At 38.2% G+C, this 144,179-nt stretch overlaps 1 protein-coding gene across 2 annotated transcripts; it reads right to left on the reverse strand.

Annotated features, from left to right (window-relative positions):
* Nucleotides 1-12,957: 12,957 nt before the first annotated feature.
* LOC118890838 (MAP3K12 binding inhibitory protein 1) lies at nt 12,958-53,813 on the reverse strand. Of its 2 annotated transcripts, none has more exons than XM_036844166.1 (9): nt 53,613-53,777; nt 49,846-49,965; nt 47,873-48,097; nt 47,688-47,784; nt 45,121-45,186; nt 44,728-44,880; nt 41,047-41,144; nt 35,064-35,102; nt 12,958-13,733 (listed from the first exon to the last, which is right to left on the reverse strand). In XM_036844166.1, exons 1-9 carry the CDS (start codon nt 53,739-53,741, stop codon nt 13,629-13,631), a joined length of 1,032 nt encoding a protein of 343 aa, XP_036700061.1. In that variant the 5' UTR covers nt 53,742-53,777; the 3' UTR covers nt 12,958-13,628. The 2 variants fall into 2 exon arrangements, with proteins under 2 accessions (XP_036700061.1, XP_036700060.1); XM_036844165.1 differs by having other exon boundaries at nt 13,193-13,736; nt 53,613-53,813.
* Between the last annotated feature and the right edge of the window lie 90,366 nt (nt 53,814-144,179).

The raw sequence follows: 144,179 nt of genomic DNA on the forward strand, positions 1-144,179 counted from the left end.
CCTGACTCCTAACCCCTACTTTTCATAACACAATTCTTCAAGAAACACTGAGCAGTGACTGTGGCCACAAGAGTCCATGGTCTGTTGGATATGCAGCCCTAGCCTCTTTACCTAAATAGACTCACCTGCTTCCTGGCGAGCTGGCCTTCTCTTTGAGGCAGGTTACCCTGGGCCAGCATTGTCCCCTCGCACCCACCCTGTCGAAGTTCACCAAATCTGTGTGCCACTTCCTTGGAGTTTTGGTAGCTGACTGGCCAGTTCATGAGGTGAGTGGGTCATGATGCAACCACGCAAATTAACCAAGACCTCCACAAGGTAGTTGGGAGGCTGGTTTCAGGAAGGAGACATTTCCTGTGCTCCTGGAATCTCAATATGTATGTAACTGCTGGTGGCCCCCTGGCCCTGGGTTAACCTGTGTCTTTGAAAAGGCATGAAGTGATTTTTTCAGAGTGATGGGATCTCCCTCCAAAGAGAGTCTGTATTCTAGAATTTTTGTCACAAACCTGGATGAAAGCTCCTTTTGGAGACGGGAGACACACTGTTCCTTGTAGCAAGGCATGTTACCTTGCCAGGCAGCCAAATACACTAAAGCAGCTGGCTTTCAGAGGATATGAATGCTGATCAAACCTCTTTGGCCAATGACAAATGACAGTCTATATGAGAGGGGTTGTGTTAAATGATTTAATAAGTGGATTTCTTCTCTGTAGCATTTTATCTTTAATATTAGTACCTCAGCAAGAAGACCATCTCTTGAATTCTGTAATTCAATAGAAACTATACTTATGATTGTACTTGTCATATTCCCCAAAATTCAAAATTGCTACTCTCCATTACTCCATATCTCTTCATTTGAGAAGAAAATTTGCCTTTCTTTGCTCTTATCAAAAGGATAATTCCTCATATCTTATTTTTCCAATTAAATGTTTGCCTTTGCTTTAGCTGACCATCTTCCCCCTTTTATTCTGTTGTTATTCAAGGTTACCTCAGCCTTTCCCCAATCTACCTGCTGCCTAACTTAGCTGTACCATAAATGTATTTGCAGCTTTTTGTAGAGAAAAAACATGGGCTTCGAGAGGGTGAGGGCAGGTTAGCCAACCCTGCCCCTTGCAGAGGGCCGTACTCACCTTCCTGAATCTCAGAGCCATTATCTGCAAAGGAGGATAATGATACAAGAACCTCTCAGCCGACTGTAAGGATTAAACGAGATAATGCATGAGGTCTTCATCCTCTGTCTGGCTTGAGTAAATCCTCCCCATTGTTAGTTCGCGTCAGGTCTTTCTTCCTTTTTCTCCATTTTAAACTCTTCTCCATTAGTCAAAATTCACAGAATCCAATACAATTGCAGATGTTTCCTATTTATATAATAACTTTAAAAACTACTTTTAGACAGACCGTAATAAGATATTTAAAATAGATCTACTGTGGTTTCTTCAAAGGGGCCCTTTTCTGAAATTTTTACTTGAAGGCCCAGAGGTTTAAGGTTAAAACCCTGTTTATAATAATAACTTCTTAAGTGTAATGTAGCGAACAATAGTAATCTATTCCCCACGCTCTAGCCAGAAGCCAGAGTAATTTTTCTAAGGAGCAAGTCTGACAGGGCCATTCCCCTGCTCCTTCCATCGGCTCCTTAAGCTGATTTACTGGGCCCTTTGGACTTGGGTCCTTCTTCCCTCTCAAGGGTCTTTCTCCCACTCCCCCCATCCTCCCCGCCTGACACAGTACTCCACATACAGCAGCTGAACAACAGCTGTAAGTTGAATGAATAAGTACATGAAGGAATCAACAAAGAACAAGGTGGTCACATATTTTATAGCTTTTATTAAGCTATAGAATTCAACAGATGGCCGTCTAGCTGCAGAAAAAAAGTTCATTAATTTAAAATATATATCTGTAATTGGTGGCTATCAAAGAAAGGCGTCATTGGGAAATTCAATCACAGTGTTTGGATTTCTTTTTTAAGGTAATTTTCCCCCATGGGAATTTTCTATTTTGTCAGCTGTGTGTCTGGTGTATTTTTTGGAAGACAAACCTCTTTTCTACAGTTTACAGCAGCCGGTTAGCTTTAAGTGGAAATCAATTATATTAACATACGTGCATATGTATTAAATTGTGCAAATAGCAAGGATGGAGAGATAGCAGTGCCCATGTTTTTCCAAGTGTTTTCATTAAAAAAAGCTTTCAACCCTTCAAAACAGTGGAAAAGAAATATGCTGAAAAATAAAATTCTTCAATCACAAATTAAATTTGCTTTTACGCTGGAACAGCTCACATGGAGATGACTTTCCAGAAGAGGGAGCAGACAATAAATGTGATATTTAAGTAATTATGTAGCTTGTTAGAAGAAACTGTTAGGAGGAAAGGAACAAAAATAGGGCAGGTGAGAGGAATCTGGAATGTGAGGGTAGAGGGAAGGCAGGATGTACTTGGGTGGGGATGGAATCCACTGCAGGGTGGCCAGATTTAGAAGAAAACAAAAACAAAACAAAAGGGTACCCAGTTAAATGTGAATTTCAGATAAACACTGAATAATTTTCTTTTTAGTATCCATGTGTTCCATGCAGTATTTGTGGGATGTAGGTGGCTATTTATTGCTTACCTGAAATGAAACTTTAAATGGTGGCCGGTGTTTTTTTCTGGCACGTCGATGTCATCGAGAGTGAGGTTTGAGCAAAGGAGGTGCAGGGCATGCGGGACAATCTGAAGAAGGCATTCCTGGCCGAGAGGTGGGCATATGGTGAGCACACTGGGGCACCAAGGCAGCCAGTGCGTCTGAGGCCGAGGAGTGGAGAGGAGACCATCACAGAAGGACGGGGGCAGGTGGGTTCTGCAGGGCCCTGTAGACTTCTGGAAGCATTTTGTTTTCTCTCTTGAGTGAACTAAGGATCCATTGTAGGGCTCTCAGCAAAGAAGTGATGTGAACTGACTCCCGATTTTAAGGGATCACTCTGGCTGCTGGGTTGAAAACAGAGACGGAGGAGCCAAGGCAGAGGGAGGGAGACCCACAGGGGATTTCGCGGTTACCCAGGGGACCGGTGTGATGGTGACTCAGACTGGGGTGGTAGCGGTGAAGTGAACAGAAATGGTTGGATCTTGAATATATTTCGAAGAGACAACAGAATTTTCTGACAGATTAAATGCGGGGGATAAAAGAAAGGTAAGGGTTAAAGGTGGGTTTTGATCTGAGGGCCTAGAAAGAAGGGAGTGGACATCTCTGAGATGGGAAAGATGTGACGGGAAGGGGTCAGGGGAAAAGATCAGGAGTCTAGTTTCGGAAGTGCTGAGTTTGCTGGGACTCAGGACGGCTCAGGGGTGATCCGGGTGCGCCATGGGGAGAGGAGTCTGGTCTGAGCGGGAGATGTCAGTTTTGTGCTCTCTGTAATCTCCATGGAAATCAGCATTCCCAAGGAGAAACGGCTTGTCACCATCCTCTTAAGGAAATTGTTGCTTCTTCCTTCTAGTTTTACTTAGAAAATATCTCTGTCTTTGAACCTGTTGCTGTGTTTCGTTTCCTGTCACCTATCCTTCACTTTTGAAAAAGAGAAGTGAAGTGTGACAGATTTAAAACATCTTCACTTTTAACCCTCCTGAAGTCCAGGAAGGTGGGAAGAGTCATTTTTCCTATACAATGCTCCTTTCAGTGAGATTTTTCTCAAATTTGTCCTTGAGGATCCCATTCTAGGTAATCTTGTTCTTTTTTTAAATTTGACTTTTGGCTCTTTCTGAATCAAGATGTAAATAGAATTTAAATTCACACAAGTGTCTAGGCCAAGGCTTGCCACATTCTGAGTTCCTGTGGAATATGTCACAGTTTCTAATAAGTGGAAGGTGATAGCAACATTTGAAACAGAAATATTTTGGACCTAATATATCTAAAGTTCCTAGATTTCAGGGACCTAAAAGCTGGGGCTACACTGGAAAGGACAAGGTCTAAAAGAAGACGTTATATTTGAATTTATTCAGAAGAGAGATTCTGAATTATTTTTTTACTCTTTTAAAAGGTTTTAGAGTGTCAGATAATTTTAAGTTACATGAAACTTTGTTAAACTGATCCAAAAGCTTTGGATTAGGAGAAGTAATTAGGTTTTAATCCTGATTCTGTAACTACTTAGCTATGAAGCCCTTGGGCAAAGCTTTTACCTTTCAACACATCCCAGTTCTCACATCTAAAAAAATGAGGAATCAGTGCAGCAGGTTACCCCTTCCTAGAGTAAGAACGTGATACAATTCAGATTACTGTATGAGAAGGTAACTTGAAAACATAAAGCAAAGGAATTACTTCCCTATTGTCAGTAGTATTATTTAATACAAGAAGAATTCCTTCTACTCTGTCACTGACATAAAACATAAAATCTGGCTTGTTGGCACAATATAAAACAGAGTCAGAGACATATTTTTATTTCTTGAGGGAAGAAAATGTTCATTCAGTAATGGTGTTTCATTGATGAAATGAACAAGAGTTTAAATATTGAGCGATGCCTAATTTCTATTATTTCCCACTTGACGTTTCAGGTTTGTAATTATTTTTCTGAGACCAAGAAATTATGAGAAAGACTTAATGGGGAAATAGGCATCTCCCAACATTGACCTTCTTTCCCTGTTGCAAAACATAGTCACATGGAAACATTAAAAACAAATTAGTTGATCAATTTATTTAATACAGGGATTTTAATTTCCCATTTACATCACTGTCTGTATATCCCTGAGCTTTACACAATACCTGTCCTCTATTTGGTTTGTTCATTTACTTATTTTTTCAGTTAAAAGTAGAGGACATTTGGCATGTAGGTGCTCAATAATTTAAACTGAACTAAATTAGTCTAAGGCAGTCATGGAAATGTAATTCCTCTGGACAGTCATTGGTTTGGGAAGGCACATGGGATGCAGTTCTGGCCAATGAGATGTAAAAAGAAGAAGTCTCATAAAAAAAGAGACACTTGAGAAGAAGTATCAGAAGACAGCTTCTTCTGCTGTCCTACCTACATTGTTTTATCTGGATGTGATGCCTGGAAGTGTGGCAGCCATCTTGCCACCATGAAGGCTTATAGGTGACAGAGCAGAAAGATGGGAAGAACCTGGGTCTTTAATGAAACTAGTGGATTAACCTATCTTGGACTTCTCTTTATGTGTAATAACAAACCTCTCATTGTTTAAGCCAGTTGAGTAAGAGTTTTCTGTAATTTTCATACAAAAGCAGCATAATATTACAGATATACAAATCCTAATGGTGAGCTTTTCCAGTTATTTTCATTCATACATTCTCTTGGTCATGTTAGTTTTGCTTCTTGGCATTTCCAGATCCCCCTAGTTTTCTTGAAAAGAAGTAACTAGGGCTGTTGTCAATGCTGTGGATAAGGACATATACTGCTTAAGGCTTCTGAGGGCAGCAATTGCATCTGTTTTGCATATCATTGTATACCCAGCCCCTTTATTGTGCTTGTTATTTAATATAAGTTGAGTGAATAAATGAATTTTCCATAATTCCTTTTTTACCATAGTGTTACATTAGGATGATAGCCTTAGGCAGCAGACTAAGGTTAACAGAATGCCTTTTCAATTCCATTCTTTTTTTTCCCCAATTTTGTTTATAAAGGTCAAAGGCCATGACTTTTCAAGCATCAGTCACATTTTTTTCTCCAGATTTGTTAACTGGCATGAGAGGTCATCTATGCTTGTCTATCTATTGAGACCGAAAAATGAGATCACAGTTCCAAGAACAAGGGGGAATAAAGGGTGGTGAATAGCAGCTATTTAATAGGCTGCCACATGAAGGCTGAAGTTCTTTAGCAACAGTGAATTTTAAAGCATACTTCCCATGCTATTAAGCCTTAAATGTTTAAGTCAACTGAGATGATACAGGAAAGAAACAGAATTTTCACAGTTAAAAATTGAGCATACATTTTATGCTTGGTTAAACTTTCCTGTCTACCGTTTGAAATATCTGGTTCTATCTGTATTAAACGACTGGTTAATTTGCATCCTGTTTTAAAATTACATTCCAGAAAATCTCTAGGGTAGCTTGTTTTCCAAGGTTGGAAGCTATGTGTTTTGGAAATCTACCCGCTCCAGAGGCGACCACCCGCACTTCAGGGTACCAGCCAAGAAGTAAAAAGAGTGGAAACAACTTAGATGTCCCTCATTTGGGAAATGAACATAGAAACTCTAGTTTATTCATACATTTGAAATATTAAGTAACAGTTAAAACAGGTAAAGTAGATATACATAAATCAATATGGTTAAAACTCAAAAACTGTGTTCAGTGAAAAGTAGCAAGTTTTAAGTAGGATACAATTAAAACAACATGTTCAAAACAAAACAGTACTAAAAAAATGCATGAAAATGATGCATACCAACTTCAGGATTGTGGTTCCCTCTGAGAGAGGGAGATTGACTGATTTTCACTGTATCTCCACTTGGCCTATTTCTTTAAAAGTATAAACTTGAAGTAAGAATGGCAAATGTTAACACCTGTTAATGCGGGATGATGGGAAATGATTGTTTGATATATTATTGTCTGTACTTTTCTGTATGTTTGAAATAGTTCATACTTTTTAAAAAGGGGGCTAATTTCACATTTCTGGAATGGCAAAGATCTATTATTAACCTAACTCCTGTATGATAGTCTAAACTTATATCAATATTCAAACTTTTAATTTTAATATAACTTGGAAAATTTTTCTATTCCCTAGTGATTTATAGCAGTGTAGATTAAGGTCATCCCAGGAAGGCCGTTTAAAGACAAGAAAATAGTACTTATAATAAAATAAATTTCTCAGACAGTTCTGTGTTTACCAAGAACTACAAGTTATAAAAAATGAGTAAAGAACATTTGAAGCATTTTGTCCTACAAGGATGGGTTGTTTTTGAAAGTATACCAACTTTTTACATAGAGAAAGCAACTTAAATGTTTACTTTCTTAAAAAGCATAAGCATGTGAATATTTTGCAACCCAAGGATCTTCTCACAATTTTATTCATTCCTCTTGACTAAAGCTTCCTAGAGAAACTGCATGGGGAAGTGACCAAATGTCTTTAAATTTCTTGAAACCATTAAAAAAAAATCTTGGAAAGTTATTTTATCTTGCCTAAATACATGATAATTTTTTTACTTTGCTACTATTATAAAATTAATATTGGCATATGAATTTTATAAAGCTCTTCATATTTTAAAAATATATCTTAATTCTCAATATACCAGGAAAAATACCATTACCATCTGTGTCCATTGATCTTAAAATTTAAAACTATATATTTTAAGTCATATTATGAATAATTTACAGAAGTATAAAGGGATAGCCTAATTTAAAACTTTAAAAAGAATTTAAACACAGTAAACACAATTTTTATTTCATTTTTTTTTTGGCTTTGAAGTTATATATACTTGAAATGGGTAATGTCAGTTGAAGGTAGCTAACGGCTCATTACCTGCCATGCCTGAACCTGGAATATATCCATCTTGTTAATTGTGACTCCAGATTTCAGATATGTTTCTATTAGGTTCTGGCTTATCATTACTCTGGTTCTTCTTGCATGTGCATTACCAAAATGCAATACTTTAAAAAACTTTGACATAATTTTTTGAAGAAGGATAGCAATGATTGGAAAACATTTTAATTTTTTGATTTAAAAGTACAAATTAGAATAAGTCCAGTAATTTTTCCATTTCTACATCATTTATTTACTTTCAATCACATTTGTGTACGTACCTGTCTTCAGCATATTTCACTTAGGAACTATATCAAGTAAATTTTGGTGGCTAAACATCATAAAAGGTGAAAGAATACTGCCAAACTATCTATTTAGCAAAATTAGATGGTCCAGGTCCTTGTCGTAAAATATTGCATGATGAAGTGCTTCCTTGAGTTGAGTAAGTGGATGAGAATACCATATTTGCTTGTTGTCCTTAGAAATGTATGGTTCACTCATCCATTCTTGAGTTTGAGAAAACTCATTTAGAATATACACCTGAAGACTCACGGTCTGAGGTTCTGCCTACATGATCAGTTTCATCAACATCATTAGGATCTAGACTGTCCTCTCTTTGCATTCACCTTCTGATTCTCTTAATAATTGTGAAAATTCCTCTGTTAATGTTCTCCTACTTGCCATTATGGTCAAAATGAAAAATTCTAAACTCTCAACTGTACTACTCATTGAAAGCCTTTAAAAAAAGAAGAAAGACTCAAAAGCTGGTGTCTTTCCAGAATTTTATACCTTCTCAAAAGATGATGTTAATACTGGGGGCAATGCGATATGAAAACTAAGGATGAAGTAATAGTGATTATTTATTGTAAAATAATTACATGTGTATAATTAATTAGTAATGATTAAATAATTCCTGAGCTAATGAAATAGTAAAATATCTCAAAAGATGTAGGAAAAATTAAATAAAATTAAGTCACTGAGATCCCATAATGTATCTTAGAGTTATAAAAGGGTCCTATGGACACGCATAGGGATTGAAAGATATAATGAATTTTATTATATTTTTAAAAAGTAGATTTTCTCTTTATCCCTGGGAGAATATTAAGAAAAACTAAAAGTCATGAAATAGCAATCCTTATAAATAGTTAGTTGCTCAAAAAAAACCAAAAACCAAAAAACTAATGTTTTGTCCAGTGGACCCAGATGGTATCTCTAGGGTTAACAATCATAAAACGTTTTCAGTTAAAGTAACAGGCAAAAAAGTACTTCTTAAAGAACTAAAAACTTTATAAAGCGGCAGAGATCACAGGGGCCGAGTTCCCAGCCCATGCTTTCTTTCCCCGTAGGGCTGGGCAAGTGTGGCTCTTTTTGTTCTTCTAGATCCTAACACTCAAGCCAAAGATAACTGGCCCAAGTGTGGACAGCTGACCCAAGTTGAGAATATGAGTTCCTCTTTTTCCAGATTTTGAATCATAAGAAACAAACACGGGACACCAGAACCAAAGGGCTACATCTAAGCTAACAGCGCCATGGAGCCCAAAGTCTCGAGCAAAATCAAACTGCAAAGAGGCAGGAAAGAAGACATCTTTCAGAGAAGCCAAGCTACAAACAGAGTGAAGCAGGTATGCAGAATCCAGACAACATGCCCCAGTGCGGGCAAGAGGGTAACCAATCCTGGCTGAACTTCCTGCATTTTGAATTATTCACGTTCTTTATAACAACACCCCTTTACTTAAGTCAGAATTGGTTTTCTGTTTCTTGGAAACAAGAAATCCCTAAAACAGAAATCAGTGCCAGGAATAGGATTGTAATAGGCTCTATGTAGAACTAGCTGTGGAGTCAAGGCAGAGGGATGGGGTAAAGGCAGGAGTGAGAGAGAGAATTCCCAATTCCATAGAAAACGGGTGGCATAGAGGTAAGAGGTGGTAAAATACCTAAACAACTGCCCAAAATCTCTTGGGCCCAAGCCACATGTCACTAAAGCCAAAGCTTCAGATTTAAGTAATCAAATGTTGAAATGTAGGAATGTGTTAATTCCCTTTGGACGTAATTAAAAGTCAGTGGCAACGAGTTTTCTGTACCAGGTTGTCTGACTAAAAGTAGATAGGAAAAAGCAGGAAATTACATATCTATGTTTCATAAAGGGAATTCTTTTCTGCTGAGATTGTTGAAGGTTAAGATCCAGATATTACTCATGAATTTGGAAAAGCTCAGGGCTCAGGAGCCTAGCAGTTGAAAGGATGATAGCTAGACTAGTTGGGGAAGCTCAGCCCTTTTCCACAGGATGAACATGCCTATCACCCCCAACCCCCAATTTCCAAACCCTAGTAAAACACGTCCCTAGATTGGAATGTAACCTGTGGAGGGGAGGGATTTTTAAGGGCAGACTAGGGAAGAAGTGCTTCCTGTCCTACAATCCTCTTTCAAGTCACTTTTCCTCCTTTATTCTCTTGAGGACAGAGCCATTAAGAATAATGGGGTCTAAGAAGAGCTGAATAACAAAAATCCTGAAGGAATGGTCATTAGGTGCCCTGGTGATTAAGGGAGCAAGCTTACTCGCTCCCCCCGCCCACCCCAGAAATTCTTGGCATCACCTTTTAGTCAGTGATGCACTCAAGAAAGACAATGATTGAAAGCCCACTGAAATACTGGGTAGTTATCACCAGAAGAACCTGTCTTAAACAAGCAACTATACCAACTCACGCCAACGGCCTCTTCTGGAGGCTCCGACTCAAGCAGAGGATGCTGGCACCAGACATTACTTACTGTAGAGAGGAGGACTCTCTAATGTCCTTCAGAAGAGTAAGTCCGAAGGATAACAGAAGAAGGAAATCCTTCTAATGGCCAGATCCTAGGACTGTCAGACATGACTTAGGAACATATTCTACTGCTAAGAGCCAAGAAACAGATTTGTGGTATTTATTTAGGGGCAGACTAGTGACCAGTATATGATCCTGTTTTCTAGGTTTCTTCCCCACCTCTAAGTCATCCTCCTTTTCTAATCGATAAGTTTTGTTGGTTTTTCCTACTGTATTGCTGATGTGATCGTAGTACAATGTGCCAATAAACCCAGAGGAGGTCATTCTGTCAGGATGGTGATTACAAGCACTGGATAGAGACTGAAGGGCAGACATTTGTTGCTGTACCTATAATACTGGATGACATTAGGCAAGATTATCTTGAAGGATAAGTTTGTTGTGCAGAGAAGAAATATAGTGGTAAGACATTAGTGGAAACAACTTGTCCACATGCAGTTCTTGGGAATGATTTTAAAGCCCCATCTTTTTTTTACCAGGTGACCCCATTTTCAAGGCTTCCACAAACATGGTACAAGATTGTGTGTACAGTGCATATTCCTATGAAGAGGTCCTGCCCCATCATCCTGGCCACAACTGACTGAGACCCCTGATCACGCTGAGATTCAGTCTCTGAAGGACTTGAACTAAGATACAAAGACAGGTAAGCAAGCAGTGGTCAATGGAGTTGCGAGGCTCTATAGAGCTGGGTTCAGAGCGTGCACCATGGAAGTTCAAAGGCATGAACAAGCCAAGGTGGTGGAGACAGGGCTAACATGTCACCCATGTGAGGAAGCAGAAATGATGAGGCCTTCAGAGAAACCAGTTCACAGAGAGAATAAAGCAGATGCATAGATGTTTATGTGTAAGAGAAAAAGAATGAGGAAGACAGAGGGAAAGAGACACAGAGGGAGAGGGAGAGCAGAAAACAAGGAGGGTAGGGGGCAGAGACAGAACTAGACAGAGCCAGAGGCAGCTAGAGACACAGAGAAAGAGATGAACTGAACCACTGGTAACTTTCTGGATGCCACACTGTCAAGCTATACTTCCTGCAATTAAATTCCAGATTTCTGATGCTTTTTAACAATTCTGCTTTACAAGCTATTTTAGGTAGATTTCTGATTCTTGCAACCAAACAATTATTGAGCTAAACATCTGCTCCTTGATTATACCTGCTTTTAAAAAAACATTTTTTTTACTGCAGTATAGTGGATTTACAATATTGTGTTCCAGATGTACAGAATAGTGATTATTTTTGCAGATTATATTCCAATATAGATTATTACAAGATAATGGGTATAATTCCCTGTGCTATACAGTAAATCCTTGTTGCTTATCTATTTTACACATAGTTCCTGTTAATGCCATACCCCTAATTTGTCCCTCCCCACTTCCCCCTCACCTTTGATGATGGCAGGTTTGTTTTCTAGGTCTGTGAGTCTGTTTCTGTTTTGCATATTACATTCATTTGTATTTTTTTAGATTCCACATGTAAGCGATGTCATAAGTATTGTCTTTCTCTGTTTGACTTCACTAAGCATGATATTCTCTAGGTCCACCCATGTTGCTGCAAATGGCAGTTATTTCATTTTTATGGCCAGGTAATATTCCACTGTGTATATATACCACATCTTCTTAAGCCAATCATCTGTTGATGGGCATTTAGGTTGGTTCCATTTCTTGGCTATTGTAAATAGTGCTGCTATAAACATTAGGGTGGATGAATCTTTTTAAATTAGTGTTTTTGTTTTCTCTGGATATGTACCCAGGAGAGGAATTACTGGATCGTATGGTAGTTCTATTTTTAATTTTTTAAGGAACCTCCCCAGTGCTGCACCAATTTACATCCCAACCAATGGTGTATGAGGGTTTCCTTTTCTCCACACCCTCTCCATCATTTATTGTGTGTAGATTTTTTGATGATGGCCATTCTGACTGGTGTGAGGTGATACCTCATTGTAGTTTTGATTTGCATTTCTCTGGTAGTTAGTTGAGAAATGATGTTGAGTATCTTTTCATGTGCCTGTTAGCCATCTCTGTCTTTGGAAAAATGTCTTTTCAAGTCTTCTGCCCATTTTTTGATTGGATTGTTTTTTTTTTGATAGAGTTCTATGAGCTGTTTAAATAGTTGGAGTATTAACCCCTTGTCAGTTGCATCGTTTGCAAGTATCTTCTCCCATTCCGTATGTTGTCTTTTTGTCGATGGCTTTCTTTGCTATGCAAAACTTACATGTTTAATTAGGTCCCATGTGTTTATTTTCACTTTTATGTCTTCTGTATTGGCAGACTGATCCAAGAAAATATTGCTACAATTTATGTCAAAGACTGTTTCACCTATGTTCTCTTCTCAGAGTTTTATGGTTTCATGTCTTATATTTAGGCCTTTTAATCATTTTGAGTTTACTTTTGTATATTGTGTGAGAGAATGTTCTAATTTCATTCTTTTCCATGTAGCTGTCCAGTTTTCCCAGCACCACTTGTTGAAGAGACTGTCTTTTCTCCGTTGTATATTCTTGCCTCCTATGTCATAGATTAATTGATCATAAGTGTGTGGGTAGTAGCTGCATCTTTTAAATGTTTAGTTTGCAACTATGGAAATAATATATGTACTGCCTAATATAAAACTGGGGCACTCCAAAAAGGTGAGGCTCTCAAGGGAGAGGGACTATATAAGTTGTAACATCTTAACTACTTTCCAAAGACACACTTGGTTTTAGTCAATAGTAATAGCTAACGTTTACTAAGCACTTCTTTTAGGCCAGACAGTTTCAAAAGCTGTACATGCATGATTTCAACTACTGTTCATAACAAATGTAGGATATATTATCCTACATTTTACAGATAAGGAAATTAAGGCACAAAGAAAGAGATTAAGTAACTTGTTAAGGTCACACAGTCAATAAGGGGATAAAAGGTATGATCTACTATTTAGATTAAGTTGACACTTGGAAAAGAATATACGCATTCATTTAAAACTCACTTCAAATTTTTATTGAATGCCTATTATGTACAAAGTACTGGTTTAAACTAAAACTGGTTAATATCAATGTTACAAATATAAAGTCTTCTTAAATATCACTATTCAAAATAAATCTTCCTTTCTGTGGTTAAACACACACATACACATGAAGATGTACTTTCAAATTAAGTTTTTCAATTTCCAAAATACCTCCTTTAAAACAGAAGGGAATAAATTCCAACAATGCTATTTTCAATGCATTAACTATTTTAAAGTACACTGGAATATTTGAAGATTGCTTGCTGCACAGTGGACTCACTCACATGAAAATAAACCTTGATTTCAGAGGGAAGTAAGTCTACATTAATAAATACACTGCAATTAATTAAATGGATATGTAAGTAAGTTACACACACATATCTAAAAAAGTAAAATGACAATGAGAGGAGTTTTTCATGGAAGGTGATGAGTCACCATGGATTCTGCTTCTCTTGATTTTCTGAGCAGAGCTTGCTTGAGGGCACTAATTTTCTCATCAAGTTCAGCCAGTGAATAGTTCTGCTGTAAACAATAACACAAATTGCTTAAGTATCTTAATGCAGATAAAGTTCTAAATGTACTATAAATATATAAAATATCCAAAAGCATGGTAAATACCCTTTTCTCATGAGAATTTTAAAACTGAACTATATATTAATGTTGACTATACTATAAATTTAAAGGCATAAAATAACAAGGCTTAAATATTTCTTACTTTTGCTTTTCTAATGACTAAGCTCTCCTGGAACTTTTATACTTTTTGAAAGGATTGTAAAAACATTTTTTCAACTGACTATTCTCATAATCAATAGTAAAAAAAAAAAAAAGTATTTAGGACTAGTTTAACTGCTTAAAATAACTGGAAATTCTCTTTTGATAGATTAACTTAAATCAACTACCTCTCCTGGAAAAAATGGATACTCTCAAATTTACTCAAAATTTTACAATCAAAAAAATAAGTAGAGGGGGATCAAGATGGCAGAGTAGGAGGATGTGGAGCTCACCTCCCCACACAAACACATCAAAAATATTATCTACATGTGGAACAATTCTCATGGAAAACTAACTGGAACCTGGCAGAAGAACTGTACAACCAAAGCTGCAAGGAAGATCTCTATGAAACCAGGTAGGACAGAAAAAAAAACCCATCAGGTCAGGACCTGTGCCCCTGGGAGGAATATGTAAGGAAGAGAAGGTTTGCATGGGTGGACCCTGGCATTGGGGAGCAAGCAGGTTAGGCCACAATCCTGAATTCCAGTCCTGGGGTCCTGCGCAGGGGTGAGAAGCACCCTTGCCTGCTGGGAAATCCACTGGGACAGAGAGAAGGGCTGGAGAAGCCTAGACTCTACCCAGGAGGAGTACATGTGCTGGCTTCCCAATAATCAGGGTGGAGAGAGCCTTGCACTGGTGGATGCTGCCTCGTTACACTTCTCAATCCGAAGGGGTGAACACCCCTGGCCCTGTTCACTCCACACCACAGCCTGCGAGATCTGGGCCAACTGAACACTGGGAAAAGACTCGGTCTAGCAATGCAGAGACAGAACAGGGTGCCTAGAGTATGATCCAGGTGGGGCAGGGGCAGCCATTGTCAGAGCACTCAGGAACACAGTGGTTCGTCTCCCAGCGAGAGTGCCCTGGAATGTCCAGTCCACACTGCAGCTTAGTGCTAGATTCTAAGAGAAGACTGCCACAGAGGCAGCCCAGATCTCAGGCAGCAGTGCAGCCACCTCAATTCCTGCAGTCACAACACTCCTCCATGCCATACCTTTGCACTAGATCTGGGACAAATATAGTAGAGGAAAACATGCATCCTTGGGCTGCTTCTAAGCAGAACCACAAACACCTACACAGGCAGTGCATAGGTTCTCTGACTGCACGGGCCTCACTTGCTTCAGCAATCACCTCCTTGGGGCAGGGCACACACTCAAGGACAAAGGAGCCTGATCTAACCCAACCCTCTGGTCTTCTACAACAACTGTGAAATAGACCCCACCCTTGACAGGGCAGTGAAAGCAACAGCAGAGAGAAAGCCCTGCCTCACACCCTGCACAGGCTTTAGATACTCCAACACCAACCACATCCCCTATAAAGGGGATAATGGCCAGCACACCCAGAGGAAAGACGTGGCTGTCATCCATACTAAAACCATCCCTTGCACCAAAGACACTGGATACAGTTTACACAGGAACGTCCCCACGTAGAAACAATCCTTCAAGAAGACTACAGTAGATAACTTTCTGCCTCTATGAATTTCGGAGAAACAGTTAAGTAAAATATATAAAACAAATACTAACAGACATAAAAGGAGAAGTTGACTATAATGCTAGGAGACTTTAACAGCCCACTGACATCAATGGACAGCTCATCCAGACCAGAAATCAGTAAGGCAACAGAGGTACTAAATGACACAATATACCAGTTGGACTTAATTGATTTCTACAGGATGCTACATCCAAAAAACCCAGAAAACACATTCTTTACAAGCACGCATGGAATGTTCTCTAGGATAGACTGTATACTAGGTCACAAAACAAGCCTCAACAAATTTAAGAGGACAGAAATTATTTCAAGTATCTTTTCTACTGAAAATGGTATGAAACTAGAAATCAACCACAGAGAAAACAGGAAAAGGAGAGTAAATAACATGCACTAAAAAAACCAATGGGTGAATGATGAAATCAAAGAAGAAATCAGGACATACCAAGACAAATGGAAATGAAAAACACAACTTTACAAGATCTATGGGATGCAACAAAAGCATTTCTGAGAGGGAAGTTCATAGGGATATAGGCCTTCCTCAAGAAAGAAGAAAAATACTAAACAACCTAACCTACCAGCTAAAATAATTAGGAAAAGAACAAACAAAACCCAAAGTCAACAGAAGGAAGGAAATAATCAAGATGAGAGGAAATAAATAAAAGAGGTCAAACAAAAATACAAAAGATCAATAAAACCAAGATGTGGTTTTTTTGAAAAGACAAACAAAATCAACAAACCTTAAGCCAGGTTCCCCAAGAAAAAAAGAGAGGACCCAAACAAAATAAGAAATGAAGAGATATAACAACTGATACCACAGAAATACAAAAAATAATAAAAGAATATGAACAGTTATATGCCAACAAATTGGACAAACTAGAAGAAATGGACAAGATTCTAGAAACACAGCCTGCCAAAACTGAGTCGAGAAGAAACAGATAATTTGAACAGACCAATCACTAAAAGTGAAATAGAATCTCTAATTAAAAAAAAAAAAAAAAAACTCCCTGCAAACAGAAGTCCAGGACCAAACGGATTCACTGGGGAATTCTACCAAACATAGAAAGAAGAACTCATACCTATCCTTCTCAAAGAGGAGGGAACTCTCCCAAATTCATTCTAGGAGGCCACCGTCACCCTGGTACCAAAACCAGAAAAAGACACTATAAAATTAGAAAATTACTGGCCAATATTTCTAACAAATATAGATGCAAAATCCTCAACAAAATATTAGCAAACCGAATCCAACAATACCTTCAAAGGATCACGCACCATGATCAAGTGGGATTCATTCCACAGTCACAAGGATGGTTCAACATATGCAAATCAATGTGATACACCACATTAACAAAAGGAAAGACAAAAAAACCGCATGATAATCTCAATAGATGCAGAAAAAGCATTTGAAAAAATTCAACATCTATTCATGATAAAAACAAAGTGAAAATATCTCACCATAATAAAGGCCATTTATGACAAACCCACAGGCAACAGAATATTCAAGGGTGAAAAGCTCAAAGCCTTCCAGCTAAATTCAGGAACAAGCCAAGGACTACTCTTACCACTTCCATTCAACATAGTATTAGAAGTCCTACCACAGCGATCAGACAAGAAAAAGAAATAAAAGGTATCCAAATTGGAAGCGAAGAGTTAGAATTGTCACTATTTGCAGATGACATGGTACTCTATATAGAGAACCCTGAAGTCTCCACACAAAAACTATTAGAACTGATAATGAATTCAGTAAGGTAGCAGGATACGAGATTAATATAAAGAAATCTATTGCATGTCTTTACACTAATAATGAAATATCAGAAAGAGAAAAATGTTAAAAAGGCCCATATAAAACCATGTCAAAAACAAAAAAACAAAAAAAACCTAGGAATAACTTAACCAAGGAGGTGAAAGACCTATATGCGGATAAAATGGCCATACTTCCCAAAGCAATCTACAGATTTAATGCAATCTCTATCAAAATACCTATGACATTTTTCACAGACCTAAAACAAATAAACCTAAAAGTTACATGGAAACACAAAAGACCCAGAATTGCCAAAGCTATCCTGAAGGAAAAGAACAAAGCTGGAGGTATAACACTTATAGACTTCAAACTAAACTAAAAAGCTACAATAACCAAAACAGCACTGTACTGGCAAAAAAACAGACATATAGATCGATGGAACAGAACAGAGAACTCAGAAATAAACCAATGCACCTATGGTCAATTGATCTACAGACCAGGAAGGCAAGAATACACAATGGAAAAAAGACAGTTTTTTCTGGTGGGGCTAATGGCAGACTCCAGGAGGGCTAAAGCCAAGGACTACTTCCCAGTACTTCTGCTGCCAGTGTCCGTGTTCCTGTGGTGAGCCACAGCTGCCCCCCCACCTATGCAGGAGACCCTCCAACACTAGCAGCCGTGAGGCTAACAGGGTCTTGGCACTCTGGGGGGGTGTCAGGCCTGTGCCTCTGAGGTGGGAGAGCTGAGTTCAGGACATTGGTCCACCACAGACATCCCGGTCCCACATAATATCAATCAGCGAGAGCTCTCCCAGAGATCTCCGTCTCAATGCTAAGACCCAGCTCCACTAAACGACCAGCAAGCTCCAGTCCTGGACAACCCATGCCAAACAACTAGCAAGACAGGAACACAACCACACCCATTAGCAGAAAGGCTGCCTAAAATCATAATAAGTTCACAGACACCCCAGAACACATCACCGGAGGCAGTTCTGCCCACCAGAAAGACAAGATCCAGCCTCATCCAACAGAACACAGGCACCAGTCCCTTCCACCAGGAAGCCTACACAACCCACTGAGCCAACCTTACCCACTGGGGGCAGACACCAAAAGCAATAAAAACTACAAACCTGCAGCCTGGGAAAAGGAGACCCCAAACACAGTAAATTAAGCAAAATGAGAAGACAGAGAAACACACAGCAGATGAAGGAGCAAGGTAAAAACCCACCAGACCAAACAAATGAAGAGGAAATAGGCAGTCTACCTGAAAAAGAATTCAGCATAATGATAGTAAAGGCGATCCAAAATCTTGGAAATAGAATGGAGAAAATACAAGAAACGTTTAACGAGGAACTAGAAGAACTAAAGAGCAAACAAACAATGATGAACAGCACAATAAATGAAATTAAAAATTCTCTAGAAGGAATCAATAGCAGATTAACTGAGGCAGAAGAACGAATAAGTGACCTGGAAGATAAAATAGTGGAAATCACTACCACAGAGCAGAATAAAGAAAAAAGAATGAAAAGAACTGAGGACATTCTCAGAGACCTCTGGGACAACATTAAACACACCAACATTCGAATTATAGGGGTCCCAGAAGAAGAAAAGAAAAAGAAAGGGACTGAGAAAATATCTGAAGAGATTATAGTTGAAAACTTCCCTAATATGGGAAAGGAAATAGCCACTCAAGTACAGGAAGCACAGAGAGTCCCATATAGGATAAATCCGAGGAGAAAGATGCCAAGACACATATTAATCAAACTATCAAAAATTAAATACAAAGAAAATATATTAAAAGCAGCCAGGAAAAAACAACAAATAACATACAAGGGAATCCCCATAAGGTTAACAACTGATCTTTCAGCAGAAACTTTGCAAGCTAAAAGGGTGTGGCAGGACATATTTAAACTGATGAAAGGGAAAAACCTACAACCAAGATTACCCAGCAAAGATCTCATTCAGATTCGAAGGAGAAACTGAAAGCTTTACAGACAAGCAAAAGTTAAGACAATTCAGCACCACCAAACCACCTCTACAACAAATGCTAAAGGAACTTCTCTAGGCAGGAAACACAAGAGAAGGAAAAGACCTACAATAATAAACCGAAAAAAATTAGGAAAATGGTAATAGGAACATATATATCGAAAATTACCTTAAATGTAAAAGGATTAAATACTCCAACCAAAAGACATAGACTGGCTAAATGGATACAAAAACAAGACCCGTACATATACTGTCTACAAGAGACCCACTTCAGACCTAGGGACACATACAGACTGAAAGTGAGGGGATGGAAAAAGATATTCCATGCAAATGGAAATCAAAAACAGCTGGAGTAGCAATTCTCATATCAGACAAAATAGACTTTAAAATAAAGACTATTACAAGAGACAAAGAAGGACACTACATAATGATCAAGGGATCAATCCAAGAAGATATAACAATTGTACATATTTATGCACTCAACATAGGAGCACCTCAATACATAAGACAAATGATAACAACCATAAAGGGAAATAGACGGTAACAAAATAATAGTAGGGGACTTTAACACCCCACTTTTACCAATGGACAGATCATCGAAAATGAAAATAAATAAGGAAACACAAGCTTTAAATAATACATTAAACAAGATGGACTTAATTGATATTTATAGGACATTCCACCCAAAAACAACAGAATACACTTTCTTCTCAAGTGCTCATGGAACATTCTCCAGGATAGATCATATCTTGGGTCACAAATCAAGCCTTGGTAAATTTAAGAATATTGAAATCATATCAAGTATCATTTCTGACCACAACGCTATAAGACTAGATATCAATTACAGGAAAAAATCTGTAAAAAATACAAACACATGGAGGCTGAACAATACGCTACTAAATAACCAAGAGATCACTGAAGAAATCAAAGATGAAACCAAAAAATACCTAGAAACAAATGACAATGAAAACACAACCCAAAACCTATGGGATGCAGCAAAAGCAGTTCTAAGAGGGAAGTTTATAGCAATACAATCCTACCTCAAGAAACAAGAAACAACTCAAATAAACAACCTAACCTTACACCTAAAGCAATTAGAGAAAGAAGAACAAAAAAACCCCAAAGTTAGCAAAAGGAAAGAAATCATAGAGATCAGATCACAAATAAACGAAAAAGAAATGAAGGTAACAATAGCCAAGATCAATAAAACTAAAAGCTGGTTCTTTGAGAAGATAAACAAAATTGATAAACCGTTAGCCAGACTCATCAAGAAAAAAAGGGAGAAGGCTCAAATCAATAGAATAAGAAATGAAAAAGAAGTAACAACTGACACTGCAGACATACAAAGGATCATGAGTGATTACTACAAGCAACTATATGCCAATAAAATGGACAACCTGAAAGAAATGGACAAGTTCTCAGAAAAGCACAACATTCCGAGACTGAACCAGGAAGAAATAGAAAATATAAACAGACCAATCACAAGCACTGAAATTGAGACTGTGATTAAAAATCTTCCAACAGAGAGCCTCCCATCAAGCCTCTTAGATAGCCTCAACCACCAGAGGGCAGACAACAGAAGCAAGAAAAACTATAATCCTGCAGCCTGTGGACCAAAAACCACAATTACAGAAAGATACAGAAGATGAAAAGGCAGAGGGCTATGTACCAGATGAAGGAACAAGAAAAAACCCCAGAAAAACAACTAAATGAAGTGGAGATAGGCAACCTTCCAGAAAAAGAATTCAGAATAATGAGAGTGAAGATGATCCAGGACCTCGGAATAAGAATGGAGGCAAAGATTGAGAAGATGCAAGAAATGATTAACAAAGACCTAGAAGAATTAAAGAACAAACAAACAGAGATGACCAATACAATAACTGAAATGAAAACTACACTAGAAGGAATCAATAGCAGAATAACTGAGGCAGAAGAACGGATAAGTGACCTGGAAGACAGAATGGTGGAATTCACTGCTGCAGAACAGACTAAAGAAAAAAGAATGAAAAGAAATGAAGACAGCCTAAGAGACCTCTGGGACAACATTAAACGCAACAACATTCGCATTATAGGGGTCCCAGAAGGAGAAGAGAGAGAGAAAGGACCAGAGAAAATATTTGAAGAGATTATAGTCGAAAACTTCCCTAACATGGGAAAGGAAATAGCCACCCAAGTCCAGGAAGCGCAGAGAGTCCCATACAGAATAAACCCAAGGAGAAACACGCCGAAACACATAGTAATCAAAGTGGCAAAAATTAAAGACAAAGAAAAATTATTGAAAGCAGCAAGGGAAAAAAGACAAATAACATACAAGGGAACTCCCATAAGGTTAACAGCTGATTTCTCAGCAGAAACTCTGCAAGCCAGAAGGGAGTGGCATGATATACTTAAAGTGATGAAAGGGAAGAACCTACAACCAAGATTACTCTACCCGGCAAGGATCTCATTTAGATTTGATGGAGAAATCAAAAGCTTTGCAGACAAGCAAAAGCTAAGAGAATTCAGCACCACCAAACCAGCTCTACAACAAATGCTAAAGGAACTTCTCTAAGTGGGAAACACAAGAGAAGAAAAGGACCTACAAAAACAAACCCAAAACAATTAAGAAAATGGTCATAGGAACATACATATTGATAATTACCTTAAACGTGAATGGATTAAATGCCCCAACCAAAAGACATAGACTGGCTGAATGGATACAAAAACAAGACCCATATCTATGCTGTCTACAAGAGACCCACTTTAGACATAGGGACACATACAGACTGAAAGTGAGCGGATGGAAAAAGATATTCCATGCAAATGGAAATCAAAAGAAAGCTGGAGTAGCTATACTCATATCAGATAAAATAGACTTTAAAATAAAGAATGTTACAAGAGACAAGGAAGGACACTACATAATGATCCAGGGATCAATCCAAGAAGAAGATATAACAATTATAAATATATATGCACCCAACATAGGAGCACCTCAATACATAAGGCAACTGCTAACAGCTATAAAAGAGGAAATCGACAGTAACACAATAATAGTGGGGGACTTTAACACCTCACTTACACCAATGGACAGATCATCCAAAATGAAAATAAATAAGGAAACAGAAGCTTTAAATGACACAATAGACCAGATAGATTTAATTGATATATATAGGACATTCCATCCAAAAACAGCAGATTACACGTTCTTCTCAAGTGCGCACGGAACATTCTCCAGGATAGATCACATCTTGGGTCACAAATCAAGCCTCAGTAAATTTAAGAAAATTGAAATCATATCAAGCATCTTTTCTGACCACAACGCTGTGAGATTAGAAATGAATTACAGGGAAAAAAACGTAAAAAGGACAAACACATGGAGGCTAAACAATACGTTACTAAATAACCAAGAGATCACTGAAGAAATCAAACAGGAAATTAAAAAATACCTAGAGACAAATGACAATGAAAACACGACAACCCAAAACCTATGGGATGCAGCAAAAGCGGTTCTAAGAGGGAAGTTTATAGCTATACAAGCCTACCTAAAGAAACAAGAAAAATCTCAAGTAAACAATCTAACCTTACACCTAAAGAAACTAGAGAAAGAAGAACAAACAAAACCCAAAGTTAGCAGAAGGAAAGAAATCATAAAGATCAGAGCAGAAATAAATGAAATAGAAACAAAGAAAACAATAGCAAAGATCAATAAAACTAAAAGTTGGTTCTTTGAGAAGATAAACAAAATCGATAAGCCATTAGCCAGACTCATCAAGAAAAAGAGGGAGAGGACTCAAATCAATAAAATCAGAAATGAAAAAGGAGAAGTTACAACAGACACCGCAGAAATACAAAGCATCCTAAGAGACAACTACAAGCAACTTTATGCCAATAAAATGGACAACCTGGAAGAAATGGACAAATTCTTAGAAAGGTATAACCTTCCAAGACTGAATCAGGAAGAAACAGAAAATATGAACAGACCAATCACAAGTAATGAAATGGAAACTGTGATTAAAAATCTTCCAACAAACAAAAGTCCAGGACCAGATGGCTTCACAGGTGAATTCTATCAAACATTTAGAGAAGAGCTAACACCCATCCTTCTCAAACTCTTCCAAAAAATTGCAGAGGAAGGAACACTCCCAAACTCATTCTATGAGGCCACCATCACCCTGATACCAAAACCAGACAAAGACACTACAAAAAAAGAAAATTACAGACCAATATCACTGATGAATATAGATGCAAAAATCCTCAACAAAATACTAGCAAACAGAATCCAGCAACACATTAAAAGGATCATACACCACGATCAAGTGGGATTTATCCCAGGGATGCAAGGATTCTTCAATATACGCAAATCAATCAATGTGATACACCATATTAACAAATTGAAGAAGAAAAACCATATGATCATCTCAATAGATGCAGAAAAAGCTTTTGACAAAATTCAACACCCATTTCTGATAAAAACTCTCCAGAAAGTGGGCATAGAGGGAACCTACCTCAACATAATAAAGGCCATATATGACAAACCCACAGCAAACATCATTCTCAATGGTGAAAAACTGAAAGCATTTCCTCTAAGATCAGGAACGAGACAAGGATGTCCACTCTCACCACTATTATTCAACATAGTTCTGGAAGTCCTAGCCATGGCAATCAGAGAAGAAAAAGAAATAAAAGGAATACAAATTGGAAAAGAAGAAGTAAAACTGTCACTGTTTGCGGATGACATGATACTATACATAGAGAATCCTAAAACTGCCACCAGAAAACTGCTAGAGCTAATTAATGAATATGGTAAAGTTGCAGGATACAAAATTAATGCACAGAAATCTCTTGCATTCCTATACACTAATGATGAAAAATCTGAAAGAGAAATTATGGAAACACTCCCATTTACCATTGCAACAAAAAGAATAAAATACCTAGGAATAAACCTACCTAGGGAGACGAAAGACCTGTATGCAGAAAACTATAAGACACTGATGAAAGAAATTAAAGATGATACCAACAGATGGAGAGATATACCATGTTCTTGGATTGGAAGAATCAACATTGTGAAAATGAGTATACTACCCAAAGCAATCTACAGATTCAATGCAATCCCTATCAAATTACCAATGGCATTTTTTACGGAGCTAGAACAAATCATCTTAAAATTTGTATGGAGACACAAAAGACCCCGAATAGCCAAAGCAGTCTTGAGGCAAAAAAATGGAGCTGGAGGAATCAGACTCCCTGACTTCAGACTATACTACAAAGCTACAGTAATCAAGACAGTATGGTACTGGCACAAAAACAGAAACATAGATCAATGGAACAAGATAGAAAGCCCAGAGATTAACCCACGCACCTATGGTCAACTAATCTATGACAAAGGAGGCAAAGATATACAATGGAGAAAAGACAGTCTCTTCAATAAGTGGTGCTGGGAAAACTGGACAGCTACATGTAAAAGAATGAAATTAGAATACTCCCTAACACCATACACAAAAATAAACTCAAAATGGATTAGAGACCTAAATATAAGACTGGACACTATAAAACTCTTAGAGGAAAACATAGGAAGAACACTCTTTGACATAAATCACAGCAAGATCTTTTTTGATCCACCTCCTAGAGTAATGGAAATAAAAACAAAAATAAACAAATGGGACCTAATGAAACTTCAAAGCTTTTGCACAGCAAAGGAAACCATAAACAAGACGAAAAGACAACCCTCAGAATGGGAGAAAATATTTGCAAATGAATCAACGGACAAAGGATTAATCTCCAAAATATATAAACAGCTCATTCAGCTCAATATCAAAGAAACAAACAACCCAATCCAAAAATGGGCAGAAGACCTAAATAGACATTTCTCCAAAGAAGACATACAGATGGCTACGAAGCACATGAAAAGATGCTCAACATCACTAATTATTAGAGAAATGCAAATCAAAACTACAGTGAGGTATCACCTCACTCCTGTTAGAATGGGCATCATCAGAAAATCTACAAACAACAAATGCTGGAGAGGGTGTGGAGAAAGGGAACCCTCTTGCACTGTTGGTGGGAATGTAAATTGATACAGCCACTATGGAGAACAATATGGAGGTTCCTTAAAAAACTAAAAATAGAATTACCATATGACCCAGCAATCCCACTACTGGGCATATACCCAGAGAAAACCGTAATTCAAAAAGACACATGCACCCGAATGTTCATTGCAGCACTATTTACAATAGCCAGGTCATGGAAGCAACCTAAATGCCCATCAACAGACGAATGGATAAAGAAGTTGTGGTACATATATACAATGGAATATTACTCAGCCATAAAAAGGAACGAAATTGAGTCATTTGTTGAGACGTGGATGGATCTAGAGACTGTCATACAGAGTGAAGTAAGTCAGAAAGAGAAAAACAAATATCGTATATTAATGCATGTATGCGGAACCTAGAAAAATGGTACAGATGAGCCAGTTTGCAGGGCAGAAGTTGAGACACAGATGTAGAGAATGGACATATGGACACCAAGGGGGGAAAACTGCGGTGAGGTGGGGATGGTGGTGTGCTGAATTGGGCGATTGGGATTGACATGTATACACTGATGTGTATAAAACTGATGCCTAATAAGAACCTGCAGTATATAAAAAAAAAAAAAAAAAAAAAAAATCTTCCAACAAACAAAAGCCCAAGACCAGATGGCTTCACAGGCAAATTCTATCAAACATTTAGAGAACAGCTAACACCTATCCTTCTCAAACTCTTCCAAAATATACCAAAGGGAGGAACACTCCGAAACTCATTCTATGAAGCCACCATCACCCTGATACCAAAACCAGACAAAGATGTCACAAAAAAAGACAATTAAAGGCCAATATCACTGATGAACATAGATGCAAAAATCCTCAACAAAATACTAGCAAACAGAATCCAACAGCACGTTAAAAGGATCATAGACCATGATCAAGTGGGGTTTATCCCAGGAATGCAAGAATTCTTCAATATATGCAAATCAATCAATGTGATAAACCATATTAACCGACTGAAGGATAAAAACCATATGATCATCTCAATAGACACAGAAAAAGCTTTCGACAAAATTCAACACTCATTTATGATAAAAAAACTCTCCAGAAAGTAGGCCTAGAGGGAACTTACCTCAACATAATAAAGGCCATATGTCACAAACCCACAGCCAACATTGTTCTCAATGGTAAAAAACTGAAACCATTTCTACTAAGATCAGGAACAAGACAAGGTTGCCCACTCTCACCACTATTATTCAACATAGTTTTGGAAGTTTTAGCCACAGCAAACAGAGAAGAAAAAGAAATAAAAGGAATCTGAATTGGAAAAGAAGTAAAGCTATCACTGTTTGCAGATGACGTGATACTATACATAGAGAATCCTAAAGATGTTACCAGAAAACTACTAGAGCTAATCAATGAATTCGGTAAAGTAGCAGGATACAAAACTAATGCACAGAAATCTCTTGCATTCCTATACACTAATGATGAAAAATCTGAAAGAGAAATTAAGGAAACACTCCCATTTACCACTGCAACAAAAAGAATAAAACACCTAGGAATAAACCTACCTAGGGAGACAAAAGACATGTATGCAGAAAACTGTAAGACACTGATGAAAGAAATTAAAGATGATACCAACAGATGGAGCAATATACCATGTTCTTGGATTGGAAGAATCAACATTGTGAAAATGACTATACTACCCAAAGCAATCTACAGATTCAGTGTAATCCCTATCAAACTACCAATGGCATTTTTCACAGAACTAGAACAAAAAATTTCACAATTTATATGGAAACACAAAAGACCTCAAATGGCCAAAGCAATCTTGAGAAAGAAAAAACGGAGCCAGAGGAATCAGGCTCCCTGACTTTAGACTATACTACAAAGCTACAGTAATCAAGACAGTATGGTACTGGCACAAAAACAGAAATATAGATCAATGGAACAGGATAGAAAGCCCAGAGATAAACCCACACACATATGGTCACCTTATTTTTGAAAAAGGAGGCAAGAATATACAATGGAGAAAAGACAGCTTCTTCAATAAGTGGTGCTGGGAAAACTGGACAGCTACTTGTAAAAGAATGAAATTAGGACACTGCCTAACACCATACACAAAAATAAACTCAAAATGGGTTAAAGACCTAAATGTAAGGCCAGACACTATCAAACTCTTAGAGGAAAACATAGGCAGAACACTCTATGATATAAATCACAGCAAGATCCTTTTAAACCCACCTCCTAGAGAAATGGAAATAAAAACAAAAATAAACAAATGGGACCTAATGAAACTTAAAAGCTTTTGCACAGCAAAAGAAACCATAAACAAGAGGAAAAGTCAGCTCTCAGAATGGGAGAAAATATTTGCAAATGAAGCAACTGACAATGGATTAATCTCCAAAATTTACAAGCAGCTCATGCAGCTCAATATCAAAAGAACAAACAACCCAATGCAAAAATGGGCGGAAGACCTAAACAGACATTTCTCCAAAGAAGATATACAGATTGCCAACAAATACATGAAAGAATGCTCAACATCATTAATCATTAGAGAAATGCAAATCAAAGCTACAATGAGGTATCACCTCACACCAGTCAGAATGGCCATCATCAAAAAATCTACAAACAATAAATGCTGGAGGGGGTGTGGAGAAAAGGGAACCCTCTTGCACTGTTGGTGGGAATGTAAATTGATACAGCTACTATGGAGAACAGTATGGAGGTTCCTTAGAAAACTAAAAATAGAACTACCATACGACCCAGCAATCCCACTACTGGGCATATACCCTGATAATACCATAATTCAAAAGGAGTCATGTACCACAATGTTCATGGCAGCTCTATTTACAATAGCCAGGACATGGAAGCAACCTAAGTGTCCATCAACAGATGAATGGATAAAGAAGATGTGGCACATATATACAATGGAATATTACTCAGCCATAAAAAGAAATGAAATTGAGTTATTTGTAATGAGGTGAATGAACCTAGTCTGTCATACAGATTGAAGTAAGTCAGAGAAAAACAAATACCGTATGCTAACACATATATATGGAATGAAAAAAAAAATGGTTATGAAGAACCTAGGGGCAGGACAGGAATAAAGATGCAGATATAGAGAATGGACTTGAGGACACAGGGAGGGGGAAGGTTAAGCTGAGACGAAGTGAGAGAGTGGCATGGACTTATATACACTATCAAATGTAAAATAGATAGCTAGTGGGAAGCAGTCACATAGCATAGGGAGATCAGCTCGGTGCTTTGTGACCACCTAGAGAGGTGGGATAGGGAGGGTGGGAGGGAGACGCAAGAGGGAGGAGATATGGGGATATATGTATATGTATAGCTGATTCACTTTGTTATAAAGCAGGGAGGAGATATGGGGATATATGTATATGTATAGCTGATTCACTTTGTTATAAAGCAGAAACTAACACACCATTGTAAAGCACTTATACTCCAATAAAGATGTTAAGATAAAAGAAAAAGAAAAAAGACAGTCTCTTCAGCATGTGGTGCTGGGAAAGCTGGACAGCTACATGTATATCAAGTCACTCCCCCACACCATATAGAAAAGTAAACCGAAAATGGTTTAAAGACCTAATACAGGACATGACACCAATAAAACTCCTGGAAGAAAAACATAGGCAAAACATTTTTCAGCCATAAATCACAGCAATTTCTTAGATCAGTCTCCCAAAGCAAAAGAATAGTAAAAATAAACAAACAAGACCTAATCAAACTTAAAAGCTTTTGCATAGCAAAGGAAATCATCAACACATTAAAAGACAACCAATATATAGTGCAGAGAGAAGACCAGCTCAGAGCATTTGGCTTTGAAGGCCAGCAGGGATGGCTTTTGGGAATCCCACAGGGTTGGGGAAATAAAGACTTCACTCTTAAAGGGCACACACAAAATTTTACATGCTCTAGGACCCAGAGCCGAATCAGTAATTTGACAGGAGCCTGGGTCAGACCAACCTTCTGATCTTTCAGAGTCGTCCAGAGAGACAGAAAGTAGTTGCAGCTCACCCTGGTTACACAGCCACTGGCTGGTGGGCCAGCCATTTTTAGAAGCCCGTTCTAACATGTGCTAGCAAGTGGCATTGTGGAATCCTCCCTCTAGATTATTAGCCCCAGGACCCAGTCCCGTCCTGGCTCAGCAGCCTGTAGGCACCAGTGCTGGGATGCCTCAGGCCAAAGCAACTAACTGGGCCGGGACACAGCCCCACTCACCAGCAGACAGGCTGCCTTAAGACCTCCTGAGCCCATGGCTACCTCTGGACACAGCCCTGGCAACCAGAGGACCCAGGACCCAGCTCCACCCACAAGTGGGCAGGCACCAGTCCCAGAATCCCCTGGGCCCCGGCCCTGCCCTGGAAGCCTGCTGTAACCTCTGAACCAGTCTCACCCACCAAGGGACAGACACCAACCACAAGAAAACCACGGCTCCACAGCCTGCATACCCGGACTGCCTATCAGTAAGCCACACCTTAAACTGGGACCAGCTTGGCCCTGCCCACTAGCAGGCCAACACAAGCTTCAGGATGTCCTGGACGCCACACTTAATTGTGTCAGGAACCAGCCCCACCCACCAGTGATCCGACACTAGCTCTGGGTCGCCTTGGCCACAGAATTAAGACTCCAGGACCTGGCTCTTCCTGCCAGTAGGCCATCAGTAGCTGCAGGACCTGGATTCACCTACCATGTGCGGGCAACAGCCCTGAAGTGTCCTGGACCTTGACTCCAGCCACCAGTGGGCCAAAATTAGCTCCAGGGCTACCTGGGGTTCTGCAGTCAGCCACCTTGTGACCCAGTACCACCAACCTGTGGTTGGCAGCCTCCACACAAAGCAGGGCCTGGCAGCCAACCAGACTAGGGGCCAACCAAACCTACTAGACCACCCACATAGCCAGCCGCAACAGAAGGACCCATGCAGCTCTCATAGGGGGAACCCCTACAGCATATAGCTCAGGTAACAAAAGGCCAATTCTCCATTGTTGGGAACCATAACCAACCACCAGATACATAAAAGTAAAAACAGCAACTTAGGCAACATGAGACCTGAAGGAACATGTTCCAGACAAAAGAACAAGATAAAACCCTGGAAGAAGAACTAAGTGAAGTGGAGACAGGAAATCTACCTGAGAAAGAGTTCAGGGTAGTGATCGTAAATATGACCAAAGAGCTCAGGAGAAGAATGGATGCACAGAGAGAGAAGTTAGAAGTTATTAACAAAGAGTTAGAAAATATAAAGAACAACCACAGAGAGGTGAATACAATATCTGAAATGAAAAATACACTAGAAGGAATCAACAGTAGACTAAATGAAAGAGAGGACTGGATCAGTGAGCTGGAATACAGAGTAGTGGAAATCATTGATGCTGAACAAACAAAAGAAAAACGAATGAAGAAATGAAGACAGCTCAGGAGACCTCTGGGACAACACTGAGCACACTAATGTTTGCATTATAGGGGTCCTAGAAGAAAAGAGAGAAAAGGGCTGAGAACATATTTGAAGACATAATAGCTGAAAACTTCCCTAATCTGGGAAAGGAAACAGACATCCAAGTCTAGGAAGCACAGAGAATCCCACTCAGGATTAACCCAAAGAGGAACACACCAAAACACACTGTAATTAAAATGGCAAAAATTAAAGCTGAAAGTAGCAAGGAAAAGGCAACAAGTTACATACAAGGGAACTCCCATACGGCTATCAGCTGATTTTTCAGCAGAAAGTCTGCACATCAGAAAGGAGTTGCATGATATATTTAAAGAGATAAAAGGGAAAAACCTACAACCAAGAATACTCTACACAGAAACGCTCTTGTTCAGATTTGATGGAGAGATCAAAAGCTTTACAGACAAGCAAAAGCTAAGAGTTCAGCAGCACCAAATAAGCTTTACAAGAAATGTTAAAGGAGTGTCTAGAAGCAAAAACAAAAGGCCACAACTAGAAATGTGAAAATTACAAAAGGAAAAGGCTCATCAATAAAGGGAAACATACAGTAAAGGTAGTAAATCATCCATGCACAAAGATAGTAAGAAGGTTAAAAGACAAAAGTAGTAAAATCATCTAACATCCACAATAAACAATTAAGGGATACACAAAAAAATGAGATGTAACAATATGACATCAAAAACAGTAATCATGAGGGAAAGAGAGGACAAATGCAGGGTTGTTAAAATGCATTTGAAATAAGAGATCAACAACTTAAAACAATCATGTGTGTATATATATATGTATATATATATATAGCCTGCTATATAAAAACCTCATGTTAACCACAAACCAAAAATCTGTAATAGATATATACACAGAGAAGAAAGACAAATCCAAATATAACACTAAAGATAGTCATCAAGTCATAAGAAAAAAAAAAAGCAAACAAAAATTACCTACAAAAAACAATCCCGAAACAATTAACAAAATGTCAACAAGAACATACATATCAATAATTACTTTAAATGTAAATGGACTAAATGCTACAATCAAAAGACAGTGGCTAAATGGATAAAAAGGAAGACCTCTATATATGCTGCCTACAAGAGACTCACTTCAGATCTAAAGACTCACATAGACTGAAAGTGAAAGGATGGGAAAAGGTAGTCCATGCACATGGAAATCAAAAGAAAGCTGGAGTAGCAATATTTATATCATACAAAATAGACTTTAAAATAAAGACTGTTCCAAGAGACAAAGAAGGACATTACATAATGATCAAGGGATCGATCCAAGAAAAAGATGTAACAATTGTAAATACATATGCACCCCAACATAGGAGCACCTAAATACATAAAGCAAATATTAACAGACATAAAGGGAGAAACTGACAGTAACACAATAATACTAGGGGACTTTAACACCCCACTTACATCAGTGGACAGATCACCCAGACAGAAAATCAATAAGGAATCACTGGCCTTAAATGACACATTGGACCAGAAGAACTTATTCATATACAGAGAATATTCCTTCTGAAAGCAGCAGAACACACATTCTTTTTAAGTGCATATGAACAGTCTCCACGATAGATCACAGCTAAGCTACAAAACAAGCCTTGGTAAATTTAAGAAAATTGAAATCATATCAAGTATCTTTTCCAACCACAACACTATGAGACTAGAAATCAACAAACAAACAAAAAAAATCACCTGCAAAAGACACAAACACATGGAGGCTACTAAAAAACCAATATGCTACTAAATAACCAATGGATCACTGAAGAAATCAAAAAGGAAATAAAAAAAAATACCTGCCAACAAATGATAATGAAAATACAACATTCCAAAATCTGTGGAATGCAGCAAAATCAGTTCTAAGAGGGAAATCTATAGCAATACAAGGTTATCTCGGGAAACAACAAAAATCTCAAATAAACAACCTAAACCTTACACCTAAAGCAACTAGAAAAAGAACAAACAAAACCCCAAGTTAGTAGAAGGAAATAAATCATAAAGATCAGAGCAGAAATAAATAAAATAGAAACAAACAAACAATAAATCAATAAAATAGTCATTTCCTTAAAAAAAATCAACAAAATAGGTAAACCTTTAGCTAGACTCATCAAGAGAAAAGAGGGCCCAATTAATAAAATCAGAAATGAAAAAGGAGAAGTTACAGCCAACACTACAGAAATACAAAGACTCATAAGAGACTACTATGAAAAACTATATGCCACAATGGACAAATTCCTAGAAATGTACAATTTCCCAATACTGAACCCAAAAGAAATAGAAAATACCAATATGAACAGACTAATTACCAGCAATGAAATTGAATCAGTAATTTTAAAAATCCCCAACAACAAAAATCCAGGACAAGATGGCCTCAGAAGTGAATTTTACTAAACATTTAGAGAATTAACACCTATCCTTCTTAAACTATTCCAAAAAACTGCAGAGGTTCCGAACTCATTCTACAAGGCCATCATCACCCTGATACCAAAATGAGACAAAGACACTACAAAAAAAAAAAATTACAGGCTAATATCACTGATGAACACAGATACAAAAATCCTGAACAAAATACTGGCAAACCAAATTCAACAATACATTAAAAGGATCATATACCATGATCAAGTGGGATTTATCCCAGAGATGCAAGGATTTGTCAATATCTGCAAATCAATCAATGTGATACACATTAACAAACTGAATAAAAACCATATGAACATCTCAATAGATGCAGAAAAACCTTTTGACAAAATTCAACATCTATTTATGATAAAAGCTCTCCAGAAAGTGGGCATAAAGGGAACATACCTCAACATAATAAAGGTCATATATGACAAACCTGCAACTAACATCATACTCAATGGTGAAAAGCTGAAAGCATTTCCTCTAAGATAAAAGGATGTCCACTCTCACCACTTTTATTCAACATAGTAATATAACTCCTAGTCACAGCAATCAAAAAAAAAAGAAAGAAAGAAAGAAAAGGAGTCCAAAGTGGAAAGGAAGAAGTAAAATTGTCACTGTTTGCAGATGACATGACACTATACACAGAAAATCCTATGGATGCCACCAAAAAACTAGAGCTTATCAATGAATTCGGTAAAGTTGCAGGATACAAAACTAATATACATAAATCTGTTGAATTCTACACATTAACAATGAATTATTAGAAAGAAATTAAGGAAACAATTCCATCAAAAAGAATAAAATACCTAGGAATAAACCTACCTAAGGAGGTAAAAGACTTGTACTTAGAAAACTATAAGACACTGATGAAAGAAACTGAAGACAACAAAGATGGAAAGATATACCGTGTTCATGGATTGAAAGAATTAATATTGTTAAAAAGACCATATTACAAGGCAATCTACAGATTCAATGCAATCCCTATCAAAATACCAATGGCATTTTTCACAGAACTAAAACAAATAATCTTAAAATTTGTATGAAACCATGAAAGACTGAACAGCCAAACAACAGAGCTGGAGAAATCAGGCTCTATGACTTCAGACTGTACTACAAAGCTACAGTAATCAAAACAGTATAGTACTGGCTCAAAAACCAGACACATGGATCAATGGAACAGAATAGAAAGCCCAGAAATAAACCCACACACCTATGGTCAATTAATCTACAACAAGGAGGCAAGATTATACAATGGAGAAAAGACAGCTTCTTCGATAAGCAGTGCTGGGAAAATTGGACAGATACATGTAAAAGAATGAAATTAGGACATTCTCTAACACCATATACAAAAATAAACTCAAAATGTATTAAAGACCTAAATGTAAGACTGGAAACCATACAACTTTTCGAGGAAAACATAGGCGGAACATTCTGATATAAATCATAGCAATAATTTTTTGGATCTGTCTCCTAAAACAAAGGAAATAAAAGCAACAATAAACAAATAAGGCCTTATTAAACTTAAAAGCTTTTGTACAGCAAGGGAAACCATCAACTAAACGAAAAGACCTACTGAATGGGAGAAAATATTTGCAAATGATATGACTGATAAGGGGTTAATATTCAAAATATATAAACAGATCTCACAACTCAACAGCAAAAAACAAACATCCCAATCAAAAAATGGGGCAGAAGGGAAGGGATGAGATTTAAATTACTTGAGCATTTATTATTTTTCAGCATTTTGTAACTGATACTTTCTTCTACAGTTAACATCTGGATAGATTTTAATACTTATTTGGCCCATCTGAGTCATTCCACACCCTTAAAATAAAATTATTTCTCTAATTCAACACATTAATTTATGTTGCTCTTTTTTTTTTTCAGTCCTTGAATCCCAAGATATGATAAAAGTAACCACAGTAGAAACTTTTATTAATAAGAAAGGTATAAAACCAATCAAACTATTTCAGAAACAAAATAAAAATGTAGTAACTTACTTGAGGTGGTTGAACTTTTCTTCTTTTTCCAGAAAAGTTCTAGATTAAAAGTAAAAAAATAATAAGTAATCAATGCTTAGAAAATCTAAACAATTTTCCTTTATAGAATAGTGAACAAAATAAGGAGAACCCTGGCAGAAATAAAGCCCACAAACTCACCTAGCACTATCTGTAACTAATATCTGCCTTTTTCTACTTTGGAAGTTACCCTCCAGAGATGATATTAAAAGTATATAATAGTAACATCACAGCAACATGCTTGTCCCTGACTATACACACTTTCCCATTAATTCCCAGCTTCTAATGAGGCTGAGTGACTGTGGAAAGAGGTGCTCTGTGGATTTCCTACTTAGTTTCCTTTCTTTAACACATTTCTTTCCCAGGATATTGAACAAGTGAAGCAGCAATAGACAGAGGGAAACAGAATTTGGAATACCAGGCAAGGGGGTGAAAACACACACATACACACACACCCTTGATTGACTATAATGGACACGGTGGTTGTCTAAGTGAGCAGCTGTCTACTGCTCCTCTATGTGACTCAGAGGAATACTGATTCCACCCCACTGGTCTTGTCAGTGACCAAAATGGTCATGGGCCCAATTCTGGCCAATAACTAAGGAGAGTCAGCTGGGGATTAGGGGGAGAACTTCTGGAAAAAACTTCCTCACTTCTAAGAGAAAGGCCTCAAAGGAGGCAGTTCTTCTGGACACTGCTGTTATCTGGCTAGGACACCAGAAAGCACTGTAGCTATCTTGCCATCTGCCTGGGGAAAGAGCCAACACCAAGCAGAGCTGAGAGGGGAAAGAGCTCAGTTCTTTGACAATCATGATTTAGCACAGTAAATCAATTTACCCTGAAGATTGCATTACTGCTGAACTTCACATTTTATAAGATTATTTCCATACTGTTAGAACCAGTTTGAGTATAAACTTCTATTATTTGAAGCTGATAACATTCTCACCAACACACTGCTGTGTGTTTTTTAAACCCTGACCTAATGAATTATTTCTAGACTTTGTTCTTAGTTTCACAGAACCACAAGCTCTTGAATGGCAAATTAGTATATTAGTACATCTGACAAAGAAACTATCAACATAGGTGGCAAAATTTTCTCTTTAACATTTGTGACCACTGAGATTTAGAAGAGAAGGTAAAAATTCTGATTTTCCTTTGTGTCCAAAGCTATTTTCAAAGAATACTGAGGTATGCCTCTTATCAGTAGTTTATAATAAGTGGGAAATCAGTTAAGTGTTGGAATTATTAAATATGGGGAAGAAAGTGCCTATATAAACATGCTCCTTCCTGTGCCAAACTGAGCTGGATACCTGTGGTGGGGCCTATGGGCAGGTAAGGGCTTAATGTTTAATTTGGTCACTACTCAGTCACCTACCTTCCCACAAGGTGGTTTTTTACACCCTGATGAAAATATACTTCCCCTTGTTTTCCTAACAGCTCAATCTGTAAAATATGGACAGTTTCCATGTCATTGAGCAATCAGATTATTAATATATCATGAAACCAAAGTGAGAAGTATCAGAACAAGGACATTAGTGGTTCAATGACTTAAAAACAGTAAAATGCAGCCTTTGGGGGCTTATTTTACGTCTGAGCAGAATATTTCAACAAGCTGAACACTTAGAAACATATCTGTTGTGGATACACTGGACCAGCTTTAACATTTGTTCTGTTTGGGTACAAGGAAATCTCAATGTAAAAGGCAGAAATTTTAACAAGTCTCAGGTAAATATTTGAGAGCACAACACACTAAACAGCTGAACAGAGATAATTAAAAATTGTCTCTACTCTCCCACTATTTTAACTTAGCAGGTAATTTATAGCTACATTTATAATGCCTGTGTCCCAAAGAGAAGGTGATTAAACACATACATGAGGTTCAGAAAACCCATGCTCTAAGAAAACTCAGTGGTAAGGAGGCCTTTTTCATGACCAACCCCCTTTCTTACTTCTAATCAGTTTTAAAGGGTAACCGATTGCTAAGGGTTACAGGTGGAGTGCCTTAAATGTTTCTTCCCTTCTAGTCCCACTGCCCTGATTCAGACCTTCATTTCTCCCTGGTATGGACAATGACATGTTTCCTAAACTACTTTCTTTGACTTCAAACCCTCTCCAACTCACAACTTCACAATGTCACCAGACAGAAACCCATTCTAGGCTTCTTTCGCAAAAACTTAACTGTGCCCCAATGACACTGGAATTACAAACAGGTTAATGTGACCTTCAAGGCCCTCCAAAACGTGTTTGCAATTTAATTTTCCAGCCAGACCCACTTGTTCACCTCATGCTACAGGCCCACCATGACCTTCCCGTGTAAACGGCCTGCATGCATGAAGCTGACGTGGCCTTCAGGGCTCCTTTCTCCCCACGCTTCCCTTTAGAACCGGGACTTAACCATTACAGACTAGAGTTAAGATTCCACCTAGTCAGTGCTTTGGAACAAAGTTAACATACTTTAAAAGTCCAATAATTAACTATCAGCCAGGTCCTATCCATTCATTCGCACATTTATTCCATGCCTACTACACTCTGTGTTCAAAGATGAACAAGACACAGTTCCTGCCCTTCAGAGGCTGAAAATATAGTGTGAAAAATAGATGTGTAAACATATAATTATAAGTGATAAGTGCTATAAAATGAACAAAGTGCTGTGGAAATATACCTGTGAAGAACATTACACTTACTGTTTTCAAGGGTCATAATTTAAAATCAGTAAGTAATTCTCTGGAAAGACTCATAAAATTGTATCTTTTAAATGGTCTGTTAAGCAATGCCCTTAAAATTTTTAAAACATTACCACATTCAAATTTTTCCATGTTGAATGTGATGGGTAAAGATCTTTAGAACTACTACATTCAAACGTGCAACAAATACTAACTTTGTTGTAATTCGTGCTTTACATATATAAACTTTTTTTTGGAGTTTTATGTCTGTTTCATAAATGAAAAGAACTTTACATAATCTAGTTTTGTTTTTAGGAACCAAATACAATTTATATCTTTTTTCTGTTAATGTTTCCCTTTTCATATGCTGTGCTTCAAGGTTACCCAAGATAATCTCTATCCCACTGTGTTTAGAATTCATCTACATGTGAACCTGGATTAGACACATTTCAGTTAAAAACTTTTCATAAATTCAATTTCTAACAAAAGTTCAATCCTTAGGAAATTTAATGGGCTCAATTTTCCCTTACTTTCTAACTTTAGAAACTACATATCTAGTCTTTTCCGTAGACTTCTGAGGAATAGATACATAAAACTATGCAATTGCCATACGTGTACTCCCAGCAAGAGGAAGGTAAGAGCGGTGAATAATGTGCTATGTCATCTGCAGGGTGTGTGTTCATCTCCTCTCACGCGCAAGGACAACCCTAGAGCTGGCTCCATTCTGAGCGAGAAGCGCAGCTCCTAGAGATGGCACATTCATCTGTTATGGAAGGGTGGGTATGAAATCTTTGCCTTTGGGTCTGTACCATACATATTCATAGGCCTTATGGACAGAGTCAATCTGCATGTTTAAACCATGTCAGTGTTTTGTGCTTGTTGCTCAGTATTAATTTGGGTATGTCATTTCCGATACTAATCCAGAAGTGATCCTTCTAATCAAATATAGATTGTTTAATATATTTGGAAATATTCTTTTAAAGCACTAGTTTTGTTACAGATATGACAACCCAACACATCCATGCCAATCCTGTTTACATTTATCACACTTCCTGCCCCTGAAGTTAGTTTCAGACCTTAGGCCTCTGACAGTCTCAGTGTTCTTACCAATTCTATGTTCTCACCTCTACACTGTCTCTCCCAATTATCTCAAGTGTAAGTCCTACATCTTGAAAAGCTTATCTGATATTTCTATGTGCATATCCTGCTATGACTCTAAGTTCACATTTCACCCAAAAATCTCTCTCTCCAGATTTTATTTCTACCAATGATGGTATCATTTCTCCAACCAGAAACTGGACTCATTCTTGCTCCATGTCTCTTTCCATATCCAATCAATTATCAATATTTGCCAACTTTTCTTTCCTACTGTCTATGGCACTAATCCTTTCTATTCTCACTCTTATGTCCTTGTTTCAGGATCTCAGTTCACATCTAAACTAGTATAATACTGTCTCCTTATTTTCAGTCTCTCCCTTTTCATATATTTCCCAGAACAGTAATAGATAAATCTTCTAGATATCACTTGCACAAGTCACTTCCCTGCTCAAATGATTTCAATAGCATTTAAACTTTAAACTTCTGGGGACAGCATTTAAGGTCCTCTACAATCTATTTCTACCTCCTTAATCAAACATTCTAAACATTCTATCCTGTGTAAAATGGATCCCCCAAAATAAGATTATGATTTAAAGGGCTTGTTCTTTTGTTAACTAAATTTAGTAATAGGTGTATGTTAAGCTTTTAAAATCAGAATCAGAGAGAAAAGATAAATGATGGGGCAAGATCTCACCTGAGGCATCTAATACTACGATACTCTCCTGTAAGATCAGTTCTATTGTTAACAAGAATTATATTAACAAGGTATGAAATTGAACTAGAAAAAATAACCTTCCTAGGGATTTCTTAATGAAGGCAGCTTGAATGGGAAAAACTTATGGTATATTGTTGTAGGAAAAGGCATACAATCTCTATGAAGTTTTCTAGGAAGATACAAAGAATAATCCTAAAAGTGGAAGGACCTTTGTAATTATGTAAAACAACCAACAAATCTTCTAAAATTAAAGAAGATATATTGTAATTGTATGACTTATCCATGTTTATACAGCTACTTCATAGATGGTTTCTGAAATTAAATAAATGCTAATATTTACTGAGGTTTTACCATGTGCTAGACAGCAGGCTAGGTGCTTGACTGGTATTATCTCATTTAATCCTTGCTTCAGCCCTCAGTACTTTAATAGACATCATTTTATATTTGAGGGAAGTAAATCACTAAAAGTCTCTAAATTATTGAGCTTTAAGATTCACTGCTCACTTTGGTTATTCAACTTGCCTTCTTCATGTGGAAATATTCCTTCTTTTGTACCTTACTCTAATACCAATTTGAAACTGGAAAGATTGCTGTTATTCCTAAAATAACTCTAAGTGCATTTTCACCAGTGACTTATAATGATCCATGCTAACTGAGCTATCTTACATAGTATTTCAGAAACAGGAGTTTCAGTAAATTTTATTAAAAATTTAGTAAATTTAAAAATTTTGTTCACTTTTACTTTAGTTCTTTCTAATATGGCATTGTTTTAAAACAAACAAACACTAAGCCCCAGAAAAGGCAGGTGTTATGTATAATCACCCCAGCAGACTGAGGAAATTAACACAAGGAGCTCAGGATGGCTTGTCTGAAACATGCTGATATAACAAAGAAGATGCTTATCAGCACAAATTGTTTTTTACTGTCCTTGGTAAAAGGGATAAGAATGAATGAATAAATAAATGCTAGAATTGAGAAATTAAACAAATATAGACTAGTCTTTCAGAAAGTCTAGTGGTTAGGGTAAAGAAAAAGGTAGGGTGGTAGATTGAGGTGTGTGTTTGTTTCGTATGGGGGGAAATGTGAACGTGTATGAGCTGAGGGAAGGAGTCTGTGGAGAGTGAGAGATTAAAGAGACAGAAGGGACAACAGAGAACAAGGTCCCAGAGGGAGTCTTTGTTTTACAAGATAGCAAGTTCAGAATGACAGGACTCACCACTATTCAGGCTGATGTATTATGCCATAAAAATGGCTTAAGTTTGAGAATTTGGGTAATGTACCATAAACGTAACCCTTTAAAAAAAATTGAGTCCATAATACAATATTCAAAATCACAATCTTTAAAGAACTAGGTAACTCTTTACTCAGAACTATGTTCATTCATCACTGAACTATTAAAACAGTGTTTTGCACCCAGCAGATCGATGAGTGAATTATGTGATAATGAATCCTAAAATAACATTTATTTCTTACAGACACTTATACTTACTACAGATTGAAAATATTCAGGAGAGATGCCTTCCAATTCAAGGATTCTGTCCTCAAGTTTTTTAATTCTCTGATAAATGTCTCTTGGCACCGGACCACCTAAATACATTAAAAAAATTCTGAGGTACTGTGGATAATTCTTTCTTCTTACAATTTTTATTCGTAAAATACCATGCAAAGACACTTATGCAAAAGAATGGGAATTATTTAAACTTCAGAAAATAAGTTAATAAGAGTAAGACAGAATGAAATCTTTAGCAAACAATTTTCATAATATACTCTATGGGATATATTATTATACTACACTTCTCCCCAAGCCCCATTTATGCTTCCTATGTTGATAGGCATTTTGTTTTATGTTAAATTCATTTTACAAGACATTGAATAGTTCCTGTATAGAACAACTTGTATCTCTGATAGACTTTGACAGTTACTTAGGAGGAGGAAAATGCATAGTGACAACTGACAATTCAATTCAGTGGTTGTAACATGTCATATCATTTTCTTCAATTTATACTTCTCCTTACATGCCATATTTTCTCCTTTAACCCAGAAGAACATTTAAAAGGAGCTTTACCGTAATTTTTTTTAACATCTTTATTGGAGTATAATTGCTTTACAATGTTGTGTGGTTTCTGCTGTGTAACAAAATGAATCAGCTATACGTATACATATATCCCCATATCCCCTCCCTCTTGCGTCTCCCTCCCACCTTCCCTATCCCACCCCTGTAGGTGGTCACAAAGCACCGAGCTGATCTCCCTGTGCTATGTGGCTGCTTCCCACTAGCTATCTATTTTACATTTGGTAGTGTATATATGTCCATGCCACTCTCTCACTTCGTCCCAGCTTACCTTTCCCCCTCCCCATGTCCTCAAGTCCATTCTCTATGTCTGCGTCTTTATTCCTGTCCTGCCCCTAGGTTCATCAGAACCTTTTTTTTTTTTTTTTAGATTCCGTATATATGTGTTAGCATACGGTATTTGTTTTTCTCTTTCTGACTTACTTCACTCTGTATGACAGACTCTAGGTCCATCCACCTCACTACAAATAACTCAATTTCATTTCTTTTTATGGCTAATATTCCATTGTATATATGTGCCACATCTTCTTTATCCATTCATCTGTCGATGGACACTTAGGTTGCTTCCGTGTCCTGGCTATTGTAAATAGTGCTGCCATGAACATTGTGGTACATGTCTCTTTTTGAATTATGGTATTCTCAGGGTATATGCCCAGTAGTGGGATTGCTGGGTCATATGGTAGAAAGGATGCTCAACATCACTAATCATTAGAGAAATGCAAATCAAAACTGCAATGAGGTATCACCTCACACCAGTCAGAATGGCCATCATCAAAAAATCTACAAACAATAAATGTTGGAGAGGGTATGGAGAAAAGGGAACCCTCTTGCACTGTTGGTGGGAATGTAAATTGATACAGCCACTATGGAAAAGAGTATGGGGTTTCCTTTAAAATACCATAATTCTTAACTAACAAACTGTCTAGGCAGGGGTATGGTAAAATTAAGGTTACTCAAATTTCAAGATTATGATTATATCCCAAATCCTTCCATTTCTTAGCACCTCCAATGCAAACATTCTGGTCTAGACCACCATCATCTCTCCCTGGATTATCACAACCTCCAAACTGGTCTTCTTGTTTCTGCCTTGCACACATAAAGTCTGTTCGCAACGCAGCTGCCAGCAATACTTTTAAAATGTAATTCAGATAGTGTTAGTTCTCTGCTCAAAACCTTCCAACACCTTCGCATTTCACTCAGATTAAAACTCAAAGCCTTTACAATAGTCTACAAGATCCTATACAATTTGGACATTCTCCCCACATTCATACCATTTCAGCCATTTTTCTGTTATTCAACCAGGCCAAGTACTCTTACAACTTTAGCACTTGTGATTCTCTCTACCTCTGTATTCACAAGGCTTGCACTTGCCAACTTCAGGTCTTGGCTCAAAAGTTACCATATCAGTAAGGCCTTCTCTGACCACACTTTAAAAAATACCAGTACTACCACCTCCCCCTACCTAGCACTCCCTCCCTATCTTTTTTCCCTTATTTTTCTCCAAACCATTACTACCCCCTGACATTCTGTATATTTTGCTTATTTACTGCCTGTTTCTCCACTCTAATGTAAGTTCTTAGAGGGCAGAATTTTATGTTTTGTTCATTGGGTATGGCTGTGCAGGTTGTACACTGCACAAACCTAGGAAGCATCAGTTCATAGACTGAACAGGTGCTCAATATTTACTGAATGAACAAATACATGATTAAAGAATCATTATGCAATTAAAGAATATGGGTAAATTTTCATATCAAAAGTATCAACTTGTTAAATATAAAAACTCTAGAAATATGGGGGGTTTTTTTTGAGAATTTTTAAATTTTAGGATCTTGGTTGTTCTTGCTTTCGAATAAAGTAAAATGAATAACTTACTCATCTCACTTTGCTCTTGCTGCTCCCTTTACCTACAACATCCTCCACCTCACCTCCCTACCTTTCAAGAACCATTTCAAGCTTCACTGGGTCAACAAATCACTGCCTGAATCTCTTCACATGGAGGCTCCTTGTGCCCCACCATACCCTTCCCTCACAGCCCCTTTAACATCCCCCTTTGCTATTAATCTTTCTCCCAAACAGATTATAAAGTCCTTGACGCCAGGAACTGTGACTACATCTCAGTATCCCTCCTGTCTAAAACAGTGCTTGGTGTATAGTAGGCATTCAACAGATACTTTTCAAAATTAACTACTTGATACCATTAGATTTAATCAACCAGTCAATCCTGTTATACCGTTTGTATTGTAAATGCATCTAGTTCTGAGAAAGGGAATTAATTTTAATGCTAATCTCTTACTATCCTCAAAGATTTACTCATTCTCTTATCATCTTCTCCCTCCATCCACAAATACACCAGATAGACTGGACTCAGAAATTCCCTGAACCATATTTTATGCCTCTGTGCTTTTTGCAGATATTTAGAAGACAGAATCAACAGGATCTGGTGACTAAATCGGGAGGGAGACTGAGGCTTTGCAGCCAGTAAAGATCTAAGTTTGATTTCTAGTTGCCACTTACTACCTTGGGCATGCTGCTTGAGCTCTCAAAACTTCAGTTCGTTTATCTGACAATGATTACAGCACCAACATCTCACAAGGGTACTGTTAAATAGTGAGTTGATAGATGTATAATATTTTCAGAGTGACTGGCACTTAGTATTTAGTCAGTCACTTAATAAATGTTAGTCCCCAATGGCACTCATTTATTTATATGCTTATCCTCACTGGAAGATCTTAAAGGGCTAGGGTTACACTTATTAATACTTTTTACCAGCACAGTGGGGGATACGAATGAGAGATGGTCATGGTTAAGTTATGAAATTGATGGCAGGAAAAAAACTACACTAGTTTTCAGCTATGACTTTAATAAACTGAGAGCGTCAGGATATTGTTGAGAAGTGTAAGAGGAGGAAGAAGAGCGTAAACACATGAACTGTAAATTCCTTGAGAGCAGGGACTATGCTTTCTTCATTTTCGTACCAATCAGAACAATGTTTTTTGTACATGACAGCTGCTCAATGAAAACTTGGTGACTAAGTGAATCGGAATTTCTTTAACCACTTGCAAAGATACATTACAGGACACTGCCCAGCACTCTGCTTACCTGTCTGCAATCGCAAGTGAGCCTCAATGTTTTGCAGTCGTTCTTCTACAGCCTGATTACCACAATCGCGGAGCATGCTGTTAGGTTTATGACCTGACCCTTGAATTCCTTCAGGTCTAGTCTGTGGTCCATATGTATTCACAACTCTAGAAACTAAATTAAGAAACTTTTGAGCCTATTAAATTTACATTTCAAAAATCAGAAAGTCTCTCTCCTTAACAGTACTTTATGTTCTTTTCATAACCACAAACCCAAGTACAAAGAAAGGCAAGAGTTTTTGATTTGTTTTAAAATAAATAAAATTTAGATAGGAAAGTGATTTCTATTCCATTTTGCTTATAATCTAGAATAAGCTTCTGCCAGTGATGAAGATATTATATAATGGATACTTACCTTTTACATGACTTTTAAACCCAGGGTAAGGAGTAAAAACAGCATCGGTTCTTGCACAACTATTTTCTAAGGAGAGTTTAGATGAGTATAAGTTTAAATATATTCTTAACTTCAAATGTATGATATTTTGATAACCCTTCAGTAATGCATATTAACATATTACTCATAATCAGAGAATATCATTTTAAATAACAGTAATTAAATTACTATCATGCACAGGATAAAATTTAGTGATCTTTACTCTCTAAAACGTATATCTAATGGTCTCTAATTTCCAGATTTATATATAGAAAAGTCCTCAACATTTGGTGGGATAATCTAATTTTTAATGAATACCAATATCCCTAAAAACCATCTGGGCCTTTGGAGAAAATAATTTATATATTATAGAGAGTTAAAATTTCTAAGCTAAAGTGACATTATTCACTTTATTTCAACATAGAAATAAACAAAACTCAGTATTTTTACTAAAATATCTTTTTAAAAAATACAGCGTTTTTGATATTACTTACTGATCAAATTAGTGAACATCTAATATAAAGTATTATGCATTTAACACATTTTTATTTCAGAACGCCACACAAAAATGACCTTGAAACCTACAACACACACTTTTATACTTTTCCTAGATTTCCAGTGCTCATCTAAAAAAAAAAATCCCTAATCACAAAAGCTATCTATCTCTTTCCAGACTGCCCCTTTCAAAAAACGCAATTTTAAGAATGATACCATGTGAAATTTTGTTCCAAATTTTTTCTAAGCTGAAAAGTATAGTTTCTTTCAAGTTATACATCAACAAATAAATCATAAACCAAGGGAGAAAGTTGGAATGATATTAACATAATATATAAACATTTGAAATATTATAAAATAATCTTTAAAATGACATTAAGTAAAACCATGCATTGCAGTAAATTTCCTAAAAAACTCCCCTTAATTATTTTATAATAAAAATGGATGGTAAAAGAGATACTGAAGGAAAATTCTTTTTTTCCCTAGGGAATTTGATTTTTTTAAAAACCCATTGTTTATGTTTTGGTCAATTGAGAGGTATTAAAAGGAACACACTAACACGTTACAATACATCTGAATTTTTTCAGTCTAAGTTTCCTTAAGATAGTTCTGCTGACACATCAAACTGTGTGAATAAAATTCCAAACCCACTTATCTTTTAAATATAGACACTAGACAGAGTCATTTTCTTTTCTTCTTTTTGAAACACCTGAAAATATGTTTAAAGGGCCATCACCTCTCCATTCTCCTTCTACCATTTCATGGGGCTAAGGGTTAAAAAGAAGAAGCTATCATCCATTCCAGAGCTATATTCCAAATATATAGATTAACTGACCCATTAGAGAAAAATTCAGCAGGGTGTGAAGACAGTGAATGTATGCGTGCTAGTCACTCTCCACAGCAATTCTTCCCAACACTGTTTGGAGCCAGCAAGGGATTGAATGGGCTAAGGAATCCTGCTGAGCATTTCAATTCTTGTCAATTTCTATCCCCTGGTGGTTTATAATAATAGAGTTAGCAGGGAGAACAGAGGAATAACATTAGTGACACATGTGCTTGCTCCTTCAACAAACGCTTTCTCATGGGTAGCTTGCAGTTGGATTGTAGTACCTGAGATTTTGCCACTGCTGCACCTGTTCTGAAAAGCTAACAGTAAAATATACCAAATCTAGAGATACGTATGTATAATGTTAATAGTAGAAAAGGCTGCATTTAGGACCCACCTTGAGCCTGTATTATTTCATTATTAAGAGAATCAGTGTACGAATGTGATACGAGTCAATTCTAGGTTCATCTGACAATTGTGTTCATAATAATTAGACACGAGATATTAGAGGCAACAAGAAAAATGTTCATTCCAATTAGAAACTCTTCTCCATAATTTTTTCTAAGAACTACTTGTTCTGATTATTACTATGATGCCTGACTATGATCCACACTAGTGCTTTGCAATTTTGTATTCTGCAGCATACCTGCAGATCTGTAAATATACTATAACATCATGTGGAGAGGAAAGGAGAATCTGATGAAAAACAGCAAATGTATGCACTATGAGAGAAAGGAAAAAAGCATAAGACACCATAGTCTTGATGACAAATTGGTTTTATCGTGACATAAAACATTTCAAACAGCTAAGGAGTAGTGAGAAAACTGCTCCCTCTTGAGGAGTATTAACTTTACTAAGTTCACTTCATGTATTAATATCATAATTTCATAAATACCTTTAGAGACTTGAAATTTATATAGCTTAGACCTTCTTACTAGTGAGACTGAGACACCCTGCCACCCACACTTTATCTTCATTTCCTGAAGGAACTTTAAAACAATCTTTACACGTGTGGTAAACATTTGCCTTTTTACGTTAGCATTTATTTGACTTTTGGATAACCAAGATGAAAACCATTTTGTATTATTAAACAGAAGGAAATACTGCTGTCTTAGTTTCCAAATAAACCTGTGAAATAATTAAACTGTGTTCTTAATGTTATTCATTTTAAAAAACAAATGAAAGATCATTAAAATCCCACAAAAATTAACTTCTTCTAGGTAGTTACCTTGATTACAATCAATAACATTGCAAAATTCCCTGACGTTGTTTTCATTGATTTCAGCTTGCTTTCTTTCAATAAATGCAGATATTCGTCTGTCAATCTACAAACAATAAGCATGTGTGTCTTAATTCAAACATAGTAAGATTTAAAAAAATATTCCACCCACCCCCCAAAACCCAACTTCTTACTTCTGCTTTTCCAGCCTTTATTTGAACTACTTCTGGATCAAAATGGATCTGTGTCTTTTTCACATCTCCCAAATCACAATCTTTGTGCTTTTCTTCCTCCTGTAGGTCGCCAATGGGAAATTTGGCATTTACTTCATTCTTGTTCCCTGTTTCTGTTTTTCCTATTTCTTCAACAACAGTTGTATTCTCCTCTTTAATCAGAGGCTGAAGTTTTGCTAAAAAAGGCTGAGAACACAATTCCATCTGCTGAGGTTCAAACTGATCAAAATTAATCACATATTTACCATATTTATATAAATTTCTGCTAAGTAAAGGCAATATTCAATATCAATTAACTAAATTTAAAAGGTTGGCACATCATACATAGATCTGAGCACATGTAAGTGTTTGTGCTGTTCTCTGCTATTGTGACCAATATCATTTGCTATAAATCTGTTTAAAAAAAAAAAAAGGAAAGAAAAGAAGAAAAAGAAAACCTGAGGAAATTTAAAATTTTCTTTGAGGGAATCATTCTGTCACTCATCTTTTATTTTGTGCCAAATCAAAGCCTCAGCCTCTGGCACCAATGCCACTTAATTAACATGTCATTCAAATGCCTCCTCAGAATACTAAGGCTTAGTATTTTTCCTCCTTAACACGAGAGCCAGTGCTCTCACTCAGCAAAGCCCTGCATTATCACTATATCACTGGAGATTCTCCACTTGAAACTGCAGTTGGCCGAAGTAAATGAGAGAGCATAGACATGAAATATATAGGTGTTACGCTGAGTGAACACTCAAGCTTCTCCTGACAGGGCAAGATATCTTCTTGGGTCATGAAATTAAATTTTTAAAAAGAAAACGAACAAGAGCCATAGCTGAAAAAAGGTAGATGCCTATCACCATACTAGAGGGGGAAAAAACCCTGTTGTATGATGTAAATTATACTACCCATTCCCCCCGCCCAGACCCATCCACAATTAGGCCTCAATTGAGTCCTATAGCTCATTGCTTCCGCCCTTTAAAACTAGGGTTAACTATTACTTTTAACATGAAACAGAGTTAAAATTTCCCATAAAGTCACTGAATAGAGGACTGAAAATTAAATGTCTACTCCATTAATCAAAACACACCAACACTTGTCAGTGTTCCAATTATTTTTTCATACCTACAATTTTGCTTCCATTATTTGCTATACCAGATACTCTTCTGAATCCTTGTAACATAAGTAAACTGACCAATCCAAACCTTTTTGACACTTCGTATTTTATACTTTGATTAGAGATAAACTGCAAACTTGCATCAATTATAACTGCAAAGATGTTCAATTGGAAACTAGCAAGGTCATAATACTGTTCAGTTATTGAACTGAAATATTAAAAAATATAACAATACTATTATAAATAAACAATTCAGTGTTGACTTAATATAAAGGATGAATTATTTCAAACTCAAGAAAAAAATGATAAAATAGTGACTGGCTACTACTTACTAACATGAGACATTAATGTCACAGAAATTACTTTCTTTTTAAAAACTATGCTGAAACTGTTTAATTGCAATAGACACTCCAGGATGTGTCATGCTGGGATAATGCCACTTCTTGAACCACTGAAAGCACTCCATGAGCCTCCAAACTCACCCAAGGCATGGAATCATTATCATAGCATGACACACACCTGCCGTGTCTTATTGCTTAATTATAACCCACCATAGATGCAACTGTATTGAATTTTCAGTGCAAGTCTAGAATTGAATAGAACTGCATTCATTCAATCTTCATACCCACATCAGCCTATTGGGCTATATTCCTGTAATTGTCCTGATCACTATGTAAATTAACAGATTTGGATCCAATCTGGCCGAAGTAACCTTTTATTAATACCACTATTAATATAGTATTAAGATAGAACTGACAAATACTACAGCTTACAATTTAACTACAATTAATTTCTAGTCTCAATATCAAGTTAACATTTTTAACACGAAATTTACCTGTAAATATAAAACATGTTGTTCAAGTGCACTAAAGAGCAAAGCAGGCTGGAATGCCGAGAGGCTCTGGAGCTTGTTCCAATCGATTGTAATTTTCACCACATCATCTCTGATGTTAAGCTTCAAAGGGGCAAACCAGCAACATCACAAAAAATTACAAGATTAAGCTGTACACATGGGATTGTCCAAAAATAAGATTTCTATAGAGTAACACACCATTTAGCTCAAAGTTCTCAAGTTTTCAATCATACATAAAAATGCTCTACACCTAGTTACCACTTTAAAAAGCCAAAAAACGTGAAATTTTCATAAAAACATAGAACGACACCTCACTCTAATTCTATTCTTGGGTCTGTGTAATGGGACCATCTTTTTTGATAATTCATTATCTGAAAAACTTTGGATAGGGGTCAAAATAGTCTTGTCCTACTCAGAATCCTACTGCTTCTAGCTCAGAGCGTTAAACAGAGGGGGCAGGTACCTTTATGAAAGTTCTGATATACACATTTCTTTTTGTTAAATATGCACATAAATACATAACTGAAATATATCATTCCTCTGATGTCTTCCGAATCACATTTTTATTGTTTTCAATTTTAACCAATTTTAAAAATAATTTAAAAATCAATTCATACATTTATATTCATACATATTATAAAGTCTAGTGATACATGGCAACGTGTTTATCTACTTCAAATAAAAATTAAACTATTATTTAGCTGCGGAAATCTGAAATTGAAAAACAAATACTTTTGCACAATAGTGAAATAAATGGCCAGAGACTGGATGGAAAGGCCAGACTTACTGCTAAACAGTATTTTCTATTAAAGTATGAGGGCTCATTGTACGAAAATTTCTTATAAATTGGCTATCCGTGACCTATTACAATAAAATTATATACAGAAAACTACCAAGAACCTGAATATAAAATTAATATCAAAATGAGTGAAGATTTTAGAGGGAAAGCCTCCATCTCTAGTCTTTCGAGTGAATAAAAGTGAATCACCGTAAACTTTTCTAGGGACATGTGTTTATAAGGATATACTACATCGCAGAATCAAGTTAACTATTATTTTTTCAAAAATCATTTATTTAAAATTAGTCATGTTTTCTACAAAATAAAGACAAGTGTTACATTAGTTCAAATACAGATCTTATAAATTGTGATTGTAATAAAACAAAAAGATAAACCAATGTACATAGAACCGAAAAGATCTAAAGTTCCCAAAAAAGGCACTATATGAATGAACGCTATATGACAGAAGTTTACCAACCTTTGACCAGAAATATTTAAAGTCCATATTAGACAAGTGTAAAGAAATAAGTTTTGTGTAGGCTGCACTGGCAAAAATTAGTTTACATTATTTTAACTAAAGTTTTATATTAAGATAACCACATTAATCTTAATTTACATTATTTAATGCCTTAGACAACAACTTATGCATGGAAGTAAACTATTACTATACTTTTACAGTTCTCAAGGGGTCTATCGTCTATTATAACAAATTTATGAATATAGTTTGGGGATAATGCAGACAAATCCTCAACCAAAGCAAAGCATCAAATTTTCTAGAGACAATAATAACTTACAGAAATTAAATTTAATGTTTGGATCATATTCTCATTTCAATTCAGCAGAATTATGTAAGCTTTCAAGTGCAGTTAAAGATAAAGTCTTTTAAGAAAATCACATAATGTCACAAATTAACTTTAAAACTATCCCAATACATCCAACTATTATTCAACAAATTCCCTGTTAGTAATATGAATTCTATGCATTTTTACCCTATAGAACTTGTAAACCATTCACTCAAAAATGTATTAGTATGCCATTAATATGGCCTATTTAAAATATGTATTTCAATAAAAACTTAATATGAAAACCCAAGCTAACAATAAATATTTCTTCAGCTTGGTAAGATGGACCAACCAGAGGTAAGCAATAAAGTTAAAGTTAGAAAATTGGAAATCTGGGATAAAAAATACTTTTGAAACATTCAACTTTATGTTTCCTATTGAGGAGAGCTAATAACACAATGATACTATACAGAATGAACCTAGGCATTTTACAACATACATTTTAAAAAATTCCTTAAACTTGTTTTGAAAGGAAATAGTGATTTCCACCAAGGACAATTTTATAAGTATAGTACTCGGGCTTTAATTCTTTAAACAATACATCTCGAAATATAAAGAGTATTACCAAGTTGGCTAGCATTTAATTGATGAGATGATCTTATTTTATGACACTTGTATAAATGGTCCTTTCACTCTGTCATGAAAACTCACCAAATATTAAATATAATAGATACTAAATATCTAAACATTTTTGACAGGTGACATAAGTAAATTTTAATCACATCTCTACTTTTACCTACAGAATATCTGAATGTTTAAAATTTTTAAATGAGTTTTAAAAATTCAGTATACAAACTATTTCAAAAGAAATGTTTAAATTATTTCTTAATGTTATTTTTAAAAAGTATCTCATCAGTGGGGGGAAAAAACTTGTGTAAACTATAGGTGAGTATAAACTTTTTTCATCTTGATATTAGGATATTAAAAAAAAACCTTAAAGTTCCAATGTCCACGCCATACAAAGTTCTCAAACTTTTAAACCATTTACAGGTCTTGAGTCTTGAGACTGAAATAATATGTCCCCAAGTCTTAAAAAAAATGTTTAAGTCCTTGACAAACAAGTGAGTTTAAAACTTTTAGCCGATTCTATTAATAATCGTTCCATTACACCAAACTGAATGTTTAACTTACAGTAATACTCTTTTTAAGTTAGAACAAATATTAGGATTTTTTAAAATATTTAAATAACGTTTTAAGAGACTGATTCTCCATCCACCCAAGGCTTTTAAAAATAGTTTTCACAAATCAAACGCTCTACTTTCATAAGGGAAGTTACCATTATCTTCAACATAAATGCCTAATTCCGTCTAAGATTAAAAAAATCTGCTTTTTAAAATCAGACAAACATATTTTCAAGTTGTTTCTCATTTAAAATTTGCTTGCTTTGCACTTTACATCATGAAACGAAATAGTGACTTGAGTGTAAGGAGCACCTTTATTTAAACCCCATTTTATTGTGACATTTCTACAAAAGCTATTTATCAGCCAGTTAAACTAGTTAATAGCTCAATTATTAAACAACAGTTGTGATACAAGCAGTATCGACCATGGATAACTCAGCCAACTTTACGCTATGAGTAGTTTAGATTAATTCCTTTTCTCTTCTTCCCCGTTTTAAAGGGGAAGAGATGCAAGCAACGGCCAGAAGGAAAAAAGAAATAAACAAAAGCAAGTGACTCATAAGAGGAAATCACCCAAAAAAGGCGGAGAGAGAGCTTTTCCAGAAATCGCAGGCCGTACTAACCTATCAATTTCTATAAAGAATGAACTGGAAGTAAAAGGAGCCTGAGCGCCAGGCGCCTCCCAAACCCTCAGAGAAGCTTCTCCGCATCCATCCTCTCCAAGCCTGTTCATCTCCAAGCCGGGTTTTCGCTTAACACTAGCCTCACTCACTCTTGGGGAGAATAATCGCACGGAAATCTGGCCTGCAACCGGCCGTGAACTAACCCGCGCGGCCATCCTCACTCAGACCGCAGACGGCGGGGCCCGGGCTCCTCCCCCGGCCTCGGCTACTCGCGCCGGGTCCCACACCCGGCAGGCCTCCGCTGCCCCCTGCCTCCGCTCGAGGAAAAAAGGGGGGGAGGGGCTAGACGGTTCCCAGACCCCTATTCCCACAGACCACCACTCACTTGTCCAGTCAGGGTATGCAAGGAGCGAAAGACTTCGCAGACCACCTCTTGGGAGAGGTTGGGGCTGCAGCTCCGCTCTAGGCTCCTGTCACCGATGGTCGGGCGACTAAGCTCAGCGGCAGTAGCCATGACACTTTCGTAGGCCGCCCCCGCCAGCACCGAAGAGCCCTCACAACCCACCCCTCCCTCCCCTGCTTTGGTCGCTGCGCGATGATGTAAAAGCACTGCGTCTCTTTTAGAGCGGGGCTTTGAGCACCCGCCCCCTCCATGTGACTGACAAGCACGTGCACCAATCAGGTGCAGCTACAGGGTTCCGCAGAGGACCCAGAGCGGATGACTGCGAACCTGCGTGAGGCTAGCTACAGTATTTCAGATAATGATTGGAGTCTTTATCTAATGAGGGTTAGCTTCTTGAACCCTCATTAGTTAGTTAACATCACTAATTTAACATAAATTAGTTATCATAACTTATTTTTCATGCGAGGAAGAGGATATAAAACAAGAAAAAACTTTTATGCCTCATTTACCATCAAGGGAATGATATTAATTACTTTAAATCTGCAAAATAATTCTGTCAAGTTTTAAAACTGATAAATCAGTTGTTACTCCCTGGGTACTACGGTAGAGACGCTCATCCTAAAGCTGTTTTAAAGAAGGGAAACACTGTCAATATGATTCTAACAGGAATTTAACCAAGTAAGCAATCGCATGCAACACAATCTTTGAAATTAAAGATCAATCCGAATTGAAATTTGACAAAGTATTACTTATCAGATAACTTTAGTTAAAGATATTTGGGTTAGAAGCTCAGCTTTCAGCAGTTACAGCTCAGTTCATAAAGCATGAATGAAGGAGTTAAAAAAAAAAAAAAAAAAAAAAAAAAAAAAGATATTTGAAAGACTTTGTAGTATTACAGAGTCTAACATTAAAAATTTTGTTGTGCAATTGAAAAGAAATTTTAGAAAGTTTTTAGTGTTAAACTTTATTCCAAAACACTTGAAAAAAATAAACATCAGTTTAGAGATGAGGGATTTAAAATTCTCAATTCCAGTAGTCTAATGCGCTTACAGTAGAAGAAGCAGCGGTGGAAACTTGCACAATGTGTATTCAGTTTTAGAGTATGCTGAATGAAAGGGGGAGGAATAAGGCATCAAGGAACTGGGATTAAGGGCAGTAGGGATAAAAGAACGCCTTTGACCTGCCTCTAGGGAGCCTGTTAATTAGGCTTTCATTTCCAAAGATCACCAGGCGACAGGATCTTGAGTAATCTTGTCTGCTCCCTTGTTCGCAGCAAGGTATAGTTTATAATCCAGCCTATGTCTAGAGATGTCCATAAAAAGATTTCACAATATCTAATCCCAAATTGAGCAACCTTCTCCTTCAAGCCACTCATCCCCATGTTTAACCTAAATTCATGATTTTTGCAATGTTAGCAATTTTCTTTGCCTCTGGTTCTCTTGTTAGAGAATAATTCTAATGGGGTAACTAAAAGTTTTTGTTTTGTAACATATTAGCAACTAGTTTCAGATTATTTGTTTTCATCTAGGTGTGAGGTTTGGTTTTTTTTTTCAAATATTCAGGACAGTGGTATAAGACACATTTGGGAACTTGCTTTGTATATTATAAGAACACCATCTTTAATAAGGTACTGCTCATTCTTTTCTTTGCCATCACTGATTTTGAAATTTCAAGTTTTACTTGTTCCCTTGAACATCTAATATAGAATTAATTGATGGCCATTTGATCTCTATATAAATTCTCTATGAGATTCTCTGTTTCAACATGCAGACTTCCACTTATATCATAGTATTGCTTACTTAGCTAATACTTGCAATTTAACTCTTTTGTGCATTATTTCTTCTTTCCAGGGACTTTTCTTACTCCTTCCTGATGCCTATTACCTTCATTTTGGAACTTTTTCTTATTTTCTTCTATTTACTTTAAATAGAAGAGTTTGTAGGCTGAAAAGATGTGGATTTCCTTGGGCTAACTTTAAATAGAAACATATAGAAAATAATGTGTAACAAAAATATGATGAAAGCTCTGAAATTTAGAGAGTAAAGGAAATAATTTACCCTTTATAGAAAACTAATTACAGTTTATAAAGTGGGTTGCTGAAAAATCTTCTGCCTGGCAGAAATAATTCAAATTGTTGGTCTTGGCATTAGCGACAGAATTAGAAATACTGTCCTGAAAGTTCATCCTAAGAATCACTTGGGAGGATAGAAACTATAAATGAAATCTAGGCTACCTACCTTATCAACAAAAATGTCCTTTACAAAGAGCTTTAAAGGTACAGCCCTATTAAATAAACAGTGCCCAGCAAAGTGCCTGAGATACACGTGCTCAATAGATGGTGTAATACACCTTTTTCCTAATGTAGAAAAGGAGAAGTTTAATTTGCCTTCTCTGGCTCCCCATCACCTGATGGATAAGCCCAAGTTCCTTAAAATGGCATCTAAGGCTCTTCTCATGATCTGGCCTTTTCCTAAATTTCCAGCCTCATTTTCTGCCACAAACCATCTGGTGCTTAATGCTCTCAAAACTGCTTTTACTTCTTCAAAGCTTTACTATTTTTTTTGCCTCCATGTTTTTATTTGTGCCCCTGCCTCCTATCCAATTGGAAAACTCCTATTCCTCCTTCAAAAACTCCAGTTCAGAAATCTCTGGGAAGTCCTTCCTCATACTCCTTGTCATAAAGACCTTATCTTCTCTGCTAAACAACTCCTACAACTTGTATATGCTTCCATTATTGTACTTATCACATTGATATGAAATTTACTTGACTACGAATCTGTCTCCCCACTGAGCTATGACACTTTATATGTATCATGTTTGTATACTTAAGGCTTAGCATAGTTTCTGGCACAGAGTAATTGCTCAGTATATGCTTGTCGAGCTGAATTTATTTGCCTAAGTTGAACAGATTTGTAAAATGGAAAAAAAAAAAAAAGTTCCTACACTTGAGGGGAAATTGTAACATGTAGTAAGAATGCTATAAACAATTCATTTCAAATAATGAAGCATGTCCGTTTATTCTCCTCTGGAACAGCAAATTCAAAAAGTGCTCAAATTTTTCTTAATGAATAAATACAGCTAGTCTCCATAACCTTCTCACGAATGATACCCATACAAATTAATTGTACCTACTATATGCCAGACACTCTGACCATGTTGAAGGTACAAAGATGAATCAGGCAAGGATATTTCTCAAAAAGCTCCAGTTCTCATGGGTGAGGCATATATGTAAACAAACATCTATGATATAATGTGACAATGATCATATTAGAGATATGTATAAAGCAATACAACCTATTAGTTCCTTTGGGGAGGTGTTTGGATTCAGTGTCAGGAAAAGCTCTAAACACTTGATGTAAAACATTGATTTTGAGGCTCAAATGATGAGTACAAATTCTCAATTTAGGTAAAACAGGAGCAGCAACTTGAACATGCATTGATGTGTTTAGGGAGAATCATTGGATAGAGAAGTATGGTGAAGCCAGCATTTCCCAAAGTTTGCTCTGCTGAATACCAGTTCTGTAAGATGCTTCTTCCAACAGAAGTTTCCACGATCAAAGAAGTTGGAGTAAAACTGACTAACTGTGTTGCCATGTCGTACAACGGATCACAACATTCCACTTTCTATTAGCAAGGAGCTCAGTACTACAATCAAGTCCAAGGACACAATAAACCAGTTTCAAAATCCCAGCTTTGAGGATTGGTTTATTGGGACTTCCCATACTGATTTGTGATTCACTCAAGGTTTAGAAAACATACTTGTTACTTGAACAGAGAAAAATTTTAAATAAATTATTACTAATGATAAGTTGTTAATTAACTGAAAAGATAACAAGAAAACAATAATCTATCACAGTGTTAGCAAATTCAGGAAGCAGCTAACCCCTCTAGGGCTGCGGGAACAAAGGGAAGAGTTTGGAATTATTAAAATTCAAGAGCTTAGAGGAACATCCCTCTGGAGTCCCTCAGAGAAGGGGGTGCTGCTGAGCTTGGATTGGTGACTTAAGGCGGGGCATGATGAGGCTGATTTTGCAAGTTTTTAAAACTGAAAATAGAGCATCCAACCACTGTAGAACAATATAATGCGGTCTAATATACATGTAATTGGAACCTCTAAAGGAGAATAGAGAGAGAGATTGGGGCAGAAGAAACATTTCAAAAGATGATGACCGAGAAATTTCCAAATATAGTGAAAGCATCAAACCACAGACCCAGGAAACCCAGAGAACTCCAATATTATATACTGCTGTGTAACAAATTACCCTGAAATTTAGTGGCTTAAAGCAACAAATATTTCTTATCACCAAGTTTCTGTGGGTGAGAAATTCAGGAGTGACTTTGCGTGGTTGTTCTGTCACCCACTGTGGAGAAAAGCAGTGATAGAGAAGCCACAGGGCCTTTTAGGACTAGTCTCTCAAGTCACACATTGTCATTTCCATCTGATTCTACTTGTTAGTAGCAAGTTACTATGTCTGGCCCACACCCAAGAGGGGGGAAATTAGGTTCCCTATCTCCACTTCAAATATGAAGGAGAAATAAAGATTTTTTAAAGGTAAACAAAACGAAGATTATTCATTACCAGCAGACCTGCACTATAAGAAATGTTAAAGGAAGTTTTTCAGGCAAAAGGACTATGACAGCAGAAAGAAATTGGTATCTACACAACAAAATGAAGATCTTAAAAAATGATTACAATAAAGTGATATATGAGACATTTTTTTCTTATTTTTATTTGTTCTAAAGATAATTAACTGTCTAAAGTAGAAATAGTGGCAAATTATTGTGGGTTAATAGCACATATAAGGGACTGTGTGACAAAAATAGCACAAAAATTGTGAGGGAGGAATTTTAAGTATTCAGTTGTAAGGTTTTTACCTTACACGTGAAGCAGTGTAATATTTGAAGTTAGCCTGTGATAAATTAAAGATGTAAATTATAAGCTCCAGGGTAACTACTAAAATATTTTTTAAAGTATGAATAATAAGCTAATAATGGAGATATGAAGGAATCATAAAAATATTTAATTCAAAGTCAGGAAAAGAAGAAGAAACAAAAAAGAGATGGGGCAAAGAGAAAATAACAAGGTAATAGATTTTAATCCAACCATATCAATAATTAAATTAAATGTGAATGACCTAAACACAGATTTAAAGATTGATTAAAAATTAATATCTAACTATATGCTGACTAAAGGAAACCCACTTTAAATATAAAGCTTAAAAGTTAAAAGATGGAAAAAATATATACTGTGCAAGTACCAATAAAAATAAAGCCAGAATGACTATTTTAATATCAGACAGTGTGGATATCACAAAAGCAGTATGTAATGTTAAAAGGGACAGTTCACCAAAAAGACTTAACAACATTGTTTGTGCACCAAAAGCAGATCTTGAAAATATTTGAGGCAAAAACTGACAGAACTGAAAGGAGAAAGAAACAAATCCACAGTTATGTTTGGAGACTTCAACACCATTCTCAGTAATTGGTAGAAAAAGTAGAAAAACAGTACCTAAATTGCTAATTTTAGTAGAAAATAGACCAACTAAAAGAAAAATGGCTCATTCAAGGGTACAAAGGCATGTTTTACATTTCTTCTCCCATTTTATTATAGTTGTTAATCACCTCATTTATTTTTATAAATGCTCACCTTATATTAAAAATATTTTTTCTTTGGAAATTCATGTAAATCAAGCTTTACAATATCAACCCCACTTTTCCCCTTTGATTTGTATTTTAATTTCAGAGGTAGTTAGTCTAAATTTCTAATTCATTTTCACAAGTCAGTAGCTCCTAATATTTAAGATTTAGGTTTCCTAATAGATGTACAAAATCTATCTAAATAAAACTACAAGAGGACTTCCCTGGTGGTATAGTGGTTAAGAATCTGCCTGCCAATGCAGGGGACACGGGTTCGAGCCCTGGTCCAGGAAGACCCCATATGCTGCGAAGTAACTAAGCTTGTGTGCCACAACTACTAAGCCTGCGCTCTAGAGCCTGTGAGCCACAACTACTGAGCCCATGTGCCACAACTACTGAAGTCTGAGTGCCGTGCTCCACAACAAGAGAAGCCACCGCAGTGAGAAGCCCACGCACTGCAATGAAGAGTAGTCCCCGCTCACTGCAACTAGAGAAAGCCCATGCGCAGCAGTGAAGACCCAACGCAGCCAAAAATAAATAAATGTATAAAAAAGAAAACTATAAGACACTTCTGAGAAACACAAAGTAGACTTGAACAAATTGAAAGACCTCCCACATTCTTGGCTAAGAATTAAATATCATAAAGTTGATAGTTCTCCCCATATTAATGTATAAAGTTAATATAATTTGAATAAAATATAAAAAAATATATTTTTCTGGAGCTGGAAAGTTTATTTTAAAGTTAATATGGAAAAATAAACAAACAAGAATAGTCAGGAAAATCTACATATGTTATATCTTCCCACAAATAATGATTATTATTTAGCCTTGAACCATCCATTATGTTTAAAACAAAAAAAAATGAATAAATGTATTTTATATTAACCCATATATTCATCATTTCTGGTGCCCTTCATTCCTTTGGGTAGATCCAAATTTCCATCTGGTCTCATTTCCCCTTCACTTGAAGAGCTTCCTTTAACTCTTTTTGTAGTGAAGATCTGTTGGTAATGACTTCTCTTAGTTTTTACTTTTCTGAAAAATTATTTTGGTTTCAATTTTTAATATATTTGCTAGGTAAAGAAATCTGCTTTTTCTTTCAGTACTTTAAGGATGTGTCTCCATTATCTTTTGGCTTGCATAGTTTGAGAAGTCTGCTGTAATTCCTAGCCTTGTTTCTCTGTATATATATATGTGTGTATGTGTTAACTCTGGCTGCTTTTAACATTTTTCTCTTTATTGTTGGTTTTCAGCAATTTTGATTATACTGTGCCTTGGCATAGTTTTCTTTATTTTTATTCCACTTGGGATTCATTGAGCTTCCTGGAACTGTGGTTTTGCCATTTTCATCAATTTTAGAAAATTTAAACTTTTATTTCTTCAAATATTTTTCTAGCACCTCCTCTCTCTCTCTTTTCCTCTCGGGACTCCAATTGTACATATGGTAGGGCACTTGATATCCCAGATGACTATTCATTTATTTCTAGTCTTTTTCTCATGGTGCTTTATTTTGGATAGTTTCTATTGCTATGTCTTCGAGTTCATTGGTATTATCTTCTAAACTGTTTAAGCTGTTCTAAATCCCATCCAGTGCATTTTTCATTTCTTATATTGTACTTCTCTACTTTAGGAGTCCCATTTGAAACTTCATTATATCTTCCATATATCTCCTCATCATGGTCATGTTTCCTCATATTTTCTGGAGCACAAAGAGAATATTTGTATTTGGTATTGTGAAAATGAATAAAGGAAAACCTTATTCAAAGGGAGTTGGGAAGTCCTGAAGGGGAAATTCTCACACACCACTTGTCACAGCTTACTTGACATACCCTAGCAGAAAGAAGGAAGATTTTCTCCTTTCCCAGCAACAACCCAGCCAATGAGACACTGCCACAACCCCAAACTCTCATTCCCCTCCAATGAGCTTTTGTTCAAAACAGCCCCTCCCAAATTCCTCTTCCTCTTTAAAGAATGCTCCTCTCCTTTGTTCTCTATACTTGCCTATGGTTCAACATGGTTTTCATGTTCCAAATTGCAATTCCTCCGTTTTTCACTAACAAACTCGATTTTGCTCGATAAACCACTTACCTTTTTTGTTTAAAAGGTTGATGTTACTTGGTGTCAGAAGTGGGATCTGTAGGCAATGAATCCCTAAGGAACTAACAATAGCAATAGAAACTATCCAGAATCATGTACGTTACCCACTTGAGCCCTTTGCACTCTTCATTTCATTGAATCTTTTTTTTTTTTCCTTTTGGTTCAGTAAGTATGTCTCCTCTAATATTTGAGCTACCTCCTTTTGTTTAAGCTCTCCAACTTTAATTCAGTATCTGTTTTTGTTTTCGTTAAGGCATTGTCCTTTTGGTGAGTCCACATTTGTTTTCTGAACCTCAGGTTCTAAAGTATGGGATCCCAATTCTCTAAATTCTCAGGAGGATCCTCCTTCTGGGACCCCAGCTAGTTTTATGTTCAAAAACTATAGTCCCTCTTCATGTACATTTTTAGCTAAATGGACCAACTTAACCAAAGTAATTTACAACTCCAATGGCCATTACAGGGAACTTTCAACATCCCAAAACTTGTTTTTCTCAGAACTAAATTAGAAGACTGCAGCTCTAAAATTAAACAGATGGGAATAAAGACACAGACCTACTAGAGAATGGACTTGAGGATATGGGGAGGGGGAAGGGTAAGCTGGGACAAAGTGAGAGAGTGGCATGGACATATATACACTACCAAACGTAAAATAGATAGCTAGTGGGAAGCAGCCGCATAGCACAGGGAGATCAGCTCGATGCTTTGTGACCACCTAGAGGGGTGGGATAGGGAGGGTGGGAGGGAGGGAGACTCAAGAGGGAAGAGATATGGGAACATATATAGATGTATAACTGATTCACTTCGTTATAAAGCAGAAACTAACACACCATTGTAAGGCAATTATACTCCAATAAAGATGTTAAAAAAAATAAAATTAAATTAAACAGACCGAATGGGATCCCTATTTTAATTGGAAACTGGAGGCTTCCAAATGCATTCAAAAATAGAATCTCCTCTTTACAAAATACCATTTCTAAATTAACCAATGTAAGCAAACAATTGAAAGAAAACAAGAAAGCTTCTGAGGCTTCTTTTCCCTCTCCCCCATCCTCTTTGTCTCTGGTGCCATCTTCCTCTTTCCCTTCTGTGCCATCCTCACCTCCTCTATACCCTCTGCTTCCTCATTCTAAATGTCTCATTGAACTTCCATTTTTCTTCGAAGCTCTCCCCACTTCCTCCTCCCCTGAATCTATTAAAATCTGTCCCTTTGAAATCAGACTCTCGAAGAATCCAAATGCTAAACCCCTAATTTCTTACATTCCCTGGACTAAAACTATGAGCCACAGTCAAAAATTTTCCTAAAGTATCTAAGGATCCCCACAGATTTGCTGAGGAATTTAATGTAGTCATTCATACATATCAACTTGGTTTCTCTGACTTATATCAGCTAGTTCATATGCTTGTCAGTGAAGGCCAGGCCCAGCACTGAATGAAAACTGCTAATTGGGATGATCTCAAGAAGTCTTTTAAATTACAATCTGGAGAAAAATCACCATTGCTTTATTATATTATCAGGATCAGGGAATTGCCGGGTAACTCCATTTGGCAATTGCTAGGGCTTTCCCAAACCCAGTTGATAGAAATAAAATTCAGGCTTGTCCCCAGAAGCCCAATGAGCCACGCATGATTATTATTTTTGGCCAATTCCAAATTGTCTTTAAAAAATTCTGGTCTTCCTTTGAATGTTGAATCCACTTGGGTAGCCTTTAATTCTATGGTAGTTAATGAGCTGAACCAGGATCTTTCTCTTCTAGTTAAAAGGATCAGGACAGAATGGGAAACTACACCCTCTCCAGATTTAGTTAATTTAGCCAACCAGCTCACCCACATCTTGGATGATTCAACTAAAGTAAGACCACGAAAATCCTAAATTTTCAACTCTAGCAAATGGAGGCCCCTAAGCAAAATTAAGCCCTCTTGGGGGCTTCCCTGGTGGTGCAGTGGTTGGGAATCTGCCTGCCAGTGCAGGGGACACGGGTTCGAGCCCTGGTCTGGGAAGATCCCACATGCCGTGGAGCAACTAGGCCCGTGAGCCACAACTACTGAGCCTGCGCATCTGGAGCCTGTGCTCCGCAGCAAGAGAGGCCGCGATAGTGAGAGGCCCGCGCACCGCGATGAAGAGTGGCCCCCACTTGCCACAACTAGAGAAAGCCCTCGCACAGAAACGAAGACCCAACACAGCCAAAAATAAATAAATAAATAAATAAATAAATAAAATTTAAAAAAAAACAAACCCTCTTGGTCTCTGCCATTATTGCAAAAAGCCAGGACATTAGAAGAAAGCCTATTACAAGCTTAAGTGCCCTAGGTGTCTTCAGTCCTCTAGCCAGTCTTTCCAATGCCCTCCTAACCCCCAATGACAGGACTCAGAGGAACTACAGAGGTTTTCCCAAGCCTTCCCCTTAGTCAACTTGGAGAAACCACTCTCCAGATTGGGAATGGATCTCTCTGTGTTCTTATTGACCCTGGAGCTACACTCTTGGTGCTCAACCCCACTGTTATTAAACAGCTCCTACTTTGGGTATCAAAACTGTCCAAATAGTGGGAGTCTCAAATATCCTTCAACAGGTTCCTGTTTCTAAACCTATCTCCTTTTACTTAGGCCCTCTAAGAGACATCCACCATTTTCTCCTTAGTTCTCCTTCTCCTATGTATTTACTGGGCCACGATTTCTTAGAAAAATATCGTGCTGGAATTTCTTTCTCCAAAAACGGGGAAATAATTCTAGAATTTGATAGCAGCAACCAAAATGGACAACTAGACAAAACAAATGATCCTTCAACATATTTTATTTGTTCTACCTCTGATGGCACTAGAGCTCATTCTAAAGACACTAGTTATTTGTCTCTATTGATCAGCTACCACCCTCCTTAAGGGCAACATCCTTAACTGACATTGGCACAATCCACAGTGCACCTTCTATTAAGATCCAAAGAGATTCCTCAAAGCCTTTCCCCAGAAATAATAAATACCCTATAAATATGGAGGCCCTCCAGGCCATTAAGTCAATAATAGAATACTAGAAGGTCCTGGGCCTCATTTTCCCCCACACTAGTGCCAGCAACACCCCTATTTTACCTGTCAAGGAACCCAATGGTTGGGGATGGAGATGTGTCCAAGACCTCTGAGCCATAAACAATATTGTTACCCCTCATCACCTTGTTGTTCTCAATCGCTATAAATTACTAGACTCCATCCCCACTGAAAGCTAATTTTTCATTGTGATTCATTTATGTAGTGCCTTCTTTAGCATCCCAGTGGATAAAGATAGTCAATATCTCTTTGCCTCTATTTGGGAATGACAACAATACACCTGGACGGTAATGCCCAGGGTTTTACCAAAAGTCCTTCTTACTTCTCACAAACCTTAAATGCTGATTTAGATGATATAAAATTTCCTGGAGACTCTTACTTTATTACAATGTGTAGACAATTTGCTTCTCTACCCTGCTTTCCATGTCTCCTTATAGGAAGACAGCATTCACCTGTTAAAACTTTTAGCCTCAAAGGAACATAAAATTTCTAAGGAGAAACTGCAGTTTTTTCAGACCCAAGTTTGTTTTTTGGGGACCGCTCTCAGAACAAGGGCTGAACCTAGATCCAGATAGGCTTCATGGGATCCTGAACTTCCCAAAACCCCAAATCAAACCCCAACTACAAGTTTTCTCAGATTGGCTGGCTACTGGCAGAACCAAATTCTGAACTTTTCTCTCACGGCCCAGTCTTTATATGCATTACTAAAGAACACCAAACCTGACCCTATTGCTTGAAAAGATCAGGATGACCTAGCCTTTAACACCAGAAAGGAAAGCTTGATAAATTCCCCTGCCCTTGGTCACCTTAATTATCAACTTCCCTTTTTCCTCTTCATATATGAGAAGGATGGAAGCACTCTTGGAGTACTTACCCAAAAACATGGGGATCACTATTGCCCCATAGAGTACTACAGTCAGCAGTTAAGTACTGCTGTTAAGTACACTGTTAACTACTATGGTTTAGCATTGGTTCAAGGATAACCCCCTCACTTCAGAGCCATTCCTGCCACTGTCCTTTTAGTTAAGGCCACTGGAGAAATAGCCATGGGATCCCCTCCAACCATCTTTGCACACCATGCAGTAGAAGCCCTCCTGAATTCTCAGCACACTCAACACCTTTCAGCCAGTTGTCTCACCTCTTGCTAACTGCTCCTTATATAGCTCTTTCTCACTGTAATAACCTTAGCCCTGCCATCCTTCTTCCCTCCTATAAAAATGATACTCCTCATGACTGTTAGACTCTGACAGATCACTCTTTGACCACTCACAATGATTTACAGGAAACTTGTCTAACCAATGTTGAGTTCTCATGGTTTACCAATGCTTCTTATTTCAAGGATGAAAATGGTAAACTTTGTGCTGGATATGAAATGCAGCTCCTTTTGAAGTCATGGAGGCAGTATCTTTGCTTTTGGCTACCTTGGCCCGACAAGCTGAATTATATGCTCTTACTTGAGCTTGTACTCTAGCCCAGGGCAAAGCCACATTTATACCAGTAGTCAGTATGCCTTTGGAGTAGACATGACTTCAGAATGCTATGGAAACAAAGAGGTTTCCTTATCTCTAATGGAGATGAAATGAAAAAATGCACTTATGTCCAAAATTTATTAGATGCCATACTCCTACTAGCCATTTTGACTATTATTAAGATCCCTGGGCATTCCAAACTTGACTCCCCAGAAGCTAAAGGAAACCACCTAACTGATATTTCCACCAAGAATACTGCTCTCAAAGGAACCAACAACCAAATTCTGTTATGGTCCAAAAGGATGTTTCTAGATAATCTAGAAAATTTGACTAGATATGCCCAAAAATCAGCCCCAGAAAAGGAAAAACAATATTGGAAATCTAATAAAAAGAGAACGCTGGTTTGAGGCAAGTACTAATCCAGTCCTTCCAGAGACTCTAAAATTCCCATTACCAACCACTGCACATGCATCAAACCATTAGTCTGTGGATAAAGTGATAACGTTTATGAATCAATACTGGTGGGGAAATATTAATAAGGCTGAAAGAACTGCCTGCTTTGCTAGCCCTACCTGCCCAAAATATAATCCAGGGAAACCAGTCCACACTGCTCCTGGACACTTTAAATCGCCAAAGGGACCATTTGAAGTTTGGCAAATGGATATTATTCAGCTTCTTTGTCTCAGGGATATAAATATATGTATTAGCCATGGTTTGTTTTGTTTTTCCACTTGGTCTAAACCTTTCCACGTAGATAAGCTGCTGCCACTTCAGTGGTTAAAATACTATTATAAAAGATTATCCCTACCTGGGGAACCCCTCTTGAGCTCCACAGTGACTGGGGAACCCATTTTACTAGTCGAAGGGTAAGCTGGGATAAAGTGAGAGAGTGGCATTGACATATATGCACTACCAAATGTAAAATAGATAGCTAGTGGGAAGCAGCCGCAGAGCACAGGGAGATCAGCTCCGTGCTTTGTGACCACCTAGAGGGGTGGGATAGGGAGGGTGGGAGGGAAACACAAGAGGGAGGGGATATGGGGATATATGTATACGTAGAGCTGATTCACTTTGTTATACAGCAGAAACTAACACAACATTGTAAAGCAATTATACTCCAATAAAGATGTTAAAAAAATTTAAAAGTCTGCACTGTTTGGCCAGACTTATAGCATTTTCACTGTGCTTATCATCATCCTCAAATTAATCTTTAGGACTAGTTGAAAGAATTAATGATGTCATCAAAACCCAATTGGCAAAATTTGTGGAAACCTTCCAAATACCTTGGCCAAAGGCATTGCTGTTGGTCCTTCTAAATCTCAAATCCACCCCCTTTGTAACTCATAAACTACCACCCTTTGAGATAATTGCTGGGTGCCCCATGCATATAGCTCCTGTTTCTTTTGGTCCACAAATAATAAAAAGAGATATACTCCAATATTGCAAAGGTCTAATTACATCCAGTGAAAATAACCATGCTTTAGTATTACAATCTTTTCACAGCATTCTCCCAAGAGATGAAGACCTCAAACACCAAACTTTGCAGCCTAGAGATTTCATCTATTGGAAAAGATATCTCCAGAAAGACTCTCTTCAACCCCATTGAAAAGACCCCTATCAGGTACTGTTAACCAATCCTTGTGCTGCCACAGTCCTAGGAGTAGAATCTTGGATTCATGTGTCACATCTAAAGAAAGCACCAAACCCTGACTGAGCCTGTACACCAACTGCTGACCCGAAAATAAAGATTTCCAGAAATTAAAGCAGACAACAGCTGAAGGAGATGGCTTTTCCAAGATGATTGGACCAGACCTGTATACCTTTTTCTCACTGTTGCTTCTTAGCTTATTTTCTCCCTTTCTTTCTTGGAAAGGCAATGCTCTTATCCGCAATTCCCAATCTACTGCAAAAGGGGGAAAACTTTCTGAATGTTAGATCTGTCACCAGATACTCCAATCTGTTCACTATGTCATAGACTGCTTGGTCTTACCTGTAGCCAATTTCTCTTTAGTCCCAAATGCCACTGCTGTGAGCTTATGAATGTTAGCTATTGGGTTAGACTGTTTTGACCATACCTTGTTTCAATCTTTCCCCAGTCAAAACCGTACTAGTTCAACTAAGCACCTCCATCCTCATTAATTATATGACCGTCACTCCCCCACATTCTTTTCCTTATCTAAACATGATGTGTCCCCTGCATCCAAGGGAAATACAAACAGGCTAACTTCTATTTGCAAGGCTTTCAGAAAGGACCCTTTTAGGATGGAATGACACGTTACAGAATGTCATCCCAATTCCTCTGATCTTTGGCTTAAAAAGGTCAATCAGGAAATTCCAGCTAATGGACCTATCAATAACTAGATCTTAGCTAGAGTTCTCTGCACTCCACCTGTTTTCATTTTTGTCTTCAGTGAACAGCATTTCCCATGGGGATATGAATGTTTAGATAGCTGGCGAATTGGAAGTCAATGCTTATTGGGACATTTAATTGTTCCTGTTAACATACATAACAAACCAGAAGTTTCCCATTGGCCCACCCCATTAAGCTTCTGTGGCTGCCTTAAATGGAAACTTCTAGGAGGCATACATGACTCCAGGTTTGCCTCCATAGGGAGAGCCTTTCTCCCTTGGGTTGGAGTATGTGCCAGTGAATACATTATCAGAAATCTTTCCCTACCATTACGAGGGCTATCCAATTCCCCAGCCAAGGCAGTAGTGACCCAACAAAAATTACTTGACTTGTTGGCGAAAGTATTTTTAGACAGTCACACAGCTCTGGATTACCTGCTTTGTGAACAAGGAAGCATTCGTGTGATAACAAATACCACCTATTGCACATGGATAGATGCCCCTGGAGAGGCAGAAACTCAATTATGTAAGATCAGGGAACAGTGCACTGGTTAACACAAATATAACCCGACTCTCCATGGTCCTTTGATTTTTTCAGTTGGCTACCTTCAAGTCTAAAGTCCTGGTTTAGAACCATCATACAATCTGGATTTGTCATATAACTTTAAATGTTGCTTTGCATAATTATTTTTAAGTTTTGTACCTATTGCCTGTCAAACTCTTGTAGAAACAATGTACTGATAAAGTGATGCTATCTCAATGCTTCAAGATGATCTCCAACACTTATGACCTTGCTAAGATATAGACTTTAGATGAGAAATGCCTGAGAGTTCTTTCTCCTACCCTTCCTTGTTACTCAAGTGTGGCTTCAGTGGCTTCCAATCTGTATACTTTCCCTCCAGTGTGGGACATGACAACCAGGAAAGGTTCTTCCTGGCATCAAAGGGATAAAACCACTAAATATGGGAAAACTGACTCTTGATCAGTGATGCTTTAGAGGAAAGATCTTGACCAAAAGGGTGAAATGTGAAAATGAATAAAGGGAAACCTCATTCAAAATTGAGTCAGGAAGTCCTGAAGGGGGAGCTCTCACAAACATACCACTCATTGCAGCATACCTCAACAGGAAGCTTACTTTACATACCCTAGCAGAAAGAAGGAAGATATTCTCCTTGCCCAGCAACAGCCAGCCAATAAAATCCCCTGCAACTCAACCAATAGGAAGCTGCCACAACCCTGAATTCTCATTCTCCTCCAATGAACTTTAACTCAAAACAGTCCCTCCCATCCTCCTCCTTTCCTATATAAACGAGCACTCCTTTTCTTTGTTCTCTGGACTTGCCTATGAATTGGCATGGTTTGCATGTCCCAAATAGCAATTCCTCTGTTAGTCCCAAATAAAGTTGATTTTGCTAGCTAAACCACTTACCTTTTTGTTTTAAAGGTTGACATTATTTTAATATCTTTGTCTTTTAGTTACATCATCTCTTATTTCTGGGTCTGTTCCTACTGAATGATTTTTGTTATGGTTATGGGTCATATTTTCCTGATTTTTTGATTGCCAGACACTGTAAATTTTACATTGCTGGTTTCTGGATTTTGAAGCGTTCATTAGTTAGGGTTTTATTTTGATATGCAGTTAAGTTACATATAATAAGTTTTATGTTTTTGAGGCTTGTCTTTAAGCTCTGTCTTGGCATGTCCAGAGCAGCTGTAGGCCAGGGCTAACTTAGCCCCACAACTAAGGTGATACCCATCCTGAGTATTCTAATCAATGCCCCTTATATTGCAAGAGCTTTCCACTCGTGTTGGTGAGAACACAAACTATTTACATTCCTGTGTGAGCGCTGGTAATTGTACTGCCTGTTACTTTAGAAACTGCCTGTTACTTTAGAAACTGCCTGTTACTTTAGTTTTCTTTCACATGTACCTGGATCAATACTCAGCCGAAGATCTGCAGATCTCCAGAACTCTCCTTCTCTGCAGAGCTCCCTTTTCTCTGGTTCCCTGTCCCACAAACTCTAGCTGCCTTGCCTCCCCAAACTCTGATCACTGTCTCTTCAACCCAGTGAGACAAACAGACTTTATTCGCATTCCACCTCCCTGAGCTGCAGACTAGAAACTGTCTAGTTACTGCCTAGTAAACTGGCACAATTGTAGGGCTCAACTTGTTTGCTTCCTTTCAGGGATCATAGTCCTATGATTCCTATTGTCCAATGTCTGAAAGCATTTGCTTATTTTATCTGTTTTAAAAAAATTTTTTTTTCTAGTTGTTTACTTGGCAGGATAGATCTGAATCCTGTTACTCCATCTTGGTCAGAAGTAGAGATCTATCACTGCTTTTATTGACCTTTTTGTTCTCTTAGGGGTCATGCAGTGGTTGTGACACTCTCCAAAGTAACATTCTCCAGAACTGAGAAAGCTAAATTCCTGCTAAGCCAATAGTACCAGCCAGGCTACATTTTCATAAGGGCAGGAAGAGGGTGTTGGGCAAAGCACAGATGTCCCAGATAATGACTCTACCTCTAATTTTCTACTGTTCTGAAAAGTTCATTCCCTGACTTTGAAGCAAGTTTGCTTCAAGAACTACAATTGCAAATCCACTTCTCCAAACATCTTAAAGCAAGGATCTGTGGGTGTTAAAGTTTCTATGTTCTTATGTATCTGAAAATGTGTTTGTCATCACTCTTCACTGATAGTTTGACTTGTCAGGTTTTTTCTTAGAACCTTGTCAGGTTCTAAGGTTGTTTTTTGTTTTTTTTCCCGCAGTACTTTGAAAGTATTTTTCTGACTTTTTTTCTAGAACTATCGTTACTGATGAGAAATCTAATGACAATATTTTCTCATTCCTTATAGTGTTCTGTGTCTTCTTTATGGAAGCTTAATGATTTATTTTACTTTTCACAAGTTTCATCATGGGTTTAGACATGAGTTTTAAAAAATTAATGTTGATTAGCATTTGATAAGTTTTTAAAATCTGAAGACATGGGTCTGCAAAATTTTTTTTCTGCCAAATTGTTAGTCACTTTCTCTTAAGATATTGCCCATCCACCATTCTCTCTATTTTTTCCTCCTGAAAATATGTATCCCAAGTGTCTCTTAAAACTTCTTTTATATTTTATGTCTTTTAATAGCTTGGTTCTGGAAGTTTTCCTCAGTTCCATCTTCCTGTTCATTAATTTGCTTTTCATCTGTATTTTGTCTGCTATTTAGCCCAACAGCTGAGGTTTTTAAATTTCAAATATAGTCTTTATATCTAAGATGTCTAATTGGTTACTTTTCTTAACTACTAGGTTAATGTGTGTGTCTCATCACCTATTTTTGTTTTTGTTGATTTTCTCCTTTTTCTCTTTGAAAATATTAAATGTATTTATTTAATATTTCTAACCCAGACTTCTATACTCTGTCAAGCATTTGCTGGTCGGTTTCTCCCTTGGACTGTGCGGGGATAATTTCACCCACTTTATAGAGTTGTGAGCATAAAATTAGGTAATATAAAAATTTTCTCACACCAGTGGCTAGCACATACAATCGGGCTACTATGTTCTTTTAAACACTTTTCTCAAGTTATTTGACTATATTCCTTTCTTTGATTCTCACTGGTATTCCCATCCTAACCCTTCTATTTTCAGCCATCCATTACTTCAAAAAGAAAGAAATGAAAAGTACACATGTCACTCATTCCTTCTCCCAAATGTTTTCCTCTCCCATTTTTAATGGCCTCTGAGGGATTCTACAACATTCCTCAAGATGAGAAAGTGTCTATTGGTATATCTACTGGTTGACTAGCAGCAGTTTTTCTTATATTCTACATTTATTTAAGGGAAACCTAAACCTACTTCCTGTGTTGATAAATTGGCTCACCACGCCTAGTTGTTGAGGTGAATTACTCTTCATCTTCTTTCTCAATCATGCAATTATCTTTATTGAGTTAATGCATGTAAAATGCTAGAACATGGTGCCATGCACATAGTGAGTTCTCAGTAAAGTTGGCTGCTATCATTATTAACATCTTTATCTTCTTAAAGAGAATGATCATTAAAATTAATAATATTCTTTAACTATCTTATTCTACTAAGATAACAACTAGATGTTTTCTTTCTTCACCAGAGAACATAATGAGAAGAGTGATTTGAGGGTTTCTGTCTCTAACACTTACGAGAGATGCAAAGAAAAATTTCCATAGATTTTTAAGGATTATAAAAATAAATAGAATTGTTCTCAAAGGCAATAAGATTAACTACATAAAATCAAATCCCTTCTGATCCTATGGCTGCTTCTAGTATTTGGTAAATATAATCTTGTAATCTACCCTAAGAAAGTATTCTGAAACACAAAAAATGTTTTGAGCATAAAGATATCCAAAATATATTTCTATTTATACATGTTTAAAAATTAGAATTATCTTATGCAGTTATTCAAATAATATTTAAAGACTCAAACAAAATGGGAAAATGCCTGTTATAATGTCAAAAGAAAAAGATGGTGTAATAAACTGTATAGAGTGTTAGCTTAAATACTGGAATAGTACACAGAAAAAAAGACGGAAAGGAAGTTCACCAAAATATTGACTGTGATTGGTTTAGAGTGATCTTTTTCTATATATTTTCCTGTATTTAAATTCTCTACAATGACTATGAATTGCTTGAATAATCAAGGAAATAGAAAAAAATCAATGGGCTAGTACAAGCTGCATGACTTAAGTCACTCAAATCAATTGAAATAGAGTATGTGAAAGTATGTTGTAAACTAAATACTAAAGTAGTAAGGTAAATTATTGTTATTATCAATAACTGAAGGGTAATATAATTCATCTTTTGAACTCTCATATGGAGAGCTCTCTTTTCAGTCAATTTCATCTAATTTATTTTTATCAATACAAATTGGGTTCCAAAACACTTGGAATATCTCCCTGAGGATAATAAAAATGGTATTACCTGTTTAGTTATTGCTTTAAACTATTACAGTGATGATAATAAACAAAACCCTTTAACCTGGTTTTACCTCCTGTTCTTACACTCAGGCAGCAGCATTATCCCCCTAAAAAGAAAAGCTAAAACTATTAAGATTGAAAATATAATTTTACAACAGCTTTCTGTAAAAGATGAGTTAGTTAAATCATGGGCAAAGAAAATACCAAAATTTACACGAAGAAATATATGCCTATTAAGCAACACATTAACCGCAAGTGATTTCATATGTAGATTACCTATAATTTGAATGCAATTTTCTAAATTTTTTTAATGTGAGTAGTTCCAGAAGTTCTTTGGTGTTTAATAACATGTGCTATTATTAAGACAGTTGTTAAAGTGCAGATGTTTTGTTCAGTGCCTGATCCATTAAGATACTGCCTAAGAGAATGTTATTACTTACAATTGAAGGTAACTATTTCTGGATCTCCTGGCTTCCTTCCTTCTCAACACCAATTATATGTCAGATACTTCGGTAGGTAATGGAGATGCAGCTGTGAACAAGCCAGATACAGACCCATCCTTGGGTTGCATGGAGCCTAGTCATAAAATATTTGAGTGCCTGGTATGAATCCAGTCCTATCCTGAGAATTTGAGGGTTCCCAATGGAAGGATACTCCATATACTTGAAGAGTTCTTGAGTTCTTATCCTCTTGAATGTTATTTTCTTGACCACTACATAACAGTTTATATTGACCACCTACCTGGCTTTCTAAAGAGAGGAACTGAGAACAACCAGAGTCAGTCAGCTTCTTTCCATCTAAGACTAGGAACCCATCTAAACTGAGGAAAATCCAGGTGTCAGAAAATTGGTTTAAAATACAAGATACTAATTCTGCCATGGAGTTTAGAACAGTGATGTATTCAATCATATCATTTTTGAATAAGCTAATGCCATTTTGTCATATTTTCTTATAGTCATTTCAAATATGCAGACACATGGGATATGTAAATTTGACTAGCTGACAAGCAGCATAAATGAACATGATAGTAGCTAAATCAGTAGAGGCTGTTCTTTAATTTGTGCAGATTTAATGTCCTCTGAAAGGGTCTCCTACTTATTCAAAACAAAGATTTTACAGCATTTATAGTATGGGATTTCCAAAATCTCACAATGGAAAAGTAAATATTTATTTAATATTAATTTTATAACATCTTGCATTCAACATTTGTATAGTTTTATGAAACTTTAAGATAGGAGTCTATCATAAGAGGACACTTCTGTGGACATTCTGATACAAATAAAACAATTCTAAAACAGGTTTATTGATGGTATAACTATTTCAGAAGTCATGTTGGAATGCAATTTTAGAATAGTCAGTTTGGAATAAAGTAATTAATTTTTATGGGTTAAGAACATAAGGGAAATATCACATAACACCAAATCAAGTTGTCTGGGGGACAGAGGGCTTGCCTTTAGTGAAATGAGAAACTCTACTTTGCGTTCATTAAACCTCTCTTTCTGCCACACCAATCCTCACCTTCAGTCACCACCCTACCTCTATGTGTTTCCCTGATCCTTTTCCTGTACTATAGAGAATTTTGTTAAAATAGTATTCTTGGAGAAAGTCATACCACTATGTGTACCCCTGGCCCACTCCAAAATCAATCTGTCCTACTCCAACTGGGTTCTCATTGCTGCTTGACAGTCTTGATATTGATCTCCCATTTATTCCCCAGCACACTTCCCTTATAGCAGGTGCTTCAGATCTCTCTGCTCACACATCTAATTCACTACTTACCCTTTCCATTATCACCAGATAATAACCATCCTACTTTACAGAGAAATTCACAGATAACTGGTTGTGACTTCTCATTTTTCCTTATTTCTACCTTAAAGCAACAAAATTTTATTGAGTATCAACCATGTGCCAGGCACAGTGCTTGGGCAATGGTATGCCAAAAATGATGTAGTTGGCGGATCTTTGTATGCACCATGCCCAGCACAGTTCCTGGCAAAAAGTGGGTGCTCAATAAATGTTGAAATGAATGTATGCACTGATGAAAAGATAGGTCTAAAGGCTAAGGTACTTTAAGAGGTATTTCCTAAAGAAAATACCATTCAAGAAGAGGGGGAAAGTACGGAATAGATATTATGCCCTTAGATATTCTTTCTTAGTAAAGAAGGATGATTCCTATCTCAAAGGAAGAGGTGTTTTTTATTTCCAAGTATAAATTCCTCATATCATTGCTTTCTGCTTCCTCTGTGAACTTGATTCGACTCTCTCAGAGGAAGACAACTTCACTATACCTAAACACACCTTTCCCTGCCGAAACCTTCATCACCATCATTAACAAAAACTAAATTCTGGCTCCGCTGACTACAAACATCCTGTTTTCATACTTAATGAAGTGGTCTGAAATTACTACAGTATACTCATTTCCTTGCCACCCATATTGCTCTCTTGCATTCATTTTGTCTGTTTTACTACTTTTATCTATACCAACTGAAATCTCACCTATCTTTCAAGACTCAGCTTAAGACTCACCTCTCCCATCAAGCCTTCTCTGGCCCCTGTAACTGGTAGCTTCCTTGAGCAAGTCAGCATTGTCTGTGCTGATCCTATGACATATATCCTAACCTGCCCCCCACTTCTGTGCAATGCCATGGGTTTCATTTCCCTAACACAGTCTGGGTTCAATAAATATTGGTTGAATGAGCATTGATAAATAGAATACCTTAAAAGGGAGATGGCAAAAGAAAAAAATGGTTAAATTTATCTTTTTACAAAAGAAACTTTTTCTATAATCATTTTAATAAACAATTCATTTAAAATGCTATTTCTATTCATGTTTTGCTACTCAAGTGAATGAAATGATCAGCAATTTGGCTAGCTTCAATCTTTAGCTAGCAGGATATTGTTAGAAATGGTGATGGTGATATAGCCTTAGATCCCTTCCTCTACTATGTGAGGAAACTAATGCCTTAATATCATATGTGTTACTAAAGTCTTGATTTCTCCAATGAAACATCAAGGGAATTGCAAGGCACCTCTGAAAGACTGGTTTCTGAGCCAATTCCAAGGCGGATTACTTAGACTACAAACGGGGATTTCTGGTTTGCTTTTAAATGGTTCTGATATTTTTCATTTTGCATGTTTTTCAGCTGGTACTGGTTATCACTGTACTTTATCAAACAGCATTCCCATTTCAACTGAGAATGAAGAGGTTCTTAGATAAAGAATTTGTAAAAGTCAGGTATGTAATAAAGTCATGGATGGTTCTTGGAACTTGCTAAAATGAAATGCTGCATCTAAGTGCAATATAAGTGCAACATCTTAGCCATATAAGATCATTATCATAAAGTAATCATCGTGATTAAAAAAACTCTAATTGAATCATTATTCTTTCCAAAAGATCGGAATTCTAAGAATACTTCTCAGAAGCTCTCAAACTTAATATGGAGCAGGAAATATTGCAATGAGCCCTCGAGAGTGAGAAATAAAAAACAGTTGTGCTCTTCTTTCATTATACTTTTTAATCATTTCATTATTCATAACTATACAGTCCTTATGTGTGGTGAAGAATGTATTCATAGGGGAATGTATCTGTCAGCATACTGGTATATACAAAAGAGTAAAAGTAAAAACAAAATAAGCAGACTTAGTAGGTTTTCATATTTCATATTTGAAACTTTAGATATATATTCCTTTTTTGAAACAAACAAAAGAAAACAATAAATATTTTAAAATGTGTATTTATGCCATAACTAGGTGAAAGCAACTCTTAAGTAGATTAGTAAAGCCAGATCTGTGATTTCTTATTTGACTCCCTGGACAGTACCAACAGCAAAATAATGCCAAAATATGCATATCATTTTGCAGCTGGACCTACAGGGACACAAATGATATTTTAATATTCAATCAGAAATATTACATATATAAACATTATAGAAATCTACCACTAAACTTTGTGGTGATTAAGATTTTAGTGGAGTCTTTGATCACTATAAAATTTCAAAATTTCAAAATAACGTGCAGAGTTTGAAGGTGAAATGGATACCAAAGAGGAGAAAGGAAGGAAACTGTAAACAACTCAACAACAAGATGTTTGAAGGATCTATTGAGCTTGATTCTTCACCCATCAGTTTAAGAAATGAAATAACTAATCTTACATACTTCTGGTTCCTATTTGAAGATGCTTTAATTTAGCCACTCATTCTGTTCTTTCAGTCTTCTTCTTATAACTTGACATTCTGAGCCCCATCTTGACCTTAGTAAGCTATTATATCAGGCAGCATAGGATAGGCTATGCTGCAGTAATCAAACTTAGTTGGTTAGAACAAGTGTGTTTATTTCTCTTGTTACATGTACAGCATGAGCTGGCTGGGGACTCTGCTGTATATTATCCTCATTTAGGGACCTTGGCTGAGGAAAGGGCTCCACCTCCATTCTTCCACAATTACTGCAGAAAAGAAAAAGTAAACTGGCAAATAGCACAAACTATTAAAGCTTCTCCTTAGAAGTGATATGTGTCCCTTCTGATCACATTTGCTGACTAAAGCAAATCATATGGTCATGCTAACCTCAAATGGGGTCACGGGTAATCCTCTCATGTGCCCAGTAGGAGAAAAGCCAAAAATATTTAGTGCACAGCTACTGAGAAAAGATTGGAGATGGTAACTCTTCTAACTCATTCTCTGTTCAAGCCAGATTGGAGTGTGGATCCCTTTTCTAGTTGTAGAAGTAGAAAGATATCAATGGATGATAACTCTTCCAGGACCAAATGTGAGAGAATATTATACGGAGCATTAGGATAAACTGTTTTACTCTTCATTCATTTGTCTATGGATTCATGGTCTTCTTTTGCCCCCAAGGAGGCTATCGTTTGGTGGAAAAAGGAAAAAAATTATAGGTTTAGTCTCCATGAAACAACTCGAGGATGAGGCAAACTATCATATCATTCAAGTGAACGGTGATAGTCCACATAATAAAGTAATAGGGGCAGATGAAATTAACTCAAATATCAGTGTTGAGGGCAGTGAGTTAAGAAAATTTCTTTGGAGAATGTCTAACATTAGATGGACATGGAATGTTAGGTTTAGATTGACAGAAATAAGGAAAGAGGGTATGTCTAGTAAGAAACAAAGCAACTAAGAGGCCAGATATGGGAATGAGCAAGGAAGAAGGAGAGGTGAGATTTGCTCAGCTGGAGTGAAGGGTGAGATTAGGGGTTGAAGACGCAGTTAGGATCAGTTTTCTATGAACTTGAACACCAAGCTAAAACATTTATATTTGACCTGATGGGCAGCAGTGAGAAACTGTGGCTTCAACCGAAGAATAAAAGAGTGTTTTATGCTGTTGGAATTTTTAGGATACAGCTAAAGAAGAAATTCCTAAGAGGTTATGTTTTGTCACAAAGAAATCTTGAGAAAGCTGACAATCGACAGGGCTCCTCTTAGACCTTAAGGAATTTCCATCTGGTTGGGGAGATAGACTGTGCCTATGAGGTAAAAGTAGTCTTTGGTTAAATTTTTCAAGTATAAATTTGGTCACTGATGGAAACTCTTTCCCTAAGTAATACAATAAATAAAACTCTAATTCAACTATCCAAAAACGTTTTGGTGATTCTACCTGGAGACAAGAGGTTGATTTAACTTACATTACAATGATTAAACACAGACATATATATATAATAAAATAAAAATATGTATATATGCTACCTAATAAAAGAGAATATTGTGTTTTCAAATCATGAATAAATAAAGATGTATTGTGTTCTACTAGTTAAAAACATGAATCAGGGTTTCATAGGAAAAACATGGTCTTTAGAAAGAGACACAAATTCAAGCTGTGTTCAAATTCAAGCTGTACAACTTTTAGAGAAGTTCAGAAGGTAAACTATTGTATCTTGCAGCCTCAGTTTCCTCTCCTGTAAAATGGTGAAAATTATTATAGAGAGAGTTGTTATGAAAATTAAACAATTAAACAATAAAACCTATATAATGCCCCTAGCACATTATAGGCATGATAGCAATATTGGCAATGATTACATATAAGCAATTACTAAATACTGAACTGAATTAAATTTAAGGAAAGTTTCCTGTCTTTACATTGTAAGGATTATAAAATTAATAAATCAATGCATTAACTATTAACTAAAGTCAACCTCATAATTTTATTTTTATCCTAGAAATAAATAAAAAGAAGAAATAAAGAAGAAAATAAATTTTAATCAGAGAATACAGTGTTATATTTCTAAAATGTTCATTATCCTTGGTTGGTTTTATTCCACTTAGCAGATGTTCTCTCTTCCTATCTCAAGGGCAGAAACTTTCAACAATGACTACTTCCCCAAACTGGGGTGAGCAATGTGCTCTATTTTACAGATGAGGAAGCTATACAAATGAAGTAGCACTCAAGAAGTTAGTTGAAAAATTAGTACTTTAACTCAAGGCATTTTCTTTATAGATTCTGTTGTTTCCCAGTAGTTTTATAGTACCTGGCCTTTTGGCTGAAAAGTTATGGTTACAAGTGTGTCAATCTTCAAATTGTATCCCAAGGACCATATTTAGTCAATCTTAGGTCCCTGAGGATTTAATTACTTTGCCAAATTGTGTTCCTGGTTCTTTCCTCATGTCTGCTCCATACTTTGGGTATAGGAGATCTGAGAGTATGAAAATAAGTAAAATGAAATGAGAAGATAAAATAGAAATTCATAGTTAACAACGTTAATGTAGTAATCATAAAATTTTAATTTGAAAATGTCTTACTAAATTTTAATTTAATTTAATTTTTAAATGTCCTATATATATGCTAATGGGGCCATTGGAATACTGAGGTCTGATACTTCCTCTGACTGGGTAGATCAGCAGAGTGTGAAATTAATGTTCTTAGTCTAAGCAATTATGAAGAAATGAACAATGGTAATCATTCTCCTGAAGTATTTATCTTGGTTTCTCAGGAGATGGTCTAGAGTTTCTGCTTTACTGGAGAATCATCACCCAACAACCGTTTTCGCATTATTGATCACAGATCTTGAAATGGAATGTGTGTGTGTGTGTGTGTGTGTGTGTAGAAAAAATCTGCTTACAGTGATAAAGTAAATTCTTTGTGACTCGGTTGTACCAGGTAAGTATTTCAGTGTTAAAGTGTGAAGGGGTTTTCGCACAAATATATATGATAAGCCACTGATGAAAAAAGACCTTTGTAATTAGACATGAGTGCTGCTATGTCATACAAACAAACAAAAAAATCTACTTCTCCCCACCCAAAAAAAAATCAAGAGGAAAGGAAAGGGAAAAAACACCACAGCTTAAATGACAGGTTTTGTAAATGTTCTGCTGTTTTATATTTTTCAGTTGAAACTACAGTTTCCTTTTTCTTCTTTCTACTTTTATTACACAGCCCAGAAGATGGACATTTGGCAAGCCATAATAGACTGCTCCTTTCCCAGGTATCTCCTGCTTGTTTCCTTTATCTATGAATAGGAAATGGCTTAAAGGCACCTGTGTGATGAAGGTCCCAGGGGCAGCTGCCTGACTAGTGAATGCCTGATTCTGTGTTAACATGCTTTGTCAGATATTGGCAGAATCTGTTCTCTTCTTTTGCCTTTTCAGCCAGGGTACCATTGACAGCCTGGCTACCCATTTATAGAAATGTTGTCCATCAAACTGTGAGGAAGGACAATAGTGTTTTTCTGTGGCCAGTGACTGTGGGAAACTTTTCTTTGGCTATTCAGGCAATTTTTGTAGCTTGCTCTGAAGAGGAGAGACTGATGAGTGCAAAAAGTACAATTAAGCAAAGCCAGACTTCAATTGAAGGCTCTAGTGTAGTCTGCTGTTCTCGTTTTTTTTTTTTTTTTTAGAGGGGGAAAAAACCCTATGGGTTTTCACGTTGCTGTGTGGCATTCAGCAGGGGGCTATTACAATCCTAAATTTTTTTTTCTAGACCACCTAATTCTAAGTTAAAATTAAATGTAATGAGAGCCACTTGGAGTTCTGAATATTTTAAAGCATAATTCCCACAGAAGGGATTCGACCTAAACTGCAGTGAGCATCAGTTGGCTAATTATAGCTGCATTTTATATTACAGCAGGTGTCAGATGCAGTCATCTCAATAAAGTCCACATAATACTCTGGGAAATAACAAAGACTTTTCTTTGAATGTGGGTACTAATTTCTGCTAGGTGTCATATGAGCCTTGATACTTCTTGGCATTAACAAGAGCACTGCAGCACTCAGAAATGCTCTTTGCTTGGGATGAATTGATACTGTAAAGCACTTACCAGTCAGACTTGGCAGATGTCAGTAGTTAATACTTATGTTGCAGAGGTCGGAATATAATGCAAAGAGTCTTATGTAAATACTCTCAGATGATGGGCTGGTTTTGAGAAAGCGCCAGAGCACCGCACCAACTCACTTAATGAAAGTTAAACAGATAGCAGTGGGGTATCTGCATTTACTTTGGCTCCTGCTTTATTGCAAGTCCTCCAGAAGTGAAGGGCAGATGGTAAGGCAGTAAACTAGGTGAACAAAATACACTGGACTTGGATAAGGACTTGTTATGTTCACAGTACTTTCCTTGAATTCATGTGGGTGATTCAAATTACTGAAGTGAGAGAGAGGGCAAAAGCATGCCTGAGGATAAGGACTCCTGTACATATCCAACAGATACAAAATAATTTTAATTTAGAAAATATGTCCACCTTTGAAATATAATTGGACAATAGGATAGGCCAAAGGGATGTCACTTTAAAATCATGACAATTGTCCTGCACTTTTCCATTCTTCTAGGAGATTTAGAGTTCATCCAACCTTTTGTTGTCACATTGGATCAGAGCAAATGAGATCAAAATGGAGGACCTATTAAAATCTTATTATGAAATACCAAGTAGAATATGACAAATGTGAACTCTTTACATGCATTCCACTCCGGAATCAACAGTGTTTACTTTGAATCTAATTCAGAGCTAACAAAGCAAAGGCAGTGTCCTTAATTATAATCCCCCAAATCAGCCCTGGGTTCTCATTTTGGCATGTTACGGTTTATGTACATCTCATAGCAAACCCTGTAGTGTGCTGTCGGCAATTAGGCAGGACTTCAGGGAGTTTAACATTCATTCAACATTGATTCAATCAATAATTGAGCACTGGTGTGAGCAAAGCACTGTTAAGCCCAGCATTGAAATCTACAATGGGAAAGAGGACACAGAGTCTGTCCCCAGAGTGCTGACCATCTACTCACAAAAACAGCATCTCTCCAGGCTCTTTTGAAGATTTCTGCTAATTTTCGTTTAGATCAGATATGTCCATGGATTTTGATACAGTCCAGGACAAAATTGTGAAGTAGTGTGAAAAGTCACACAGAAATTACTACAAGGAGCACAAGTAATCTGCTAATGACAATTGTTTTCTTATAGTACTCAATAAAGTCTCAATTAATTTCTTTTTTTTCTTACAATAAATGTAGTGTTTCTTTATTACAGAAAATTTAGGAAACACATATAAGATACAAAAAAGAAAATAATCCATAATTCTACTGCCTCTTAGACAACATTATTAATATTTTGGCGTGTATAAAGTTTATTCTTCATTCTTCATTTATATACATGTAAAATGTGTATGTCCATTTTAAATTATGGGATTATACTATTTGGTAAATATCTTTTAAAGAAAACCTTATGATATTAAGAATATCTTTTTATATTATAATATATTCTTCCAAAACATAATTTTTACTGATTACATAATAGTGTAGTACATGGATATGCCATACTTTATTTTTAAATTTTCTATTATTGTACCTTTAGCTTATTTCCAATTTTTTGCTGGTATAAACCATGCTGTAATGAACACTCTTGTAGCTAGATTTTTTTTCTAAATCCATGATAATTTGCTTATTCCTGGTAGTGGAAATGCTGGATCAAGTGCAGTTTTAATTAAAGATATAGATTTTAAGACACTTGTCATAAAAAAGAAAAATACATTTCATAGGAAATTCTTTATTGCTTTCCATCTAGGTATGAGATTTTAATTGTTGAGAGAATTTAAAGTAAAAAAAGCAAGAGTTTAGTTTAAAACACTAAACTGTGAATAAAACAAGATATTTCCATCTAACTAGGAAATTGATCAGCTATTATCTGATTAAGAAACAGGTAGCCATAGGTAGCTTCTGTAAGCCATGAGATTTTCAGTATGAACAGGATCTATACAATGAACTATAAATACGCAGTGCCTGGCAGCACAGTGTGAATAGCCAAAGTACTGGGGCCATTATTTAAACTTTTACGTGGAAAGAGTTCTGCTATATATTTAAACATATATACATAGAAAGAGAGTTCTGGTGCACACTGAAATATTATGTATATATACATTAATTGGTAGTGTGGCTATAATATCATGAATTTAAATAAGGAGTTAAAAGGCCATTACTCTTGCACTGCTTCCAATTTAAACCATCCAATTTTAATTGGCCTTCACAGTGGCTTAGAAATCTTTTGGTACATCAATGTTTACCATGCTTCACATAATGATTATTCCAAGCCTTCATTCTCCCCCAGGCTAATCCAAGAAAACTCAGAAGAACCAGAGAAAGACTAAAGGCACTAAATTGTATGTTTTGCATTGATAGCAAAATAATGTATATTTTACTTTAATAGAAAATTAGGGCCAGTTAGTGATCTTGGAAACACTGTTAGGCTTTAACTGTTTTCCAAGTAGAGTACTGCAACTGTAATCATTGAACCTAAAGAAGTGGGAGAAGTTAGATGATCATATTAATCCTTCATCTAATCCTCACTGAGAGCTGAGAGTATTCCTGCTTTGGAATATTTTGTTAAGTGTCTATGTCCTACCTTAGTGGTGCATTCCGTAATTTAATAGGGTCTCTTAAGTCCCTTAAGTGTTTTCACACGGTAGACACAAATTGGGATAGTTGCCTAATATTTGGCATTGCTACAGCAGCCTTTCTGGGTTACCTGTCCACCTGCTTTTGGGGGACCAGTTCTCTTCCACTCCTAGACATTAGTGGATTTTAATAGCTGGGTGTAGTCATGGAAAGAGTAACTGTGGGCATACCCTGAGATACGCTCCCTAAGGAGTAGCATCAGAGGCTTCACACTGTCGGGGAATATAAAGTTTACTAAAATAATCCAGCCAGTCCAAATAAAGAAGCAAATAACAATAACAGACTCTGGAGAGGGAGACCATTACCTGTATTATGTAATCCTCCTTCCTAGACATGATGATTGATTCAGGGAAAAATACCCAAGCAGGACCCCAGAAAGCCATCCCTGGTATGTTTTATAATGGGAGATATTGGATAAGATTTCTCTCCTCTCTGAGAAGATTTGAAGATGTGACCTTAGGCTGCTGGCAGCCATGCCCCCTATCCTACACAGAGACTGCCTGCAATGGGAGAGAACAAAGCCAACATGGAAGAGAGAAAGGGAAAAAGAGGCAAAGAGTAAGGGGTAAGCCAGAGAGAGAATGCATGTGAGAAACAGCTGGGCAGACAGACTGACTCACCTGATTCTAGGTATCCTGAAGGCCAGCTTTAGTGCCTCTCCTCTTGTGGTATAGTTATATAAGCACTTAACGTCTCCTTTTTTTTCTTTTACATGAACTAATTAGAATTGGGGTTCTATTACTTTTGTAACAGAGCAGGACCCTATGGGGCCTTCCCAGGACAGAAACACCCTCCCCATGTTCTCTGCCTGCCTCCTGTCTGTAGAAAAACTTTAGCTAAAGAATAAATTTAATCAGAGAAGTGAGAAAATGCAGAAGCAAAGAAAAGCGGTCAAACAGGACAAAATAATAATAGTTTAGCCATTAAACAAAATCAAGGACCTTTAGTTCCTCCTCAAGGGTATCCTGAGGCATATCTGTTGAGCAGTTTTGCAGATACTGAAACCCTCACAAGGTGGAAGAATTTAACTACATGATGACCAGATTGTAGCTATGACCTAAGCTGCTCCATCTCACACAATTCCAAGAACTGTCCTCAAAGACATAGGAACACACCAAGCCTGGAAATGAAGATTAATTGTACTAAAAAAAATCAAGATGACACTGATCAGACCACTGCATGACCAATTTCAAGATGACTGTCAGAGCTAACTGAGCCATTCTACATGTAGCCCCCTCCATTTGCCTATACGTCCCTAAAAGCTCTGGCCCCCTGACTGGCAGTGGGGAGTTGCTTTTGGACATGAGTCTGCCTTCTCCCCAGGTTCCCGGCCTCCTGAAGAAAACAAGCTTTCCTTTCCTACCAACACTTCTCTCTTGAGTATTGGCTTTCCAGCGGCAGGCAGCTTAACCTAAGTCCATGACACTTTCATACAGAGTCCTCGCTAATACACATTCTAAATTTGTTTCTTACTTGTGTACCTTCAGTAAAATCTCTCGAGTTTACAATGAAAAATTAGAAGTGGATTCCTCTCCCCAGAGCTCTTAGTAGGGAACTGAGGAGAAATATTGACAAAAAGTTTACACTTGACAGTCCACAAAACCTTCTAGTTTTTGTTTTAGTCACTATATAGTCCTCATTTAAATTTTAGTTCTCAGATTAATTAATCCTGTTATTCATTCTATAATCACTTATTGATGTTCTTCTATGTGCACAAGGTAGTCATAAGTACTGTAGCTCCCCTACCTTGAAGAGGCTTCCAACTTGGTAATAATCATGATAGCAAATACTTACATAACTGGGAATTGTTCAAGTGGTTGACACATTTAATCCACACCATAACCCTATGAAACAGGAGTTATTATTGCCTCCGTTTTATGGATAAGGAGGCTGAATCACAGAGGCTATGAGTAGCTTGTCCACTGTCTCACAGCTACTAAGTGACAGAGCTGGGGTTTGAACCTGAGCTGTGCGGCCCGAGCCCAAACTCTTAACCTCTTCTAGTAGTAAAGACTAAAACTTTATAACAAGAAGTCTTTACATAAGAAAGTAAGGTAGAGTCATCCTGTCATATTCTTTATATAGTAAGTTTCAGCTGCAGCAGATCTTAATTGTGCTGGTATAAAATGAATGTATAAGTTGTTAAAGTATTTACATATGCAGAAACATCCACAACATGGAGGTAAACAGCTTTATTTACATGTTTAGCAATTAAAGCTTCTCCTTATGAACACAAGCTTCTCTAGTGTTTTCTAACATTTAACCACTTTTCTTCTGATTCCAAAAAGGATGCATTTATTTTAAATATATAGAAAATATGGAAAATCTTAAAAATCACCCAGAATTTCACCACCAAAATATACCCAGTGATAACATTTATTATTTAGTTCATGGTATAATCTTATAATTTTTATTTCTGTTAGGTAGGACAGTAATACCAGTGAGTGCTATTTCTCTATTTCACCAAGTATGAGAATGTTGGTTCTAATACATATCATGAAGTTACCATTCCAATTTGGCTTTAAAGGGATGCTTTTCAGTATAGGGTTTTTTGATAATTTGCATTGAGATTGGTTGATGTAACACCCAACTGCATTAACATAATTCCTAGAAATTAAGAGTGTGCACTAACTGTACATTTCACAGCTATTATACCTCATTTAATTCAGTGCATGTTGCCCATAAGCAAGGCAAATAGGCCACTCCTTATTTGAGAAGCACCAAATTTCTTTAAGAAATAATTCTCTCTACCTCTTGTTAGAAATATTACTTTTTTAAAAACCTGAACATATTTGATTTTTAAGATTTCATTATTAAAAAGTATTATAGAATCTTAATAATCCTAACTAGTGCCAACAAATGTCTTTTTAACATGTTAACTGGAATTAGTTGAGTTAGTGCTCTGGAAAGGAAACCAGTATCTGGGAGTGAGAAGAATGGAAATTTAATCTAACAGTCAAGTGGCTTGGGTTCAAATTCAGCCTCTACTATCCTGATTGCATTCAACTTCTCTGTACCTAGTTTCCATGTCTAGAGAGTAGGAAGCATTGTTATTAGTTATTAATTATTATTACTATTTTTGATCATAGATCTACATTAGATGATTTAACACAGGTAAGGTGCCAAGAATATTATTTTAACAAAATTTTTTAGTGCAGGACACTTAAGGTGCTGAGGATTCAGCAGTGAACAAAAGAGATTTTTTTTTTAAAGTCCCTGATCAAAAAAAATAATGCAAAAGGTGGATAAGTTTGGGGGTGGAGAATTCAGTGTTAAATAGGGTGGTGAAAGAAAGCCTTGCTAAAAAGATGATTCTTGAGCAATCATCTGAATGAGGAGAGGGAGTAAACCATGCAAATATCTGGGGAAAGGGAGTTCTTTCTAGGCAGAGGGAACAGATAGTACAAAGGTCCTGGGAAAAGTTGCAATTATGGATAATGTAAAAGAACTCCGATATGTAGAAGCTCAGAAATGTATATGGGCTATGGGTCATGCTTATACAAAAACAATGCAGCTAAGCAGTTAAGAAGTTAAAATTTTAGTTTAAAATTTTAAAATTTTGTGAGATTAATTTCTGGCGTGACAGCATGAGAAGCTCTGTTGACTTGCTCCCCAGTGAAATGGTCAAAACTGGTGAAAATTATTATTTAAAACTGGTCAAAATTACAAACAACAAAGAAACAAACAAAAATAGACCATTCAAAACCTCTGGAAGTGGTCTTAAGGGCAAATGGGAAATGAAAAAAACATCTATTCAAGAAAATGTAGGTTAAAAAAAAATTAGATAAGAAAGACAAGTCTGCAGTACTTGAACAAGACCACACCCTTCCTCTCTCCTCCCAAATCAGTGAGGCAAAGACTCCACTCCAGCCCAGAAGACAGGGCTTCCTCTCCCCCCAGCTCCCAGGTGGAGGACTTTCTTCCTGGGACTAGCAGGACTTCAGCATTTTTCACTCTGCCCCTAACTGCCTGTTGCTGAGGCTAAGTCCTGAGTCTGTGCAATCAAGAGGTGATGGATCCCTTCTGCCCAGCCCACAGCTGTGGAACACAGGCTCTACCTTCAGAGCGGCATGCTGGAAATACTAGGGCCCTCATAACTCTTCCCCCAGTTCCTGAGGTGATGGTTCCATACCAGAATAAGCAAGTTAAGAGGACCTCATTGTCCCTATGCCCAGGTCCAGAGCCCTGGCTCAGAGAGTTTGTCTCGGGGGGTGGGGGGGAGAGGCAGGCCATGAACCAGATCGCTCCTAATCTCTTCCCAAAGGAACAGAATTCATTTGCCACAGAAAGTGGAAAAGTTAAGCCTAAGGGTGCTCTTAGGAATAGTAGAGGGGTAATGAAAGGCAGTTGGGAGGAGATCTGATTTATGAATCTAATGAAGATACAGCCAAGACTGAGGCTGGCTAGTGTACAGGGGAGAAAGGAGAATAAAACAGCTAGAAGGAGCCCTCCTGGAGTCAGAACAAATATCAAACACTGACATCAGAAACTACTCCTTCAAAGGAGCCACAATTTGATTGTATTCATTTGTACAGGAATTAATTCCCCAGGGCATGGTTGAAAACAATAGAGTAATCAGCCAGCAATTAGTGAAGTATAACAGCTGGGTGTACTCAGAGAAAGAGGGGCTGTGAGCATCCCCAAAGTTGTACTTCCTCGAGAAGCAACATCAGCAGCTTAACACCGTGGGATAAAAAGAGATGTCACTAAAATAATCAGCCTACCAATAAACAAAGAAATAAGCAAATAGCAAGCACTAACAAGCCCACTGGGTGGGGGAAGGGGGGACGAACAGTACCCAGAGTTGCTACAATATGTTATCTAAAATTTACAGTTTCCAACAAAAAATTGTGAGGCAGGCAGAGATACAGGAAAATATAACTCATACACCAGGAAAAAGAAGCAGGAGCCATAAACTATGTGTAAAAGTGACTAGATATCAATATGTTCACAGAGCTAAAGGAAAGAATGACTAAAGAAGTAAAGGAAGGTATGATGACAGTGCTTATTGCTATTTCATATTTGATACCAAATATGAAATAGCAATAAGTGAAATTATGAAAACAAGAACCAAATGGAAATTCTGAAGTTGAAGACTAAAATAACTGAAATAAAATATTCACTAGAGGGGCTGTAAAGAATTGAATTGGCAGAAGTAAGAATTAGTGACCTTGAGGATAGACTGATAGAGATTATGGAAGCTGAAGAACAGACAGAAAAAAGCATGAAGAGAAATGAATAGAACCTCCAAGATGTGGGACACCATTAGATGCGCCAACATACAAGTAATGGGAGTATCAGAACAAGAGGAGAGAAAAGAGAAGAAAAAAATTCAAAACATAATGACTGAAAACTTCCCAAATTTATTGAAAAACAATACTACACATCCAGGAAGCTCAACAAACTCCAAGTAGGATAAACTCAAAGAGACACAGATACAGCACAGTAAAAATGCTTAAAGTCAAAGACAAGGAGAAAATCTTGAAAGCAGCAAGATAAAAGAGATGAGTCAGTTATAAGGCAACATCAATAACATTATCGCTAACTTCTCAGCAGAAACAAAGGAGGCCAGAAGGCAGTGAGATAAATAGGTAAAGTACTAAAAGATTAAAAAAAAAAATCAACCAAGATGCCTATATCTAGCAATGCTACCTTTCAAAATTGAAGGTAAAATAAAGACTTTCTCAAATAAACAAAAACTGAGAGAATTTGCTGCCAGCAGACCCACCTTACAAGAAATACTAAAGGAAGTTCTTCAGGTTGAGAGCAAGTGACCCCAGACAGTTATCTGACTCCACACAAAGAGCATTGGTAAAGGGCTCCTTGGAGTAATGGCTGATTTCAGCATTTGTGCCAAGGAAAGTACATAAGTCTTGATATCTTATTGTGTCAGAAAGGAAGAAAGTGCTCAAAGAATGATGGAGACATATTAAAAGAACACACAAGCTAACTCAAAGGAACTTCCACTGGATAAATCTGGGCCAATTTGAGTACCAGAACAAATAATTTTAGTAATTATTTATAACATATTGAATTAAATAGTAAACCATGAGTCCATAGTGATTAAATAACTAAATTATTAAATTTAGTTATTAAAAAAGTTGATTGATTGAAAGTGAGATGAGGAAGGGGATATTTACATAGTTTTAAAGCATCTCTCCACAAAACACTTATTAATTCCACAACGGAAAAGAGTAACTTTACAGTGAAGAAGCCCTGGCAGATATTACTTAATTCAAATGATCAATGTGAATATCAATAATAGGGCAAACAGAAATCATGAGACACCAAGCAATGTGAAGAGTTCAACATCTCTGATATTCTGGAAGAAGATTCCTTACCTGATCATGATTGAATCATAAGGGAACATTGGACAAATCCAAACTGAGGAACATTTTATAAAAACCCAACCTGAGGAATATTCCATAAAGTAATTTTCAAAAGTGTCAAGGTCACTGTCAGGGACACAACCTAAGGTGACCCCCCCCCTCCATGATCCCCCTCCTTTGGTGTTCACACTTTTGTGTAATCTCCTCCCTTTCAGTTTGAAAGGGCTATGACTTGCTTTTAACCAATAGGATATGGCAAAGGTGATAGATGTCACTCCATAATTACATATGATGTATATAAGATTCCATTTTATTAGCAGAGGCACTGGAGACATTTTGCCTTATTGTCCCTGAAGTAAGTTGCTGTGAAGCAAGTGGCCATGTTGGAGAAGCTCACATGGCCAGGAACTGTGGACAGCCTCTAGGAGCTAAGAGTGGCTTCCAGAAAGAAACTAAAGCCTCAATCCTGAAGCAGCAAGGAAACGGATTCTGCTAACAACCTGAGGGAGCTTGGAAGCAGATATTTCTCTGATGGGACCATAGCACTGGCTGACACATAGAATCCAGCCTGGTGAGACCCTTAAGCATAGAACTCAGTTAAACTGGACTGGATCCACATAACTTTGAAATTTTAAATGTGTAGAGTTTCAAGCTGCTAAGTTTGTGGTAATTGCTACACAGTGTAGAAAACTAATATAGTTATGAAAGTCAATTAAAGACTGAGAAACTGTTCCAGATTAAGGGGGACTAAGGTAATAGACAACTAAAAGCATTGCATGATTCTGACCTGGATTCTTCAGACAATTGGGAAAACTTTAAAGGCATCTGAGAATTGGACAGTAGTGGTATATCAATGTTATTTTCCTGATTTTGATGGCTATTTTGCAGCTAAGTAGGAGGAAACATGGTAGGAAATAAACATTAAAGTACTGAAGTGTGAAAAAAAATTAGTTAATGAAGATGTTTTTTCTTCACTTTGCCTAACAAGATTGACGATTTTTTCTCCTTAATTAAAGAAAGGAAGCATTGTGTCCTTCTACCTTTCTCCCAATGGTTAGGGAAGGGGATAAAATAGAGGGAATTCAGATTTGGTGATCAATTACTAGGTACCACAACGGTAATATTCACTTCACACAAATTCTCTAATTTAATCCTTATAACATTAAATATCAGTAAATACCATTATCCCTACTTTATATAATAGGTAGATTGGATTATCATTCTTAATTCTTCACTGCCTCCCTCTGCCATGTGACTTTTCAACACCTCCCACAAAAGTAGGCAGGGTATATTTCCTCACCCCATTCACATGAAGATTAGTTGATGCAACTTACTTTGACCAAGGATATGTGGGCAGAAGTGAACCAAGGATTAAATGTGCTTTGTGTGAGTTGGCTTCTTTGTTGTGCTTCTGCTATTCACCATGAAAAGAACCTGCTACTATTCCAAGGAAAATAAGGAGAAACATAAAGTAGACCTGAACCTAACTTGAAGTCTGGAGCCAAACCAAGCCAATCCTGGCTGAGCCCAGTAGAATCATAATCTGTCCAAAGACTTGGTGAACAAGAAATATATGTGTAAACCATTGAAATTTTGTGGCTATTTGTTACATAACACTATTGCAGCAATAGCTGACTGACACACTGGCTCAAATTCAAACTCTCAGTTAATGGGTTTGTCTGATTCTAAAACCTATCCTCTTTATCACTTACTATATTACTACAACTCAACTAATATTATATTCGTGGGGGAAAATAAACCAACCTACTAGTGTTAATTGAAATCTTTTCAAAGTGTCTTCATAAACTTATTTTTGCTTCCTGCATTACAAAGGTATACTTTTTAACCATCATCTTTTAATAGTGTCCATGGGCATTTGTCACAAAGTATAATAAACTTGATATATCTAAAGTGATAACTTTAGGACTGAGCTATCTTGGTATCGACTATATTGGTCACAATTTTTATATGGGAAGTTTTTAAATGATTAGAATCTATACTGTTGAAAGTATGTTATGATTAGGATATATATTTAGATTAGTTAAGATATTTTAGGATAGTGCCAAAGAGTTATGATCCAAAGAATTAAATCCTCAGGTGGTCTGTGGGGATTTAAAAATTCTTCAGGTAAATTTCAATAGGTAGAAGAGAAGCCTCTGGTGCCCTGTGTTGCATACCCTCAGCCTACCTCTGGTTATAACCATGGCTATGGCGGACAATAGATGCAAGTTCAGACTCATATTTCCCACTTCAGCATGCACTGTGTTTCATCTTTCTGCCCCATTGTCTTCTCCAAAAATACAGGAGCTTCCTGGACTGATCTGCAAAGGCAGTCCAGAAGTGGGGGGAGCTAATTCCTCCAGGGCACTCTCAACCAATGGGGGCAAGGGCAGTGGATAAATGCTCTAGCCTTCTGCCTTTGGGGTGGACAATTCTGGAAGGCATTCTGTATATTTCTCAAAGATCCAGGTGTAATGGATCCACCTTTGCCCAGCAACCATCTTGATAACACACCTTTTACTGCCATCTTCTCCTCAGTCCCACTCTCACCATGCCTTTACTCTTTCCTAGAATCATCTCCCAAGTAAACTACCTGCATCCAAATTCTTGTCTTATCTGGGGGGAACCCAAACTAAAACAAAGGCATTTCCCAGAAACTGAGGATCAAATACTCCTCCCCCAAACCAGTATGAGTTTGCATATGGCAGGGGAGATTAGAAAGGCAAGATTAGAGCTCAGTGGGTGCAACTCCCCTATTTTGTTACTTTGGTCACGTTGCCAGATGGCCAGTTGGCACCAAGAATGCACTAGTTTCACACACTGATCTTGAAAACCTCCCTGGCTACATTTCCACTTATTGGCACCTACTTGCCTCTGTTTTTATTGTGTGGACATACGGCTATGACCCCTTACAGTACTAAGGAGGAATGACCTCTAGTGCTCAAATCCTCACCCTGTGACTCACTAGATAACTTTGGACCTGCCACAAAGCCTCAGTTTCCACATCTGGAAAGAGAGGATAATAATCCCAACCTCATTAATTTATTTAAAGACAAAATGAACATCATGTAAGTAAAAGTGCTTTATAGATTGTAAAAGACTTAAAAAAAAAAAAAACACTGGAGCTGGCATAGTATATTCACTAAGAGTAACAGGAGTAAAACTACCTGAGTCCAACTTCCTAGTTGTGTAAGTTTGTGCAAATGACTCTTTGTGCCTCAGATTCCTCATCTCTTAATGGGGATAATAACAATACCTACTCCAGAGGGTTCTTGAGAAGATAAAATGAGGTGATGCAATGTAAAGAATTAAAACAGCACCTGAATCACAGTAGTTAATAAATGTTAAATATTAGTATTGCTATTACTAGATACTTGTATAATTAAACAAGTTATTAAGTGTCTAAAATAAGCAAAGCTCTGCACAGGAAACAATATTGTGTTATTGTATTATATTATAAGCAGCTAATGTTACATATCCTGATGAATACAGCCATGTACTCAGATATGCACGATACCAAACAGTATGTATAGAATGTTGGTGGAGGGCTAGAGTTGAGCTGGGCGGGCATTGAGGGGTGGTTACTATCTTAGTATATGAGATGGGGAGCTGAGTGTTTTAGTCAGTGAGAGGTGTATAAGCAAACCCACAGATGTGGGAGTGTCGTGGGATTTAAGGCTAGACTAATGTGTTGAGTTCAGGTTGTGAAGAGTCCAGAATGGCAGGTCCTAGGGTCTGGATTCTCTCTGGAGAGAGCCACTGAAGGACTTCTGAGCAAAGTGATGTGAACAGAGCACCACGTTAGGGAAATTAATTTGGTGGTGGTTTGTATAAAAGAACAACAGTGAGGAGGCTTAGATACCAAGACATCATTGGGAAGAAAAGCGCGGTACTCCAGTGGTGAAGTGATAAGGGCCTGAATCAAAGCAGAGCAGTGGAACCAGAAAAGTCAAGACAGATGTGAGAGGCACTTTGTGGAACAAGTCAAGAGGGTTAGGTGTCCTTTACCTTTTACTCGTAGAAAAGAGCTTACCTACCTGATTCACCTCAACACATAGCAACCAATATACAAATAACCAGAGATTTGTACACAGCTATGCAGTACATTTATCCCTATGGTACACTTTTGTGGGGTTTGCAAAAGGTCACCTTTCCACTATAAGGCTGATGCTTTATCATTCTGAAGTGCTTTGAAAGGTGACCCAGAAACATACAGTGAGTTAATAATAGATAGTGGCACGTATACACATTCCTTGAGAAGTAACTACTACTTCTGAACTATCCGTGAAGTTAGGTTGACCCTGTAACCATTACTGCAGAATTGCCTGTGAGAAGTATTATTATCCCTGTTTTACAGATGAGAACATAAAGGCACAAAATGAGAATTTTACGAATCCTGTCCATCCTTCCAGTCTTAGCTTGAATGTCATCTCTCCCTGAGGACTTTTCAGAGCCGAGAAGCAATCTGAACTCCTAAACACTTGTTTAGAGTCTTTCATGATATTTAGAGTTTGTATTAGATTCATTTGTGTACATGTTTGATCTCATTTATTGGATCATAAGTTTCTTTAAGATAGAGGCTATTGTCTTCATCTCTGTATTCCCCGTAGAGCATAGTCCTAGTGTCTGACACATAGTAGGGGGCTCAATAAATGTTTGTTGAATTGGTTGAAGTATGAACACTAATCAGGCCTTGTCTGCTATGGGTATGTTTATTTGAATGTGTAATTGGTAGCTTCCCCATGGATCCCTTCAAGAGCGTGTTGATACCTTAGCAGCTCTTTGAAGTTCTGGTGCATTTAATTAAATGTGTAATCTTTTTAGAGTTCTTATACCAAGAAGATAGATTGCATATTATAATGTATTCACTGTTCATTCCAAAAAAGACCTATGCATTTATTTAAGTATTCAGTTAACAAAGACACTAAAGATGAGAAATAATTGAGCTGCAAAGTATTAACCAATTCCAGTCTCCCTAAAATTAGATATTTTAAGATCTTCTCTGATCTATTTCATATTCCCTTTTTCCCCCCTTTTGGTCAGAAAGGATCCCTTCCTAGGTAATTCCACATGATTCTATTTTTTTGTTTGTTTTTACTTTGTGTAAGAATTTTTTTTTTTTTTTTAATGCTTGGGTCTGGTTCTCTGGACCATGGTTTATCGAGAAGACCTGTTTTAAGCCAAGGAGAGTTTACTTATGTGGGATGGAGCCAGGAGGGGGAGTGTGTCTTTCAGACAATAGTGCAGCTGCAGCCTCATGGACTGATGTTGCTGTTGGGGCTCTAGGCTCCCAGCCCTCTTTAAGGGTAGATCTTCTGTACCTTCCATCATACGGCCTTCCAGCTGCCAGAATTTTCTAGGCTTTGGGATACAGTAAAACTGGTTTCCTAAAAGGCATTGTGGTATTAGGGCACTGTTTCTCAAACAAGGCTGATCAGAAGACCGACGGAAGAGTGCTTGTAAAAAATTGTATTCTCAGGCTCCATCCTCCAATCTACTTCCTAGAAGCTTCAGAGGAGGAGCCTGGAATATCTGTTTTTTAACCAAACACCTCAGATTTAATCTTGTGATCAGGCAAATTGGGACACTTTCATGTAGTGACTGAAAATAACTGGCTCTAGTAGCTTTCACTTACTGGCTATGTGACTCTTAAGGAAGATACTTTTCCTCTCTGATTTGGTTTCCTCAACTGTAAAATGGGGATAATTATAGTATCTACGTATTATTAGAGAGGATTAAAATAAATGATAATGTATGTTAAAGGCTTAGCATAGTATCTGGGACATAGCAAGTACTCAATAAATGTCAGCTATGTAGTAAACCTTTCTCCTTTCGCCTTTAACCTTTTATTATAGGCAATCTTTTCTATTTCATTTTTCCAGTTTTATTGACATATGATTGACATACAACACTGTATAAGTTTATGGTGACAGCATACAGCATAATGACTTGACTTACATATATTGTGATATAATTACCAAAATAACTTTAGTTTACACCCATCATCTCATATAGACACACAAAAAAATTTTTTTTAATTTTTTTCCTTATGATGAGAACTGTTAGGATCTACTCTCAACAATTTTCAAATATTTCATACAGCAGTGCTAAATATATTTCATCGTGTTGTACGTTAAATCTCTAGTACTTATCTATCTTATAACTGGAAGTTTGTACCTTTTGACCACATTCATGCAATTTCCCCTCCCCCCCCATTCCCTGCCTATTGTAACCACAAATCTGATTACTTTTCCTATGAATTTTGTTTGTTTTTTAGTTTTCACATATAAATGAGATTGTACAGTATTGTCTTTCTCTACGTGATTTATTTCACTTAGCATAATGTCCTCGAGGTTCACCCATGTTGTTGCAAATAGCAGGATTTCCTTCTTTTCATGGTTTAATAATATTCCATTCTTATTATAGGCAATCTTGCTTTCGAGAGGATGTTGTACATCCCTAGGTCACTTTATCCAGGAAATCTTTCCTGTCTAATTAGAAGAGACTCTCTCAAGTTCCATCCTTGCTAAACCTGCAGTGTCTCTCCTAGGAGACCATAGTATTTTAGAATTGGGAAGGACTTAGAGATGTACTATCTTATACCCTAATGTCATTTGTTTATTTCTTGTCCATTCCTTAATCATTTCCAGTGAACTGCCTATTTATGTGTTGCTGTAAATTACCCTTCTAGGGACATCTCCCGCCTACCTTCCACTTAGACTGGGAGACGTGGGTGACCTCCACACCCAGAAAATGCCTTGATCTGCTTGTTCCTTTTATGGTTATAGGGTTTGCCCCTCCACTAACATCTTTTCATGGTAGCTTTGCCTCCCCTGCCCAAAGAGACGAGTGTCCTGAACTTTAAACCAACACGTTTTCCTCATTACTAGTAATGTGAGAGTCAACGTTAATAAACTTTTGTTATATGTTTGCCTAGTTTTCTGTCTATTCATCTAAATCAATGCTGCCTCTATTAGACTGTATATTCCTGAAAGTCAGAGATTTTCATTTTTTCACATTGTCTTATGGAAAAATGCCACACAGCTGCATATTAAATGCACAAAAAATATGATCTGATGTTGGAGACATGGAGTTGGAGTTGACTTAGACTATGATATTGTCTTTGTTTCAGTAAAATTCTCTTGATCCTAAAGTATATTTGCCTGATTCCTTTTCACTTTAAAAACAATTTAATGCACATCTTTGTCTCTGCATTTCTCCAATTTTAAGAACTTTCTGTGTGCTAATTTGTCAAGCAAAACTGTAACAAACGTCTCCTAGAAATTTAGAACACAGAATTTTGAGGCATTCATTTGCTTTTCTTGGCATTTACTTCCTTAAAGAAGTCAAGAAATTATTGAAGCATGACTTTTTCATTCCAGAGACTCTATTGGCTATCCTTAATCAAGCTGTGCTTTTCTCAGTGTTCCCCATTTAATCTCCTAAAATACTTCCTAAGACTTTGCCCCCCACAATGGAATCAAAACTAAATGGTCTGTAATTTCCTCAAGTGTTCCCAGATCCTGTTGTAAATAATGACATTGTGCTGGCCACTTTCCAGTCTGAATGAAGTGACCTTGTGAAAATGTCTGCTCACTCTTCTAAAATGTCTTTTTCTACTTTCTGTAGGGCTCTTGGATACAGCTTGGCAAACAATACCTATTCCAAGAAACACCATTCTTCACCTCAGTCATGTTATTTCCTTCACATAGGCAGTACTGTACCCAGAGCTAAAGGACTTATGTTTAAAAGTTAATTAATATTTTAAAATAAGGAATTATAGGTGCACTGTGGCAGAAGGCCAGACCACACGACCTATGAATATCTGAATTAACAGAAAGAAAATCTATTGTTGTTTTGTAAACTCTAAGAAGATGTGAACTTCCATCCAGTCAGATAGTTTTTATTGTAATCATGTTCAATACCACTTTTTTTTTTAAGGAAAGAAACCATTTCCTACTTTATAATACAAAAACATTTAAAATTACTTATTTCAGGCTGACAGAAAAGGAGTATTTCACCTTATTGGTAAAGATAGATCTTTCTGAGCAATTATGTTGCATTCAAATGAGAAATACGTGATGTTCTGGATGTCCCGATGCTTGCCCCCTGCACCCCACCACAGGTCAAAAAAAAAAAAAAAAGAATTAGGACATCTGGCAAGGCCCAAGGAAAAGCAGCTAAACTCACTGAAGGGACAGGGTACTTCTCACATGCAGACAGACTAAAAATACAAAAACCTATTAGTGTGAAATAACAAAAGCTGAAAGGAGAGAAGTAACTGGGACCTCTGCTGAATTCCCAGCTATGCGGGACCACCGGCTTGACGAGCTAATTAAAATTAGAAACCCCATTTTTGTTTATGGCTTACATGTGTATACAAGTTTTATAAGTTAGATACAAGTACTGCAACTAAGAATAGTTTAATAGATGGAGCTATTGGGAGTTTTCAACCAGATGGCAGTGATTTTATTATTTTCTTCAAGAAAAACCAAGGGGCAATAAACTTGGGAGAGCATTTTGAACTTCAGAAATCAAATCAAAATTTAATGACATTTTTGGGGGAGTTTGTAAAGCTAGCTAACAGGCTGGCAAAGTCTTTTCCTCATAAAATAGGAGCAAAATAACAATTTGAAAAAAAATTTGGATGTTTGTTTCTGATTCTGAGCAAAGCAATTGCTTCTGCTTGTGCTTTCATAACTATAAACATCACATGCATTAGTGGGGGGTCAGTGTGTACTCATTTACCTTCCCTCGGCACTGTTCAGCTCTAGCAAACACCTACAACACAGTATGCTCCACTGTAGGAGACTGGCAGCAAGGTCCTATTTAATTAACTAATTAGATGACTACACCTAAATTAGCATTATTAGGTCTTTTATAATGATTGTCGAAGCATTGTAAATTAATTTTCTTACTGGCTATGACCATCATTTGCTGCTCTCCCAGTATTGAGAGGTAATGCCATGCACAGTAGGAAACCTCTGTCGGCAGAAAATGAACATGGTCATCCTTGGATCACCAATTAGGAAACCTATTGTGTAGCAAAAACATCATGTCTAGGCTGTAATATGATCAAATAACCATTAATTACCTTCACTAGTGAGAATTACCTTCTTTGTTGAAGAAGTATTGCATTCCATATTATAGTTCAAAAATGTCAGGAGAAACCAGCAACAAAAACATCAATTTCTAAAAACGATACATGTAATCCAAATCATATTAACCTAACATGCTCCATGTCAGGTTAAATTAACATAAGCTTTGTTACTGAGCCTGAATAATATAACTTACCTCTTAGCCTTTAGATGTATTGATTAAATGGGTCATCCTCACCTGCCTACAAATACAAATATAATCTAACTGTACTGTTCTCTAGGGAACCGAATGGTAAAAATCCCTGATAAATATCCAATCCAGATTCATGATAACTGAGAGCCTGTTTCCTTGACGAATACAGAGATGACAGAATGAAGATAAGCAAGTCCCTGGATCATGTGTACGTGTGCATGTGTGTGTGTGTGTGTGTGTGTGTATCCATGTGTGTGAATATGCATGCTTCCTATGACCAGGGTCCAGGAACTTTCATAAGATTCTTAGGCCATCTGTGACAGACCCCCCCCTCCCCCTCCCCCTCCCCCTAAGTGCACGGCGCTGGAAGGTTCACGTGCAGTCACTGTGGAGCAGAGGAGTTGTGCACGACCGCACTGTTTAGCAGCCGTGAATGAACCTGAGTGCCAACGTGAGGCCTCAGCCTTGATCAGCACGGCCGTTGCAGTCACACTGGGCAGGGGTATGGTGTAATGGTCAGGAGAGGGAGCCCTGGATTAGATTGCCAGGGTTTGGTCCCAAGTCCTACCCTTTACAAGCTGTATCCCCTTAGATAAAGTACCCGAACTTCTCTGTGGCTCAATTTTGCTCATCTTTAAAATATTACTCACCTCAAAAGTTTGCTGTGATTATATATACTCTCAGGGAGTTTCTGGTGATCTACACAACAGAAACCATAAAATGAAAGACTAATAAATTTGCCTATGCAAAAATTAAAGTCACTGCAGGACTAAATTATCAAAACCAAAAATAACATTAAATGACATATTTATTTTAAAATAATCCAGCAGGGCAGAGGGATAGAAGTAATGCAGGGAGGGGTGATAGTAAATGAATTGTTTGTCTATATATTGATAATGCTGGGTATTTGACCCATAAAAATTTGTTAATCTATTCCATTTTTGTATATGTTTGAAATTTTCTGAGATAAAACATTAAAAAAATAAAAATGTAAAAATACCATAGATAATATCAGAAAAATGACGACGAATTAAGGGAAAAATGTTTGTAAGACATATAATACTAATGGGCTAATTCCCCTAATATATAAAGAGGTCAAACAAATTGATTTAAAAAGTCAAAAAAAAAACCAACATAGAAATAGAACCAGAACAGAAAATAAGCACAATTATAGAAAAAAGGGAAACTATATATAATAATAATATATAAAATACATTATTTTATCTTTATAAAATATTTTATATTATTTATTTTAAACTATATTTAAACTTTAAATTTTAATTAATTTAAATATTATAAATTTTATTTATATTTTATGAAATAAAATTTGATTATATTTAAAATATATCAAGTAATGCTCATGTTACTCATAATAGGAGAATTATAAATTAAAACAACAGTGAAAATCCATTTTTGACCTATCAAATTGGCAAAGGTCAGAAAGTTTGATAATACATTGTGGGTAAAAATATAAAGTAGAATAACTTCTTTGGAGAGCAATTTTACAAAATCTGTGAAAAGTTAAAATGCACATTCCATTTAATCCATCAATTCTACTGCTAGAAATTAGCTTACAGATACACTGACACATGAGTTGAAAGCAAAACATGTAAGGATATTAAATATAGGTGACTGTAATGGCAAAAGATTTGCAACACCCTAAATGTCTATTGGGAAGGAACTGGTTAAATAGATTATAGCACATCCATATAATGGAATACTAAGAAGCAGTTTAAAAGAATGAGGCAGCTCCAGAATATGAGTTGATCTCTAATACATTGAAAATGGAAAAAAAAACCCAGGAGTAGAACAGTATATTAGTACATGACCATTGGTGTAAAAAAATATATATGTTAAAAAAAAAAAAAATATATATATATATATATATACTTCCATATACATAGGACTCTCTAGAAGGATATACAAAAAACCAGAAGCAATGGTTGCTTCAGGAGAGGGAAACGAGGTAGAGGAAAATATAGGCAGGGGAAGGAGTCCTACTCTTCACTGTATACCCTTCTGTTTCTTTAAACTTTGTTACCATGGGCATGTACTAGATATTTATAAATGTATTTTTCACATTTAAGTGTTTAGAACTGTGTTGGCACGTACTGAACGCTCAATAAATGTTATCTACTCTTATTATTGTTACTTCACTGTTACTCCAGCCTCCACTTCAGGTCTTCCACTACACCATGGCACATACCTTTTTACAATACCAAAGTCGACAATAACCAACCCCCAAATATGCCACATGCTTTGCTATTTCCATACTTAAATTCATGTGCTTACCTCCTCTTTGAAGTTCCCTTGTGCACCTGTTGAAATTCTACTTACCCTTCAAGGCCCAATTCAAATACTGCCTCCTCCTGAATTATATAATAGCTGTGTAATCTTGAGAAATTTATGTAACTGCTTAAGCCTCAGTTTTCACATCTGTTAAATGGAAGGTAACCATAGAAACTGTAAGGATTAAATGTGATAAGACAAGTAAATCTACTCATGCATTTATCCAACATCTAGTTCTTGATCACCTATTTTGTGCAGGCGCTGTGGTATGCTTTAGGGCTAGAACCAGGAAAAAACTGACAATATCTCTGTCCTCATGAAGCTCACAGTCTAGAAGGGAAATTTCCACTCTTAATAGATGCTATGGCACAGGGTGTGAAAGTACCGAGGAGGGGTACCTATCCAAGAAAGACAAATCCTCGGGGGAGAAAGAGTTGAGTTGGAAGGAAAGTCAGAAACAAAATCTTCTTTTAACTCTAGCGACCCCAAAGAAGTTATAAGCAGGGAGGAGCAGAGAATTTAGAAAGATTAGTCTTGGCACCGCTCATGTTTGTGACCGCCTTGGGTCATTGGTCTCTATGCTTCTGATAATCGAAAACAATCCACAGATTGGAGACAGCGTTCCTCCTGCCCTTAGCCCCGAACGCTCAAGGAAATAGTCCTCCTGCTGCCCCAAGCCTACCAGCCTCCATGAAACCAAGCCCTCCAGACCACAATACAGAAAAATTCAGTTCTTAACTGAAGAATCAGGCAGTTCTCCAAATGGTGCCACAGGAAGAAATAAAAGCTTAATTTAGAGCTTCCCTTGTCCCCACCAAGGGACACTGCCTTCCAGAATTAAGAGTACCAAAGGGTAGTGCCTCCCACCCCTCCCACCGGCCGCCCCTGCCAGAGGTGCGCTCCCCGCCCGAGTTCTCTCTCCTCCCTCTGGTCACCCCACCACAACCCCATCTCCAACCTCTCTTCAAGTCTTTCAGTTGCGTGATCCCCACTGCTCTCTCTGGGGCCAATCCTCCCTTACCTTTCAGGAAGAAGCTTCTTCCTCTGGCTCCTTACAGCACTTGAAACTCATCAAGCAAGGCCTCAGGCATGACCCAGGTGTGAGTTGAAGTTCACCACTCAGTCCGTAGCATTTAGAGGAGTATTCTTGTTTCCTGAAGAAAACGGAATGACAATGTAGTCTCCCCACCAGTGCGAGATGTGTCATCGATGAAGTCAGGTGCAGCTTGTAATAACAATCACTCACTTTCTTAGGCTAATTCTCCATAAAGGAAATAATATTTCTCCTATCAGCCAGGTTTTGACTTTGATCTTTAAGAACCACCACTACAGTCAACCCCGGCTATTATTATGCTGAGAAACATATTCTTACAACTGAGGCCTGACAGCTGTACGAAAGCAACCACTTGAACTAGATGGAAGTATGGGTGCTAGTTCCAATAAAAGCCAATAAGATCCTTTTGACTCTAGATATCTTTCTGATGGAGGTAAAGAGAAAGGTTTGCCAGTTCACACAGCCACAAGTTGAATAATATCTCTTTCAAGAATTTAATTTTGGTTTGCCTTTTTTTTTTTTTTGAGGGAAAGTCAAACACACACACACACACACCCCAAAGATAAAAAGTAAACAAATAAACAAAAAACCCACCTCTGAGCCAAAAATGAAACTTTGACTCTCCAGAGAATCCTAGAGTAAGCTCAGGGGTCTCCAACTGATGTCTATAACCGTGCCCAGCTGAAACAAGAGAGACTTTCACTCGTTTTGATCAAGTAGTACGAACTGGAGATACGAACAGTTTTCACAGCACACAGAATCATGTGTTGTCACAGTGATACCTGCCTGGGTAGGTGGGGAGAGCCACACCCAGAAGCCCCAGTCTGTCTTTAGAGATGGGGGAAGCCCAAAGCCTCTCTGAGCATGTGCAAGGCAACAGATTTATGCTGCCCTCTGCTGGTGAGCAGCTCTACTGCAAAGCTTTTACAAGGGAACAGGGCCTGGGTAGGTTGACTATTGCCCCATTCCCAGCCCCATTTCCCAGCAGCCTCAAAGAGAAATAACCTGCTAACCTTAGAAGATGAGGAGGGTGGGGCTGAGGTGAGAGTGGAGTGGGGGACAATATAGGCCAGGAGAAGAAGAAAGACCACACACCAGGGATACGTCATTATTAGAATCCAATATAGCCCACAGGGTTATCTTTGCTTTGTATTTGCTTTGTGGAGAGAAATTTTCATTCGGACTCTCTTGTGACATTCGAGTTACTTAGTACTGAATGCATTCTGTGATGTACTCAGAGAATGCATTTCACTAATGCTTCCCTAATTCATGGGGGCTGCTGTTTTACCAGTCACCATGATCCTTAATCAGTGGAGTTGTATAGCATGTAGATAGTTTGTAAAAGTGCTTAATAAAAATCATTTAATTCTAAATTACATGAGTGCACTTAACCCTAAAGATATTAAAACTGATTGTTTGATGTATTGCCATGAGTAAGTAGAAATTCAAAAATAAAAGCTTCCTGCACTTAAATCAAAGAGCACCAAGCTCATAGCCACTCGGTACAAGCACATGCATCAGTGTCATGAAGCTGGGCTATGATAAATTAACCCATTTCAAGCTTTTAAACTGTAAATATGAAGTACTTGAATTTGATCAGTGATGAGATACATAAGTGAGTTTTTCCAAGCAAAGTACTGTGTGTGACCTGATAGCCTATTGGAACCCTGTGGAGATCACCTGTTGCTTATTTGCAGATTTGGTGAGGGCAGCGGTAGGGCCAGCCGCTGGTGTTTGGCAGGGCCGGTATGAGATGCTTGTCCAGACTCTAGCCTAGAGGCAGGTCTGGTCTGAGCCAATAGGAAGGCAGGTATTTTCATGGACTGCACTTTTCCCCTTGGGATTTCACCGTTACCACATTCACACTTGCTTGACGCCTTTAGTATAGCCCTCAGCACAAGACCATGTCTGTAAGGAAACTTAATTATGGGCTTGATTACAGATCGAAATAAATTTTGGAGGGATATGCCTGTCAAATTTGCGTTTGTCTTAACTAATCCTCCAACAATTTGCTAATTTTTTCTCAAATTGCCTGGTTAATATGATGCCATCAATACAGTGAATCCATATGATGTTCTGTGGAATATCCTCATTTTCTAGGTACCTTCGGATTATATTATGACAGAGGGTGGGAGAGTTAGCATAAGTCTTGGCCCAAGAAGGTAAATGTATGCCATTATCTGTCCCACGCGAATGCACACCAGTTTGATCCCACTCGCCAGATCACTGGCTTCATACCATGTACAAGGCTTTGCTAATTTCCCCTAGCAAGGATACTACACCAGACATAGCAGCTGCAGTTGCTACTATTTGATTGAGTCTGTCATAGTCCACTGTCATCTTCTAGAATTCACCTACTTTTTGTATTGAGCCAGACTTGGGAATTCAATGGAGATATGATGAGGGCCACTGCCCCCTCATCCTTACCATCTCTAAGGGTGACATTAATCTCTGCCATTCGCCCCAGGATGTGATAATGCTGTTGATTAATAGCTTGGTAGGGGAGGAAGCAGGTTCAGAGGCTTCCACTTGGCCTTTCCAACTATGAGATATCTTATTCCATAGAAGAATGAACCAAAAAGAAGGTTCTCCCAACTCCCAAAGATGTTCATTACAAATAAACATTCAGTGACTAGCAAAATGACCACTGGTTAGATCTCCGTTCCTGGTCAGGACCCCATTCTTCGTCTGGTTTTTACACATTCCCCACTAATAAGAGGGCTATTCAAACACTTCAGGTCGCCAGGTATTGGTATCAATTGAAACCCCGTGTCCAACTGTCATCAAAATGTCTGGGTGCTCTGCATTATCCACGCTACATTTACCTTAGGAAGTGGCCACGGGTCCCACTGGGGAAGGACTCGGGGGATCATTGCTCTATATACCAGCCATGATGATACAGGGTCATAGCCTCGAATTCAGTGAATGCATTCAGGATCTGAGAACCGGCTCAGGTCCAGAAAATAGGCAGAGGATCACTGTTTTTTGTTTTTTTTTTTATTGGGGTGGCTGCTCTTAGCATCTTGATTATTTATCCTTGATTTCTTTTTTTTTTTTTTTAAAGGTTTGCATTTTTTAAAAAATTTATTTATTTATGGCTGTGTTGGGTCTTCGTTTCTGTGCGAGGGCTTTCTCTAGTTGTGGCAAGCGGGGGCCACTCTTCATCACTGTGCGCGGGCCTCTCACTGTCGTGGCCTCTCTTGTTGCGGAGCACAGGCTCCAGACGCGCAGGCTCAGTAGTTGTGGCTCACGGGCTTAGTTGCTCCGCGGCATGTGGGATCCTCCCAGACCAGGGCTCGAACCCGTGTCCCCTGCACTGGCAGGCAGATTCTCAACCACTGGGCCACCAGGGAAGCCCCTATCCTTGATTTCTTTTGAGTGTATAGATTAAGAAGTATCTTTGTCAGCTGCCCATCCGGCCAGCCCCTGGGAACCCCATGTTCTATGAAGCATCTCTATCACTCTCTGAATGTCAGACCATGCTGGCTGCCACTCCAAGCTGACTGCTCATTACAAGAACTGTGTTCATCTTGCTTCTGACAGTTAAGTGCCAACATCTTGCCTCTACATTTGCAGGATACTATCAGCCCCATTCTACTATGACCGGTTTTGTAATAAATTTTCTACCATGAGCTGTGGCCTACAGAGGACAGCCATCCCTGAGCTTCTCAGGAATGCTAGTGGCCTCCCCACCAGCACATTCCTTATCATTTTGGTAAATAGAGTGTCCTCCAGACCCTATCCACCAGTGCTTATTTCCAGTCTTACAGAGCATATCTGTTCCGGAATGCCCATTTCTCTGTGTGTTTTGTTTCCACCTGTCCTGGACTTCTCATTTAAATGCGGGCTCTTGCTTTTTCCAAGCTTCCTAGAGCACACTAGCACTGTCTCCTGGGGTCCTTGCCAGGAATAAAATAATCTGTGTCCCAGGCAAGTGTTCTTCTACTGAGAAACTCTTCTTTATCCAACTTTACATTCCACCCCCATTTTATCCAGAATCTTTAGGCTCCAGTCTCATAATACCATACTGGCTTCTGTCAATACATTTTGGCTACGTCCCAAAGATGCTTCTGCATCTAATCCCTTTCCTCCCTTATAGGCCCAGCACTTCCCCAGCTGGGTTACGTTCGTGACTTGATCCTAGTGATTGGTCTGATGGCCAGGAGGGAAGGTGAGCGTAGATCCAGAGCAGGACCTGTGTGATCTATTGAGCAGAGACCTCTGAATCATCTTTGTGGGGTGGGAAGGGACACTAGCCTTTAGCAGGGAGGAGTGGCTCTCTTATGCAGGTCTAAAGGGTTCAAATTTGTCTGTGTTTTGAAAGTTCTTGGGTGCAGTGACCCAGGTGTCCCCATCTCAAGTCCCAGGATCCCACTCCTTCTCAGTCAGGGCCCTGATCTTGGTGTAGGAGACTTGGTGGGGTTAAGAAGTCAGCCTTCATCTTTTACACTAAAAATTAAGTCCTGGTTCTGATCCTCAGCACTGCCTGCCCTGCAGCTGTAGGAACAGCCAAGGAGGCCCTCTGACTTTCACATTTCGCCCTTAACTGGGGATTAATTATCCCTCTACCTTCCATTGTCTTTCTCAAAAATATTGATAACAGCCAGCAATAGTCAACAGATTCCACAGTCCTTAAAGGAGTACTTTTCCTGTTCCTCGCAAACACCTGAGAGTTTGTACCTGTCAGTACATTCCCTTCTACTGGCACCTTCTCCAGTTCACTTCCGGTAAAAGTTCTAACAGTTGCATTGATGTAGCATACCAGGCTTACCAGTCCTTCACTTAGCACCAATCGTGGGGTCCTAATTACCAGCTGGACACGGCATAATCCAGCCTCAAAATCCTATTGTACAGTCAGTCAGTTTCCTGGACCATTCCTGGTACCAGCTGTCTTAGGTTCCTGAGAAATAAACCCTGAGATAGAGATTTGCTTGCAGGATGTTTATTGGGGAATTTATTGAAACAACGCCTGTAAGAAAGTGAGGGAAGCAGGACTGGGCAGAAGAAAAATTGAACTGCAGTGTAGGTGCCACAGAGACTTCAGTCCACAGTTATCCCAAAGTGAGGCAAAGGGGCCAGGGTTTTGTAGCACTGCACTGGATGTTGACTGGCACTGGGCAGGGGGTATAACATTAGGCAAGACAGCTTCCCTTGGCTAGGTCAGGATTTCTCCACAGTGGCACTATTATCATTGTGGACCAGGTAATTTCTTGTTGGGGCAAAGACCTGTCCTGTGCATTATAGGATGGTTGGCACCATCTCTGGCCTCCACTTACTAAATGCCAGTAGCACTCCCCTCCTCACCACCAGCCAATCAAAATGCCTCCAGATATTGCCAGTGGCTCCTGGGGGTATAATTGCCCCCAGCTGAGAGCCACTGAGCTGAGGGCATGTCCCACAAGGAATGCAGCTGTGAGTCATTAGCAGTCAACAGCCCCGGAAGCCGGAGGAACAGTGCCTGCATCCTGGCACCCACTACATGCCCCAAGCTAAATCAATCAATCAATAAATGTAAGAGGAAAATATATATTTCAAATAAGGTAAGGTTTCCATACTTTAATACTGAAATTTTTAATCCTTTTGGAATTTATTTTGGGTGTGATGTGAGGTAGGACACTAATTTCATTTTTATCAAAAATTACAATTCATTGTGTAATATATTTAATTAAATATTGTTTCCTTGCTAGTTTGAAATGCCTCTCATAATACTGTAATTTCCAATATACACATGGGTCTGTTTTTGGACTTCTCATTCAGTTCTGAAGATCCATGTATCTATTTTGATACCAATACCCTGCTATTCTGAAATTATGAAGTTATTTTTCTTTTCAATGTGTTTTTCTTCCTCAGAATTTCTTGACTGTTATCACCCATTTATTCTTACAGATAAAACTTAACATTAACTAACAAATCCCCTAATCTCCAAAAACAATGATTTGGACGTTCATTAAAATTATATTACATTTACAGGCTATTTCAGAGAGTGTTGATATATTTACAATATGAAGTTTTTCCTTCTAGGAACCCAGTATTTCTCTCCAATTATTCAATTTTTATTTTATGTACTTCAGTAAAGTTCTCTAGTTTTCTTCAGTACAGATTCTGAAGTCCATTTTGCACGTGTATGGGGGCTATTGTGTGTGAGTTTTTCTCTCACGTACAATAGCCTCCCACGTATTTTTGGACGTTTTTTGATGTTTTACCAGAAAATGATTGATTTTTATGCTTTTATTGTTTATCTATTCCTCTTACTGAATTTATTAGTCTAATTGCTTTTAGATGATTCTTTTAGACTAAACAAAAATATCATCCTTCCCTTTGCAAACTTTATGCATCTTTTTTTTTTTTCTTATGTGTTTCCTGGACTCTCCAGAAGAGTGCCACCTTCCTGACTTTAAAAGGAAGGCCTCTAATGTTTTTTATCATTAAGTTTGATGTTTGTAGTCCCTTTCTGATAAATACGCTGCATCATTTGATCAACATTTTCTTCTCTTTCTAGTTTATTAGGGGTTTGGCAGAGTACCACTCATCTGGGGGAAGAAGTATACTGAGCATTGCGTTGGGAGAGTAATTATCTCTGTCTTTCTCAAATGCCTACCAGATATAAACCCCCAGATATGAAAGGACATGTACTCCAACTTGAATGCTAGTGGGAACAAACTTCTAAGGAACACACTTGAGAATGTTGGAGAAAATCCACTGTGCAACCACAGCCCTGTCTGAGGGCAAATGAACCCCAAGAGGTACAGGCAGCAATGGCAGCAGCCAAAGATGAAGAAAAAGGGCCAAGTTGCAAGAATATTCTTTTGTAAGTACACTGGGTGCCTGGCCAGAGAAAGGGCTCTGGGACTAGTGGGGGAGAGAACCTGCGTGCATTTATCATGCTATTAAATGATACCATGGCAGCCACGTATAGTGCAAGTCCCCAAATAACTGGTAAGTTTCAAAACTCCAGTTCCCCTCCTTAGTCTCAGAGTCCATTGCCTGAAAAAAACAAACTTAGAAATTGAGATCAAAGACAGCCTTCTCAAGGAAATAGTAAATAGAAAGTGAACTTTCAAGAAAACAAAGTAAATAAAATATATGTGGGCATGATTAAAGCATCCTTGGTTGAAGTCCATTTGAAACTCAGGTCTTTATTATCTTGCTAACATTTCCATTTACTGTTTATATCATGTGTGGGTACTTAATAAGCTTGTATCTTTCTATGACTAGGTTATGCAGCCATATGAATTTCCACCAAATAAATAAATAAATAAATAAAAGCTGTTATGTGTGCAGCGTGAGCAAATAACTTTATTCCCTCTTCTATTAAAAATATAAGCCCTATATTACCCAAAGCAGTCTACAGATTCAGTGCAATCCCCATTAAATTACCAATGGCATTTTTCACAACATTAGAACAAAAAATGTTACAATTTGTATGCAAACACAAAAGACCCTGAATACCCAAAGCAATCTTGAGAAAGAAAAACAGAGCTGGAGGAATCAGGCTCCCTGATTTCAGATTATACTACAAAGCTACAGTAATCAAAACGATAGGGTACTGGCACAGAAACAGAAATATAGATCAGTGGAACAACATAGAAAGCCCAGAGGTAAACCCACACAACTATGGTCACCTAATCTATGACAAAGGAGGCAAGAATATACAGTGGAGAAAAACAGTATCTTCAATAGTGGTGCTGGGAAAACTGGACAGCTACATGTAAAAGAATGACATTAGAACACTCCCTAACACCATACACAAAAATAAACTCAAAATGGATTGAAGACCTAAGTGTAAGGCCAGATACTATACAACTCTTAGAGAAAAACATAGGCAAAACACTCTGACGTAAATCACAGCAATATCTTTTTTTCTTTTTTAAACAGTCATGTTGCTTTCTTTTTTTCTTTTATTTTTTTATACAGCAGGCTCTTATTAGTCATCCATTTTATACACATCAGTGTATACATGTCAATCCCAATCTCCCAATTCATCACACCACCACCCCCACGACCCCACCGCTTTCCCCCCTTGATGTCCATACGTATGTTCTCTACATCTGCATCTCAATTTCTGCCATGCAAACTGGTTCATCTGTACCATTTTTCTACGTTCCACATATATGTGTTAACATACGATACTTGTTTTTCTCTTTCTGACTTATTTCACTCTGTGTGACAGTCTCTAGATCCATCCATGTCTCTACAAATGACCCAATTTCGTTCCTTTTTTATGGCTCAGTAATATTCCATTGTATATATGTGCCATATCTTCTTTATCCGTTCATCTGTTGATGGGCATTTAGGTTGCTTCCATGACCTGGCTATTGTAAACACTGCTGCAATGAACATTGGGGTGCATGTGTCTTTTTGAATTATGGTTTTCTCCGGGTATATGCCCAGTAGTGGGATGGCTGGGTCATATGGTAATTCTATTTTTAGTTTCCTAAGGAACCTCTGTACTGTTCTCCATAGAGGCTCTATCAATTTACATTCCCACCAACAGTGCAAGAGGGTTCCCTTTTCTCTACACCCTCTCCAGCGTTTGTTGTTTGTAGATTTTCTGATGATGCCCATTCTGACTGGTGTGAGGTGATACCTCATTGTATTTTGATTTGCATTTCTCTAATAATTAGTGATGTTGAGCAGCTTTTCATGTGCTTCTTGGCCATCTGTATGTCTTCTTTGGAGAAAAGTCTATTTAGGTCTGCCCATTTTTGGATTGGGTTGTTTGTTTTTTTAATATTGAGCTGTTTATATATTTTGGAGATTAATCCTTTCTCCGTTGATTCGTTTGCAAATATTTTCTCCCATTCTGAGGGTTGTCTTTTCGTCTTGTTTATGGTTTCCTTTGCTGTGCAAAAGCTTTGACGTTTCATTAGGTCCCATTTGTTTATTTTGGTTTTTATTTCCATTACTCTAGGAGGTGGATCAAAAAAGACCTTGCTGTGATTTATGTCAGAGTGTTCTTCCTATGTTTTCCTCTAAGAGTTTTATAGTGTCCGGTCTTACATTTAGGTCTCGAATCCATTTTGAGTTTATTTTTGTGTATGGTGTTAGGGAGTGTTCTGATTTTATTATTTTACATGTAGCTGTCCAGTTTTCCCAGCACCATTTATTGAAGAGACTGTCTTTTCTCCATTGTATATCCTTGCCTCCCCTGTCATAGATTAATTGACCATAGGTGTGTGGGTTTACCTCTGGGCTTTCTATGTTGTTCCACTGATCTATATTTCTGTTTTTGTGCCAGTACCATATTGTCTTGATTACTGTAGTTCTGTAGTATAGTCTGAAGTCAGGGAGCCTGATTCCTCCAGCTCCTTTTTTTCCCCCCAAGACTGCTTTGGCTATTCGGAGTCTTTTGTGTCTCCCTACAAATTTTAAGATTTTTTGTTCTAGTTCTGTAAAAAATGCCATTGGTAATTTGACAGGGATTGCATTGAATCTGTAGATTGCTTTGGGTAGTATAGTCATTTTCACAATATTGATTCTTCCAATCCAAGAACATGGTATATCTCTCCAACTCTTTGTATCATCTTTAATTTCTTTCATCAGTGTCTTATAGTTTTCTGCATACAGATCTTTTGTCTCCCTAGGTAGGTTTATTCCTAGGTATTTTATTCTTTTTGTTGCAATGGTAAATGGGAGTGTTTCCTTAATTTCTCTTTCAGATTTTTCATCATTAGTGTATAGGAATGCAAGAGATTTCTGTGCATTAATTTTGTAGCCTACAACTTTACTGAATTCATTGATTAGCTCTAGTAGTTTTCTGGTGGCATCTTTAGGATTCTCTATGTATAGTATCATGTCATCTGCAAACAGTGACAGTTTTACTTCTTCTTTTCCAATTTGTATTCCTTTTATTTCTTTTTCTTCTCTGATTGCCGTGGCTAGGACTTCCAAAACTATGTTGAATAATAGTGGTGAGAGTGGACAACCTTGTCTTGTTCCTGATCTTAGAGGAAATGCTTTCAGTTTTTCACCACTGAGAATGATGTTTGCTGTGGGTTTGTCGTATATGGCCTTTATTATGTTGAGGTAGGTTCCCTCTATGCCCACTTTCTGGAGAGTTTTTATCATAAATGGGTGTTGAATTTTGTCAAAAGCTTTTTCTCCATCTATTGAGATGATCATATGGTTTTTCTTCTTCAATTTGTTAATATGGTGTATCACATTGGTTGATTTGCATATATTGAAGAATCCTTGCATCCCTGGGATAAATCCGACTTGATCATGCTGTATGATCCTTTTAATGTGTTGTTGGATTCCGTTTGCTAGCATTTCGGTGAGAATTTTTGCATCTATATTCATCAGTGATATTGGTCTGTAATTTTCTTTTTTTGTAGTATCTTTGTCTGGTTTTGGTATCAGGGTGATGGTGGCCTCATAGAATGAGTTTGGAAGTGTTCCTTCCTCTGCAATTTTTTGGAAGAGTTTCAGAAGGATGGGTGTTAGCTCTTCTCTAAATGTTTGACAGAATTCACCTGTGAAGCCATCTGATCCTGGACTTTTGTTGGAAGATTTTAAATCACAGTTGCAATTTCATTACTTGTGATTGGTCTGTTCATATTTTCTATTTCTTCCTGGTTCAGTCTTGGAAGGTTATACCTCTCTAAGAATTTGTCCATTTCTTCCAGGTTGTCCATTTTATCGGCATAGAGTTGCTTGTAGTAGTCTCTTAGGCTGCTTTGTATTTCTGCAGTGTCTGTTGTAACGTCTTTTTCATTTCTAATTTTATTGATGTCAGTCCTCTCCCTCTTTTTCTTGATGAGTCTGGCTAATGGTTTAACAATTTTGTTTATCTTCTCAAAGAACCAGCTTTTAGTTTTACTGATCTTTGCTATTGTTTACTTTGTTCCTATTTCATTTATTTCTGCTCTGATCTTTATGATTTCTTTCCTTCTGCTAGCTTTGGGTTTTGTTTGTTCTTCTTTCTCTAGTTCCTTTAGGTGTAAGTTTAGATTGTTTATTTGAGATTTTTCTTGTTTCTTGAGGTAGGCTTGTATAGCTATAAACTTCCCTCTTAGAATTGCTTTTGCTGCCTCCCATAGGTTTTGGATCATCGTTTTTTCATTGTCATTTGTCTCTAGGTATTTTTTTATTTCCTCTTTGATTTCTTCAGTGATCTCTTGGTTATCTAGTAACGTATTGTTTAGCCTCCATGTGTTTCTGTTTTTTACGTTTTTTCCCCTGTAATTCATTTCTAATCTAATAGTGTTGTGATCAGAAAAGTTGCTTGATATGATTTCAATTTTCTTAAATTTACTGTGGCTTGATTTGTGACCCAAGATGTGATCTATCCTGGAGAATGTTCTGTCCGCACTTGAGAAGAAAGTGTAATCTGCTCTTTTTGGATGGAATGTCCTATAAATATCAATTAAATCTATCTGGTCTATTGTGTCATTTAAAGCTTGTGTTTCCTTATTAATTTTCTGTTTGGATGGTCTGTCCTTTGGTGTAAGTGAGGTGTTAAAGTCCCCCACTATTACTGTGTTACTGTTGATTTCCTCTTTTATAGCTCTTAGCAGTTGCCTTATGTATTGAGGTGCTCCTATGTTGGGTGCATATATATTTATAATTGTTATATCTTCTTCTTGGATTGATCCCTTGATCATTATGTAGTGTCTTTCCTTGTCTCTTGTAACATTCTTAATTTTAAAGTCTATTTTATCTGATATGAGTATTGCTACTCCAGCTTTTTTTGTTTTCCATTTGCATGGAATATCTTTTTCGATCCCCTCACTTTCAGTCTGTATGTGTTCCTAGGTCTGAAGTGGGTCTCTTGTAGACAGCATATATATGGGTCTTGTTTTGTATCCATTCAGCAAGCCTGTGTCTTTTGTTTGGAGCATTTAATCCATTCACGTTTAAGGTAATTATCAATATGTATGTTCTTATTACCATTTTCTTAATTGTTTTGGGTTTGTTTTTGTAGGTCCTTTTCTTCTCTTGTGTTTCCCACTTAGAGAAATTTCTTTAGCATTTGTTGTAGAGCTGGTTTGGTGGTGCTGAATTCTCTTAGCTTTCACTTGGCTGTAGAGCTATTGATTTCTCCATCGAATCTGAATGAGATCCTTGCTGGATATAGTAATCTTGGCTGTAGGTTCTTCCCTTTCATCACTTTATCATGCCACTCCCTTCTGGCTTGTAGAGTTTCTGCTAAAAAATCAGCTGTTAACCTTATGGGAGTTCCCTTGTATGTTATTTGTCTTTTTTCCCTTGCTGCTTTCAATAATTTTTCTTTGTCTTTAATTTTTGCCAATTTGATTAGTATGTGTCTTGGCATGTTTCTCCTTGGGTTTATCCTGTATGGGACTCTCTGCACTTCCTGCACTTGGGTGGCTATTTCCTTCCCCATGTTAGGGAAGTTTTCGACTATGATCTCTTCAAATGTTTTCTTGGGTTCTTTCTCTCTCTCTTCTCCTTCTGGGACCCCTATAATGCGAATGTTGTTGCGTTTAATGTTGTCTCAGAGGTCTCTTTGGCTGTCTTCATTTCTTTTCATTCTTTTTTCTTTAGTCTGTTCCATGGCAGTGAATTCCACCATTCTGTCTTCCAGGTCACTTATCCGTTCTTCTGCCTCAGTTATTCTGCTGTTGATTCCTTCTAGTGTAGTTTTCATTTCAGTTATTGTATTGTTCATCTCTGTTTGTTTGTCCTTTAATTCTTCCAGGTCTTTGTTAAACATTTCTTGCATCTTCTTGATCTTTGCCTCCATTCTTTTTCCGAGGTCCTGGATCATCTTCACTATCATTATTCTGCATTCTTTTTCTGGAAGGTTGCCTATCTCCACTTCATTTAGTTGTTTTTCTGGGGTTTTACCTTGTTCCTTCATCTGGTACATAGCCCTCTGCCTTTTCATCTTGTCTTTCTGTGAATGTGGTTTTTGTTCCACAGGCTGTGGGGTTGTATTTCTTCTTGCTTCTGCTGTCTGCCCTCTGGTGGTTGAGGCTATCTAAGAGGCTTGTGCAAGTTTCCTGATTGGAAGGACTGGTGGTAGGTAGAGCTGGCTGTTGCTCTGGTGGGCAGAGCTCAGTAAAACTTTAATCCGCTTTTCTGCTGATGGGTCTGCCTGGGTTCCCTCCCTGTTGGTTGTTTGGCCTGAGGCGACCCAACACTGGAGCCTACCTGGGCTGTTTTGTGGGGCTAATGGCGGACTCTGGGAGACAGAGCCATCCCCCGCCTCTGCAGGAGACCCTCCAACACTAGCAGGTAGGTCTGGTTCAGTCTCCTATGGGGTCACTGCTCCTTCCCCTCGGTCCCGATGCGCACACTACTTTGTGTGTGCCCACCAAGAGTGGAGTCTCTGTTTTCCCCAGTCCTGTTGAAGTCCTGCAATCAAATCCCACTAGCCTTCAAAGTCTGATTCTCTAGGAATTCCTCCTCTTGTTGCCGGACCCCCTGGTTGGGAAGCCTAACATGGGGCTCAGAAACTTCACTCCAGTGGGTGGACTTCTGTGGTATAAGTGTTCTACAGTTTGTGAGTCACCCATCCAGCAGTTACGGGATTTGATTTTATTGTGATTGTGCCCATCCTACCATCTCATTGTGGCTTCTCCTTTGTCTTTGGACGTGGGGTATCTTTTTTGGTGAGCTCCAGGGTCTTCCTGTCTATGATTGTTCAGCAGTTAGTTGTGATCCTGGTGCTCTTGCAAGAGGGAGTGAGAGCACGTCCTTCTACTCCACCATCTTGAACCAATCTCAGCAGTATCTTTTTTTTTTTTTTTTTTTAGCAGTATCTTTTTTGATCCACCTCTTAGAGTAATGAAAATAAAAACAAACCAAAAAATTGGACCTAATTAAACTTAAAAGCTTTGGCACAGCAAAGGAAACCATAAACAAGATGAAAACTCAACCCACAAAATGGGAGAAAACATTTGCAAACAAAGTGACCAACAGGGATTAATCTCCAAAATATATAAATAGCTCATGCAGCTCAATACCAAAAAAAAAAAAAAATCCCAATTACAAAAAGGGTGAAAGATCTAAATAGACATTTCTCCAAAGAAGACATACAGATAGCCAATAGGCACGTGAAAAGATGCTCAACATCAGTAATTATTAGAGAAATGCAAATCAAAACTACAATGAGGTATCACCTCACACAAGTCAGAATGGCCATCATCAAAAAATCTACAAATAATAAATGCTGGAGAGGGTGTGGAGAAAAAGGAACCCTCCTACTCTGTTGGTGGGAATGTAAATTGGTACAACCATTATGGAGAACAGTATGGAGGTTCCTTAAAAAACTAAAAATAGAACTACCATGTGACCCAGCAATCCCACTCCTGGGCATATATCCAGAGAAAACCATAATTCGAAAAGATGCATGCACTCAGTGTTCATTACAGCACTATTTACATAGCCAAGACATGGAAGCAACCTAAATGTCCATCAACAGAGGAATGGATAAAGAAGATGTGGTACATATATACAATGGACTATTACTCAGCCATAAAAAAGAACAAAATAATGTCATCTGCAGCAACATGGATGGACCTAAAGATTACCATACTAAGTGAAGTAAGTCAGAAAGACAAATATAATATGATATCACTTATATGTGGAATCTAAAAAAAAAATAGTACAAACGAAGTTATTTACAAAATAGAAATCAAGTCACAGATGTAGAAAACAAACTCATGGTTACCAAAGGCAAGGGGAGTGTGAGGGATAAATTAGGAGACTGGGATTAACATATACACACTACTATATATAAAATAGATAACTAATAAGAACCTACTGTATAGCACAGGGAACTCTACTCAATATTCTGTAATAACCTGTATGGGAAAAGAATCTAAAAAAGAGTGGATATATGTATACAGTAAGTCCCCTACATAAGAACGAGTTCCATTCCGAGAGCGCATTCGTAAGTCCAATTTGTTCTTAAGTCCAACAAAATTAGCCTAGGTACCCAACTAACACAATCGGCTATATAGTACTGTACTATAATAGGTTTATAATACTTTTCACATAAATAATACATAAAAGACAAACACAAAAAATAAACATTTTTAACCTTACAGTACACTACCTTGAAAAGTACAGTAGTACAGTACAGCAGCTGGCATACAGGGGCTGGCATCGAGTGAACAGGCAAGAAGAGTTACTGACTGGAGGAGGGGGAGGAGGTGGAAGATGGTAGAGCTGAAGGACCATCAGCAATAGGAGATGGAGAGCAAGCTGCAATTTCACGCATGCCTGATGTTGATGGCACAGGTTCTGGTTCCTTGCTGTATTTGATTCTATCTACCCTCTTGAAAAAACGATCCAGGGATGTCTGGGTAGTAGCTCTTTTTTTCTTGTCTTAGATGACAAGGTAGCACTGGATTGCATTCTGAACGGCTGCTGCAACCTTCCTGTACAGTTCTACACTCGGGTCCTGAGCCTCAAAAACTCACAGTGCCTTCTCAAATAAAGAAAATCCCCTTGCCATTTCCTGCATCGTGAATCTCTTCAGTTCTTCAGTTATTTCTTCTTCCTCTTGTCTCTCTTCATCCTTTCTCTGGGCCTCCAATTCCTGCCACTTCTTAGCAGTACCAGCTACATTACCGCTGCTTTTACGCTTGCTTCCGCACATCCTGGGCTTGAAATAAAGATACTGTACTACTGTACTCTATACAGTACTGTACAGTAAAGTACAAAAAAGCACAACCACTTGTAGAGGATGCACGCATGTTACAATGTACACCAGATACGTGAACTAACTTACTTGACTGGACATGTGAACGCACGTTTGCATCTTTGAAAGTTCGCAACTTGAAGGTTCATATGTAGGGGACTTACTGTATGTATAACTGATTCACTTTGCTGTACACCTGAAACTAACACAACATTGTAAATCAACTATACTCCAATTAAAAAAAAAATGTAAGCCAGCCTGGTCTTTTCTTCACTTGGTGAGGAGCCAAGGCAGCCAGGAAGCTCTGGGAAGGCTGGGACACCTCCACTCTGGTTCTGTTCATTTTATGCAGCTGTGGTCAGGAGTATAAGAGGGAACTTAGAAAAGGTGTTAGAGGTAGTTATGCTTTAGATCCCCTAAAAATGCCTTTATAATAGGAAACTGAAGTCTCTCAGAAACTGAACCCTCTATCAGCTCCTTTTTGGAAGTTCTCACTAAGAAGACTTTTGTGTTCTAAAGTGAGGGGTAATAAGCAAACAACAAAACCAGTGCTCAGATGTGATACTGGGGCAAGAAACAAGGGCACACGGAAGGACCAAGACAGTCAGCAAGGCCTGATAGTTTGACTCTCTAAATATCTCTGGCAATCATCTCCCCTTCCCATTTGAATTTCCACCACCCTACTTCAGACCCTCCTCACTTCTCACCTTGATAGTTGAACAGCCAACACTACAGGCTCAGGAGAACTTTCCCTGTCCACCTGCCTTGTGTTCTCTGAGTATCTTCCTTAAATGCGGGCATGATCACATCACCGCTTAACAAACACCTCCCCACTTACCTGCAGTAGCATTTTCCAGAGTGGGGTCTGCATTAGTCATCAGGGGTGCTGATTTTAAAATGCTGATTACAAGGCCTAGCACATCAGGATCAAAGTCTGTGTGTGACATTTTCTAAAATCCCCAAGTAATTCTTCAGCGTATCACGATGAGAGAATTCCTGAGCCACAGTCTAAGTCTAGAGTCCTCAGGGCAGGAGAGACCCACCAGAACCTGAAGGCTTGGCCTGTCTTCACAGCTTCCTCTCCTCCACTCACTCCCATTTTTTGTTACAGCTACACACAACTGAATCATATGTGTTGTGTTGAAACAGGGCAGGCACGCCCCCCATCTGTGCCTCTTCACATCATTGTCTTCTTTTCCTCTGATCGCTAAAAGCCCTGTGTATCCCACTCCCTCCTCCTTGAAGCCTTCCCTGATGATGCTCTCCACCTGGGTGTCTTTCTTTCCTTGGGGTTCCCACAGCACTGTGCACACTCTCCTCTTCCAGCACTCACCCCAGGCTATAGCTCTATAAATACCTGCCTCTCCCCTAGACTGGGAGTGTCTGAGAGCAGAGTCTGGGTCTTAACTATTTCAGCACGTTAGCCGCTCACTGAGTAGGATGGGACTCACTCCAGGCCAGTGTTGTCCAATCGAAATATACATGTGGGCATGTATATAATTTTTAATTTTCTAGTAACCATAGCAAAAAAAAAGATTTAAAAGAAGCAAGTGAAGGGCTTCCCTGGTGGCGCAGTGGTTGAGAATCTGCCTGCCAATGCAGGGGACACGGGTTCGAGCCCTGGTCTGGGAGGATCCCGCGTGCCGCGGAGCAACTAAGCCCGTGAGCCACAACTACTGAGCCTGCGCGTCTGGAGCCTGTGCTCCGCAACAAGAGAGGCCGCGATAGTGAGAGGCCCGCACACCGCGACGAAGAGTGGCCCCCGCTTGCCGCAACTAGAGAAAGCCCTCGCACAGAAGCGAAGACCCAACACAGCCAAAAATAAATAAATAAATAAATAAATTTAAAAAAAAAGAAGCAAGTGAAATTAATTCTAACGATATTTTCATTTCACTCAATCTATCTAAAAGATTACCATGTTAACATGTAATCCATATAAAAAACTATTGAGATAGTTTATACCTTTTTCTCATACTGTGTCTTTGAAACATCAGTGTGTATTTTACACTTACACGTCTCAAACCAGTCTAGCCACATCTCAAGCATTCCATAGCACACGTGGCCAGTGGTTACCATATTGGGCGGCACGGTTCTAGACTAGAGAGGATGCTTATCCAGGTCTACGTGGGAACCTCTGCACATAAAGAAAGCTACAGTCTAGTCCAGGGTTCATCCTTCGCGGTTACATGGCCCTGGAATGGCTTTTACCAAGTCCTTGTTACCCTTGGTCTCCCTGTGCACTGCACAGAGCTGTGAGGCCAGGTCTGGCTGTGAGGGTCCTGCCTGTGAGCTGTGCCCGTCCAGCAAGGAGGCTTCAGGACTGTCGGCAGCTAACAAACCTTCGCTACCAGGCGTTTGGAGCTGAAATGCACAGATACGCTGCTACCTCTCTAGGGAACGTGACAGGTCTTAAGTGAGAATGCTGCGTTCTTTGGCATGCAAAGCCACGCCTTCCATGCCATCATCGTGGAGGCTCCGATCACCAAAAGAAAAAGCCACAGAAGAGTAAATACAGCTCATTTGTAGATGCTTTGGTAAAGGTAAGTTCCAGATATCCACGCCCTCTAGGGACATCATTCCATCTGAGGGAGGAGATTTTTTAAAAATGCCTTAAGCAGGAAACTTAGAACACTTCCAAGACATGAGCTGTTTGTCTTGCTCAGGCCTGTCTGCTGGCTTCCTCTAACTCAGACAGCAGTGAGTGTTTGCTGGGCCCAACCTCTACTCTCTTGGGTCAGAAATAAGAAAACGAGTCTCTGTCTCCTGGCCCCGTACTCTGGTGACCTCAGTTGAGAAGCCTGGCGCCAGCTGGCACCAAGTACAGGGTAAAGCCAAGTCGACTTGGCACACTCAGCCTGGCACCCTCTTAGTGGGCAGTAACCCAAAGCAGTCTTTCCCTCTGCTCCCCCTCCCCTAGGCCCCATTTTCAATTAAAACAGTCAGGTACACAAATTAGCATCAGAACCAAAATGGTTTCCTGGGAAACTAATGACAAAAATCCCAGTTTTAAAACATTTTCTTTGCAACCTAGAGAGCAAAGCCATGCCTTTCACGAGGACAAAAGCCCTGAGCCAAAGAACTCCATCTCATATAAAGAAGTGTCATTGACCAAAGACTCTGGAATAGATGAAAAGTGCTATTTGAGGCTGTCAGGACATGCTTTATGTATTTTCCTATACCTTGCTCCCATATAATCCTTGCCTACCATTCACTCATGCCTGTTTTCACTGAAGTGAAACATTTCCTTGTTAATTTCTTTTCCCAGCAGTCCTCCTTCCTGCAAGAAGTTGAACTCTTTAGAATGCAAGCAGATAGAGGATGGGTCAGACATTTTTGCCATTGTCAGGGAGAGAAGACTCAATATCATACCTGCACCCATTAAAATATACCCCTCGAGTGGATGGACCTAGAGTCTGTCATACAGAGTGAAGTAAGTCAGAAAGAGAAAAACAAATACGGTATGCTAACACATATATATGGAATCTAAAAAAAAAAGGTTCTGATGAACCTAGGGGCAGGACAGAATAAAGACGCAGACGTAGAGAATGGACTTGAGGACATGAGGAGGGGGAAAGGTAAGCTGAGACGAACTGAGAAAGTAGCATGGACATATATACACTACCAAATGTAAAATAGATAGCTAGTGGGAAGCAGCTGCATCGCACGGGGAGATCAGCTCAGTGCTCTGTGACCACCTAGAAGGGTGGGATAGGGAGGGTGGGAGGGAGACGCAAGAGGGAGGAGATATGGGGATATATATATACATATAGCTGATTTACTTTGTTATACAGCAGAAACTAACACACCATTGTAAAGCAATTATACTCCAATAAAGATGTTAAAATAAATAAATAAATAAAATAAAAGGGCATGTATTATGAAAATGTTAGAATGACAAGAGGAATCTAATAAAAACCATTTATGTTTGCTTGTTTAAAATATATATATATATATATATACACACACACACATACCCCTCGAATATTATCTGAGAAAAATAATTTGCCAGTAACAATAATCATGTGCATTTGTGTAATAATTAATAGTTTAAAAAATGCCTTCACATGTATTTCCTCAATTCAACTTCACAATAGTTGCAGTAGCAACAACAGGTTCAGCCTTTATGTGATGTCTTTCCTAGGAGCGTTCATTCAACTGATGAGCCCTCTGTGTGCAGCATTGTGGAATGCACTGGGGAACAGAGCTGTCAATACGTGGTTCCTTCTAGGAGGAGCTGAGTCTTTGGGGCAAATAGGAAACAGACAATTAAAATCAATATAAACCATCTGACACAGGTATACAGCATGCTGTGGGAACACATAAGAAGGGTCCTTGGACTTCCCTGGTGGCGCAGTGGTTAAGAATCCGCCTGCCAATGCAGGAGACAGGGGTTCGATCCCTGGTCCGGGAAGATCCCACATGCTGCAGAGCAACTAAGCCTGTGGGCCACAACTACTGAGTCCGCGAGCCACAACTACTGAAGCTCGTGTGCCTAGAGCCTGTGCTCCACAACAAGAGAAGCCACTGCAATGAGCAGCCCGCGCACTGCAACGAAGAGTAGCCCCCTCTCACCGCCAACTAGAGAAAGCCCGTGCGCAGCAACGAAGACCCAACGCAGCCAAAATTAAAATTAATTAATTAATTTTTTTAAAAAAAGAAGGGTCCTTAGTGCAGAATTTTTTTTTAAATAAATTTATTTATTTATTTATTTATTTATGGCTGTGTTGGGTCTTCGTTTCTGTGCGAGGGCTTTCTCCAGTTGCAGCAAGCGGGGGCCACTCTTCATCGCGGTGCGTGGGCCTCTCACTGTCGCGGCCTCTCTTGTTGTGGAGCACAGGCTCCAGACGCGCAGGCTCAGGGCCTAGTTACTCTGCGGCATGTGGGATCTTCCCAGACCAGGGCTCGAACCCGTGTCCCCTGCATTGGCAGGCGGACTCCCAACCACTGTGCCACCGGGGAAGCCCCCTTAGTGCAGAATTTTAATATTAGATAATCACTTAATCTGAGGAAATTAAACCACTTAATAATGGAATTTCTGGCATCCAAACAAGACAGTAAGGGAAGTATTGGCAGAGAGGCCTACCCAAGGACCCCCGAATCGCACAGCACTGGCTGTCTTACCTAGAAGGTATAACTATAGTACGCATGTAATATGTATGTATGTATTGTATATGTAGTGATAGTATGAAACTAGAGTAGTGTAGTACTCATAACATTAGGTATGGCTTGATATAGGCAGGCTTGATTCTTTTACAATATACCAGGGTCCATATGCTCTCCAAATGAACATAAGACTCCCAAAGCCAAGCAGTAACTTCTGAATGTAGCCATTGCTTAAAATATTTTATAATTCCCTTTTACTGGCCTTTTCTTCAGAATCTGGAGGTAATATCCCCCTCACCCCTCTTTTTCTCTTGTTTTCTAATTACAAAAGTAATACCTGTACATACTCATGGTAAACAATTCAATATTACACAAATATGCAATTAAAAAATGAAAGTCTCCCACAACCACCAACCCCCAAATACTGCTACTTTGAGGCATATCCTTCCAAGGTTTTTTAAATGTATGTGCTTACATACATATTTTAACAGGAATGGCACCATATTATACACAGTATTCAACAACTTGCTTGAGAAATAGCTCTCTTAGATATCTTTCCATGTTGGCATAGACTTAGCATTCATCTATGACTGCATAGCCATTCACTGTATAGATGCACCATAATTTATTTAAGCTACCTTCTACTGACAAACACTGGGCTGTTTTTATAATTTTTCAGTCTTATGAGCAATGCTATAATTGATATCTTTATAAATATTCATTTGTACATTGTTTATTTCTAGAAAGTGGAATTGATAGCATATTCTTTACAGATCCTCAAAAAGGCAAAGATTGAACATTTAAGAATGATAAATAAGTTGTCTGAAAATACTTTTGGTCAGAATAAAACCTTACAATAAGTGAGGAGGAGAAGGAAGACTTACTGAGCAGCTGCTAACTATGTGCCAATCACAGTGATAAAAACTTGCATTATCTCATTACTCCTAGAAATTCTGAATATTTTGATACTATTATTCCCATTTCAGAGATGAGAAAGGTGCAATAGAGAGGCTAAACTTTTCCAAGGTTACACAGTTAGCAAATGGCAGAGCCAGGATTGGAACTTGGGTCTTTCTGATTCTTTCTACTATACCACTGCCTCTAAGTAGTGTAAAATCACATTGCTGGTTTCTTGGCTTAAACTCCAACTGACTCTAAAGAAAATCTCAAAAACATTTTGAGCAGTTTCAGAAATGCTAAAATAAATATATACCTTCTCAAACTTATATATCAAAGACACTACTCATCTGAAATATACAAATTTTACTATGTTAATTATAAAATGTCTCATTAATTTAGTCTCCTCCCTTTTCTTACTGAATAACAGAGCTCTATATAAAAATAATGCATCCAAAATACATACATTTCTTTGTTCATAAATACTTCTGCTCTGGGTTTATGCAAATTCTATTATTTAAAATAATAGTAAGGAAGCAAGCTTGTTATGAAGTCAATTTGGCTACATGCTTCATTGTACTCTAAAGAGTCTATTCCTAGCTTATCAATTAACCACCTCTTTCCTTTTAACCTGCTTTTGAAAACCCACCAATTCTATACTATTTTAAAGGGTTTTTTTGCTGGGGCAGTTTCCTCTGGAAACAAAATACAGAAACCATGAGACAAGATGTGTGGGGAAAAAAGTGAAACCAGGAGGCCAAAAGAATAATATTCAGATACTTCTACCTCTTCTCTGAATGGTTGTGTCTCAATTGCTTCTTTTTGGATGGTCAGCTCACCATAAGGTAATACTTATGTTTTCCAACATAATGTTTTACTCATAAATGATTTGCTCATCAGCAAATGAGTTTGACCTTTGTTCTAGAGTCTTTTCTGGCACCATTCTTCTGTACTCCCATAGCACATTCTGCATACTCCCATCACGTCACTTGTCACGCTGTTTCTTATCCTTCTTCCTGATTAGACTGAGAGTTTTTTGATAACAAAGACCACATTTCTGTTAACACTGTGCATAGCACCCAGCACATGTAAGTGCTCAGTAAATATCTGTTGCTTGAATGAATAGCCTCAAGGGCATTGCTTCCCCTAAACCTTCTACCTGATGCACCTTCAGTCAAAGAAGCAGACTCTCAAGGTGGCCTGAGTTAAGGATGTACAGTCACAACAGAGAATCTCAGGAAACTCAATGGCAGCTTCCCCAGATGCAGTCTCTGTTTTCATCTTTCACCAATATTAACAAAGAGCTCAGCACTTTACATTCCCCCTAAAGAGATTCATTCACAACACAGGCATTAGTGGGCAATGTTGATTTCCACAAAGATTTTGTAGCAATATTAGGGAAGGGCGGACTACTTAGCATTCCTGATCAGACACATTTATTCCCTGAGGTTCTTTCCTCCCCAGTGTGCTTCAAGCTCACAAGCTTCCTCCCTGTATCACACAGAACAATTTAGCCATTCCCCGCCTTATTTCTCCAAACTTCCATGCTCACACCTATCAGGGCCCATAGTAGACACAAGCCTTTCAAAGATGGTGGGTGAGTGTGTGTGTTAAAAATAACATTTTCCTCTTACATCAGCGTTTGCAGTTGTTAGTATTTAAATTCAATTTTCAAACAGTTTTAAGCAATCTAACATAAGCAAAAATCATGCCTCTTCCAAACAAAGCATTTTTAAAGTTGTCCTCTACCTCGCCATCCCAAGGAAGAACTAGTCGTTTCTTGTTGGTGACTTCCATCTCATGGTTCAAGTAAGGTCCTTCCTGCTTGGCCCTCAGGCTGTACTCACCCCATCACCTCTTGGTGCTTCACGGTTCCCAGTCCTTGGAGAAGGGGCTTCCTCACCCAAGGCCCTGAGGTCACCATTCCAGCTGAGGCAGAAACTTTTCTCACCTGACAGCTGGTGTCTCCCCACCCTGTGGTCTCTAGGAAATCTTCTTCTCCCTTACTAACCTTGATAATTATAATGCAACTGCAAATTTATTGATCCACTACTATGTGCCAGGAGCTGTAGGAAGCACTTTTTTGCATGTTACCTCATTTAATCTCTAGGACCACCCTATAAGTGGTTATTATAGTATTTTCATTTCACAGATAAGAAAACTTAGGTTAAGGGAAATTAAGTCATTTGTCTAAAGGTGCTGAACTCACATGGGGTTTGAATGCAACTCTGATTCTAAAGCCTATACGTCAGCTTTGTTCCCACGCTCTCTAATTATGGATCCAGCGTTACCTCCTTGTGATTGGGGCAATCGGAACATTCCCCTTCTCCCTTGCTCTCTTGTGTTGACCTCAGGCTACTCAGAGGCCTTAACCTTACTCTTGCCCTACAGGCCACCTATGCCCCGGTCGACTGTCTTGCTCTTAATTCAGGCTGTCCACATTCCTAACCCTAGTCTTGGAGAACAGATAACCTGCCCCAACCCAGCCCCACAGAGCTCCCAACACAAGTGACTTGAGGAGGCTAGGACCAGTTCTCAGGGAATCTGAGAACTTTGCTAGCTTTGTCACCTTAAGCACATCCTAGGGTAGAATAAATCCCCAAGGGCATCCCTAGAAGTGGCCGGCCTTCTCAGTTTTCTTTGGCTTGGAGATGACCAAGGGTTGACACCCCCTGTCCCCCACCCTGAGATCAGAATGGATTGGACATGACTTCAGGCCTTCTAGACATTCAGATCCATTTCCTTGGCATCCTGGGAGCCGGGTAAATGGCAGCTCTTGTAGCAGATGCGATGTCATCTAGATAATATTTTAAGCCTGATTTTAGAAATCTTAAAGTGACTAAAAACGATAGGAGCAATGTGAAACTAACTTTCAGCTTTCGGCAATTCTAAGAGTTGTAGACAAAGTCCAGTGGATTCACTGAGTCCCAAGTTATTCCAGACTAGGATCACGGCAGCTGGCAATGGATAGCTAGGCCCTTTTGTTCCAGGAGCCTAAATCTGAGCTAGTCACTACAATGTCTGTTCAGTAATCTGAATTTTTATGTTTTTCTTTTAAGACAGACTTTAAACATTAAAATAAAAAATCTTCTAAATCCACCTTAGGTTGCATGCAGGTAGTTTATTTGGAGAATGTGATCACTAACAAAACCTGTAAGGGAGTGAGGGAGGCTGGACAGGGCAGAAGGAGAGCTCGAACTTAATTCAGTCACAACAGACTTCAGCTGATCCCCTGGGGAGCTTTGAACCTGGAGTGGCTCTTCCAAGCATTCCAGAACTGAGATAGAGGGTGGGCCTTCTATCCCTGCACAGACCAATCACTGGATAAGGACTACCAGAACGAAGGGCTGTGACCTGAGGTACCTCCCTTAGGCTGAAGGCAACTCCTGGGGAGGGACTCAGCTACACATCTTCAGCAGGGAACAGTCCTGGCAGCTGAGAGAATAACTACCTCGGACCTCAAGGGGGACCTGGGCAGTGCACAGTAGCACCTACTACATAATCAAACACCAAAATTAATACCAAACAAATACATCACAGCTCTGAAAGTAGCATGCAGTGAGCCCAGGGAATAGGGTACTATGAAATTAGACGGAGCCGTGCCCTGGATGAATTCGTTAGGAAAGTTCTTGAAGCCATAACTGTCTGTGTATGATTACCTTCTGACTCTGAAATTGCCAGTTCAGTAAGCAAAAGGAGGCTGATTAAAAGTCATATGTTTTCTAAAACCCTCAGAGGCAGGGCCTCTCAGGGCCAATTGAAACGGAGAATTCTTACTACAGATTCTTCCACATTTTTTCCATTTCTGTGTATTCCCTGAGCAGGTGGCCACGACCTGAAGCTGATAATTACAGGCTTTATGTATGCTGCACTATGAAAGGAACTTGTCTGCGGTGCCAGGGCTGACGGGGAAGTATGCAGCATAGGCTTGACCCTGTAAAAGGGGGAAAATATCCTTTTGTTATGGGCTACAGGGTTTTCAAGGCTGCTATCCATGGCAAATGTTCACCATGCTTAAAGGCTAAGGGCCAGGCATACAACCTTTTAAGAGCTTGTTAGCAGAAAGTCCATTCATTGAAAGCCTTGGCTGTCCCACGCAGTTGGCGGGGAATCAGAGTCATATTATGTTCCTCCCTTTGTAAAAAGGTAAAAGTTCTATCGCTTCCACCGCTGAAAACATTTAATATTGCACCTTTAATTTTCAATGATAATAATAATATTAATAATAATAATAGAGAAAATGTTGCCGTGGACTTTGTAGATAAAAATTGATATTTTGATCTTTGGTGAAACATTTTCTCTTCTGGGATGGAGCAAGGCAGCCATTTTGGCAATACCTACGAAAATGACAGCGCAGTTCTGGGCAGGAATATTGCAAAAGCTCCACGGAAATTACAAAAACAACTGAGACAAGGGATTGGCCCCAACCTGGGTAATTATGCCCTCCCCACTCTCTCCACTCCCAATTCACATCCACTGATAGCTGCCAAACAGATGTTAATTTGATGATTATGGGTATTGAACCATATTGCATCATTATATTACTATTATTAGAATTTTTATTCACTATTAATAGTCACTTAGATAATTTATAACAAGATGCTCATAATCTAAATTAAGTCACAAAGTGATAATAAGAAAAAGTGGAGTGAATGTTTTCCATTACGATAGCAATAATTTTGATCTTTTCTGATTTCAACAATGATTACTTGAGAATACGCTAAAAAAATCACATATTATTTGTTCAATCACATGAATATTTTGGTATTAGAGACAAAATTGTAGAATTAGAGGTTACCCCTGAGGTTAATGGGTACAAGTCCAACTTTTACAAATGAGGAAAGAGGCCCAGAGAGATGGAATTGCCCAAGGTCTTACCTTCAGAACAAGGATCCAGGCCTCCTGAATCTCTGGCAGTCTTCTTTCCACTAGAAGAAATATATGCTCTGGTTACTATTATATGTATATGTTAGTGGCAAATTTTTATTGACTAAAAGAAAAGGAAGGCCTAGATGTCTTTTGACTAGACCAGATTCAGGATTGTTTCCTATGTCCCAGAGAAAACTAGATTTGATACTGTGAACCCCAACTTGATTTCAGCTGATTACTTACCAGCTTATGAAGCTTGTTGGCATATAACCACCCAGGCTGGGAGTTTCAGCATTTTGAGCTTTAATATCACTGTGCCCAGAACACTTGCAGACCTTAGAGGGTGGTATGACAGCAGTACCCAGTGAGATTTCTAAAACCCCTAATAGATACTGATACACTTGTGGATTCCAGTGTCCCATTTTGTTCAGATTCCCACATAATGGCACACATTCACAAATCGATGGCTTGGAGATATTCTCCTACAAAGAAGAGCTGAATCATTGTGTTCTGCTAACACTAACCCTACAGGTCTGGCCCTACATACTCCAAGGTCTTAGAAGAGTGGAAAAAGCAGCTACAGAGGTCAGAAGGCAAATCACTTGTGTGAAAAAGCTCCAATTTTTATAATGTAGCCTTGCAAGTGGTATAGAGATTTTCAAAATAAAGCACCAAACTTTCTTACTTTTATTTCACCAGGCTTTTCCATGACTGCTAATTCCTGGGGATGGAAATCTATTTCCCAATTCTGTACATGTCTTGAAAATTTCAGTTTGGGCGATGGAGGTGTGCATGAAGATCAGACATCTCCTCTAGAATGACACACAGCCCTTCCTAACTAGTCCAATGCAGGATATTGATATGTGCTGATTTGTAAGCAATGTGTTTACTTCTTTAAATGAGAGTGTTGCAGATTTGTGTTGTTGGAGACAGGTGCCAGGACCTACCAGCTGATGGCTGGCACAATATCAGTTGAGTTCATGTTAAGTCTGAAAAGACTGCCTTCACGTGCACCTCCTTTCTGAAAGGCTGTAGACCCTCACAAATATCCTTTCTTTTCCCTTCCCTTCTTGCTTAGAGATATTCTTCATGAGGGGTCTCCATCATGGAAAAGAGGGGTCCCTGAGAGAGTTTTATGACTTGGAAGTGTGATTCACAGCCCCAGACCTTTCAGCCATACCTAAGTTGGGGATGGAGTTGGGATCTTGGCATTAGGTTTTGTGTTAGTTATCTATGCCTATTGTAACAAAGTACCACATACTAGGTGGCTTAAACAACAGAAATTAATTGTTTCACAGTTCTTGTCGGCAGGATTGGTTCTGTCTGAGGGCTGTGAGGGAGAAACTGTTCCATGGTTCTCTCCCAGCTTCTGCTGGGTTGCTGGCCATCTTTGGCTTTCCTTGGTTTGTAGGTACATCACCCCAATCTCTGCTTCCATCTTCATGTGGAGTTCTCTTTGTATGTGTCTGTCTCTGGGTCTAAATTTCCCCTTGGTAAAGCACAAAGTCATACTGGATTGGGGCCTACTCTAATAACCTCATTCTAACTTGATTATATGCAAAGACCCTATTTTCAAATAAGGTCACATTCACAGGTACTAAGGGCCAGGACTTTAACATCTTTGGGGAGGGATACAATTCAACTCATGATAAGGCTTCTAATGTAGATCCCAGCATTGGATTGGGCAGACATAGCACTAATCTCTCCCCCACTTTCCTACCCCACTGGGTGCTTCTTCATTCTCCAGCCCTGCCTAACTGTCCCCTGGTTGGGCTTTCTTTTGGAAAGCCTAGCCCTATTGGCCTAGGATGGAGAGGAGCTTCCCTCTGTCTACTGAGGTCTTGGGCCTGTTACTCAGATTCTAGGCCTGGATTTCAGTGCTTCTAATACCCAGAATCTGCTTGGGCTTCTGATCCCTAGGAGCGTAGACAAATTGTCTGTGCTCCTGGTCCTTTTCATCTAAATTAGTAGATGAGGCAATATTATATAAGGGTTAAGAACATAGACTCTGAAGCCAGACTCTCAGCTCTGAAACTTAGATGTGTCTCCTGGACAAGCTGCTTAAACGGTGTGTGCCTGTTTCCTTATCTATAAACCCATCACTCAAAGAGTTGTTAAGATGATAACATGAAATCATTCATGTAAAGCACTTAGAACAGTGCATGGCACATAGTAAACGTTCACAAAAGTTAGCTGCCATTATTATTAGCATTTCCCTGGCACAATGAGCTAGTCCTGATTCTTGGAGAGGCAGGCAGGGCAAGGGTGATGGATGAACTGACAGATTGGGAACTGGGCTCCAGGGACAAGCAATGGAGGAAACAAGCCCCTGTAGGGAAAACATCTACAGTGGGGATGGGAGGAAGCCAGGACTCATCAATAAAGGAGTAGATGAGAGGGCACCAAGGGGTCAGGAATTATCTGGGCAGCACACCCTTAGAGGCAGTCAAGCAAAGAATCTGGAGAAATATTTCAGGGCCTTTTGTCTGCATCCTCCCTGGAAGCAGAATGATTTCAGAATGTGGGCAAGCTTGAGCCTCAGCAGGCACACAGGGAGGTAGACCAGTAGTACAGGTGTAGGGGTGTGTGTGTGTGTGTGTGTGTGTGTGTAAGTTCTTGTCTCCAGGAAGTTCTTGGCTCCACTGCACTATTCCCTAAACTACTGCACTATATTCTAAACATACAGTCTAAGAAGACTTTGGGGACCATCCTCGCCCTCGCCCTTCAAGCCTCCCCTCTGGTTTCTCAGTGTCAAGTCCATGCCTTTCATCCAGAACAGCGGCCACCCTGGGCTGCTGCTGCCAGCAGAGGTGCTCTGCTTGCAAAATTCTCTGTTTGGTTGTCACTGTTTGGCTATTACCCCACTGCAAAGGAACAACTCAACAAATGAGTTTAAACTATTCACTTTTCAAATATTAGGTTAAGGCTATCTGAAGTTTGATCAAGATATGGTGGATAAGAAATCACTGCCCCTCCTAAAAATTTAGGTTATGATTCAAGTGCTGTTTCAAGAAGCCTTTCAGAATGTTGACTGTATGCATTATCCCAGTGCCCAGCAACCGTGGCATAACTACATTTCGTCAGTCTTTAGTGATGAAAGATGTATATGGGTGAAGCATTTGGTCATTCAAAAAAGCACCAACCTTCTCCTGACCCTGTTATTCCTTTGAGGAACCACCCTACCTCTTGCTTTCCCTCTACTCCCCAAATTGTGAAGAAGCTAGCCGATACTTGTTTCTACTGCTTCACCACCCAAATCACATTGGATTGTATAATACTTAGCTCTTTGCATCCTCACCACTCAGCTAAAATTGCTATTTGGAGGTTGTCATTGCCTTTCACATCACCGAATCCAATGGCTGCATAACAACTTTTAACCTTCCTGGATTCTCTGTAGCATTGGATACATTTAAGAATTTTCTCCTCCCAAGGCTTCCATGACCCTGAGCCACTCTGGGCTTCCTGTCTCTGTGATGGCTACTCCTCTGGATCTTTCTTTAGTTAATCTTCCTTCTTCCCCCTAAATGCAGGTATGTCCAAAATGTGTGTCTTCTTCTCCCTCCTTTACCCTCTCTTTGGCTATGTCTAGTTCATTGGATATGGAAGGGCCTCCAGACAATGGGTTGTTGGAAACAGAATATCCAAGGCTAGGTATGTTTAGCGATGGGACTTTGCAGAATCTCCCACCAGGAAATGAGAGCAGGCATTAGCCCAAGCACCAAAACAGGAGGAACCAGCTTAGCAATGAAGCACTAAGGTGCCACACTTGTATGCAAGGTAGGATAGGGGATGGGCACCAAGGTGTTTGACCACAGGATAAAGGAAGGGTTCAAAGCAGTTTGTAGGCCAGCATGCTTGAAGAAGCTTATTTCTGATGGTTGTATGTAGTATCTATAACGGTGTTTCTGATCTCTCCACAGGGGTTAGATATCCCTCTTATACTTCACATCAAGTCCTTATCACATAGGATATGGTGGATTGTATATTTACTAGTCTATATCCACCTGTAGACTGTAAGATCTCAAGAGCAAAGACCATAGACATCATTTTTACCATTGTATTTCTAACACCAAGACCAGTGCTTGTCCCATAAAAGGGGCTAAATAAATATTTGTTGAAAAAGTGAATGAACTGAATTTTTCAATTTGGAAATCAAATAAGTGGAAATTATGGGGAAGAAATCATATGTAAACCAAGATAAAATCTGTACAAGGTACATACCATACAGTCATGTAGCATTGTTCGAGGTGGGCTGCAAATTTCACTCTGAACTTCTTAGCAGTCAAAGCAAAGGAAAAAAACTCAGTTACAAAATTTATAGTGCCTATAGAATTTAAAAAGAAAAGTTGCTCAGATGAAGCACAACCATCCCTGTGTTGGCTTAAAAGAAATGTCTCTAAGAAGTCTCATAAAGAGTTCCTGGCTGGGCTACAGACAATGTGTTCCAGGATTTCCCTGTAATAGATATAACAGTAGATTCTATAGGTCTATTTTTTATAATGTCCTTCAATATAGGCTAATCACATACAGTAAATTTAAAGTAATTCTGTGACAGGGAGATCAGAATAAGTTAGCCAAGTACCCAGAATTCTGATGAACTGGTTTGATCCAAGGATAAAATTTAGAATATCTAGAATAAGGTGTATTCTGAGGAACATGATTACTCCCTGTGATATGATCTAAAACAAAGATCTCTGTGGTCAAGTACATTTGGGAAATATTGCATACTCATATTAGACCTATCTTTTTTGGTTATTTATATACACATTAACATATACTAAGTGCTCTAAGAAGTCCTTCAGTAAAGAAATTGTAACCCAGAATTTTACCAAAATAATAATTTGATCCTTTCACCATATAATAGCTGTTTACATTTAAGGGAAATTTAAAGATGACACTTTGGGAAACAATTATCTAGGGAAACTATGTACTGTATATCTTCAGGCAACTCTATACGAATACTGATTTTCATTAAAAATTTTTTAAATTTATTTTATTGAAGTATAGTTGATTTACAATGTTGTGTTAATTTCTGCTGTACAGCAAAAGGATTCAGTTATACATATACATATGTATTCTTTTTCATATTTTTTTCCATTATGGTTTATCACAGGATATTAAATATAGTTCCCTGTGCTATACAGTAGGACCTTGTTGTTTATCCATTCTATATATAATAGTTTGCATCTGCTAATCCCAAACTCCCAATCCATCCCTCTCCCAACCCTCCTCGCCCTCGGCAACCATGACTTTCTCTATGTCTGTGAGTCTGTTTCATAGATAAGTTCATTTGTGTCGTATTTTAGATTCCACATGTAAGTGATATCATATGGTATTTGTCTTTCCCTTTCTGACTTATTTCACTTAGTATGAAAATCTCTGGGTTAATCCATGTTGCTGCAAATGACATTAATTCATTGTTTTATATGGCTGAGTAGTATTCCATTGTATATATATACCACATCTTCTTTATCCATTCATCTGTCGATGGACATTTAGGTTGTTTCCATGTCTTGGCTATTGTGAATAGTGCTGCTGTGAACATAGGGGTGCGTGTATCATTTTGAATTAGAGTTTTCTCTGGATATATGCCCAGGAGTGGGATTGCTGGATCATATGTTAACTCTGTTTTTAGTTTTTTAAGGAACCTCCGTACTGTTCTCCCTAGTGGCTCTCCACACCCCCCATAGTGGTTCTCCACACCCCCTCCAGCATTTGTTATTTGTAGATTTTTTAATGATAGCCATTCTGACTTGTGTGAGGTGATACCTCATTGTAGTTTTGATTTGCATTTCTCTAATAATTAGTGATGTTGAGCATCTTTTCATGTCCCTGTTGGCCATCTGTATGTCTTTTTTGGAGAAATGTCTATTTAGGTCTTCTGCCCATTTTCGATTGTGTGGTTTGGTTTTTTGTTATGAATATTGTTTTTATAAACAATAAAGTTTAAGTTATTAATAAGAATCTGTCCTCGAGTGTTCCAAGTTACTTCCTTTAGCAAGAACTTGGAGTAAAGATATTCCGTCCTGTCAAATACAAATACACCTTTTGCTTTGACAGTGAACTGAATGGCAGGGCAGGTCATCTCAGAAAAGTAAAAGCTCCTAATCAATCTCTGTGCCCACACCCTCCCCAGGGAGGACACAGAGGCAGGACAAATATTGTCCTCAGAAACAGTCATGACTTCAGTCTATTTGAACCCAGTGATACAATCTGAATCAACTTAGTGTAAAGCAATCTGAAAAATCAAAGTTAGTGTGAACTGTAGTAATGGGATTCTTCCCAAGAACTTCTAGGTGATTGTAGAAGTGGTGAGGAACAGAATGCTATTGTTATTGAAAATAACATCTATAGATTATCTTCCCAATGACTCTACTCTCTATAGGTTAACATGCCAATAATTCTGGCTGTTTGATTTTCTCCACTGAAACTTAAGATTTAAATCACCAGATAATAAAAAAATCATACAATGCACATTCTATCTGGGCAGGCATGCTTCAGCCAAACAATAGTGGGTAAATGTAATTTCTGTGCCAAGAGGGAGCATACATGAAGTTTGTGTCCTGGTATATTCCTTCTAACCAAATGAAGACTTCCCTTTGTAGTATGTCAGAAAAATATTAACTACATGAGGGACTAGAGACACTCAGAGTCCAAATCACCCAGGCTAAATGAGAGCGAGTCCTAAGAAGGAAGAAGAAGACATAAATTTTGTTTCTTTTTCTGTTACTAAAAAAGAAATCCCTAAAATATTTCCCACCCTAACTTACCAGGTTTTGTAGAATCAAGAAAGATAAAGCATCATATAAACCTATCAGATAAGTGAGCTAATATCAATTTCACCTTTCATTCTGGAGTTCATTTTATTTTTGGCAGCAAGTTTGTCTTCCTAATTATGTTTTACTTAGGTTGAAATTAATTTTAATCGGCGTTCTCTGTGAACACACTGAATAGGAAGCAGGAAAATCTTCCTGAGATTAAAAATTGACCTTGAACAATCCAAAATTCACACTCACCAGGAATGACCTCATTCATGCCATGAATTTACCTGTCTCTGATGCTTTGAGGGCTTCCAAGTCAACATCTCTCCTCCAACCTCTCTATGCAGTGAATCCCACTGACTCCTGGGCAACACAGGTCTGTGACATGTGCAACATGAATTCATCTTCTTTCCTACCATCTGTCACCTCTGCTCCCTCCTCCCCATCACCCCAACCTCAGTGATTGGAACTACCTCCCACTCAACTGTCCAACCCAAAATCTGGAAGCCACTCCAGACTCCTTATTCTCATCACCATCTTTCTGGGGACTAAAATCCAAATTCCCTGGCATGACTTTGAAGGGCCTTCACGGTCTAGCCTAGTGTTTCTCAATGAAGGCCCTACTGGCATTGGGACAAAACAGTTTTCTTCTTTGTGCACAATGTCCTTCTTATTCCTAGTCCCACTTACTAAATGCCAGTAACAATCCCTAATAACCATTAAAAAAAAAAAAAGATTTCCTAATGTTCCTTGTGGGGTAACACTGCCTTGAGCCGAGAATCACAAATCTCACCCTCCCTAACTTTCCAGCCTCATCTCTCACTGTGCTTCTCCACAGACCTGGCATTTCAGCCACATAGGACGATTTGCTCTTCCCCAGAATGCTGTGCTTTCTCAAGCCAAGTCTCTGTGCCTTTGCATGCACTGTTTCCTCTGTCTATAACATCCCCCTTTCAGCCTTCTCCTTCCTAGGCCAGCTAAAATCTATACTTCAAGACCCAATCCAGGGACTTCCCTGGTGCCGCAGTGGTTAAGAATCCGCCTGCCAATGCAGGGGACACAGGTTAGAGCCCTGTTCCCAGAAGGTCCCACATGCCGTGGAGCAACTAAGCCCGTGCACCACAACTACTGAAGCCCACAACTACTGAGCCTGTGCTCTAGAGCCTGCGAGCCACAACTACTGAGCCCATGTGCCACAACTACTGAAGCCCGTGCACCTAAAGCCTGTGCTCCGCAACAAGAGAAGCCACCGCAATGAGACCAGGGAGTAGCCCCCACTTGCCGCAACTAGAGAAAGCCCGCATGCAGCAACAAAGACCCAACACAACCAAAAATAAAAAAAAGATCCAATCCAGACTCCTTTGTCCTTGTGAAGTCTCCCAGCCCCACCTCAACCAGAATGACCCCTCATCCCTGTAAACTTAGTGGTAATTACTATAAGTCTCTCTCCTTTGGACAGGTCTAGACAGCCCACATCTCAAAATATCTGCCATACCTACATCCCACTTTGAGACAAACTGCCCTCCCCATAGCCCTGCCCTAGGGAGATTGGCTCTTCATAGATCCTATGATTATCTCACAACTGATGGACCAGCAGTGGCACCTGGTCCAAGGCAGCCCACTCATACCAGTAATCCATGATATGTTCCCATTAAAAAAGACAAACTACATAGCAGCACTATTTACAATAGGCAAGACATGGTCCAACCTAAGTGTCCATCGACAGATGAATGAATAAAGGAGATGTATACACACACACACACACACAGGAATATTACTTAGCCATAAAAAAGAATTACGTAATGTCATTTGCAGCAACATGGATGGACCTAGAGATTATCATACTAAGTGAAGTAAGTCAGACAGAGAAAGACAAATATCATATGATATCACTTACATGTGGAATCTTTAAAAAATTATACAAATGAACTTATTTACATAAAGAAATAGACTCACAGACATAGAAAACAAACTTATGGTTACCAAAGGGGAAAGATTTGTGGGGGGCAATAAATTAGGTGTTTGGGATTAGCAGATACATGCTACTATGTATAAAATAGATAAACAAAGTCCTGTACAGCACAGGGAACTATATTCGATATCTTATAATAAACTATAATAGAAAAGAATATGAAAAATATATATATGTATAACTGAATCACTTTGCTGTATAGCAGAAGTTAACACAACATTGTATTGATAAGTCAACTATACTTCAATAAAAAAAAAGATGAACTAGGGTCATTAGATTCTCTCTCTCTCTCAAATTTATAGTAAGAAATACAAATAGAATGAGCTGTTTTGTATTGTCAGGAGCTGATATCACTGAAAAGGCACAGGGGAGAGATGACCTGAGGAAAAGGTCAGAGTAAAGTCTGTGTGGACCATGAGAGGGATGGTGAGAACAGCAGAGTCACAGAGGTGGCATGTGGCCTGGGCTCCTCTCCACCATCAACCCACCAGTCCTGGCAGCACAGGCAATAGCATTGGGGAACCTCAAGAAGAAGCACAGAGAGAAAGCAGGGCACCAGAAGAGCTGAGCAACAAAGTGACCCCTATGGCAGAGGCCATGCGTGTCGCTGATCTGCCTCCAAAGAGCCTCACAAACCCAAATGTGATAGGTCTTTTTTTTTTTTGCACCACACTGACCAAAAGGGAAAAGCAGCCCAAAGGGAAAAGCTGTTTCTTAGATCTGCCTTCACTCCACAATCCCCATGGCCTCGGGCAAGTGTTTCTGGAGCACTTCTTCTCATCTGTATGATGGATATTTTAGTATCTGCCCTGCCTGAGATCCTGCTCAATGATTAATTAACTCTATGACCTTGGGCAAGTCATTCAGCCTCTCCGAGCCCAGTTTTCCCAATTTTAAAACAAAGTCAAGAAAACCTATTTCACAAAGAGGCCACAATAATCAAAATAGATAATAAATGTAGAAAGTATCTTGTAAACTGATAACTGCCACTTATGTATGGTTATTATTATTATTTCCTTTTTCCAAGCTTTGCAAGTATCACAGAAGACATTTTATTGGTATTTATAATTATACATATAGATATAACATATTCATTGGCATTATTCTAAAATCTTACTCAATTCTACTCACTTAAATCTTAAAACCCCTTTCACACTATTTTGTAACTGAAGCTTACTTAAGTTCAGCAATCTCAATCAAATAAGGGATTGCTGTCCTTCTAAAAACCATTTATCACTTGCCTTCTAGCACCACACCTTTCTTTCTGTTCTCTAGGAATTTACTCAGAATTTGAGTACAGTAAGCATTAGGGAAACTACAAAATCTGCTGGACACGTTTTGTAAACCATTTCAGAATAAAGTGTATCACCACGCTTTGGACTTAGATTCCTTGAGACCCAACCATAAAATAATAACAAAGGTTATGGTTCTGAGCAGAAATGCCATGAAGTGATGTGAATGCAAATTAATGGTTTATTGTCAGCAAGTACCTCACACCTGACATTTTGCTGTATAGTGTATAAAGAAAAACACAAGAGCATGATACAGCAGCTGTCTTAGGTTACTCACATGATCTGAGAAGCCTGCTTGCCTTCACTACGGTAGGAAACCACTTCAATGGTAAATTCCAGAGGTGTATTGTAAGAGATATTCCTACTGAAATGTCAAGTTTCTCACATTAGTTCTGAAGTCATCAGCAGCATGAGCCCTGTTTATTTTAAGTACACCTTACTTGTTCTAAGAAATAATTTGAGGTGATAGAAATAAATGTATGCCACAAGATCAAAAGTAAAATAAATAAGGAAGCAGAAGCAAAGGGATAACAAGGGTAGAAAAATAAGATGAAACTGTGAGTGAGCGATTACGTTGTTTCCAATGTCTTCAGTTTCACTGCTGTTGGGCAGAATGCAATTTTTATATGTGTATTAGGGAGATTTTTTTTATTATTTCTACATTATGCATACCCTCATTTAAAAAAAATAACTCTAGAACTTATCCATATTTTTCCCCTAATTTTCTTTCTGAGGTCCTAAAAGTGGACCCTAGCTGATTCTACTGTCAGTATCTGGGTCATTAGGAGTAAATATTCTTTTAAATTCTTCTATATTTAATAAATACAGTTAATGAATTTAACATGGATAATAGTCTCAGTCACCTGAATGACATTCCCTGGTAAGGGTAGAAAAAAATGTGACCCTGTCAGCCAAACAGTTTGATTCTCCTGACAAAACTCCACAGCTCACAAATCCTGCCATGTGGGTATGGCCCTCTGCAGAGCAAACGCCTCTGTGCTGCCCACAGTGTAGCTTCCCAGGCTAACTTTCCTAACCCACCATGGCTCAAAATTGTGGCCAGGTTTAAGGCACCATAATGGCAATATCCTAGGAAGCCACTAGGTGGAAGGGATTTTTTTTCTTATTTCACAACACCTTTGTTTTCTCAATCAAAACTATACCCCAAGTGGGCAAGCGTTTTAAATTATTTGTCTTCATTTTTTTGTCGCTGCATCTTCCAGGTAAGTTTGTTGTTGTCTTCTCTTACAAAGAGACTTATTTTAAAGGGCACATCGTCACATTCTCCCCAGTTACCTGAAAGTGCAAACATTATATTTGAAATGAGAAGGGGTAATTATTCAGATCTGATTCTCATGTGTTGGAGCTGTGGTCAGGAGGGTCTGCTGGGTTAAAGATCAGCAGGCAGGTGTGTGTGTGTGACCTGGAGAAAGTGGCATCCTCATGGTCATGGAACCAGGAAGCAGTATCCTAGAAACAGTAGAAAACTGCTGCAGAGTATTTATTACCGGTGTGTTCAAGAACACTGACTGATGTGAATAGTATTAAATAGCAATATGAGGACAAAGCAAGAGCAAGTAACAAAAGTAGTTATTCTTCTGTGCAGGAAAGGAGAAAAGAAAGATGTTGCCCATCTCTCGTGCCCCCTTCCCCACCAACATTAAGAACCCTGAGGCAACAGCTAGGTTTTAGGGTAACTGTCTTGGATTGTATGATTTGGTTCAGTGTTTAACCCCCAGTCTAAGGAAGCCTCATCTAACTGGTTCAGAATACAGGCCTTTTCCCCAAAGTTCTGCTCTACATACTTACTTTTTACATTAATGGTGGTCAACCTACCGCTTTAAAAAAGGGGGGATGAGGATGGGGAGTTAGTGGAGAGTTAATGGAGAAAGAATGGCAAGGCTGAGAAATGCTCAGATCAAAGATTTTTGCAACCTGCTGAAAGCTGTTGACACTTTCCTTAAAAATTCACAGCCTCCCAGTTTACCTGATTGAATCAGAAATGACTGGGTAGTGGACTTTTGTTATTTTTTTTTAATTATTTATTTATTTATTAACATCTTTATTGGAGTATAATTGCTTTACAGTGGTGTGTTAGTTTCTGCTTTATAACAAAGTGAATCAGCTATACATATACATATATCCCCATATCGCCTCCCTCTTGCGTCTCCCTCCCACCCTCCCTATCCCACCCCTCTAGGTGGTCACAAAGCACCGAGCGGATCTCCCTGTGCTCTGCTGCTGCTTCCCACTAGCTATCTATTTTACGTGTGGTCGTGTATATATGTCCATGTTAAATCACGTCATAAAAATAGAGGACATACTCTTCTTTTTAACATTTGACAAGTTGAGTGCATCCAGCAGGGTACTTGAAGATCGGTTTGAGATGATTTCATAGAATAATTTAGTTTTAAAAATTAAGACAAGGTACGAGAGACAAAGGGCATATTATTATTCCCCTCTCTGGCCCCAACAAGTGTCCTGACAACTACTCCCTGCCTCCCTTCCGCTTCTGTAAAATAAGGGAATCATGTGCCTACCTTACACAGTACCGTGAAGTTTTATTGACTTTGGAACACTAGTAAGTAGCAGCCTGAGCTGGTTCCTTGGAGAAAGGTGGTGTTATCATTACTAAGACCCCAAAGTCCTGCAAGACCAACACGAAGGGCTGGGGTAGGAAGAAGTCCACTTCTTTCTTCGGGGAAGGCAGTAGAGAGGATTAAAATTGTGGCTGGTGTGAACAGAGTACCCTAGCCAACCCAGACGGACTTGGGGCTGAGGTTTATCCAAAAGTCTGATACTACGTAGAAAGCTGCCCCAAAGCCCTTGCTGAGTCAGAGAATCCTGAGTCCTGTCGAATTCAGGGGTGTGACAAATCAGATGAGCTCAGACACCAAGTCTAATGAGGCTCACTTTGTATGAATGTCCTTGTGGATAGCAGAAAACCATCTCCTTTCTTCTCCTTCTCCTTCCAAGTATGGGAAGTGGATTTGGCTACCCCTCACGTCAGAGGGGTACAGGGCTCCTATGTTCTCCCAGGCCAGGGGAAGGGGGGAGGGCATCCAAAAGCTGACCAAAAGCATCCAAGAGCTCACTCTAGTCAGGGCCTGCAGGCCACTGTCCTCACAAGAACATCAGCTGTCCTGGCTTACGTTCACCAAACTTTAGAGGGATACAGAAGTAGCCTAAGGCAAAATGCTTGCTCTGTAGGAGTTACAGTCCAGCTAGTGATGCGGACTATGGCAGAGACCACAATCTAGGACCATGTAAAGTTAATGCAAACAGCGCAGGCAGGCTAGTCCGTACACGCAAACATGACGTGAAGTTAATCACAGGAAAGTTTCTTTGAAGGTGTGAGTCTGAGCTATGCTTTGGAGGAGGACTCAGATGGGAGCAGGGAACTTCTTGGGGCCAAAATGGACATTGCCAGCATCAAATAGAGGAAAGGGTTGGGGTGGGGGGGGGGCGGTGGTTCATCCTGCCATGGCACAGAGCAACTGTTTCTGGGGTGGAGTCAAAATGGGCCCTAGAAACAAAGCTCCAGCCCTGTTGACCACAGCCATGCAAGTTCAAGGCAGAAGTGGGAAGGGTACCGAGGTCTAGGCAGAGTGAGTATCGTCCTGCATTAAGCACAAATAAGAGTTCTTGGCCTGGTGAGGAGGGAGAGACGTCTATGTCGAGGAGCAATAAAAAACGGCGGTCACTGTGAGGGTTAGAAGGCTGGCCTGGCTAGATGAATTTAGATTTAAAATGATTGACAGCAGGAAGCCCCTGGAAGTTCCTGAGAGAGAAGTGACATGATGCAAAGGGGTTCAAAGAAGCCAATTCTGAAGGCTGTGTCCGGTGAATTGAAGAGGAGAGACTATGTGCGTATGGGGCTGGGCGAGGGGGACACCAATGGCTCACAACTGGGCCGTGTCTGTGTGATCCTAAAGCAAGTTGGCTGATGTGGGACTAAACCGCAGGATTAATCTTCCTGGTCTGTTATAGTAGGCATCAACTTTTCAAGTTTTCAAAAAAAAAAGATTGATGCAGTCTATTAAGCTCTTGTCTCAAGAAACAGTTCACAATCAAACAAACAACAACAACAAAAATCACTGAAATTGTGGCCTCTCAGTGTTACCCATTATGTCAAATGAAATGTTTTTATAGGGCCCGAGCTATCCAGAGGGGATAAATGACCTCACAAAGAGATTAAATGCGTTAATTAAGACAGAGTTCTACCTTTGCTGGTGTTAGCAGTATTTTGGTCAAAAGTAGCACTATTTTAGGAATAAACCCTGAGCAGAGAATTTACAGACCCAAGAAACTGATGACTATACTCTATATATGCAATCAACCTGTCCGACACCTTGTCACTACAGGGCAGCATGCAGCTGATTGACACTCAGCGGGGTACGAAAACCACAAAAGCCAAAGATATTATGATGAGGGCCTCCAGTGCCTGTTTTTGCTTAGACTAGTGATTCTCAGCCTCGCTGGGCATCCTAATCTCCTGGGGAGCTTTTCAAAGAGGAAGGATGCAAGGCTCTCACCAGAATCTGAATCTCAAAGGATGGAGCCTACATTTATCTGTATCTATATCACTTTTTTCTTAGGTTCCCTGGATACTCCAGATACTTCTCAGATACTCTAGTTGTGAGCCACTGGTTTAGATCTTGAAGCTGAAATGGTCTC

This window comes from Balaenoptera musculus, chromosome 2 (assembly GCF_009873245.2).
Source record: "Balaenoptera musculus isolate JJ_BM4_2016_0621 chromosome 2, mBalMus1.pri.v3, whole genome shotgun sequence".
Taxonomy (NCBI): Eukaryota; Metazoa; Chordata; class Mammalia; order Artiodactyla; family Balaenopteridae; genus Balaenoptera; species Balaenoptera musculus.

Coding starts and splice junctions, on each gene's coding strand:
- LOC118890838 (XM_036844165.1), bottom strand. CDS start 53,741: ATGGCTACTGCCGCTGAGCTTAGTCGCCCGACCATCGGTGACAGGAGC. Junction 48,098..49,845: donor AACATGTTTTATATTTACAG/GTAAATTTCGTG, acceptor TTGTGTTCTCAG/CCTTTTTTAGCAAAACTTCA. Junction 13,737..35,063: donor GAAAAGTTCAACCACCTCAA/GTAAGTTACTAC, acceptor TATTGTTTACAG/CAGAACTATTCACTGGCTGA.